This window comes from Triplophysa rosa, linkage group LG17, assembly GCF_024868665.1.
Source record: "Triplophysa rosa linkage group LG17, Trosa_1v2, whole genome shotgun sequence".
Taxonomy (NCBI): domain Eukaryota; kingdom Metazoa; phylum Chordata; class Actinopteri; order Cypriniformes; family Nemacheilidae; genus Triplophysa; species Triplophysa rosa.
In genome coordinates, this window is record NC_079906.1 from 18,390,336 (window position 1) to 18,494,805 (window position 104,470).

Genomic DNA, 104,470 nt, shown 5'->3' on the forward strand with positions numbered 1-104,470 from the left:
GGCATACTTTCACACCCTCACTACACCCCATCAAGAACCCTGCGTTCAGCAAACCAGCGGCGTCTTGTACTGCCTTCTCATAAGGGCATCGCTTTCCCGCTCATTCTGCTTCACAACTCCATCCTGGTGGAACATTCTTCCAAACTCAGTCCGGTCAACCACATCTCTCACAACATTCAAAAAACTACTTAAAACCCATCTCTTCTGTGAATACTTGACAGACAAATGAGGGGAAATAACCCTCTCTCTTTCTCTCAACAGGTAGTGGTCTAGCTTTTGTTGAAACTAGTAACTTTGTATTAGCACCTATTGTATTATTGCTCCTGTATGACATAACGCTTATTGCTCCCTGAACTCTCCGTAAGTCACTTTGGATAAAAGCGTCTGCTAAATGACTAAATGTAAATGTAAGAGATAAAGAGAAAGCTTACATGTAGTAAAGGTTATTTTCATATTTGACTTATGTGTGTGATTTTATCAAAAGGTTGGACAGTTTTAGAATGAGACAAACCATCTTATACTTCAAACCAATTTTGTACTTACAGATGTTTGTGCCATTGTTGTCTCACCAAAAATGATGTCACTTCTTGGAGGAGGTTGTCATGAAGGAACTGGCTTTTGTTAGTTAAAAGCACATTGCAAAAGGCTGACAGGATGGAGAATAATACTGAGCACAAAACTATAAATTGACTATAAACAGTATTTCTAAAGCATTTTTTGGTTAATACATTTGATAAACATGAAAAACTTGCCGGAAATATTTCTTAAGTACCCGTTTTCATTTCATTTATTTCTGTAGATCAGTTTGTAGAGCATTTGTTAGCAACTTAAAGGTTGTGAGTTTGATTCCCACTGAACACATACTGGTAAAATACCTTGAATAAACTGTTAGGTAACACTTTACTTGAAGGGGTATTCATAAGACTGACATGACACCTTCATAATCATGACATGACACATGTCATGAATATGAAGGAGATTTTATGCATGTTTATGACATTGTATATGACATGTCATTAAGTGTCATTCGCTGATTTATGTCATTTTAATGCAAAGATGACATTTTTTGAGTTGTCTTTGTTATGACAACTTGACATAAAGCAATACATCATAACCTGTCAGTGTCTTTGTTATGTCATGATTATGAAGGTGTCATGTCAGTCTTATGAACACCCCTTCAAGTAAAGTGTTACCAATACTATTCACTTTGAACCAAAGTGTCTGCCAAATGCATAAATGTAGTAATTTAGTGTTATTAATGTTTATATTGTATGTATTAGTTGGGGCATAAACCATGGTTACATAAAGTGGCAACATTCAAGGTTTACTTCATGGTGATTTTGTGATAAAGTTAAACTGTAATGAATTTATGAGTCTATTTAATTCAAGAAATGTATATACTGTAGATATATATGAAATGTATATATAATGGGAATATAAAAGTTTTCTGCACTTTAGGAAGGATTATTTTTCAAATGCATAACTGTCCTGCATCCTGACAGGCCTCCTTCATGTCTCATACTGTACATCTCCCTGGTGAACCATCACAGGCTTGCGGTCCTCACAAACAGAAGCTGGAGTACCAGGGTGATCTCCATCCATGCATGGTGCTTGTGATGGAACCACCTGGATTGTTCCGGAATTGTCCAGCCGTCTGAATTATTTAAGACGTTTGGCAAACAACAACGGTTAAAACATCAGTCGAGATGCAGAGATGGCCACGTTTGGAGCTGGTCCACCCAAACCACAACTTATGCATGTATAAATCAAATCTATAGATTTATAGGTATTACCACCCACAATACTATGTTCAATGGACTCAGAGGTGGTGAATACTTGGCAGTGTAACATCTTTCGTGTAGAACATGGCTGATTTATCATACCATACATTTATGCATTTGGCAGATGCTTTATCCAAAGCAATTTGCAATGAATTCAAGCTATGCGCTTTACTACTGCATGTACGCATTCACAGGGAATCGAATTTGTGATCTTATCCTTGCTGTTGAGCTACAGGAACACAATAAAATCATCCATTAACTGTGGTCTGACTGCTTTATACAGTAAATTAAACTGTTTGAAGTGGTAAAATGTCTATTGTTGAAACAAATAGTTAATGAAAATGTTTACATTATTCACTCACCCTTGTATCATTCAAACCTGTATGACTTTCTTTCTTCTGCAGAACACAAAAGAATATATTTTGAAGAAAGTTGGTAACCAAACAACATCGGACCCCATTGACCTCCATTGTAAGGACACAAGTCCACTGAGACATTTCTCACACTAGCTTCTCTGAAAGAGTCATATACAGTACAGGCTTTGAAGTGTTTTTTGGGGGGGTCAATTATCCCTTTAAAGCAATCGTTTTAGGGTGGCACTGTCCCAGCGGCGTCTGGATAAAGAGAATAATGAATAATCCAACTCCACATCATTCCCCTGGGAGATTTAAAGAACTACATTTCCCATGTACCATAATTCAGTTTGTCAGCCCATACGCCCAGTCACACACAGGGTCAACTGAAATCGACCGATGCTCGTCCCCTGAGGTTCACTGATTCAATAACGGCATCACAGTTCAATGGCACATTATAACACTGTACTCCTCACAGCTGCACGATAGCATTTGTCGTTCCAACAAGAAACATCTGTCTAGTCAAAACAGCATGCTGTTTGACTCCTCTTATTGTAAACAAAAAGGCCAGGGGTCTGATTACAGCTTCACACAAACCATATTAGCAAATTTGCATTAGCCAATTGAAATAAAACCATTGCATACATTTATATTGTGTAATACTGGTGTGGATTAAATAGAAAATAGACTTTAACAGATAAAGTAGCAATACAATTTTGCCAATTTTATATAGAATAAATATTATAATATTTTACAAGACTATGGGTCTTTTAATGTCCATTTGGTCCATTTAAAGGGATAGTTCACCCACAAATGAAAATTCTGTCATCATTTACTCACCCTCAAGTGGGGAAAATAAATGGGAGTCAATGGGGGATAAGATCTGTTTGGTTACTGACGTTCATCCAAATATCTTACTTTGTGTTTAGCAGAACAAAGACATTTATTCAGGTTTGGAACGATCTGAGATTGAGTAAATGATGACAGAATTTTATTTTTGGGTGAACTATCTCTTTAAAGGTAGATTTATCCTTGTCTTATTGACCGTGTGCTCCGGTGATCTGATTTATGACCTCTTGTGCATGGTTCTTTAAAGAGCTCAGTATATGCTACTATTGATAAAATCAAAACTAAAAAATGGAAAGAAAAAAGTACTCCAAATGGTTTTGTCTAAGCTACATAAGAGTCTTTAATAGTATTTAGGCCTTCACTGGAATTTGTAATCTGAAAAGAAACCTTACAATGTTAATGCACATGACATGCTATAAGGTAATCTGAAGAATTTGTGACACTTCTATTCTGTGCTTTCATTAGGCAATAACTAATCCATTTATGCTTTTTTGCATTAAAAAGCAGTTTAGCCTTATTAACGTAAAGAACATTATGTGTTTCACCGGTACACAATGTATCTTGAAACCGCTGCATTCACCCATTAAAATACTGCAACAAATGCACCATCACATGCATACAAGCACGCATTACATAGATACATTATTTGCATATTGTTTTCTTTCAAAGCCCGATAGATGAAATGACAAAGCACGCAACATCTGGACAAACAACTTTATTTTTGATTATGGGTCTATACACTGTACATCCTGACATTGCAGTATATAAGCCGAAATACTTTCAATTCTAGTCTCATAGAGCTGTCTATCTTACATTTTATAGTCCATGTGAAGAGGAGCGAAAGTCTACGAGGGAGAAATGGGCCAGATCAAACTGTATAAGCGGCATCAGTAGAAGAAAGCATACATTAATCTCTTCCATAAAAATAATTTCAAGAGTTGCAAAGTTTGTAGTATATTGTTATAGCAGCAGTGAAGGGCTAAGAAGATATATATTGGGATGGAAAAAAGAACAGATTGTTAAAAGAATGATGTGGATGTCTGATTCAACCAGAGTTTATGTATTTGATATTTAATCAACATAACACTGATGACTGAGAAAGAAAGGCATTTACCATAAGGATTCTATTGAACATTGTTATTGTTCTTTGTAAAAACAAGAGAATGTGGAATAAAGTAGTACGTTTGTATTGGGAATATAACTTTTGAAATAATTGTTTTAAAAACATTCTTTTCGTTTTTAAAAACACAACGTAAAATTTAACAACTATTAGGTGCGTTTTCTCATTCTGAAAAAGAAACACAATATACATTTATGATACAATGTTTGTAAAATAAAAAGAAACCAGCTATATACATTGGTGAATTTGTACTTTATCATCAGACTGGCTAATCCTGCTCATTTATCAATGATGCTATGTTGTTATTGCTGTATCGTAGCTTCTTTTGTTAGAAAAAATGGCTCTTTTAGAAAAAAATCCTTTTTATGTATAATATCGGGAGCAAAGGAGCCTCTTGTGAACAATATCTCCCTTTTTCATAGAAAACTGTGAACAAAGTAAACTACACGTATCAATTCGTGTGTAAAAACAACTACAAAACAACCTCATCTGAAAGATTTTTTTACTTTTTTTGGTCTGTAAAAACGCACAGCTTCTCTTTTGTTTAAGACCCTGGGCTTTCTCTAGACCCCTGTTTGCCAAAAAATGATAACCATATCATTTTAATAGCTCTTTTTTTATAACTATAGCAAAAGTAACCTTCTCTTAAATATATTTCGTTTATTCTTTAAAAACAGAGAAGAGTTTATTTATTGACATACGTTTAAAAGCTATCTTACTATAAGATTTTAATTATTTCAGTGGCAATTGGAGCATTAGATTCTGCTATGCATTTATTTATTCATTCATATCTATAGACGAAAACATCAAAGGAATACTGACAAACTGGCATTAAAACCTATCAAATAAGCTGCGGCTTGCCCTTAAGCAATGATAGTCAAGTTCATTCTGGCAAAATGGGGTGAACCCAGCGGTGCAAAAAAGCACCCCACAGGGTTCGCCCCCACGTGAGAGTGCAAATGGGCCGGCCTGCACGAAACAGGCTCATGTAATAATTGTTCCTCCTCTGGAACCCCAAGGGGCCAAAAACAGGCACTTGAGGGTTTCCAGCATTGCATATGCACATAAGGTTTGTATTTAGCCCAAGAGTAATGCCGTTAAATGTGTACGTTTTGCATTTTTAAGAGCTCTTATAGTGAAATTTATTGTCGAGAGGGTGTCGTTTTCCTTTGTGGTTAAAAAAGAGATTAAAATAGCTTTATGTTGCATAACACAATAAAAAATTACATATAGAGTTTTAATGCCCAATAATGAATATATGAATGGCAGACGTTTGTCTTTTTCTTTAAATTCCATGCATATGAAAGAAATTACATAAGCTTGCTATTGAAAGAAGGAACATAAGACGAGCAACAAAACATTCACATAATCTGAAAAAAAAACAGACGAAATGAAAGAGCCAAAACGTTACATACATTCTGATTGCATTGTACCCAATGTACTGTATATAAATCATGTATAAAATATATGTCTATCTCAGCTAATGTGTGAGCGCTTAAACATTTTTTGAAACCATCTAAACTTCGTTCATTCATCCATTCTCATCATGTTTGTACGCAGTAATATGCTCTCTCTCAAAGCACGACACCTTTTAGCCGAGAGAAGCACCTGCATTGTTATTTAAACTCCCTTTACCAATGCTGATGTGTGTGTCTGACGCCCATACATTCCGAACGGCTATAAATTTGATTCTGAACCGTTCAAAACACGCAGGAATCCAGAACAGTAACAATAACACTTTAGCAACGATTATACTCATATATCGATAACTATGATAAATGTTGAATTAAAGTCGGATCGGGCGGACGCTTCACGTCCACGTTTCAGCAAGCAAGCAGGTAGAACCTTTATTCTTTTAAATTCTTGCGGTTTTATTTACAATAGTTTGTCTTAAACACATGATTACATTGCATTTATTAGAACTGCATATAATTAACAAAAACGTTTATTTTTATACTTAGGAATACTAAACTCTCTGAGATAAATGTGTGGGAGAGTGTGGGAGCGTAATGCGTTTAGACAGTTTTTTGTAATGACAAAGTGCGATTCATTATTGTAAAGTAAAAAAAAAAAAAAGCGAAAAAGCAAAACATTTTCATATTTACATGTTATAATTTACTTAAAAAGAAAAATTTGTGGTTCTTGATCACATGACACCTCCAGCCCTAGAAGCCGAATAGTTTTTTTGCTTTTATTTTCATTTCTAAAATGGCCGCCCACGGTTGTGAGCCGGGCCAAATCTCTGCACCTCTGCCCACGGAGAAGCACTGCACTGTATGTGTGTGTGAGCCGCAATGAGAACATAACCAAACCCTCACAAGTCTTACAGAACAGGTGCCACAAACCTCCACGCAGACACCAAACTCGAGTGCACTTACGCGTCAACGCACACACTAACGACATCATACTTTTATGTTTAGTCGTACGTGTTGTATGCACGTGGTGTATCTGTGCGGTCTCGTGTACAGCTCGTGGGGGAGCATTTGTTTACCGTTTAATTGAAAGTGCTTGTGGGTTGATCGTAACACTCGAGTACAAATATCTCTCCCCATTCAACAGAGCTGAACTTCTCCACCTCAAGCTCTCCACAGCCCTTCAACGCTCTCCTGCTCGGTATCTCTCTAACATTGACAAGTGTGTGTGAGTCTGTGTGTTTAACTATTTGTGTCCTTGTCTGACAATGGCTTCTTTTAACCAGCATGACATAAGAGAGATTCACTCCTCTCTTTTTGAGCATGACAACAGAGGGATCCATTTGAGGCTCTTGCAGACGAAAGGTTTTTGTTTCGTCTCATACACGCTCACCAAGAAGTCTCCGAAATAGCTTATTACAAAGTGAATTTCATCGTACTTCCCCGCAGAAAGGAACGTTAGTTCGGGAGGGATAGCGAGTCTTTTTCTCCGACGTCGGGGCAGACAGCATGCTATAAAGGTAGTAAAAACTCTCATCATCAATTTATCATAGAAAAGTCTTCATTTGAAAATGGGTTCAGTTTCAGGCACCGTTAGCTTTTGTGCTATTGGCTTTTTCCTTTTCCGAATTGACGTTTCCTTGTTATTTCTTGTTGGAAGTTTGATGCGTTTCAGTGCTCTCAAAGTCTGAATTCCCTCAACGGAAGTTCCAGGATAGCTCCGGTTTGCGTCAATTTTGCACTGGCGAGGAGCAGGTGGGGCAGGGTCACCCGCTCGCTAGTTAACGTGATTGGGCGGTAGGTGCTGTCGATCAGGGCCGTGTTGATGCGGATTGGGTGGAGTCACGAGTCAGAGACGATTAGTTTTTGGTGTCTTTGGCGATGGGGGGTGCTGCCTCTGTGCCGTTCTTGATGGGGCTTTTGGGCCAGAGTTGTTCTTGTAGCTCTTTGACCACTCTCTCCAGATGCTCCCGGGCCTCCCGCTCCTGCATCAGATCGGCTCTGAGCTGCTCTCGGTCTGCCTCGGCGTGCTGCAGCTTTACCTGCAGGTCCTCGATCTGAAAACACAGAGAAAACACGCAGTGTGTGAGTCTATCCACATGTTTAGTGGAAGTGCATCTAACATTATCTAACATAAAAGCACGGCGGCCCCTTAATCATTTTTTTTATCCTGTATGTTTTTGTTTTATTATATATGTAGATATATGGATATATATTTGCTCTCCTAAATATCTTAAATGTCGGTTTTTCAGCTTTCTGCTTTACGTAACAAGCCGTCTGAAAGTCAGGAAGCTACAGTTTCATAGTACACTGCAAAAAATGACTTTCTTACTTAGTCTTTTTTTCTTGTTTTCCAGTAAAAATGTCTACAAATTCTTGAATCAAGATGCATTTTCTTGATGAGCAAAATGACCTAAGAAAATAAGTCTAGTTTTTAGTCAAAAAATATGAAATTTCAGTGAATCTGTGCTTAAAACAAGCAAAAAAAATCTGCCAATGGGGTAAGAAAAATAATCTTGAATTGAGTGAAGAAAAAGGTAAACCTTAATTCAAGATTATTTTTCTTACCCCATTGGCAGATTTTTTCTGAAGAAAATGCTTCGATTCAAGAATGTTTAGACATTTTTACTGAAAAACAAGAAAAAAAGACTAAGTAAGAAAGTCATTTTTTGCAGTGTAGCTTCCCCAACACACACACGCGCACACACACACGTTGGGTTTCCATGTTTTGTGGGGACATTCCATAGACGCAATGGTTTTTATACTGTACAAACTGTATATCATATTCCCTACCCCTAACCCACCCCCTAAACCTAACAATCACAAAAAACTTCCTGCTCTTTTAGATTTTCAAAAAAGTTAATTCTGTATGATTTATAAGCTTGTTTCCTCATGGGGACAAAAAAATGTCCCCACAAGGACAAGGGTTTTGGATATTGCCATCTTTGTGGGGACATTTTGTCCCCATACCGTAGGGTTTACCCTTCCCCCCCCCACACACACACACACACTTCAGACAAACATCTCAGTGCTGTCTCTCTCTTCTTGTTTAGTCTGAAGTACACGTCTCTGAAAGGAAGTAACCCAATTTCCTTCTGAGAAATGAAACGTATCTCACATCAGACTTGCAGGGGCACACCCAGTCTGAGAGTTCAGCTGAATGTGTAAGAGTGGGGTGTCTTGTTGCATGCATCTCAGCATACACACTTGTAAATGCTTATCCATACCCACTTCTACTACAGTCACTTTAGATCACCCAATAAAGTACGCTTTATAATTCATTCATTTGGTTATTCTTTTGCAGCCGGTTGCAACAAACCCGTTCAGTTAAGAAAGCACTCAGGGATAACTTAAAGGGATAGTTCACTAAAAAGAATCATTTACTCATTCTTATGTCATTCCAAACCTTTTTTGCAGAATGCAAAAGAAGATATTTTGAAGAACGTTCGAAACCAAACAACATTGGCCCCCATTTCCTTCCACTGTATGGACGCTAGACCATTTCTCAAAATATCTTCTTTTGTGTTCCACAGAAGGTTTTAAATGACATGAGGGTGAATAAATGATTTTGTGATCTTTTTGGTGAACCATGCCCAAACTAAAGCGACAACCTTTCCAGCCCATCTAGAAAGTAATCTGCACGTCTGTGAAAATGCGCTTGAACTAACCTGTGCAGAATACTTGGCTCGCAGACGGCCAGCTTCACAGCCCTTGTCACACACTCGCATCTGTCTGGCCTGCTCCAGCTCTCTCTTCAGCCGTATACGTGACTCGTTCGCCTCCCTCATCTTCCTCTCGCTTTCTGCACGCAGGCGCTCGATTTCCTTTCGCAGGTTTCTTTTGGCCTCGGTCGCCTCCCGCAGCTTCTCCTTCTTAGCGACGCGCAGAAACTCTAGCTCCTGTGGTGAAAACCGGTGATCAGTTATTTATGCCATGCTGTTAACATCTGTGCATATGTTTGTGTGTTGTGTGTGTTTGTACCTGTTGAAGGCTTCGTTTGGCCTGTAAGGCGGATCCTAGTTTCTCCTCCTGTTTCACCCTCATTTTCACAATCTCGTGCAGAAACTTTTCCTTTGACTCTTTTGAATCCAGACCGTGGTCCAACGCCTGCCTCAGCGTCTCGAGCTCAGACTCCAGGTTAGTCATTGCGTGTCCCTCAGCTGCCGATACCAGGGGGCCCTCAGGGGTCCCACCAGCTGGCGTCAGAACCGCTGGGACAGAGGCACCGGGGCCGGAGGGAGAACTCAGGTCTTTAGCGGAACTCGAGGATGTGAAGGATGGAGATGAAAGAGATGAAAGTGATGATGTGACTGAAAAAAAAACAAAGATTGAAAGTGGTTTAATTGTGTGAGGCCATATGCCCCATTGGTTCATATTTCAATAGCAGTTGCATCAATGTTTTCAGGTAAGCACCACAAGAAGTGCTTTAAAATAAGCCATAAAGAAGCGGGAACAACAGAAGTGTCATTGATTTTCTGACACATTCACATGAAAGCGTTTCGAGTTCTAATCCACCTCTCCAGAGCGCTCAAGGTTGACTGATAATGAACTGTGTGCAGAATGAAGTGTGAATGTATTTAAATCAGCGACATAATCAGATGTTTCGGTTCCTTTACATGAAAATATACAGAATTATGAGAAGGTTTGAAACCTTTCTACGGACAGAATATGTGGTATTACAAACAATTAGTCTTGTACCAATAGACTAATTGTGCTTGAACTTGAAGTAACGTTATAATGGAAATCTATGAGATGCAAGGTTTTATTGGTAAAATTGCAAATATTAATCAATCCACACAAATTTATATTAAGATCTGTCTAAATCATTCTTTTACCAGTAGGACTATATATAAGACCAATGGATTTCTGGTTATGCATTACTGATGTAATTGCTACGAGCTTTACGTGGCTATGACAGGAATTAAGTTAACGATTTTGCCGTTAGTTTCTACGATGTATGTCTTGTGTTTATTTCTGTGCATCAGTATACTCACATTCTTCACGGCTCTCCACTTCCACCTCCACGTCCGACTCTCTCTCCTCCTGAGAGGGTGGCATGGGCTTGCTGGCAGTGGCCGAGGGGCAGGGTTGAGGGCTGGGTTGGGTCTCGCCCGTCAGCCTCCTCTTCCTGCCGCGGCTGGCCCCTTCACTTTCCGCACCGTGAAGGTGTGAGGTGCTGGGGGCGGATGGAGACGCCTGCCCCCCTTTCTGGAGGGGCGTCAGAGCTACGTTGGGGGCCACAGCGCTCTCCAGACTCTTGTAGTTGTAAAAGCTGTGGGAGGCAGTGTGTGGTGAGTGAGAGGACCGCGATATGGAATGATGACGTTTCTTTTTCTGTGATAGTTCATGTATGATTCATAAACCAATAGCTTTAAAGGAACGGTTCGATTAAAAACTCATTTTCTCACCCTCATGTTATTCCAAAATGGTAAATCTGCACATTGCATGTTACTTAAGATCTCCAGTCCCCATTCACTTTCATTGTAAAATCATTGCAAAAAAAGGTGAGTAGAATATCACTTTTTTGAGACCGCTGAATATAAAAAAAGTGATTTAGTTTTGGAACAACATGAGTTGAGTAAATAATGACACAATTTTCAAGTCAAATATGCCTTCAGTTTTGGACTGTTTTATTACTGTTCTTGTGTAATGGTGTTAGCTAACATCCCTTGTCTTAAAGCATGGCGATTAAGAAATTCCAAACCAAATGGCAGGTTGACAGGAAAAAAGCATCTATTCAGCCCACAAACGAAGGGTGGGGAGAGAACAACGACGGTTTCGAGCGGTTTCACAGAAACCACCGATCGGTGCCTTGATGAGGTGACTCACTCGAACCCTCTCCAGTTATGATGGCATAGTTAAAACCACATATATCTAAGCAAACAACAGCCAGCGAGCTTGCATAATGCCTCTCTGTGCCGAAGACTCCAACCTTCTGCTGACTCGCCTAACCACAACCAAGCATGACTAACAAGCTGGTTTTATGCACACATTCGCTTTCACACAAATATATACACACCCTTTCTTATGGTTTTTCTGCACTAGGTAATTTGTACCTTACCTTTAGCAATTTGTAGCTGCTAATGAAAACATTTCTGAGACCTTTCTGTGGTTTGGGTTATATTTTTGGCTATGTTTATGGTTAGTTGGTCATTATTACAAAATAACCCCCCAGGAAGACCCCGATGGATACCCTGAAGACTGAGCAGCTGTTTACCAAAATTTGGTATTTTGGAACGGTGTGAAATAATCGTTTATATTGTTGTTTACCTATCACGTAACATGTTCGCAGGTCTGCCGACTCCTTCCTTGTCATTGACAGAGATGTTCGGGGACCATGGCCTGAAAGCAGAGGGTCTCTGTCTGGGCTGGATGCCGTTGAGCCCCTGCAGAATGAGAGACGGTGAATAGATGTTTCAAGAAATAATATACATACAAGCAGAGAATGCAATATGTGATGCTATCTGCACACAAAGCATGTGAAACATCGTATGAAATGTCTACAAAAAGTCCTTTGAATTGAACTGAGATCAAGACAAAGCCAGCTTGAACAATGACTTATTCTCCAAGCACTACGAGTACACCGAGGTCGCTGTGTCTTGTCTGAAATCGAAGCTGTGCTACCCTATTTCCAGGCGCTTTTCATTTTAGGAGCGAATTGATTTTTCAAAAGAACATCATCAGTTATTTTGGGTCGAGATCTCGTTTCACAAGAACCCGATTCTGCGGCAAGAAAAAAGTTGCTTGGCTCCAAAAATCCTCATCGAAGAGGCCAAACGCCAACTTTGCAAACAGGCTCGTGCATTATTAATAAATATATAAATATATAATCATATGAACTCGGTACGCTATAATCGCTTGTTTCATTTGAGAAAACACCTTTTTACCTTATTGGCTGACGCAGAGAGGGATCGTAGCCAATCGGGTTGCTTGTCTTTGTCTCCTGAGGGCGACTGTGCTGGTAAATCATCATGTTTGGACTTCTTGGCAGGAATGGGATCAGACGCCTAGAGAGAGATGGGATGAAAGAGAGAAAAGGATGAGTATTGCTTAGAATTGATAAAGGCATAAACTCACTGTTTCATGTTTTTGCATTGTACTGTAGCATAGGGTTCAGTACACATCGTGTCTCTTTGCTGTTTTACAGTTCTACGGCTCTTGATATATAGTACATTGCAGTAATAGCAGGATCGATGAAAGCAGTCGGACAGATTAAATGAGTGTCGAGCCAGAGGGCGTCTATCACCTCTGACAGAACCGTGAACAAGAGGAGACAGGTGCAAAGTGAATGTATCTGACTAAAAAAAGGCATAAGACTCAAACTGTGAATGTTATATTTGGCGTAGTGAGTGATGTCGGAGTGTACGAGGAAGGCCTGCAACGGTACATGCATCCAAACCAAACAAATTTAACACGCAATGACATGAAAGATTCGTATCTTGGCACGTGTGTAACTGTAACCTAAATTAAATGTTGACTTACATCAGCGTTTGAGGATCTTAAATGAATTCTAGATGTTTTGTATTCAACCAATGAAAAGGTAGTTGTGAATTTATGGGCAATAAAATAAAATGCAGTTGACCCAGTCTGGTGCCCTGACTGGCGCAGCAGGGGAGTCTGGGTAAAATGCTTCCAACTGAGTTGCATGGCGTCTGACAGTTTGACACAGTTAGCCAATCACCAGATGAGAAATCTGGAACGTTCCGTGCGATAGTCAGCAACTAAAGATTAAACTTTTCTATTGCGGCCAATTCGTACGTCTCTGCAGCTGAGAAAACAATTGAAAAGAACATTCACGCAAAAGAACAGGCTGTGCATGAAATCGGCCCGCCGATGTTTGCATACATGAACGACTGCATCACGTATGACCTCATCAGCAGGCGATACGTTGGGCGTGGTGACCTTTCAGCAACCGAGTGTGATTATCTGATCCCAAGTGCAGCCATTTGCCACGTGCCTGTGTTTGTACATGAATCAAACGTTTGACATGATGAGACCCTAATGTGCACTCGGGGCGACTGGGGGGGGTCAGCATCCCTTGTGCATCTCTTATGAAGCTCAGATGGAGAAAAAGATTCAGATGGGAAGCGTAGGATCCATTTGAAGAGTGTGGAAGGAGTCGGGTAAATTTGAAATCAATTGACAATACAGTAATTCGTTTGCATTTCTATTTCTGTCTGACATTTTCTTTGGTCAAAAGTGATGCCTTAATAAGAGATAAGAATAAAGGTTTTGTTTTTTGCCATTTTTTTATGCTGTGACCATAACTTGAAATGACTTTGTCACCTTGACCGTGAAGGCTACTGGATGAATTTTCCAATGCATGAGTAAACGCAGTTTCAAATTGACTTCAAGACCCCTCCGCCCATTTGCTTTCATTCTCAGATTAAACGTTATGCCGTAAACTTCAAAGATTCTGCACATACCCGCCTGTGCAGCATATACATGCGATGGAAAGGATGCTAGAGACAGTCATCCGAAACTCTCTAACACAAGCAGACAGGAAATCACACCTCTCAATAAGACGCAGGACCCGGCAGCATGCGAGAGACGTTCTTAGATATGAGCCCACTTAACGTTAAACTTAAAAAAATGCATGAATACAGTCTTTCTTTATTTGTCTTTCTGAGGTATATCTCACATCTTTTTCTCGTCATGCTATCTTTTGCATGGTTGGACAGTACATGTGGGGGTTGACGAAAAATGTACGACACACACAACACTAGAGAGACACACAACACACAACACTCACAAAAAAGTGCAAAGAACGGACAAGTTTCTGCAAAGCAGTTTGGAACTGCATGTGTTTAAGGAAGGGCGGGGCGGACTGTTGGCAATCACACACACACGCACACATAGGCTGCCTTGCACGTTGGTGTGAGAATGAAGGAAAGGTTTGTGTGCGGTTTCGTTAATTCGCTCTAGGGTTTTGTCGCTTGCTGGAGGGACAACAAAGGAAATGTGTTTCGAAGGGCTGAACACCCACACGAACGTTTACTTCTTGCCACATTACACACAATTAACCTACTAAACAAGAGTTGCTAAATAGCCTTCTCTGTCTCTCCGTCCTCTTAATGCCACCCCCTGTCTAGTCCTGTGTTTCCTGTGGCACAGATTGCAGGATTTCCCTCCTAAACAAGCAATCATGTTCCAAATCGCAAACACGATAACTGACAGAAACTTCCTGGTGTGACGCTAGCAATGTAAGTAAATATTGTCCTTAGGGCTCCAGGATATTGCAGACGTTTAAATAAAGCAACTAGCTGCAAAAAGGCATGCGTATATGTGTAACTATGTTTATTATAAAAATATATCATATTATGTAGAATTATATTTATTTATTATGAAATATATACTATGTATATAATAAATATATGCATAAGGGGAATTGACAAATGTGTAAATGCTATGCTATGACAGCAAAAATGCATTAAAAATGATCTTCATTATTAATTTTGTATTATAAATATGAATAATATATTATAATTCAATAATTCAATATTTTCAAAATGTTTGCGATGTCACACCATTTGGACACATCTACGGTTTATTTTTCAACTACCCATACTTTATATATATATGTTATACAAATTCTAATTTCTATATATATGTATTATATATATATTTACAAAGTATTTTTAGTCTGGTTTATCGTTGTCATGTAACACTGGAACTTTATGCATTTTAGGCGACTTGCTGACTTGCTTGCAAGCGAGAAAAGTGTATTTAAAACACTTGTGTTGATTCTTCAACATATTCAAATCTAGTGTGTTCCTGTATCTCAGTTGTTACAGCATTGTGTTAGAAATTCAATGGTCATGGGGTTTGATATCCAAGAAACACAAGCATGCACACAGGGGAAATGAATAGCTTGAATGCACTGTAAGTCACTTTGGATAAAAGCGTCTGCCAAATGCATGAATGTAAATGAAGAGTGGGAAATGTGCATCTAAAGAAAACATTCGCGTTGTTTCTTAAACGTATTCAAATCTAGTTTTTGCAAACTCTGTGTCTGCTGTGCTGCGGCTTGTTCCTGTGCCGATTCTTCTCCTCAGGCCTTTACAGACATGTTTGCTATTTAACCATGAGACAGGTTTAGTGTACCTACACTAAGTTGAAGGCGAAAAGTGCAAACCAGTTTTTTGTTTGTGCTAGTGTCAAAGTGTGTAAGCGATACCCCACCCTCTCTCTGACCTGAACATGGCCTCCCCCTTGAGCTAAGCTACAGGCCTCAGCCGGAAGGGAGGGACTTCCTGTAAAACTAGCAAAGCGCTGCTCTCTCTCTCTTGCCGTCTTCAAATGGGCTATCATTTTTCTCACCAGGCAGTGACCACAGAAACCTTCAGTCTAACAGGGCATGTGCGAGTTTCCAACCTAAAGGTGTCAGACTGCACATGACTCACAATGTCACAACTGACATGAGTTCAGAGTGATTTTCACTAAATATGCCATTGAACTTTCCACTAGCTATGTTTGGAAGCCTAGGCATGAATGCTTTGTGCGTTTTGAAGTAAGTACTAGCATAAAGATGTGCAAAATTATTTCATTTCGATAATTGGACTTAATGCAGAATGCAAGACTTTTAGGATGTATTTTCATGACGGATGGCCAAAAACTGCCATTTAAGTGTGCCATGCTTTAAAGGGGATGGAATTAAGTTGTCTTTTGAGAAATCCAGAGTGGAATTTTGGGAGGTGAAGGCGTAAAGTGAAACTGCGAAACGAACGGTTCTCTCTCTCTCTCGTGTGTCGAGGAGTGAGACGTGCACTCCGGGCGAGTACCCAGCTCATTAGGAATGTAGCGTCTGTACACCACCCCGCTAGACAAAACACCTCCCTAACTATGCCAACACAGACGCATGTACAGATGTTTAAGGCATTTTTCTCACTTTCCCAGACTATCAGATGTTCAGTCTATCACATCGCGACTTTAGATTGCAATCCCGCTTGTTTATCTCCAATCTGTTCACATGAAAAAATATAACCTTACGTAACATGCTGAAATTGATACTGTGACCTATCCTTAGTGTTTGTATCACCGAAAATAACAGTATGTCAACACATCAGGGTCAGAGCTATTTTTAGCCATCAGATTGCATAGTGGTTAACAGTCTCTTGCTGTACACACTTGGACAAAGGTCTCGGCGGAGGACCTAAGGTCTGTCATTACTGTCATTAGCGTCTGTGGTGTGTGTGTTGAGGTTGGGCTTCCAGGAAAGGTCCAGTGACTTCAGACATAACAAAGCCACACAACATTCACAAGTACACCACAATAAGGCAAAGCGACGGCGCTAAATAAAGACCATCTCCTTCCAACGCACACGCACGGTCCAGGACATGTGCACCCTCGCGACCGCGCACACAGGATAACACCAAAAGTGAGACGTTCGGTGCAGCTGCATGCTTGCATGTTCAACTACGCACACACATCAACCTGGTGTTGTCTAAACTTGGTCACACCAAAAAGAAAGGATAGGGTTCCACTTCCTCTTCCAAATTTGCTTTGGCAAGGGCTTGTGTGGGAACGGAGTAGATCCCGTTCCCCTCGGACACATAGGGGGCAAGTCCACAGTTCAGGAAAGATGGCACACGTCCTGCTTTTTCTACCATTGTCATCACACAGCTCAGTGTAGTCAAAACACCTTTCAATCTGCAAAACAAACTTTATTCAAGGTTGGAACCTGCCCGTGCAACCAATAAAAAGCTTTTTGGAAGTTAATGTCAGGGAAAGAATAAGAGAAGGAGGGAGATGTATATATAGATAAAGAATGATGGAGGGGGAGAGAGAGAGCCCTCGGGGAAAGAGGAGGAAAGAGAGAAACCCAGAGAGAGAGATAAAACTATGACTCATTTACTCTCCAAGTTAAAAGCATCTAAGAGCAAGATAATCACATTTCAGTGTTTTTCGAAAGTTGTTGAAATCTCTTAGGCTGACTCTAATGGACGCTTATTGATCCTGGAGTATGTGTGTGTTCATAACTGTTGCTTTCTTTGACCATGTCTTACCTCATGTCTACCAATAGCCAGCATCTCTAATCTCTTGATCAAAACTGTTTTTGTCAATGGAGTTTAGGGGTGCACAAGTTTAGAGATTTAATAGTTTGAAAGCAACACAAGGGAAATATTATAATTATATGCACGATAAATTATCGGCCATATCGGTATCGGCCGATAAATGGTCGTTTTTAATGTTATCGGTATCGGCCGATAATAAAATTTAGGCCGATATATTATAGCCCATACGTCATAAATCATTGCCTCTGGTTATACTTCTTCAGCTGCACGATGCTCACAGTTAAAATACAGTACAGTACTGTCTTTCTGTCGTGATCATTCATACTGCTGTTAGCAAAACATTGTTGATGCAGGATTAGTACGTTGGACTAAACAGACGTAGTTAACTAATGTGCATACTGAAAGATAATAAAAATGATGTATTATCGTTATGTTAGTTATTATTATTATAGTAAGTATTATTATAAGCTTTTCTCCAAGTGTCACTGATCTCCTCTCAGCGGTGAGACGGCGGTGGCTTTCTGGCTTTGCGAACGCCATTCGTTTCTAGCAGAGTTCAAATGCAGTGACAATATAAAGTGCCTCAGGAGAGAAGCCTCTTTCAGCCAGGACTCGTTTTTCCCTTCTGCCTTTTTTGCTCTCGTTTTAATGACTGCCTTTCAGCCCTGTCAAAAGAGCCGCCACCACGAGCGTGCTCATAAAAATATTCAGAGAGCCTCACCGAAAAATTCCAGCGTTTATGACCTCATAAAGTCAACCGTGGTGAGATAGAAAAGTGTCCGAGAGAGATTTCTCTCATTTTCACACGAAGGGAGGAATCGCAGAGAGATGAAATGACAGTCTGGGTGAGGGGCATGATCTGCCAGCCGGAGCTCATATAAATAAATGTGGATGTGTGTGTGTACCAGGAAGATGGCCTGGAAGGGTGTCACACACACATATTTCGGTGCACACTATCACTTGAGGGCAGTGGAACACTGTAAGGTATTTCAGGAGTCTCTGTCTAACGCACATGTCTCTACATGTGACTATCCGAGAGAAGCACCAAAACAAACACACAAAATAGGAAACATGCTCAAAAACACACATGCAAGCATCTGGAAGATTATGAGGTTGCAGGGACAAACTTATGAAAGAAATGGAAAGAAAAAGAGAGCGTATGTGTGGTCCCAAATGTCCCCACAAATATAGTAATCCAAGTAATTTTTTTATCTTAGGGAGACAAAAAGGATGTTTATTTGATAGTGTAAAAATGCTGAAAGATTTGTGTGATGGTTAGGTTTTGGGGTAGGGTGAGGAAATATAGAATATACAGGAAAGTCTCGAATTCTCATTTTGTCAGAGAGTCCAAGAACTAGTAATGCTGATTTGAATGTGTTGTTTGCATTCTGTTCCATTGTTACTTTATATGTATTTATTTACTTGAAGTTTACAATGTATTGCCTGCCTTAAAGAATGCTGAAATCCATTGTCTACTCTTTTTTTTTTGTTGAGAACTCTTGAGACACAAAATCTTTTTTTAACTCTCATTTGTGATAAGTCATTTCCTGTAAGCAGGAAGTCTAAAAAACATGACTAACAGTGGCTGAGTGTCTCTCCGTCTGTTTAGTAATATTCCATTTTATCCCTTTTTGGAATTACTCCAAAATATTGCAGTCAACACAAATTGAGAAATCAATGGTCCGTTTACTTCCGACTTTGGGGTCAACAAAAAACAAATAAATGGCCTCATTCTTCCGGCTTGTGGCCCGGAGAAACAATCGCATTATTAATGAAGAAATTATTGCGGAAGGTTAGGCTGGTTAAAAATAGCGGAGATAGGGAAAAAGACACAACAGGACAAACTCAAACGACCCCACCTCCTGCGTGCCGTATCCTCCCGGTATGCGTCGTCTAGTCGGAACACACGGGGACATGTCGGTCATTACCGGCTTAGAGTCATGAAAGCATTCGGAAGTGTTGTGGAAACCTAGGACCGTTATGGAAAGTGGGAGACCGCTAGGGAACGGTGGAGACAATGCCTGGACCCTAACCCGAACCTGAGCGCCACACATATGGGATGCGGCACAGGGGTGTGAGCAGGTTTTAATTAGCCCGGGCGCTCTTGTTCCACAGCGGCAGGAAGTAGAGACTGAAATAGAGAGCTACTATTAACAGCAGGCCTGATTATAGCAGCCATGAGCCGCCACACAACCAGCCCGCCCAGCAGTCTTCCGAACAGGGTCGGAAAAAGAAGAGCAGAGTTTTCTGGTGGAAAGTACAGCTGTTAGCGAGAGAGAGAAAGATGACCATTCCTCCTCAGCAGCTGCCATTTCCACTAGAATATTCTGTTCTTCTCGTTCCATTGTCTCCCATAGCAACTGCAAAGCTGCATCTGAATAACAGAACAAAGACTTCTTTCCTTACTTCTCTTGTACATTAAAGTAGAAGCATTACATAGCTCATTCCTTATGAAGACTTATTATGATTTAACTATAGTTACCATGTTTTTTGGTTTAAGTTGTGGTAAAAGCATAGAAACCACTAATATACTAAGTTCTCACAATAATAACTATAGTTTCTGGCCACAATTGACTACCATAGTAGGAAAAATTACTTTATAAATGTCTTTGTTCTGTTAGACACAAAAGAAGATATTTTGAAGAATGTAAGAAAAGCAAACAGTTCTGGGGTACTTTTAACTACCGTTGTCATTTTTCCTACGATGGTAGTCAATGGTGGCCAATGGTGTTCGGTTACAAGCATTCTTACAAATATCTTTCTCTGTGTTCATCAGAACAAAGAAACGTATACAGATTTGGAACGACTCGAGAGTGAATAAATGATGTCAGAATTGTTATTTTCAAGTGAACTGTCCCCTTAATGTTCATAATGCTTGTCATACAGCAACAGTTCATAGTAACGGTGGGCTGTCAAACTCCCAAAGCACAATAAAATGAGTATAAATTTATATTTGTGAACTATTTTCCCAAACAATATGATAGCTGTTCGATATAAACTGTGCTCTACAGAACAAATAATAGCATGGGGATGAAACATAATGGCAGCGTCTGCCCGGGTGAAGAGGGTGCCAGTGCTTGATTGAGGTCACATGGCGGTGTGAACGTGGGCCGCTGACCGGGAGGGGGGCGGATGGCAATACCAGGTCAGGCTGATTTAGCATGTTATTGTCAGGTTCATTTACAGCATGGCTCCAGTCTCTGGCAAATTAATGGGAGATGGCCCCAGTCTAACACAATCACAGCTGACCCAGACACTGCTCCACTAATGTAACTCGCTCTGTCTCTCTCTCTCTCACATGTATCGGTGCATGCACACACACATGCATTTAGTGTCCATCTTTGTTAACATTTAGAACAACAGTGATACGACTGTCTGGCAAAGCTAAATCCCAGTTATCCACCTTTCCAAAATTACAGTTTCAGTGGTTAAATGACAACTCCAAATGCCAAACTAACAGTCATGGCATGCTGTCCTCTGAAACAGACAGACAAATCCTCTGTAAAAGAGCCATGTAAAAGGGATTTCACAGCATGCCTTCGTATCATCAGGGTTAGCTGGTGACTGCTAGACAGCAGTCCACATACACAGCCTGTCCAGACAGAACGGATAAATAAAAGCTTCCCTATCTGAAAGGAAATAGATCATCATGGGAAATGGGGAAATGGATTTCCATAGATGTGAGGAAAAATAAAGGTCATTATTTCACAACGAACAGAAAAAATTCCCTTGCTTTGGTAATGTTACGCATGAAAACACTAGCATGTATTGTATAATCAGAAACACCAAATTTAGAAATTTGGACATGTACACATTTGGCATTAAGCCTACTTTTATTTTAAAGTGACTTACAGTGCATTCAAGGTATACATTTCATTTCCTACATACACTGTCAAAATAGGGCACAAAAAATTGTATTAATATGAAGGAATTTTCCGTATTGATTTTTTACAGTTGTTTCACCTCTGTGTGAAATTTTGCACTGCGTTGTTTTGGCATTCATGGAAATCGCTGTAAAATGTAAAACATCCCGGCAGAAAATTATCAGTGCATTTTTTAAAATAGCGTTTTTGTCAATATGCTCTATATGCGCTATTTTGTATAAACACCATTTTTGATGTATAGAAATAATACTAATTTGGTTTCATGTTTTATTGTTTAAGAGATTTATATTTAAAATTATTTAAATATAAATTATTTATGTAATTTGTATATAATATTATATGATAATATATATTATTTATACTTTAACGTTGAATTTATATACATAACATTTCAATTCTAGAAAGAATGCATTGCAAAAATGTATAAACCAAACATAACTTAGTAAGAATATATATAAAAAAATATTTTATTATTATATCTTAAAATCATCCTAAACATTTTTGCCAGCTGCCTTTCTGGCCCTCATGTAGAGCACTTTTGCAGAGGTGTGTCTGTAGGTGTATTGGTGTGTGTAACAAATCAATTAAGAATGTCTCTGCCCCGATCCAAATTGAGTCGTTAGCATTGATTCTATCTTTACATTGACAGCTAGTAAGAAGAGCTGATAGAAACCAGGCTGATCCAAACATACCCACCAGATGGTGGCTGCACAGACTATGTGTGTCGCACCCAAGCGCTATATACGAGATTTCCTGGTGGCTCTACAGCCAAATCTCATCAGACACACAAATGCACCAAAGGCTCTTAATCCACGAGGAACGCCTTCCAGTGGTGACAGATGGGATTATAATCCACCCAAACAGACAACCTTTTAAATGAGTATCCTAAGACCCTTACTAACACCCGTGGGACCCACGTCATAATGCAGACATTTGAAACTAATTTGTTTGATGTTTCGTTTATTGGTAATCGAAAAAGAGGGCAGTCTTCTTTATTATATAGAAATGTGATGTAATGTGATGTATATTGGCTAGTAACACAGCATTTGTGCTGGCTGTGCTATGACTGTGATGAACAAATTCAGGGCCAGTTGTAATGGAACTTTAACACGATACTTCGCCAACACCGGTCAGCTGAGCCGTAGCAGCATTTCTGCTGACATCCACAGACAAACGCATACAGAAATAAACAGAGTGCCATAATATTAGCATCTCAAAGCAGGAGGTCTTACTTCTCCAAACAGAGGATTGGAAATTGTGCCAGAAAGAGAGAAAGCGACGGTGAAAGAGTGGAAACGCTAGAAAAAAAAAGACTCTAATGTGCCCAAATGCCCTGTCCTACTTCTGTCAAACATCTTTAATTCCCGTCCTCTGCCAGTCAGCTAACTGCTGTCGCGTCATTCCGCACCCTTTTAGGGCCACATTCTCGTACCGTTTTTTAATTGCCGGTACGAGTGCGTCAGATGGACGTCTGTGGCCTATGCAACATGAGCATCGCTTTTTTAAGGGTCCGGGTTGAGTTAAAAATAGTTCAAGTATTGTTAACCAGTGCAGGCCATCTATATTCATTTTAAACCAGTGGACCAATCAGAAAAAGCATATTAGTGTGTTTTTAACATAAAACCAGACAGAAACAGTTCAGCTGGAGAAATTCTTGTTCTGATGAAATGGAGTAATGGTGTTTTATGAATTCACTTTGTGCTGACAGTGTGACATGTAGCTGTTAACAGTGGTCAACACACACACACACATGGACGCTATAAGTGGACTGTGACTTTAACACACTCTGTCCTACACTGCTGAGTTCACACTTTGGCCCTCTTCAAACCGGCAATCAATTATCAGTCTAGCCGGAGCAAGGGCAGAACACATGAGACCTGGGTGGCTGTGTGTGTGTGTGTGTGAGTCTTGGCTGGTGTCCACTGCAGCTCGGGCAACTTTGCGAGTGTGTGTATGTGTGTGTGTCTGCACAAGTCACAGGGTTAAAGTCAAAACCAGCACCTGCTGCTCTTAAAGGAGTCATATGACACGGCTAAAACGAAGACTATCGTTTGTTTTAGATGTAATGCAATGTGTATATACACGATTTAAGGTTCAAAAACGCTGTATTTTCCACATACCGTGCATGTTTGTATCTCCTCTTTGCCCCGCCTCTCGGAAACGCGTGGATTTTTTACAAAGCTCATCGCTCTGAAAAGCGAGGTGTGCTATGATTGGCCAGTTAACCAGTGCGTAGTGATTGGTCGAATACTGCAAGCTAGTGACGGAAATGTAATGCCTCTTACCATATTTGGATCATCAGGTTCCAAAGCAAATGTACTGACAGGTACGCCCACCTTACTTGCATATACATTTGGGCGGTCTTAGTCAAATCATACCACGAACTGACGTAGATTTGTGGGGGTGTGGTTACACGAGGCGTTTCAGGCAGGTCTGGGTGAGCATTCGCTTTTAGATAGAATGCATCTTTTGTTTCCGACACTTTCATTTTGCAATTTTTTCAAATACATGCATGGGCAACTTATAACACACCAAAGACACAAAAACACGTATTCGCGCCATATGACCCCTTTAAGCGTGCACATTACGGGCCTGCAACATGAGACAGGGCAGACTTCACAGGCTCATATGTGCAACACAGACACACTCACACACACCACACACACACGCACACACAAACACACACACCCTCGACCTGAACACAAGATTTGTTTTTCATTTTTCTAATAAATTATTTTTGTTTATCCATAACTGGAAACTGAGTTGCATTTAAAACTATATCTATTCAAATCTATAAAACTATCTATCTATAAACCATAAGACATTGTAGCAGACAAGTTACAGCTAATGTCCCGCCCTCAGCTTTTTCTGATTGGTCCATTGGTTTAAAACTGCCACTGATGTGCTGCATAACCAAAGTTTTTAACCAAAACATTTTTTATTTTAAGGATAACTTTAGTTTTCTTTCTATTGAAGCTGTGTGACCAAACGTCTTGTTGGTCAGGCACCAGCACACCAGTATCCAAAACCAGTATATTAAAAACACAACATATGATGGTCTTCTCAACAGGGGTGTTGGAGCATATGCACCACTCTCCATGCCACATCTCCTAAAACACCCTAAAAAAGGCCCAAAGATGTGCAAAGCCCAATTCCTCCATTTAAAGCATGTGTACAACAATTGAAAAACTGGTCAGATAATGCAACACTCCCGTGTTTTATGACTGTGCTGTTACTAGAGTATCTACGGGAAACAGGGCTTTTCACTGATGGCATCTTTTTTTAAAAACAGAGTGACCACAGAACTGATGGCATGACCAGGTGTTAAACTGATAAACAGTAAAAACAGAAATAAAGTGGTAAAAGGAGAGGGGCAAGAACAACTGAGAGCTGTGAGATTGAGTGCAAAGGGCTGTAAAAAGGTAGGGCCTGTAAAAAAACCAGGGGGTGAAGTTGGGGTCGAGCTATCTCTCTGTTTAGGTGGGTTCACTCGGAGGTGAGTGACCAGTCCTGAGTCGTAAACAGTCTGAAGTTTACAGCCATCATTCCGGTTGTTCTGCCTCCACCCCTCCCGAATCAGGCTGAAGAAAGCAAGGCCACTATAAACTCCATGCGGAGAGGGGGGCGTGCGCTTGCCAAAGCCAGGTCAGGGCAAAGCAGAGGGGGCACAGGGAGTTCAACTGCCCTGCACTCAGACTGCTAGGAGATCGTAAATGTAGCTTTGTTTCCTCTTGGTTTCTCGAGATAATTTGAATCGAAACACTCGGAATGAAAAGAACATAGTTAAATATAAAGTGTGTCATTTTTATGTTCAATTACTGTCTCATACAACTGAGAGAAAACTATAAGTCATTTGTAGACTGATTTCCCTGATAACTCTAAACACTGTGGCAAAAAGTGCTCCGTTTGTTTAAGAATCCCGAACAGCATGCCAAAGCATTAAAGGCGTCAAACCAATCAGGTGAGTTTGAGGCGGGACTATTTGTTTGTTCAACCAGTGGCAGATGGGGGAGTGTTCAGGAAACACGTTTTATTTATTTTATTTGCAATTCAGTTGGATGCTGCAGAAGCATACTTTAGATAAATAATTCATTTAATAAATTTAAATAATAAATACATTGAACAAGCAGTGGTTTAAAGAATTGTCTATCAGGGGAAAAAGAGAAAAGATAGGGGTTTAAAGAAAGAGATGTAAAGAAAAAGAGAGTTAAATGGTCCGGGGGCACAGAAGATTAAGATCTGGTCTGGTCCATATCAAAACAAGCATGAAGTGTGAGGGATATAGAGTAATGTTCCTTTGTCTTTGATGAGTGGAGGTGTCAAAGAAATAACAGCAATGAAAAAGAAGAGGGGGAGAGAGAGAGAAAAGAGCAAGAAAAGACAGGATGTTGTGGTTGGGAAAGAAAAAATAGGAAGGGAAAAAGCTTGGCACTTTCCTCACTGGAGTTGGTCTTAATTAAAAAGGATTGGTTTTATGTGACTGCCGGAGGGGAGAGACAATTTACTGCAAACATGTTCAGACAGACTGAAAGAGAGAGTTAGAGAAAGAGAGAAAAAGGGAAAATATCTCGGTCTGGGTGGTTCTGTTTAATCTCACGTTTATAGCTGGTTTCAGACCCTGAATGGACATGTTTTGATGTAAGCAAATGTAAAGGCAGCCACAAAACTGAAATCCAGAAATTCACGTTTGCAGACAGAAGAAAATCTATAATAATTTAGTTTCGAAGAGTTTCTTAAGGGATTAAAAAAGCCACTAATGTTAAACTTATTCTTAGATGAGTCTGTAAGATTAAAGGTCCAGTGTATGAAATTGACCGGCATCTAGCGGTGAGGTTGCGAATTGCAACCAGTGGCTCACTCCACCCCTCCCTTTCGAAGCACTACGGTGGCTGACACAGAACTAAGATGTCGTCACGTTTTCGCTCTTTTTTGCCGAAGGAGATGACGTATTTACGAAACGCGCTCTGTAGATCAGTTTGTCCATTTAGGGCTACTGTAGAAACAACATGGTGAATTCCATGTAAGGGGACCCGCGGTGTACGTAGATAGAAAACTCATTCTAAAGTATTAAAAACATAACGCTTCATTATGTAAGGTCTTTATACACCTCTGAAGACATAGTTATGTATACTATATTGCAATTCTGTTTGCAATATATTGCAAAATTACACACTGGTCCTTCAAATAACCAAAACCGCATTATTATCACAATATAGTTGATCAATTTAACAAATTTATATATATATATATATATACTGTATATTGTTGCAAAATCAGCTACATTATGTAACCCCTCGAGTTAAATACAAAGACTCTGTCTTTAAGTGTTGCGTGCACACACACCAACAACAAGCCCTAGAGTCACCATGACAAACAGAGACATCACTGGATTATTAATGATCACTCATGCGCATCATTTCGATTAAAGAAGCATGTCTACTGGCCTTCACACCCTTAATCTGACCCGTTAAAACGCTGTCTGGGACAAACCCGAGCTGCGCAATAACACTCTATTGCACCATAATTCTGAAAACACTTTTCTTGCTAACCGTTTCTTGCTAACTGTTCAGAGATCAGACAGGAAGATGGCTATTTCCTTTGTAAAAACAAGCTGTGTGTGTGTGTGTGTGTGTCAACAGCGATGGCAGAGAGTGCAATTTTGCTAAAGAATGTCTTAATGCAGGAAAGTCTGTCTGACACTATAACTGTACATAATAAGAAAGCAGTGACCTTTTCTTACCCCCATCAGAAAACACTTTCCAGTTATTCATTCATTTCATACATCCTGCTTTGATAAATCACCATTTAAAATTAACCACGGTTAACTATAGTAACCATAGTTAAACCATGATTTGTAGTTAAACTATGGTAATACAAATGGTAATCTGTTCAAAAAGCATGGGTACTACACTTTAAAAAAAATCTGATTTGGGTTTTTTGGGTTGTGTGAGCAGTCCCATCCACACTTTATTGTCATAGGTCCAATTGTCCACCCCATGTATGTATTGAACAACAAATATGTTCTGGTTGGTTCTAATTGTATTGCAAAGTGAGGCATTTCAATGTTCACCATGAATTGAAAATGTATGTGTTTAGATGTTATGTCATAGAGATTTCGCTGAACTCATAGCGAAATGTTTCTTTAGAAACATCGAACAAAGAAACATCTAACAAAGATATCGATCATGCCTCTTTCCAGACTAAACTATTTTAAACTTCCCACCACACACACACACACACACACACACACACACACACACACACACACACACACACACGCACTAGACTAAACTAGACTCAAGTAAAGCCAGAAATGGCAACGTTATCCGGGCTGTGATCTTAATCCACTGACCGTAAACATAAGGGTCTAAATGCGCGTAAGTGTATTTTGCAAGCAGTTCTCCCATGTGTCCGAGAAAAGAAAATCCTGCCAAACCTACAGTGCCACTGATGTTACTATAGCAATGCCCAACACACTGCAATCCAAATAGTTGAGTTTGTGTGTGTGTGTTTAAAGAGATTTGTGCCCTGTTTGCCGTAGCAGTCAGGGTTAGCAGTGCATTAAAAGGGAGTGCCAGCTTCTGTGTGTGCATGCGTAGGTGTGAGAGCTTGTCTGGTGCACGCATGAGTGTGCATGTGTGCATACAAGCATGCGTGTGAACGCGTTTTGTTTGTGTGCACCTGCCTCTGAAGGTGGGCACATCTTGGCATTTCTCAGGGGTCCCATGCAGGGCGGTGCATACCTGAGCGCACCTGAGCCGACGATCTGATAGCGGGCGTGCGAGTACAGACATGAAGCTGGAAATTCCTTTCCCTCGTTCACAAACCCCGCCAGAAAAAAAGGGGACAGGCCTCTATGAGGCGCTGAGGCGTATCCGACTGTACATCTGTGTGTCTGCGTGTTTGTTTAATGTAAATCTGCCTTTCGACCGTCTTCAGCAGGCAGAACGAAAGCTTAGGCTCTGACTGAATGAGAAACAAAAAACACAAAATCACCAACCCGCCCACACACGTTCACACGCACATTCATCCGAACCCACGGTGACACGCTCTCTCACCCTCCCCAAATCCCCCCTAAATTGAAAAACCTACACTAAAACTAATTTCCTACTCTAGGAGATGAGTGACTTGACACACACACGCACTAAAGCACACAGTAATTATGAAAGTGCCTTGGGTTCTAGAGCGTTGCTCTCTTTAAAAGTTGACCTTTGCCTCAGTTCAATCTGTCGAATAAAACGCAAAGCATCAATCATGCGTCTCTCAAAGCTCTATCGCTCCTTTTCTCTCTTTCCCTCTCTGCTAATGGGTCTCATCCCTCATTCATGACGACAGACAGGAGCGAGTTGTAACTCACCTCATAAAATAGACAGATAGCGCGTCGTGCGCAGAGCGCATGAGAGAGCGGCGGTGGAGAGGGAAGACAGGAAAAAAAAAGCTTCTCTATCTGTTTTCATTATTTCATATTAGCATATTTTGGGGCCATGAAAAGAATGCGCGCGCATTATTTATCACTCAGTACTGCAAGATACGCCGTCTGTCTCCACACCCTAAAAATTCTTGGATGTGAGGTTTTATTCCGACGTGCTTTTTCTTTCGCTCCCCTTCTCTCTCTCTGTTTCTTTCCTTCGTTCTTGTACACTTCGGTGTCTGGCAGGGAGAGTGTTTTTCTCCATGGAAACCGACATAACAGTCTGTGTAAGCCAACTCCAGCTCTGCAAACAGAACCAAATCAAATCTATCATCCATTCGTTCTGTTCCATGCTCTCTCTCTCTCTCTCTCTCTCTCCTTCAGCTCGGCCAGTTCTGAAGGATACAGTTTCGAACACAGACGTCATTCCCAAACTCCCGGGGATCGTTAATATTTGTAAGATGAGGTTGCGCAAAAACAAGAGCGAGTTCGAAATATAAGGAATATAAAAGATGAAATCATCGAAGCCACTCGAGGGTGTAAATTCAGTTCAATCGTGTGGTTAACCTTCACGGCTGCTAATACAATTGTGAGCGTGCATTCGACCAGAAAACGGGCTTTTCTGTTTCAAACTCCTTTAATGACAAAATCCCAAATCTTGGTTACATAAGCGTTTAGCCCGCAGATGGAAAAGATGACGAATGTTAAGAAGTAATGCGTTTCCGAAGGCTTTCCCAATGAAACATTATGAAACGCATTGTTCTTTAACAAATCCATTTGAAGGACACAAATAAGGGAAAAAGCCCTCGCGTGAGCAGTTTTGTCTTGAAACTTTCCCATACTTGCACCAGTCCACATGCATGAAGATGTGTGTGTGTGCGCGTCTGTGTATTCTTTCCTGCAGAGCGTATACTTCTTTTTAGCGGAGATGTGCACACGAGTGTTTGTGGATAAGCTAGAACCCCAAGTTTATAGACTGGAAGGTGAAAGGTCATTCACTTGCACAGAGCTTAAATTACCAATACAGGCAACTGACTCATTGGTTTCTTTAAATGAACAGCATCTCTGAGAGAGATTGCTCACCTCCACATTCCCATAACAACATGCTTTTTTCCCACGTAATAAACTCTGTTTTGTCTGTGGTGATGTTAACAAGATTCCAGACCATTAAGGAACTTTTTTATGTTGAGCCAAATATAAAGAAACGTATGGAAAAAAGCACCAATACAGGACAAAGAATCATATCAATTGATTTCTCTCTCTTTAGTAATCTCTTTCTTTTTCTGATTCACAAGTGCATATCACAACTTTGCACACGACAAAGAGGTTTACGTGCAACTTATTCACAAAATTCAAAAAAAGCTTTGAATAATTTTCCACATTGACTCAAGAGCGCGTTCCTTGGCTTGAGTCAGACTTCCGCTTTTATATTTCCCCAGTCACAGCCTGCGATGCAGTGTGTGCACAGTACAAAAAATAGCGGAAGACGGCAGCTGCCTCTCAGCGAAAAGAGAGAGAGACACGGAGAAAGTTACGACAGGGCTGGGGGTGTGTTGACCAAGAGTAGGATGTACCAGCGTGAGTTGGCAAGACTTTGGATTTTCCACTAACAGGCCTCCCTCAAGGTTCCTCAGGCGCTTCCACACTCGGACGCTCTCTCGTACCCTCACTTTCTCTCTTCCTCTGTGAGTGGGTCAGTGTTTGCACTCTCTGAGCGGGGGGAAGTGGGGTGGCTGGGAGAGGGGCGTGTTTCCTGCTGTTCTCATCGCCTGTGTCTTGGCTCGATGAGGGAAGAGTGTTTTCCACACCAGGAAAGCCACGGTGGAAAAGAACAGAAGAGGTGGGGGAGGTTGAAGAAAAGAAAATAATAAAATAAAGCCAAAATGGAAGGAAATCGCCATTGAGCTGGCGGATAGAGGGATGCCTTAAGGGAGAGCTTATGTTTTGATGGAATTTTCTCTGTCTGTTGCTATATGTAAACGGAAAGCATCACGAAAGCAAGACATTTTCCATCTCATCCGTCCCTATTGAAATCTTTTTCAAATGCAGCATAAAATCTCAATTCTATAATGAATGAAGGGGCGGGGAATGCGCAGAACTTTGTCAATGAGGGGCGTTTGAATTCTGTGTGGTCCTTAAGTTGACATACTGTAATTCTCATCTGTCTCTCTCTCTTGCCTTCAGCGAACATTATGTCTTTATTTAAAGAGATTCAAAGCATTTAAACATGCATTTTCACCTGCAGGGCTGCATTATAATGCAGTGTATGATAATTTGGTGTATGATGTAGGTACATAAAAGTCTGCACAGGCTCATCCAGTCTTCTTCACACTGCTATGGATCGATATGTGTGGTCACCCAAAAGCTACCAGCCACAAAAACCAAAGCAATGCCCTGCATGACCACGTGCTTTCACTAGAAATGATGTTCCCTGGCGACATGCGTCTTAATCTCTCAAGGCATTGGCTGACGCGATCTCGTGCCAAACGCTCTGAACAGCAGTTGGGCAGCTGTGAACGTTTTAGAGGCGAACATTTGCACCAGGTTTTAACTACAAACAATGAGCTCATTCTTTTGCATCTGCTCCCAACGACGCCGTTCATTCAGCTTAGATTCTTAAAAGCGAATCGACATTTTCTATTATGTATCTCCACTAGAATGACCTGCCGTAATCTTTTTTCTCATTTTTTTTGTTTGTACTCAGTTGTTCTCAGTTCTGTCTTTGTTTTTCCATCCATTCTGTTACATCGCATCAAATCTTCTCCAGGAAAACTGGCCTGAGAGTATCAGAAAGGAAAAAAAGGGAAACATCTATCAACACCCAATAAGGCAGCGAGAGAAACATCAAGCCATTTTGTCCGAGCCATTTCCTGTTTAAAGTAGAATGGGAACGGATAAGAGCCAGTAAAGCTGTCCTGATGGGTTCTTTGCTCTTTAGCAACGTCACCGCTCTCGGTAAACAGCATTTCAATTAACTTGGCCTTCGGTTCGAGGGGATGTTTTTGACTTTAATGCTGGAAACAGAGTGGTTTTGTGGCAACAGTTTCGATAAGGACAGTTTTTTTATATTGTTTTAGTTCTCCCAGCAAAATCTAAATATGTGGGGGGGGGGGGCTTCAGATCAAGTTGATTTGCCAATTTCTTTATGTAGTAGACCCTATAAATGCAATGTTTATTTTTTGCATTTTAATCGGTTTGAGTCAGAGTGAAAAGAATATCTACATCTGTGCTTTTCTCACTTTACATATGTGTGTTTGTGAAAAAATCCCCATGCCAGGGCAAGTGCAGGGGGTCACAGTGTGTTGTGGCTGCGGAGAATGGCAGCACTTACACGCATATGTGTGTGAGAGAGAGCAAATGCCAGCCATGCGGTGGGGGGGTCTTGTGCATTTTGACTGCAGCGCGAGGACAGACAGATGAGCAGGTGGCGCTCAGGTGGGGGCGAGTGTGGAGTGTGGGGGATTGTGGGTAATGCCAGACTTCTCTGCCCTTTACGCTCCACATGCCTTCATACTGCACATGCTTCAAATGAGCATACAACCCCCCTCCGCCACCAGTAACTGTGTGTCTGTGTGCTGTTTCCTGTGGGTGTACAGCACGTGTGTATTGTGTGTTTGTGGTTTAATAGTCTGAGCTGGGTCGAGGAGTAACATGCAGCGTTAAAGCCTTGTGTTAGTACAAAAACTCAACTGGGATATAAACAGCCCCTCATGCACACAAACACAAATACGTTTAGTGGTGAGAGGGTGAGTAAAAGTGAATCCTCATGTATGTGTGTACATGTTTGTTCATGCGTTCAGAAACCTGTCAACAAAGTTAATTTGCCTCTGTAAACTCCCTGAATAAACAGCAACCAAACAGGTCTACTTTTCCCATGGCCAAGGGAAACAGACAACATCTTTTGACAAGATCCTCAAAGGTACTTTAAAAATACTTTCCACTTTAAAAAGTATAGGTAAATGTTTTTATTAGGGAAGTGTTTTACATGGGCTGGGGTTTGGGTTCGCGTATAAAAACAAAGACTCCAAGTGAGCGTGTATTTTTGTGAGTGCGACAAGATATACCGAAATAAGTTTGAGGAAATGTAAATGTAAACATATATTAGATCAATACTGGCTTGACGTGAGTAAATTACAACCAAAAATCAATGTGTAGTTTTTTTTACAAACTATTTCAAACTGTAAAACTGTCTATTTCCTGTCAAGATTTATTTACGGAGGTTGCTGTGCAATTTGCAAGCAAGGTCACTGAAAAAAGAACATGGAATTAAGCCATCATTATCTCTCTCTCTCTCTCTCTCTCTCTCTCTCTCTCACACACACACACACACACACACACGCACACACACGCACACACACACACACGCACACACGCGCACACACACACACACACACACGCAGGAACTCAATAAGTTTCTGCAGTCTAGCCAAAAGGCTACAGGCCCAGACTCCAGCTGTTCCATCTTCTCTTCTTCTCTCCCACCTTCTCTCCCACAGTTTTTGGTCTCCATTTACTTCAGTTACGGCCACCGCTAACCAGGAACACAGGGCCCTATTTTTCTCGCCCTCGTTTTTTCCCCTTGTTTCCCACCATCTCTTTAAACAGAACGACTGGCTGGAGAAGATATAAGGTTGACAGGAGCTGGGCAAAAGAGTCAAAACGGATGCTATCACAGAAAGCCTTTTAAAACTTCTGCCTTTTAATTCTGAAAGGTTTAAATCGCTTTTTTTCTAAGTTTGTTTCTGTTAAAATACTTGAATGACATGCACGATCAAAGCACCGTTGCATACATCACAGCCGCGACTTTGCTGTAAGTGGCAAAACTATAGGAGGCGTCTGCTGCAAACTGTCTTCACAGCTGAATCCGTGGTCTCGCTCTGCGGAAGAAGCAGACGACGCTCTTCGCTGCCAGACGCTAATGTGCGTCTCCGTCTAGGGCTGTGGTGAGACTGTCAGCATTAGTCTTTCCTGTCCTCTGCTCTGATCTACCTGCTCAGTATGCACGCATGCATCTCTCTCTCTCTCCCTCGCTCGCTCTCTCTTTCAGGATTTTTTCCTGCTCGCTGAGTGAAAAGTGGAGCCTCGTGCCAGCCAGGAGAGGAAGCCATTAAAGTTTAATGAGAGCTGAGAGATACAGAAAACCCGCAAGGGTGTGCCTACTTCACACACACACAAACGCGTGCGGATACCCACTCCTCCACAAACTACCGTCAGCTCTTTTCTATCTCTTGACATTTCTGGCATCACAGCCACAACAGACGTCAGAACTCTGCACTAGCTGAATGGTGATGAAGGGAGAATAATATGAGAAAGTGAGGTACTGTATGGAGAGTTTGTGTGGTGTTGTTGTATAAAAGAAAGATGTGTGACTCTTGACCTACATGCGATGATGGTGATGATGCACATGATGCAGCCCAACAAATAAGGATTTCTAAGTTGGTTGGCTAAAGGAAATGTGGCTGTTCCCTGATCGCCTTTTTCAAAATATTAGTATGGTTACTATTTACAGCAACAATGTTTGTTTGTGTTTGTGGGTGTGGAACAAAATAAACACACCCAAAAATACACACCGCCTTCTTCCCTTCATGAAGCCTCCAGATCTTTGTAGCATAAAAAAGTTTTTATTTAATGTTCATTGTCAGGTGACATCGTTTTCTCCCTCTAGTGTTAAAAATCTTTTTATGGTTTGGTTCCCCCCCACAAAGAATATATTTTAAAACCAAAACCCTTAGGAGGTGTTCTTCTCTGTACCTTTCTGATAAGATTGTGTGCACGTGTGTGTGTGCGTGTGTGTGTGTGTGTGTGTCGTACTAGGGTGGTAAACCGTCCCGGCCACCATAGAAGTGAATGTGGTGTGTGTCTCGGTCTATCTTAAAGCCACGCTGGCCTACATTGCAGTTTCACTCCATGTTTGTGAGTTTGTGTGTGTGTGCGTGCATGTGCATGTGCATGCACTGTGCAAGCCGCTACCACAAAACCATTTTACCCAGATCCACCCTAGTTTAGATCTTACACACCCACATGCATCTCCATATTCGCAACTTACCAGATTTGTTTAGATATTCTATATTGGTATATAAGACAACAAAAAAATGTATGACACTTACCTACATATGGAAGCAGCAGGTCCAGAGACATGAAAAAGAAATGGGAGAAACAGTTCATTAGTTAAACACAGCAACCAAAAACATAAATTATAATCATGAGTGCGTTTTATGGAAAAAAATCTCTGAAGTTCGAGGGAAGGAAGACAGCCCCGGGCCTGATTCTGTTAAGCACGTACGTTTTAGTTCGCAATAAAAGAAAAAGAAGACAAATTCCACCCACACGAAACCACAAGGCAGCATACCGCCAAACAAACACTCAGAAAACACACAGACGCGCAGAGCTTGTGAAAAGGAAGACCTTTGAGAGTCCTTCTGCGTCTGTTTGCTGATCTCGCTCTCTCTTTCTCTCTGTCTGTTTTCTTTAACCTCTGTATAAGTGGTGGAGGGGCGATGCAGTGCTGCTCATTAGAGATAGTTATAGCGGAGAGACTTCCAGCTCGTAAAACCTCCCGTATGTTCCCCCAGAAAACCCCACAATTATTGCTTGCAGACGCGCACACGTGTCTTCAACCGTGCACGAACAAAGGTCATTTCAAGTTGCGTGAAGAATTTGACTTTTCTTGAAAAGCACCTTGATGCTAATTTAATTTTACGTCACGATCTCGTTCCCATCTCTTGGTCGGTTTACGCACCGTACAAGTGATGCTCGGATATAAAGAAAAAAGTAATGAAAGCAAAGCCGATTTACCTACACACAAAGTGAGAAAGCAAACCTCGCCTAACAAAGGTTTTCGAGCAGCCATGCACTTTTAACTTGGTATGAAAGTAAAATGCTAAGTGAATGCTACGATAACCTTGTGGCCTGAGGAACTCAAGTGGGACCTTTTTGCTTTACAAACACACACATGCACGCACACGCTAGCTTGTTCTGCTAATGAGGTGAAGCCTGGCAAATCTGTTTGCTTTTCTCACCTCACCCCCTCATTAGGTCCAACTTCAGACACCCACAAATGATCATCATTCACCGTTATTTAACAGCGAGTAAAAAAGAAATAAAAAAGGCAGGAAGAGGAAGTGTGCTCGCAGTAAAATCCTGAAAGCTAGCCTCCCTCATGTGACCTTTGGCAATAAGGCATTTTTAGGAAAAGCAAAGCTTACGGTAATAATAGCAAATTCGTCATCTCGAACAATTCTTTGAATGCAAATTCAACTGGGTCACTGGAGAATTATAGCATATCAATTTGTTTTTCACATCTTTAAATAGGATGTTTGCTCCGGTAGATAGCAGGGAATAAAACGCATTCTTTCACTTGAGGTGCAGACAGATCAGTTGAAATTTAAGGTGGATGATTCTCTTCAAAGACGCCACTTTCTCATGGAGATTAATCGCTTAAGAAGATTGTCTTCCTCTCTTTTTCAATACCGATGCTGTTAACAGGATTGCTTTGGCTAATGTTCCTTATTTAACATATCCCAGACTGACTGAAAAGTGGCACGTTTTCATCTGAAAGGGGATCATCTGGCGAGACAAAGCTTGAGAGATGATAGGTCTTGACTTCTTTTTTCTTTCTCTCCCCCTCTTTTGCCTGTGTTCTCCCTGTTTCTCAGCAGGCTTTGTCGCCCGCCAAGAGGCCTTGGTGCTGGCAGGGGGGCTGCATGTTATTTTCTGTTCCTTTGTGTGTAAACTTCCCAAGTTTGTTCCTTTTTTCCCTCTTAGGGCCTAGACCCCTACTGTATAAAATACAGAGCCCCGTTCTTCACTGCCCGCATGCATGAGACGCTTTCAGTGGTGATGGGAGGGTCCGTTGAGTTTATCTGTCTTTAACCTTTAAACCCCACTTGTTCGCTGTGAACGCCCGGTCTAACTAGCACCCGTCTGAGAAAGTGAGCACATTTCCTTTCTCACTACCTTATCAGTTGAAAGTCAGGTCTGAATCTAGTTCTGCATAAACCGAATGTTCAGAGGGGAGAAAGGAGACAAAAAATTAGGCAACGTGAACTGAGAATGGAAAGAGGAAGACCAGTTCGTACAGACACTGTTACAGGCATCTGTTAAAAGTGTCCAACAGAGTAACTCTCACTTGATCTGAGAATATTCAGCCCTGCTCTTTTTGACTTTGTGAAACATGTGACGCCTCAGAGTGTGTGTGTGAGAGTGTAGCTGTCAGGTTGTTGTGCTGCACGCAACGGACTTTTGACCTTGAGATGATGATCGTACATTTAGTAGAAGAGAATAAAGGGTCACCTTACCTTCCCGCATCCTATTAAGCCCAAAGGTTATGTGGCCATGCCACTTTATAGTTGCCAGATGTTGTGCATGCTTAAGAGTGACCGCTTGACCCTGGTCACAAAAACCTGGTGTTAAGGACCTCAAAGCGAGAAAAAACTCATACGGTCACGAATACTCTCCGAAGACGGCTACCTGAAGACCATGGGAGAAACTGCAGGCACAACAGCACATTTTAGTTTCAAAATGTATGCTTATTTGTTTACTAATCAAAATTCTGACTTTCAGTTTCTACATTTTCAGCCTTTCTTCAGAGACGATACCATCCGAGCAGTGCAGCTGAGACACAGACCTGTGCTTGTCTTGGTGAGGTCGCGAACCCATGGGTTTATAACACTTCACACTGTAAAGTTTAGGAGGGGCAGTCTGGAGTCCTTTTAAGAATAACAGCCAGGCACTTTAAGTGCTATCTTGAAAAGTGATCAGCAAAGACAAATCAGCTTAATGATGGCAAATGCAGCCTAATGAGCGCGGGTTTGCTAACAGCCCCTGGCCCGGGTCAGTCTCAGGTCAGGTTGAAACACAGGGCGTCAACTTTAGACCTTCCCACCTTACAGGAACAGCGGCGTGAGTTAATGAAGCCATTTGACTATTTTTATTAAACATACAGAGAAATTACGCATAAATACTGTATATACTGTATTTAATTTGTTTTATTATACTATTAGTTATTAAAATTACATAATTGCATACTTTTGTATCATTATTATAACCTGTCAAATATAACCTGTATACTTGTCATTCCTTTGTACATTGTGCACATTGCTTTGCACTGTTTGGCAATACAAGCATACAGGTATTTTTCATGCTCATAAAGCACAAAAAAAATCATGACTGAAACTAAATGGAAGATTAAGTGGAGATAATGCATGTATATTCTAATAGCTTGAGAAGAATGAAGGAGAACCAGAAATTCAGAGAATGTCTTTAGAGATCAACTAGACCGACGAAGGGCATAGTTTGTTTGAGGAAAGTGACAGATGATTGACTGTTCAGAAAGACTAATACTTTATAGCTCAGATGTTGCGCTTTCAAAGCTTGGTGACCTTTTGTTTCATTGTTTAATTATGGTGTTCACTTCTCAGATACTAATCTTCTAATTTGGTTCCCAGAGAACACACATATTGATCAAATGTATACCTTGAATGCATTGTAGGTTGCTTTGGATAAAGGCGTCTGCCAAATGCATACATGTAAAGTTTAGAAATATAAAAGTTAAATATGATCTCTTCTAAACTCTATGGGAGACATATGTGAGATAACTAAAGCCTACTGTATATTTTTAGAGGCAAGCAATTTGAAAGTCTCCGTTTAATCCCATTTCTATCTAGGAGGAACAATTGACATGAGCCTCACTTGTATTTGAAATGATAAAATGATGTAAAAATACAGTGTGATAAAAGAATCTGCAATCTGATAATTTGCTATGGCTTTTTACAAAAGCAGGGCATTAAATAAAAATGTGACTGTAAGCATTTTTACACTCCTGATATGGAGGCCTGATAGAGCGAAAGAGGGAATTTGAGATTGTTAAGAGCAGGAAAGAGGTGGCCTCCATTTTGTTTTACAAGATCCTTTTTACAGCATGGTTTTAGTCCCTACTCTAGTTCTATTACACATCTGGAGAACAGGGCTGAAACCAGCCCCTACATCTCTGTTCCTCTCATATTGACGTCACCCTCCTTCTCTGGGCTGATGAATAGCACATGAGGGTTTAGTTGATGGTGATTTGGGGGGTTGAATATGTAACCGTTTTCCAAGAGGAAAGCCTACTATTAGGTCCATTTTACTGTTTTCCATCATCCGGATTTCAGTTAACGAACACTTTTGCATTGAAAACAAATGTTTCGATAACAAAAGCTGGTTTTAAGGTTAAGAAAAATGAAGTGGAAACCAGCACTAGACTAACCACCAACTAGAAAAGAGAACATGCCGCAAGATTGCAAGATTTTGCTGAAGTTGACAGACACTTTAATCCAAACCAATTTACAGTGCATTCAAGGTAAGGAACATTTGATCAGTATGTACGATCCCTATCAAAGCCACATTCTTTGCATTGCTAAAGCAATGATATACCATCTGAGATACAGGAATGCACTCAATTCTTCATCATCATTTGATATTTAAAATATGTACACGACTCTATTCCGTGGAACACAAAAACATTTTGAGGAATGTCTCAGTGGTTTTGTGTCTATACAATGGAAGTCAAAGAGGGCCAATGTTGTTTGGTTACCAAAGTTCTTTGAAAATATCTTTTTTTATGTTCTGCAGAAAAAAACATGTCGTACAGGTTTGAAATGACATGAGGGTGAGTTAATGATGAAAAAAAAACATTTTTTAGGAGAACTGTCCCTTTAAACAGTATTTTCTCTCCTGAACTAAATCAGTTCCAATAGACAACACTTAATATATAACCTATCATGATTCGTAATCTGTCTGTAAAACTTTGATATTTCAACATTGTACAAAGACTTAAATTTTAGCTGAATTTCCAGAAATGTCTGCAGTTCTCATTTTTGCAGTGTGAGAGACAGGGTCACATACACGCAGGCAATAAAGGCCGCTTTGTCCCCAAGCGAGAATCTCTCTACCTCAGCCATTATCACCAATTAGAGAGTCTGTCCTCATTTTTGTGGGGCGGCTCTTCTCCTCCCCTCCTCTCCGCTCGCACGTAGACCCATGCACAGACACCTGCCTGAGGAAAGAAGCTTCTCCATCGCCACGTCCTTACACCCTTCACCACAAAACTCTGTCAGGGATTCGTGTTTGAAGGAAAGTGAGAAAGAAAGGAAGAGAGATGAGGGGCGACTGATTGGCATTCATTCTTTGAGAGCTTTGGGGGGGTGAGCTGGGGGTTTTGTGACAAGGAGAAACTATTTCAGCCCTCAGATACTTCAGTAAGTATAAGTACATCCATTGTGATGCTCTACACCCTTCGCTTGCTTATAAGTTTCCAAAATCTATGTAGCACAGGTGAAGGTTTGGTCCTAACATTGGCACATTTTTTTTATTATATTATAAACTATAACAGTGCTCAATAGAGGAAGAATATCATATTTTTAATAGGGCTGTCAAACGATTAATCGTGATTAATCGCATCCAGAATAAAGGTTTGTGTTTACATAACATATGTCTATGTACTGTGCATATTCATTTTGTATTCATAAATACAACCACATACACAAGTATACATATTTAGGAAATATTTACATGTATTTATTTATATTTACCAATAATTGAAATGATATATAAATGTTTATTAATGCATGGATGTGTATGTGTTAATAAATACAAAATTATTATGCACAGTACACATATATATTATGTAAACACAAACTTTTATTCTGGATGCGATTAATCGAGATTAATCTTTTGACAGCACAAATTTTTAACAGAATATTTTCTTTTTTTCAATATCTTTTTTTGTTCTTTCTTCTGTCAACTGCTGTGCTCTTATTGGTTCCTCCGGTAATATTACTATTGAGCCCAGATGCTGGAATCTCTCTTAAGTCAATCATTCGGTTTCTCTGGAATGGACAGGCAGTCTATAATTTCGTAGCAAGTATTCCTGCTCTGTGAATTGTCTGAGGATGCCTCTCCATCTCACTGCCGGATCTTTGGATGCGTGTAACAGCTGGCTAATGCTATTAGTTTAGGATATTAAGGTGGGGGGATGAAATCATTACATGCTAGTCAGATAAGCCTGTGTAATGAAACAGACAAACATCCTTCTGCAACACGGGCCAACGTGGTTAACCCGTAGAACACAATTAGAGCTGTTCCACAACAAAATGTATTGATATTTTAGTGCTGCACAATAAATCGTATTTTAATGGTGATTACGTTTTTTTTCTATTGGATGATGGCGCACAATCGTCTGCGATATTGGGATAATTGAGTTAGGGCCCGGCCCGTTCAATAAAGTAAAAAAAAACATTCTAAATTTAAGAGAATAATGGAGTTAAAAGCTATAACAACACAGAGGAGTTTTTCTTTTCATGAATGAAAAAACATTGACAGCCAAATCCACTGGAATTTAAAGTGCGTGCACATTTCAAATGTGACATGATTATAATTTTGCCTGCAACATCAGCATTACAAACAAGAGTATATACAGTAAGGCATTTAAAGTGAATAGTGTGCACTTTGCGGTTGATAAGCCTTTCGTGCCAATACGAGGTGCTGATTACCTGTTGTCGATGATAATCTGAAAAGCGGCTTTAGAGGCTTTAGAGACGCAGAGAACCGGCTGCTGTCCTGACCTGAAGAAAGGTCTCTCGGACGGGAGGTGATATCATTGTTCGGCCACAACTGAGATGGATTAGATAGGAGGATTGATTAAACCCATTGATTATGTAATCTTCTTCTTATTGTAATTTTAACTCTATTGGTTCGGTCTCTAGGTCATGATGATCTGGTGTTTGTTATGTTAGCTCATGGTTGTGGAAAGGACATGTTCATATGTGGATCAGGGCAGGATCCCAATTCCCATACTTTTTAAATATTCTGTAAGTTTTAGAATATTTTGCAGTTATGATTTAAACTTAATCTTGTTTTCATTACATTTTCATTTAAGCATTTGGTATACACTTTTATTTAAATTTAAGGTATACATTTATGTGTATATTAAACCCACGCTCTTCCAAACGCACATGGATCTGCTGTATTAGTCTAATCCCACAACTGTATTTTCTAATCGTGCTGTACTGTTCTACTATATATATACTTTCATTTCCACCGTCTGAAGTGACTTCTATAAAAATAGGCTCAGACTTCCTTAACTACCACTCCCACCACGCAAGCAGCCACACAGGCACAAACATCACCACGGGGGCCAAAGGTGCTTTGCTAGGGGAGCGATAAGCTAACTCTAGCACCGAGGGCCCCTCTCTGTAGCTGAAGAACCCGTTTCAGCCCTATCTCATTGACAACAGAGGCCTCTCCTCTTCCCACCCCACCATCTCTCATCCCCTTCTCAGAAGAGATCTCTTAATGGTTGATATGGAGAGCCACATAGTGAGTCTTGTATGATGCAGGCTGATGTCGTTACTAGGCATGTGCAAAGCTACTTATTTTCAGAATAGGCTAGTTGAAGGGTTGTCTGGATGTCTAGCCAAGTAGTTGACAAAAAAGTGGCATGAGACACCACACAATGGCCAGAGATGTCCGTCTGAGTGTCATTTGGAGATAATGGCAGTTTTTTAAAGGTGCGCGTCACAACAACACGTCAGTGGAAAAGTGGCTATAGAACTGACCAAGAGACTTGGACAAAATAGCATGGAATATCTGAGAAATATTTAAAAGGGTGAAAGAGCGAGTGAGAGAGAGAGAAAAACAGGAGAGAGAAAGAGAATGGAGGGATTAGAAGACAGTGGCGTTGAGTAATTAGGAGTGACAAGCCTGTGGTGGTGTGTCAGGCTTTGGAACAACAGGGCTGAGCTGAAAGTAATAAGAAAAAAGATAAAAGTTCAGGGACCTAGGCTTTACTTATCCACCCTTCAATGTTCTGTAAAAAAAGTAATTCTGAGGTTGCCAAGAGAGAGCAGCTTTTTAGAGGTGACCCATGATCAAAGGCAGCAGTGCATCTTCAAACCCTCCCGCTGTGGAGTAGCTGCCCTTCTCTTCATCTCTCTTTTCACCTCACTCTCAGATCCGTGTAATCTCACCCGATCTGCCCGTGAATATCACAGTCTTAAAAAAGTCCTGGATCTACTCTCTACGGGGCCACCCTGCTCTGGACAGTTCTTCGAGAGAGGGAAGAGTAAACGCAGCCGTGCGTAAAAGCATTACGTTAAACTAGGCACGGTTACTCCGCAAGGCACTGCAGAGTCTGTCATGCACACTGTAATACAGTGTGATCCGTAATAGAGGGAGAGAGAGGGTTCGCCACACTTACCTGAATCAGGTCACAGACAAGCAAGCACACAGATGCAGCTCAAACACTCCACCTACACACATGACTTGACACTTTCACTCCTTTTATGAAAGTTGCTGCAGTTAAAAAGCTCGTAGTTGGACCTCGGGTGCGGGCCGGCGGACCGCCGCGAGGCGAGCTGCCGCCCGTCCCGAGCCCTGCCTCTTGGCGCACCCCAGATGCCCTTGGTTGGGTATCCGTCGCGGGGTCCGAAGCGTTTACTTTGAAAAAATTAGAGTGTTCAAAGCAGGCAGAGCGCCCGCCCGAATACCCCAGCTAGGAATAATGGAATAGGACTCCGGTTCTATTTTGTGGGTTTCACGAACCAGGGCCATGATTGAGAGAGACGGCCGGGGGCATTCGTATTGCGCTGCTAGAGGTGAAATTCTTGGACCGGCGCAAGACGGACGAGAGCGAAAGCATTTGCCAAAAACGTTTTCATTAATCAAGAATGAAAGTCGGAGGTTCAAAGACGATCAGATACCATCGTAGTTCCGACTGTAAACGATGCCGACCCGCGATCCGGCGGCATTATTCCCATGACCCGCCGGGCAGCGTGGGGGAAACCGGTTCCGGGGGGAGTATGGTTGCAAAGCTGAAACTTAAAGGAATTGACGGAAGGGCACCACCAGGAGTGGAGCCTGCGGCTTAAACGCTACCTGAAAATTCCAGCACCTCACATTCTTTCAGAGAATCATTTGACAATTGTGATATTTATATTGTCTCTTCTCTAAAATAAAAAATGATGTCATTAATGTGATAAGATTTTCAAAGAATGAATGTTGGAAGTATGGGTGTCTTTCACAAAGAAATGCCGGGGTTGACATTTATACATTTTATTTTGTATAAAGACATTAGTATATTGTGACTATTTTGAAAACAATTAAGCATGTCTTGCTTATTTCTTATTCTTTTAAAGAAACTTTAACATTTTTGTTTTTATTACAATTTAATTATTTTATTTCACATAATTGTGTTTAGTTCTAAATTTTATATATATATATTTTAATATAATTTTCTATTTTATTTAATATAACCCTACATTTTTTACTTTTTACATTTTTAAAATACTTATTATAATATTATAATATAATATTATATATTTTTTCTATTTTTATATATTTTACTTTTTTACACTTTTTTATATATAATCTTGCCTTAAACAAAATCTTTTTTAAATACTTATACAGTATATCATTAGATTCAGATATGTGAGGGGATTTTCCCAAACTTTATTTTTAATCAAACATCAAAAAGATAATCAGATCTCCACCACGCTTCCACTCAAAAGAGAAAAAAATAAGACTGCCGTTTGGTGACTTTTATTACCCAGCCATCTAGCTCAGATCTCAGCCCTGATAAAATGCTAATACCCCGCTGATCTTTGGTCGGGATCCACTGCTTCACTTCTGTAATTAAAGAACCTGGATGCTATGAAATCTCACTCCCGCATGATGGACAGTTGACCCACGGCATTGGGATCGGCTTTCACGGAATGACCGGCTAGCCATCTTGAGCGTGAGAGACCATTACACATGCGGTTTACATGTCTGCACGGCTACACGGCAGAACTGTAATGTTACCTTACAGGGTTACACATGCCTACGTGACCGCACGCTGTAATGGCCGCTGTCTTTTTTAGCATTGGTGAGTAGACGAAAGGTCAAAGGTGTACGGTCAATAGGTTCCATTTTAATTTCATATAAATACGTGACCCAGTGTCATATGATTTTGCGATCATCTCATTGGGAAAATCCTCATTTCCTGTTTTTGAAAGGATGGTTGCAGCAAGGAAAACAACCATTTGGGCAACCCCCCTCAGTAATGCAATTATTCTGCACATGAGCACAGCAGCCCCATTTACCACTGCACGTCTGGAGCCGGGGAAGAGCTGCGTGCGCGGGCTTTTCTAGCCCACCAGCCACGAAACCATCCAGTCAAGCTCTCATTTAGCACAGGAAGTGCAGATTTGCTTAGCAACCGCATTCATTCTCCGCTCACTGAGGTATTTGGAATTATACCTCCTTGGTGACAGCCAGACGTGCATAGGCAGGCGTATTATACGCACACACGAACGCCTGCTTTCCTGATATTTGAACTCACGGAGGAAATACCAGTCCGGAGACGATCTGTAGGAAATGGTTTCGGTGGGCCGCCACAAGCCGCTGTGCACACACTGGCACCCACCTGAGGGACTTTCCCTTCAGCAAATTCCTCTATGTCTCATTCATAAACCATATTTTTATTTACATTTACAAAGCCAATCAAACTTTCAGATTCAAGCCAACTACGTAGCATACAGGCCGAGTCAATCTATGGGCTCTTTGACTAATAGTTTGACTCCGATAGATTGTCTCTATCTCGGAAGCCAGAAGAGATTAATAGTTAGACGTAAAGTCGAGCCAGCTCCACTCAACAGAAGCTGAAGAGGCCGGTTTGTTATCGAAAACTAAAGAAACATTTATCAGCGTGCATGCTCCTCTCGGCCCAATCGCTTCCCTGTCTCCGCGCCTGCGCCCCAACTCAGGTTTCAAAGTTCAGCCGCACAATTTACTCGCTAAACAAATCCTGCACTCGACACAATCGACTGTGATCATCCTCAGTCAATGTACTCGCCCTTGAAGCTGTCAATCATGCACAATGAGCTGGGGTTTGGCCGCTATCGTTTGACGGTTTTCACACAATGATTTCTCAAGGCCGGTCACCTTTGGTTGAGACGAGAGGTTGTTTATTCAAGCATCAATATGAAACAAAACACTTCTCCTATTTTTTGCAGTCGGGGATTTTGAAACAAGAGAAATGCAACCGCATACCTTTTACTGAATCTATTCTTTTCAAGTCGCCTGAAACGTTTCAACCACTGGCTCCCTAACAACATTCAACAGTTCTTGCTTGCTTAGGGCTCTGTGGATGGAGAATTGTTGTGCTTGTTGGTGCCGCTGATGTTGTTTGGCAGCCCTTGTCTTTGCGAGAGCACAAAGGAGCTTTGATTTGAGTGTGTGTTTGTTAGAGTTGTGTTGACATCTGTGTGTCTGTGTGTGTGCGCGTGCCCATGTGTGTGTCTCAGAGTGGCGCTGGCCTCGACTGAACGCTCAGCAGGTCGACTAGAACATGCTGGCTCTTTCCCTCAAAGCCGCCAACATTCTGTTCCAAATGAGTTCAGCTCGGGAGAGCCTTCGCTCTGGGGCACAATCACAAAGCTTACTGTTACAGGCATAAAAGAGGGGAACGGGGGATGGGACCTGTGAACGGGGACGAGAGATCCATCCGGAATGAGAATAAGTGAGAGAGACAAAAAGGCAGTGACTGATCCATTTTTAAAAACGTAACATTGCTTTAAAAACCAGCCGTTCCAAATTTGACTGCGATGAAAACAACATTTAAGATGCCCGTTTCAGATCACTGTGAAGTTCATCTAGAGCAGGTCCGACAAACTGAATAGACCTTGGGTAAGTGGAGAGCCCCAGGAAGTGGAAGAACTGGCCGAGGCCCAGCTGGGGTGACTACACCCGGGCGGAGGAGAGATCTGGGCCTCCTCAGGAGACAGCTTGAGCGCAGAAGAGAGACGGGTCCAATTTCATCTGATAAGCAAGCCGAGCTGGAACAGGGTCCCTGCACAAGGGACGCAGAGAGTGTGTGTTCTTTTGTCATCGCTGCCAAAAACTACACACTCAAGAATAGAACCTGCTAGATTGAGATACTCTCCCTTTCCTCTCTGTCTCTTTCTCTGACTCGTCAAATGTCTTTTTTTACAATAATGTTAGTTATTCGTGAACTTTAATGGAGCGAGTGTTATCACATTAGGTAGCAAACTCTTGCTCTTTGAAATTGAAGGAATGTGAAGCTCAGTTGACAATTGTGACAATGTCGGTAACCAAAGAAAGCAGTTTTAACCTGAAAATGAGGGTTACATTGTTTAGGAACAAAAATGTGGTTACAGTAAGACATTTACAATGGGAGTAAACTGCAGGGTTTAAAAACAGAAATGTCAATGTGAAGTCAAAGCGTTTAAAGCTGCAATTCATTTTGGGGTTAGAAATAAACAGAAATGTGTTATTGAGCAAGTGTATAAAATGTTTAAAACTGTCTCCTTAGCTTCCCTATAATTTGCAACTGTAAACTAATAATAAGGATTTTTGGCCTTTTTAAACTTTCATTTTGCAGAAAATGTCAGCTTGATGACTTCAACCCACTTAAAAACATAAGAATGTGCAATTGTGTGTTCAAAACGGAGCTGGAGGTAGAAGTTATAGATTGCATCTTTAAACTATTCTAATGATTATAGATGTCTCTGCACAGTATATTATTATACAACAATAAAGGAACAGTTCGCCCCAAAATTCTGTCTTCATTTACCCTCGAGTTGTTCCAAATCTGTATACAGTTCTTTGTTCTGATGAACACAGAGAAAGATATTTGGAAGAATGCTTGTAACCAAACAGTTCTTGGCCACCATTGAACCATAGTAGGAAAAATGTCTTTGTTCAGTTGAACACAAAATAAGATATTTTGAAGAATGTAGGAAAGCAAACCGTTCTGGGGCACTTTTGACATCCATTGTCACCACTATGATAGTCAATGGTGGCCAAGAACTGTCTTCCACACTCTTTCTCTGTGTTCATCGGAGCAAAGAAATGTATACAGATTTGGAACAACTCGGGGGTGAGTAAATGATAAAAGAATTTATATTTTTGGGTGAACTGTCCCTTTAAATAAAAAAACACTTCAGTTTCAAAGTCAAGCACAAAACATGTCAGTTTAGATTATGAAATGATTCCGAAATACAACCCGATGACCTGCAGGAACCAGAAACCGTTCCCAAAGGCATCTAAACTTAAAACTTGCCACAACCTCTTGTTTAATTGTCTATTCAGTATAATCAATTTAAATATATCTATCCAAGAATATTGGATACGGTAAATGGTGTCTTCATCCAGCCAGCTCGCCCCATCTTCCACCTTCCATATCGCCATCCATTCCTCCATCCATCTCCTTACAGACGCTAATGGAAACATTAGCCTGCGTTAGCTACAAGCGAGCTTATTATGCAGCCCAGGCCTTATCAATTCACTTCTATCTCAATTAGCATCAGCTTCACGCCGTCTCTCCTCCGCCGCGAGGAACTGCATCGATCCACGACTCAATAGATCTCCTGAACGATTTAACACGGACCGGGCCGGCACGCACATGTGTATTCAAAGTACGAGCGTACTGAAACACTTTACGTTTCATAACGACCATCAATGCGATCAAGTTATCGAAGATATATTAAGGTGGAATCTGTTTAAGTGTAAGCGGTGTGGTGGACTGCAGTGCAGAGCGTCTTTAAAAGCAAAACTAGAGCAAATTTCATACATTTTGCAAAAGGCTTGTTGTTTTTCTCCGTGTCTGATTAAAGTGCAAGGGCAATTTGTTTATCCGCTCACGCCCTTGTTAAAGTCTGTGTGTGTGTGGGTGTATGGCCATGAGATCTATTGATTATTGCAGGAAGCACATTCTGATGTTACACCGGTCTTCCTGAATTTGATGCCATCTCCTAAGACATTTTATGTGAAGGCATTCTGACAGTGTGTGTGTGTGCGTCTTTCTGCCGCCCCACAGACACAAAGACAAAACAGCTAAACCTCTGTCCTCCCTTAAAGACACAACAGTTCTCGCTTACCCACAATAATGGGCTTCAGCAGTGTTTCTGAATAACACCACAGCCACAGAGCGGCCACATTCTCCATCTTATGAAACAGCTTTTCCACAGTTTAAACTATTGCTCCGTAACCAAATAAAGAATACATTATCTCTCCAAACCTATCTATTATTAAAAGAGAAAAAAGTAAAATTTACACAACATTGACGTATTATTGGAACTGAAGCAGAGGGGCTGTGTTAATATTTGGAAAAGCATGTGTGCCAGATTCCTTCCATGCAAAAAGTCTATTTAACTTAGTATTCGGTGTATTGTCTGGGCGTCAGTACAGAGGACCTCTAGCCAAATGTTGTTCATGTAGCCTCATGGCTTATTAACAACCCAGCCGCAAAATACAGTGAGAACCTTGTGAGAACCCACTAAAGGGTCGGATTGTTAGACGCTACGGTAAAGAGATAATGAAACAGAACGATATTCTTAATGGTGAAATGAAGGTCAAAATAAATAGAGAAAGCGAGCGAAAAGCCTACGTGAGGCAAATGTAAATACTAGTAACCCGTAATTAGATACCTCTACCCGTGTAATACGTGTCAGACGTTCGACTCGATCGAGACAGCCTTATAGAGAAGAAACAAAGAAGTATTGTCACATATAGGAAGGCCCTTTAAAACCGGGCGGGCTAGTCGGAGGCTAACAGCGTACAATTATCTTCAATTTCCTCTTGAAAAAAAGACCTGATAGAGATTGTGTTCGGCTTTCTCTCCGTTTCTATGTCTGTGCGAGCTCGCATTTGCGTGTGAGCGTGTGACGGTCCTTTTCAGTGTGAGATTACATACGTAGGTGGGCGAGGAGTGGCTTCAGACAGTAAATCAATGGATTCCACTGTAGTGGTGGTGTAGGACGTCTACAAGTTAGCGCAGAGCTCGGGGGGAGCCATGTGGCTTTAACCTGAGCCTTTACCTTCCTTCACAGGCACACACACACAGATCTGGTTTCACACACACTTTGTTTTATTTAGCATGTCCGCTGTCAGCTCATTTGGAGGAGTGGTACTGGGTTGGAATAGTATTAATTGCGAGGGATCTATGACCCACAAGTGCTAACCTAAGGCACAGCACCGGCCCGGATGCTAATGGTATTAAATGCCATTGTTTCCAACACTTTTAATTGAACTGGAGTAAGGTGAGAACATACACACAGTATACACATCCATGCTCCTAACACCCACAACCTACTGGCCTTCCTTATGATGTACCAATTGGATTTTTCCAAACTCTTCCCTACCAACGTTACGAATTTGGCTATTTGTACAATCAGGGCTCTAGACTAACTTTTTGCACTGGTTGCACTGGTGAGCCTAACTTTTTTCTTAGGTGCACCAGCACAAAAGTTAGGTGCACCCAAATTTTCGACCGCATCGCATTTTACACCACAGTTTTACAAGTTCACTTTTTTTTTAAATCGCTGTCCATATAGGCAATATTGACCAAATTGGTCGCACTCAAGAGCCCTGACAATTACTATCCAAAACGACTTGTAGTGTATTTAAAGTATACATTTGATCAGTTTGTGGATTGTAGAAAGCTAACATAACACGATGTCTAAACAGCTATTTGGTAACATTATGATGTCAATAGAAAAGAAAACTTTTTTGGTAGAACGTGCACAGAATTAGATACAGTAAATCATTCACAATGGTACTGGTGACCAGAAATACCAGTAATGCAATAAAGAAGTTATTGGGGTCAATTTTGTTTTTACCTTTAATTAAAAGATCTATAAACAAGGGCTGTTAAACGATTAATCACGATTAATCGCATCCAGGATAAAAGTCTATGTTTACATAATGCATGTCTGTTTACTGTGCATATTAATTTTGTGGTCATAAAAACACACATACAGTACATGCATATATTTTAGAAAATATAAAAATGAATAAACATTTATATATAATTTAAATTATTGGTAAATATAAATAAATACATTCAAATATTTTGTATATACAGTATGTATACATGTATGTGTGTTTATAAATACAAAATTAATATGCACAGTACACAGACATATTATAAACACAGACTTTTATTCTGGATGTGATGAATCGCGATTAATCGGTTAACAGCCCTACAACTGTCACGTGTGAAATCCTGTCAAAGACCTGACAGACTTGATGAGGTGGAGTAAACAACTCCCAACAGAACAACATTCATTCTTTACCTATTCACTTTAATTAATTGTTTTAGAAAAACTAAATCTATTATTTAAGATTCAATCATCCATTCAAGCAAAATCACCACCAACTTTTTAATTTAACACATTATGAATTTGTAAAAGAAACGTCGCTGGCTAACCACAAAGTGACATCATTTGAAAACCACAACATGATTTACTCTGAGGGCCAACAGCTAGCGCACCATTGTTAGCGTATGACAGCCGAGGCATTGCTGAGAGAATGAATGGGGGAAGGGTTCAGTTTAACAGAGACAGACATTCTTTTGTTACCTGTTCAACAAAACCAAAATAGCCTCCAGGCTTAAGGCTGGAACCGATACACCAAGTCCCTTAATCAAAGAACAAAATGACAACTCTCTGTGTCACGCCTAGCGTGGCTTCTCCACTATAGCTGCAGGCCTAACAGGCAGCCATCTTTAACTACACCAAGACTGAAAGTGAGAAGATGTGTTGTGTCTGGTGTGGCCGGGGTGGTCTATCTAAAACATCATCTTTCTTCATCTTTGACTCTTTAGTCTTGCTTTTTAGTCAGAACATAGCTAGCTACAGCTAAAGTAGGCCTATACTTGCAATTACCTCACCCCTGATAGCACGCGTATGCTGTGAAGTCCTGAAAAGGTTTTAAGAACATATTGTCACTGTCCTTCTAAAACCTTGGATCTCCAAATTCGCTGTTTTTCAGGAAATGGTAAAAAACACTACTTTTCACAGATTAAATACTGTGTTGTTGTCAAAGCTGACAAGCACATTTGAAACGTTTTATTGGTTAGATATTTGCAAAACCCAATGACAAACAATAATAATGATTTTTGGCCAAAAAATATAAATCACAAAATATGGAGATACGAGGTATCAGATGCACAACAGCGATACGCTCGTCTGTAATATGTAGGTAGAACAGCATTGAAATAATGTTTTTGCAACGTTTGCAATTTATAACGTTTATAATGCTTTCTGCTTTATTGCAGACAGATGCACGTGTGCGCGCTGATCTACATGCTTCACGTTAAAGCATTAAACCGATGTGCTCGGCCAGATCTGGAGGACAAAAGAAAAGTAGAAATATACTAAAATCCCACGGCTCCCAACGAAACATGAGAAAAGTCAGTGGACTGCAGTGCAGGGCTTGCGAGGACCACAGCTATGACAATAGACTCGGGCCTGGGCTTTGTTTCCTAGTCTTGGTTCCACGAGCCCCAGCTGATTCCTTTTAAACATCTGAAGGACAAAAGAAGGCCAGTCTAACCTCAGGATGAGAGGTGGGACCCCGGAGCGCTCTCCATCACCCCGAACACAAAACCCCTCCTGTGACCAGGAGAGTCTCTCGACATTGGGTCTGCACCCCCTTTTCTTCAATACTCGACGCACACACTCACGCGTGCACAAAAAGAGCCTCTCATTTGCCTCCCAACGCGGACGGGCAGAAGACATCAATGGCAAAGCCGTGTTGCGTTTCAGACCGCAGCTTTGTGGTTGTTAATTTTGAAAGGCTTCGAGGGCATGCCTTTGTGTGCTGACACTGACTAACGTCCACACAAACAAGCACGCTCTCGCCCTCTGCCCCAGTTTTGTGGCATGTTATCTTAAAGGTTAACGTTGAAACAAGATTACTGTGTCTTCCTCGGTTTCCGCAAGCGGAATCTATACGTCTGTAACCTCAGATAATACTGGAGAAATGCTGCGTAGGTAAAATGGCCCATTCGTGGCGCTTGTGCGTGGATGTTTAGATTCAATGACCAACCATTTTTGTAGGTGAGAGACAGACGGAGTTAAGTGCGAGTAAATGCATTCACCTCTTTATGCCCATTCACACAGAATTGTACGATGCAAACCATCTACACCTCGCTGCCGGGCTGGTGCTGACAGTCACGATAGCAAACCCATCATCTGTTTTTCTCTCTTTTCCTCTTCCGTAGATGCAGCCAAGAGCCCAGACAGCAGCATGTTTCATGCTATTTAGCTATTTCACTCACGCAGACATAACTAGAGGACATTTTTTCAGCCGTGTACTGTAATAGTATGTCTGTCTACTCATTTCTACTTCAAATTACACATTATAAAGTAGGGCCCCTTTGTGCACGGCATGCTTCAAAGAGCAGCAGTTATATAAATCAGACAAACCAAACCAAATTATGGTGCCACTGGCCCCAGACGAGGGCTTCATTTAGAACGGGGTGAGGAACGATGTTCAGTTATTTGCGTGTCTATTTCTTCCTCTGAGACTATACAAGTCTGTAAACGATCGCAATACATACATATTGCAGATGCTCTGTTAGATAATCTCTGTTGTCTGCTACAAACGCTCCAAGCTACGGCATGCAGATAAAAATATTTAATAATAATAATTTGTTACATTTATATAGCGCTTTTCTGGGTCCTCAAAGCGCTTTTCATGGAAGGGGGGAATCTCCTCAAGCACCACCAATGTGCAGCATCCACCTGGATGATGCGAAGGCAGCCATATTGTGTCAGAACGACCACCACACACCAGCTTATTGGTGGAGAGGAGAAAGAGATATATAGATAGTTGCTATAGGGGTAGTGTGAGTCCAAATATAACACTTTATTTGAATTGTCATTCTATTTAAGGAACAGACACTGTGTGTTTGTGTGGTTGTCACGCCGCTTCTGTCAGACAGACATCTGTCCAGTGAGAGCTGTATGGAGGCTCCTGATTGGTGAGTCTGTATGCATAAAGGGGTTTGATGAGAAGGGTCATGTGTCAGATTGCTTTTAGACACACGCACGGTAAGCTAAAGGCTGAATAGGGTTAAGCTGACACAGCAGCAAATCCTCACGCACGCGCACAGACAAACACACACTTAAACACACATATTTGCTTAGCAATTTTCAATCACACTGCCACTCAAAAGAACTGTGCCCGTGAATTTTCATTCAATAGAGGTGATCCTGTCCCGTGTATATTTTGTGCGTGAGTAATACATATCGACAGCGGTCAATTATACAGTTTAGCCATTGTACAATGTGACAATATTTGACCACAGAATGATGTGATTGCCCAACCAGAAGTATTCCAGAGAGATTTCAGATTTTATACATTGTATTTCATTAGATCGTGAACGATGAGCTAATATTAATTAATATACTTTTTTCCAAAAGTCGTGTTGCCTACATCCATACGTCAGCAGAAAATATTTTTTTATAACTTTCTTTATTTTTTCTTTATGTTTATTTATTATATTTGAGTTTAATTTGATGATGACTTAAGAAAACTAAACAATTATAGCCTATATAAATCTATATGATAAATCTATATGTACTGTATCTATACGTCCTATATAAATAACAGAATAAAAGATTATGCTCAAAAAGCAGACGACATGTCTAATGAATTTTTTTAATCAAAACTCATCTAGCAGTTAATTTATAGATTATAGTATAATAGACATTATAATAGGCATCTACAGTAGCAGAATGAATGAAATAAATGAAAGAGTACAAATAGATTGGCAGTTGTTTGCTTTTGTTTCTTGGTTCATTACTTTATTCATTCATGCATTCATTTGCCTTAAAACACAATTTTCTGCTTTAAAACTATGTATTTTAAAAGAATTATGTAAATTCAAATGACCCGTCTTGACAAAACCATGTCCTAAGGCATAAAAACTCTACTCCATCTTTCACTAAATCCAAAATATACTTCACACCTTGTTACATATTAGCACATATGTCTCACATAGCCCATCACAGTATCCGAGGAAACGTGCACCCCCACACGCATCTATTTTCCCACCCCTCCTCCTTTTTGTATGCCAGACATAGAAAAAGGTCCTTTTCTGTCTGACAACCCCCCCATCACATCTTCCTCCACCTCCCCCGGCCGCCCCTATCACGCAGGTATATGAATGCTTTCCCAATGGCCAGCCAATACAAACACACACACAGACGGGGTTGACTGATGTGCGGGGGGCTGGGTGCAAGGACTGTGAAAGGAGAGGATGCCCCGTGATGAACCTCTCTCTCTTTTATCTGTGTTTATCTCCATCTGACATTAATGAGATTTTAGCTACTGCAATCTGGGGGAGGGGGAAGGCAGACTGGGAGGATTTGCTTTGTGTGTTTGTGACGGTGCAGATGTGATGTCACATCTTAGCCATGACTCAGGAAAACAGAGAAACAGAATAATAAAAAAACTCTTTAGCCATATAAGAGATTCATACGGCCATATAATATAAAAAAAGCGTTTTCTACATCAAAACATTTCTTTGTTAGTTTCTTGTTTTTTATTTCAGTTAGTGTGAAGATCAGTTTACCTAAATGAAAACCCCACAATGCTTTATAAAGCGAATGCATTTTTTTATGTTAAAAATTGCCTCACAAAAATGTCACAGCCTCGTTTTTGTTTGTGTCAAATTAAAAATGATGTGAGTGAAGTCTCTTTTTTAAAGGGATAGCTCATCCAAAAGTATATTATTTACCCTCATGCTGTTCAAAACCTTTGTGTAGCACAAAATAAAATATTTTGAGAAATGTCCCATGATGGAAGTCAATGTGGGTCAATGTTTGGTTACCAACGTTCTGTAAAATATCTTCTTTTGTGTTCTGCAGAGGAAAGAAAGTCATACAGGTTTGGAACGACATGAGGGTGAGTACATGATGTACTGTAAAACATTTATATATATATATATATATATATATATACTGTATATTAAATCAATTAAGCACAGTTTGAAGTCATTGTGGACAGTACAGGGAATGTGGCTCGCCCCGCTAAGGTTACTAAATGACGTCGAAACAGCGAGGCTGAATAAGTGCCATTTTGATTTGAAATTCACCTGGTGAGGTGAAAAACTGATCAAATTAGCAAGAATGTGGCAAATAAGCCGAGCGTGAATCTTCACACCTGAACTGAAGCGTAAAAAAAACTAATGAATTGACTTGCATTTGCATTCTATTAGAGCCACGGAAGCAATTAGGCGTTCGAATTGTTCCTGGGAGATGTTCCTCTCTTATCTCTAAAACAAAGCTTCACGTTTTCTCTTTGCCTAGTTAATCACGGTTATGATCCATCAGCTCGGGCTTGTCAGTGACGGACCATTTGAAAAATCTTAATTAGCACCTAAAGGAGACTCGGCGCAAAACTTGTTTAAAAAAAACGTTGAATTTTATAACCATCTACATGTGAGGGACATTTACTCAGCACCAGTGAGAAAATGAGCTCTGTTATGAAAGAAACAGATTATCTTGTCTGTCCGAGTTTCACGTTGAGTAAAACCGCTTGGGTTTCTCGTCTGGCGCTTTTTGCGCAACAGTAAAAATGACCCTCGCGGATATCCAAACAAACGTCTGTTCATATCAGTAACCCACTGAACAACATAGAGTCCATTTCTCCGCCTCGCAGGTCTTCGACCTCACGAGTATAAGCTCTGGAACGTATGAAGCGTTTGACCCGTGAGGTCCTAGATAGAACAGCCGTTCAGTTCGGTTCTCAGACGGATCCTCTGGCTCACATCGCCAGCAGCTGCAGGACTATCCGTGCCTGCGGAGCCCCCCGCATTCTGACGGGGAGGCCGAGCAATGCGCAAATGCAGCTCTGCGTGCCATTGATATGCATACCACGGGCCAGCTGCTGCTGAGCTGAGTTGATCAGTCCGGTGTGTGCGTGTGTGTGCGTGTGTGTTTGTGGCTTAAGAGTGATATGCCTGGCGAAAGAGATGGGACGTACCTAATATCCCCTAAGGGAACTGGCTTCCTCTCCCAAAGCTCTTGCACCCTCCACTAAATACCCCAGAGTTCCCCAGGCGCTCGAGGGGGGGTTACCAGGCTCTCTCCAAAAGAAAAAATCCCAAGTCGGCCGAAACCATACGGAAGAACGAAACTAAACACGCAAGGTGTTTTTATAAAAGCTTTTTTCAAGGGCGTGATTTAGACTAAATGATGTAGCTTTGTTGCCAAAAAGTGAACAATTAAGCGAGAAAATGGCTTCAAAGGCTGAGAGCGGTTAAATCCCGCTTTAATGACTGGATGATTAGAGACGTTTACAACCCACTTCCAGCACCTGGAGGGAATTAAAGAATGAGAAATTAGAAACGAAAAAACACTTGATTGTGGAGGAGAGAAAGTCAACAGAGGGTAGAGATACCGAGCAGGTGTGTGCATGCACGTGTGTGTCTGTGCATGTGCGACTGTGTCGGGGGCAGACGCGCAGAGAATGCGAGAGGGCACGCTTCATTCATGCTCATTCATACTCGCGTTTGCATAATCAGCCGGTTCTCTCTGCTTAGGGAGTGGTGGTCCTGGAATGCGGCTGTCGCAACTCTCCCTTCCTGTCACTGAGCTGCGGTTTTCCTGCACTGGCGGCGAGAGCGCGCCGTCTGCCAAAACTCTCTAAATAACCCCTGATAAAACGCCTACACGTTTAACAGGAAGCTTAGAGGGGGAAATCAAATGGATGACTAAGTAGGAAGTGATCATGATATGGGCTTTCTTTTGCTTAGTGGTCTGAAAAATGGAAACGCCGAATTTCATCTGTTCAATTTCTCAATGGTGTTAATGTGTTGTGTGTGTGCCTATGGGATGTGCTCATCTTTTTACTGGACTATTTTGGAAACTGTATATTGTAATATACTGTGGCTATAAATCTTTTTAAAAACTATATCATTTCAAAAACACTTCATTTAAAGCTTACATTTCCTTTTTTATTTGAAGTGGTACAGTACGTAGCCTAACGCAAAATAACTAAATCTACAAAAAATAAACATTTTCCTAAATATTTCCTTTTGAGTACCACATGAGAATTCTATGTTTACAACGACATGAGTATGCTGAGTAAATAATGACAAAATGTACATTTTTTAGATAAACTGTCTACAGTATATAATCCACCTAAAAATTGAACATTCTTGACAATCACTTCCAGACATTTTTATCAGCGTCAAAACGAATCACGATCGCTCATAAAGCCAACTCCACACCCAGGCTTACACTTTGAACCTGTAAACTACAGTTCAGTAAACATCGAACCTTGTTTGCCAAGCGGTCAAACACGCAAACTCTTCTGAGCCCTCAGAGCGAGATTTGTAGCGCATTCGCCTCAAAATACAAGCAGAAACGATTTGTTATCATACAATATTAAAAGTACGTACGTGTCAGACAGCTTGACAGAACATAATAGCTAGGTACGATTTTACAACTATTAATTCTGAGTGTGTGTCTGTGTGTGACACACAGAAGTACAGAACATCCTGTCTTATTGCATCTTCCAGCTGCAAGAACCAGACAGACACGCACACTCACAAACACTTATACACACACATATATGTCGAGGGGGTTGAGTAACTACACAGTCTGTGACCTCCCCTCAGCAAGCAGCAAAGAAAGAGGAAGTTCCTTCACCCCACCCAGAGAAAGCGAGAACGAGAGAGACTGCCAGACTACTTCTCACAGATGAGGAAAGTCTCAGTTAAGCCCTGTCAGTAACTCAGCAAAAATACAAAAGTAAAAAAAACTCAATCGCACACACAACATGTATGCAAGAAACATACTTTGTGAAAGCATGCAAACGTTTTGTCAACCCATTGCAGTGGTGCAATCCCAATTCACCACTTTAAAGTTCCCTTCGATTGTTTGTGCCATTAATCCAGATGTGTTGTTATTCCAACAGCTTGTTTAAAATAAGTCTACAGTTTATTAAACGTTCATTTTAAAGTGTTGTACCATAATGACAATAACTGAAAAACATAAATGACTGTAAAAGCAAACAGCTTTGCAACTGCAATGCAACAAAATTAAAGCACTGACATGAAGTTGCACGGATTATTTTAGGCCTAAACTTTATTCTCATGTCTGACTAGCAAATGTAATCGTGTAGCTACGTTTGTGTGCGAAGAAGCCATTACGAAGCCATCAATATCAAATCACCGATTTTTCCTGGCAGTATGGCGTATGTAAAAATACACCCCTCGCTAGCTAAATCTCCACGCATATTCCACATCCTCCTTATGTATCGAGACGGTTTTCGAGTGCTCCCTCTTGTGAGGCAGGAAAGCTCTTCAGATGTATAAAAGCCTTCTGCGGGGGGTCTGATAATGTGATAATGCAGAGAGCTTCGGGACATTTTGGTCTCACTTGAGTTTGAGGAAACAGCTCGATGTTAACAAGGCAGCATCGTTCACAATAAGGACATGTTCAAGCGCATGCAACACGCATCAGCGGTTAACAGAGCAAAACGCACCCCAAAATAACGATTATGTGTAAACGTTCCTCCTCTTTCTGAGACGGAGAACAAACCTTGTTTTACATTCTCACCCTCATACGATTCACCCGGAGAAAGTCACTAGGTAAAGGAGTGTGTGTTTGGGGGGGTGGATAAGGGGTGATCAGAGAGAGAAAAAGAGAGAGATTGGAGGGAGGAGATGTTGGTGAATGCACCTCTTTGTTGGTTCATATTCCGTTTCGACCACAATACTCCAATCCCTGCATCATCAACTCCATTCAAGGGGAACAGTGCATGCAAATGACCAGGCCGGCCATTCATTGAATGTTTGTGTGTGTGTGTGTGTGTGTGTGTATTGGGGGTGATGGCACACCACAAAAAAAAGCTTTTCCTCTAATCCTCTACCTCACAAACAGGACCCTGTCTGCTGCAGAAGTCAAGCACTGGAGTCCCCAGAGCTCACCATGGCAAAACAACCGAAAGAAGAGCCGCCCGCCACATATGCGAGTAACCTGAGACTGGAGACAACCCGGAGCAGATAAACATAAAACGATCGGCCTGAGACTTCATCACTGGCTGGTTTGCGTTTGCATTATGCATCTGGCAGACGATTTTATCCAAAGCTACTTATACAGTGCATGTGTTTATCAGTTTGTTGGTTACCTGGGAATCAAACCCATATCATGGGTGTCTAGTGCCATGCTATAGTTGAGCTACAGAAACAAAAGTTTAGCACGTTTTACTAACTTTTACTAACTTTTGTTTAATTCACATAATGCATACATAAATCTTTAAGCATAGCAGAGCATACATTGTTAGAAAACATGTTTCCCCCCCTGAGCTCTACTCTTTCCAAAGCCCTGTGATTAAACCCTCAATGGCCCAGTCATTAAAAACGCATCTATTGTCAAGTACCTGCGATAACAAAATGACCCAGAAATAACATAACATGACGCTTTTGCCGTGGGACACGTTGGGCTCCAGACAGGCAGATGAGTGAATGAGATGATACATACCAAACACTGAACCTTAAGCCTCAGGATAAAGCCTGCAAGCGCCACTTTAATAGCTCTAAATGATTGTTTGTTTATGAGGTCAGGACTGTATCTACAGTGAAGCACAGAGGTCACGACACCTAACGTCAATTAGTTGGGTTGTTTGGGCAATTCAATTCAGTACGTGAACCCCAGACTCAGCCAGAAAACCTCTCTCTGAGATTTTTGTCCTCAAGTTAAATATTTCATACCATTAAATTCAGGCCACCGAGGCGGCTACTTTATCTCTGTGTCCGCCCGCAGAGTCCACATCTCATCCCCCAGATATCAGGTTGTAACATTTGGATTGGGAAACCAATATCATGAAAGTCTCACTCTCTTGAGTCTGGGACTGGGTCACCAAAGAAATATCACTCTTGGCTGTGTTCCAAGCAGGAGAGCTAACAGTACTTGGAACCGATGCCAACTTTAAGACAAGACCAATTTCATTCCAGTAGGGCTGGAGATGCAGTCTTTGGGGTGGTGTGGCACAGCGGTTAGAAATCTTGTAACTGAAGACTAAGATTGTTGGTTGATCAACATTGTGCCCTAAAGCACTTAACCTTACTACATAGGGATATACCTACAATAAGTCTACTGTCGAATAAATACTTAGACGGTTTGCATCACCATCACCAAAGCACGTTCATCTGACACTTCAAAAATGAAGAAAAAAAAGCAGTAAGAAATGTCCCGTTTGTTAGTACAGCTGATACAAAGTAGTGGCTCACCCGTGATGCTTTCCGCTTGTATTTATTGGCGAAGTCAAATTTCTCCTTAATGTCATCCAGGAACTGCTCCAGACGCGCCTTCTCCTCTTTCCCTGTGTAATCCGGGCTCAGGAGCACATACGCCCTCCAGTTGGCCGAGTCAAAGCCCCAATGGCAAGTCCTGTTCTCCAGCGATTTGTGACTGTGCACCACGAATTTATGGGTCGGGTACATGAGCCTGCAGTCCATGCACTGGACGCACGGCGCGTTAGGGCTCGTGTAGAGCTCCGGAACGAACAGACCCTTGCACTTTCCGAAACACTCGTGATAGACCTTGAAGCTCTTCTCGGTGAGCTCCAGCTCTATGGAGCCGTAGAGCTCTTTTTTGCAATGCGGCGGATACGTTCCCCCGTATATAAGCGCGTTGCACAGGCGCTCCGCGTCCGTTTTGGTGATGAGCCCGCAGGACGGAGCGGAGAACGGCAGGATGCCCATCACTTTCAGGATCTCCAGCTGGTCGGCGGTGCACCGGGAGCAGTAGATGTGCAGATCGTCGCACACCGAGTTGATCTGCTGGAGCGAGAAATCCCGCAGCACCGTGTTGAGGATCTGCGGCAGGCACAGGCGTTTCTCACCGCCGACCGCGAAGCAAGATATGGTCTCGCCCTCCAGCACCGTCTCGCACCTCTCGGTGGAGCGGTCGGACGGGATGAAGAGCGGCCCCGGCATCACCGGAGGAGGCTGCATGGGGGGGAGGTGCAGCATGGGCTCCGGGACGTCTTTCCCGTCCTTTTTGAACAGCAGGTCGTGTTGCCATCTGGCCGAGAAAGCGGCCGGTCCTCCGAGAGAGCTCATGGAGCTCAGGTGAAACTGTTTGAGAGTTTGTTGCAGTCCCGGGTGAGGCTGGAAACTCTGCCGCGTTAACGTTTCCATGTTTTACGCACCGTCTGACGATTAAAACTCAGAGTCCGCTCAGAAATACAACTTACAGATCCCCGTTCCTCGTCTCTATTTCCAAGTCTCTGGAAAAAAGCACAATAAATCGAGTAGGGCTTCATCAAATATCCAACAATCCAGTAGTTTTTTCCCCCCCAGTTAGACGAATGTTTCCAGCGGCGCGTCTTCTTCCCCTGCAGTGGGCACTCTTCTGTCCATATCCACAGACAGACGCGAACGGAAAACTCAACTGTAACAGAAACAAAGCGCCCAAGTTGCCACAAAAGTATCCCGTGGGGGAGCCGGACTTCCCCACTCCAAATTCACGAGTGAAATACACAATCCACAAACTTTAAATCCTTATTTTTTCTGCGCGTAGAAATCGTGGCAGCCGGACACGGCGCGTCGCCTCCACTCTGCCCCTGCAGTTCAATACGACTGAGTCAGTGAGCACATCTCTCTCTCTCTCTCTCTCTCTCTCTCTCTCTCTCTCACTCTCTCTCTCTCTCTCTCTCTCTCTCACACTCACTCAGTGTTTGTGTGTGTCTGGCTCAGTCATTGAATCCCAGCCAAGAATGTGACTGACTCCGCAGGCTGTGGCTCTTCCAAGAACTCCCCACTGTAGAGATTTGCTATAGCCTGGGAAGTCAAGATTTTACAATCACATTTACTTGCTTTACGTTTTTTATTCCCTCACTTACTTTATTCTTAGTAAATAGTTTAACGATAGCCTGAATGTTAAAATTCTACTTAATTTACTCCGCAAATAAATTATTCTATTAGTAAATTATTCCGTTTTGTCTACTTTATATGAATTATTTTTGCACTATTTACATTTATAGCAGATAAACTGCAAATGCTTTGTTGCTAATGTTGCTAATGAAAATGTACAATGCCATAATAATTAGGCACATACAATTGAATTTATTGATTATCAACAATATTTTAAATAATTTGAATATTGGGAAGACAAAAAAACTTTACATTGCCAATACAATAAAAAAACATGCTATACACATACATGTACATTTTGGGTTTTGCTTTATAGACAGCTGGTTTGTTTATTTGAACATCATTGTAACATCATTTGTAAAATGATCATGTCAGAGATGCGAAGACACAGAGAAATTGTTGCAGACAGGCAGGGCAGTTTGTTGAATTAAGTTGGTTGATGGGTGGAGTCTAAAACAGACGCTCTAATTTAGATTGACTGCGGTTTGAGTTTATGAGCTTTGGTTTTCCTGGGGCCTCTAGACTGAGTTGAGCAGACTAAACTGACAAAGTAGTAAAATTACATGATTAATAAACTCTTTAAACATGTTTCATAACATTTGAATGGAATGACAAAGCATTTATAATGTTATGATAATTATATTATAAGCACATCAAACAATTATAATATTATATCTTTCAACGTGCTATAATTATTACTCATCATGAATTCATTTTAATTTCGTTTTAATTTTCTGTAATAATGTTTAGTGCCACTGTGAAAACATCACAGTGTATTTTCCCATACAGACAATACTGTAAATCCACTTTCTGTGAGTAATCTTGTGACCTATCTAATCAACTTTCACATTATTTATAATAGTATGTTATGTCTGTCTGTGGATAGCTACAGGGCTCTTTATTCGTAAGGGCCCACCCTGTTCTTCTGACACGGCAGTGCATCGATTTAATAATAATATTTATATTCCATTGAGTTCAAAATGATGCATGTGGCAAAGGTAATCTGTTGCAGTAGCCCCCTCTAGCTCCAAGGGGATGTTACTGCAGTCGGGTTACTATAGGACAAATGGCCTTGATACATAGGTATCAATTTGCCAGTTGCCAACATGTAGCAGCAGGGGTGCTATGTTACGAAAATGACTCAACATAGGAGTTAACATATTTTAAAGATTAAATAAAAGATAAAGATGAACTTTTGGATATTAATGCAAAAAGAGGCCAATAAAATTTAGCTTGTCTTGACATTTTAAATGGTGAAAAAAGATCAGATGGCCTCAGATGTGTAAATAACACTTATTCCTTAATCCAGTTAATGTAGCTGCCGAGATTCTGACCTACTGTTTATTATTTGCACAACTACCACAAAACTCAATATTTGATCTAGTTTTACAGATTTGATGGTAATGTGCTATGTTGGTGCCTTAGATATTTTAGTTTGAAACCGTATATTGAATCAAAGGTTTTGGACGAGTTCAGTGAGTTTGACCAAAATATCATTAAGTCTGTGCTGTCTCTTTTGCACATATATGGAAATGTATTCAAATGGGTGGTGTGAATGAGTACAGCTGAAAAAAAGTCTGATTTTATCTTGTATTTGTTTATTTTCTGGTCTGATTTAAACGGCAAAGATTACTCATCCCTGGTAATGAAATTCACTCAAAATGAAACAATAAACAAACGATAAACAAACAATTGTTCGATCAGTCTTTTGTTTTATCCAGTTAAAATGTCTTGCATTAGACATGTCTTAATTTCTGTTCTTGGAAAAATCTTTATTTAGATAAAATAATTGTGGAAGAATATGAAATGTTTTATTATCAGATATAAATCTAATTTGTGACAATCTGCTATCCCCACAAAAGCAAGTTTGTATAACCCAGTCCTCTAAAATGCAAAGGCATTCAAATTGGTTGTCATTTGTGTAGGCGTTAAAACATACCTGCAATAGTTACACTGCAGAAGAGTCAATAACCAGTTAAAATTTAAGCTGTGATATTTTAAATGGCAGAAGCATTATGAATGTTTGCTTTCATGCGCTATTAACATCGTGGGAATGAGCGAATATGACCTGCTAATTCGTTTTGTTTAATCCACTTACTTTTGGAAAAAAGCCAACGTGCTTGTTTTCTCTGAAAGTGGTAGAATGAATGTTTCAAAAATGAAACAAAGAGCCATGAATAATAAGAATTGACCTGGTAGGTTGTAATTAAAATGTTGTGTATTGCATTGATGTGTTGCCATGCAGTTTTAGACACCAGTCTATGTTGCACCACACAGAATCAACGTATATCTGGCAGAAGCAGCTAAGAAAAAAAAACTAAGATAAGCGATGCAATACAGACATTTAAAAAGCACTTAATAATAAGCAGTGATAGACGCAGTCTCTCTTTCCCAGCATAGGCTGTTCTTTCACTATGCCAGCTGTCTGTGACCTTTTAGAGGAAGGTCAGACCTGCGGCTTAATCATTCTGGTGTTAGGCCGTGCCCACCGCTCTCTCTGGAGAAGAGGCAACTCAAACTCCTTTAGTTACACGCTGGAAGCCTGGAAGGAGCAGAGGTTTGGTTACAGATACATGCCGAGTAAAGCTGTACACGCAGTGCAGCCTAACTCATCTTGAAGATGATACTTTTCTTAACTTAGGAGTTGCTTAGCTCAAGCTGTTGAAAAGCATGTGGCTCTATCAAAACTTTGCTTTATTTAAAACTTTCTTATATAAAGGTATGTGCCTATTCAAAATCGTCAGGCAAACCGTTCATACAGAATACAATACTTGTCAAACCTGTATAGACAAAATGAAATGTCTTCACCTGCACACTGTTTTCCCCTCTCTCCATCTCACACGTCTTCCTACAGGGCCTTGAGAAAGCTTTTGGAAGCCCAGGGCAGCGCCCTCTATTTTTACATTTTTCATCCCGCAACCATGGCGACGGCTCACAACATTGCCTCACACAAGTCCTAATGACATAAGCGCTCTTTCCTGGACACAGTCTCCCCGGCTCCATTCTTGAACAGACAGCCCAGTCTTACTCAATACTCATCTGCTATTGTACTTTCTCACTGTGTGGCTATGGAACCATCAGTGTCAGCACTGGAACTTTCTGGAATTCTCATCCAGAGGCGAGATGGTTCCAATCCTTGCCTCAGCCTCTACACAGCTCAGGGTTCACTGAGGTACCTTGTATGGATCGTTTATTTAAGTGGTGGCCACCAGAAAATAGCTTCTAGTTTTTTCTTTACCGTGTTCCTTCATAATGTAATCTAATGTTGGTGTACAATGTTTTTCTTACATCACTGAATTTCCAGCAACCTGCCAAAAAAAGTGAAATAAACCTAAATGCAGCCTATTTTTGTGTAAACATGTGTAAACACAATGAAGTGCGTTAAAGTTCAGTCTAAAAAAATTAAATATACGAACATCTTGTTGCTTTAAAATCGAAATGTTTAAAAACGTAATGTGTACTGCGTATTTTAAGCGCAGCTTTGACTCAAAAACTTTTCGACCCAACGCGGAAGCAGTTCGAAGAAACTCCCGCGGATTGTTGTACTTGTGCGGATAAGCCACGTGAATTTGTTAGGGATGTTTGTGTTTACAACTGAATGACAATGATGTCAAAACTAAAACGAAAGAAACCAGCAGTTGAGAACTGTAGACCCGAACAGCAGTCCGTTGTCAAAAACACAAGTGAGAGTTTCCGCAGGGTGCAGGAAAGTCACTGCAGCAAAACACTTACAGACAGGTAAGACGTTTTATGAAATTTTTTGGAATAACAGAGAAACATTATACATTTACCACTCAGCATCATTTATTTTATGTAGCTTTGTAGTCAGTGTGTCCATAACTGAGCTGATGTAATTGCGGCATAAAAAATACTACAGTATTTGCTATAGTAAACTAGGAAAAAAGTAGTAAACTATAGTAATGAATAATAATAATATGGATACAGTGGTGGATTAACTGTAGTAAATACTGTAATATACTTTAGCAAGCTTCAAAAACACTGTAGTAAGTAGGCATTTACAGTTTACTATAGTAAATAGTAGAGTATTTTTACTGTTGGTCAGTTTTAGTATTAAAAAATATATCTTTGAAAGAATCCCTAGCTATATTACAGACAAAGGTCTGCTTCCAACAAGCTGTAAGATTTTAAATACTTGTTTACAAGTCGATTTATGATTTATCGGCTGTAATATATCGGCCAAAATTTTATTATCGCCGATAACGTTAAAAATGACCATTTATCGGCCGATACCGATAATTTATTGTGCATCTCTAATATAATGTTTAAAATACTAGTAATCATATAGAACGAGTACAGCTTTACCATCCGATACAAATTTGTTTACACAAATGCAACATTATATGTAATAATATGTTATTCCTGTGCTGTATTGTCAAGCTCTCCTGGTGGTGCTGTGCCATGGTGGGAGAGATCTGAATTAAATGATGTCGAGAGAATTTGGGCTCTTACTTTAACAGCCCTTTGCCCAACCCTGCAAACACATCAGGAGGAATGTATTCCCCAGCTCCCCCCACCCTCATCCACAGTAAGTCACACGTAAATAATAACAAGAAACTAGATTGAAAAATGCAGATTGAATAATAGATGGGTTAACATGACAGTTGTAACATGGCTTAATTCATGTAGTGTGAGAGATCTGTGAGGGTTTTATTCCTTCTAAAATGGATTTTGGTTGGTGATGATCTAATGTCATGCCAGCCACCACAGCTATTTTCATGGCAAATTCCAAAATGTGCATGGAAATTGCATGGAAATAGACACTGTAAGGTCCAGTGATGATGACCTCATACAGGAAGCAGCGGCGATGCAGCCAATGCACTAAACACTCAATTTCCATCACGAATATAAAACCGGTAATAAATCATTGTCTTTGGAGAGTGGAGACAGAAGTTAACCCTCTAATTGTGAGACCCTGACGCTCACATTTTCCTTGTTTTCCTCTGTACATGCCATGGGAACAGTTGGTGTTATTTTCCATGGACATGAGGATGGATGCACAGATTCTTCCTTTCTGTTATTCAGCACTGGCATAATGGATGTAGTCTGTACTAGTTCTAGTTCATGGGAAACATGTTTATGTAATGATTGCACTTTCCATGAATAGTGTCCAGTTACTTGGGAAAAAATACATGAGGTACAAGTCACATGATTTTATTTGTGACTATTAAATATGTTAGATAAGGTTATGATCTGACATAAAATTAACATTAATGTATTAAGTGTTTGTGTCTCGCAAACCTATTGATTTTGGTTTTGTCCCACCTTAACCTTCTTCACTATCCCACAATTAAAACCAATTTATTTTTTATTTTTTTAGTTTCAAGCCCATTGTACCCATTCACGAAAAGCGGCAATATACAAAACTATACAAGCAACAAAAAAGGGTAACACTTTAGATTACGGCCCGCAATGTACAGCATAATTAAACAAAATTTGCAGTGTAACTAATTGTAACAATAATGTACCTCTACAGTACATATCTGTAGGTAATGGGGAACAATATGCAAAGTTTGGGCAATAGAGAAGTCTGAAAATTAAAAAATATTTATACTGTAAGTAGTATTTTAAAACTAAGAGGTAACTATTTTATGCATGACCTGCAGTATGCTATACAACAATCTCAGGGTGAACACACTATATTTTTGTAATCACAATGTACCCATAAATAAGCTACTATGTATATTAATAAAAAACGGGGTTCTTATTTTATTATTATAGCAAACATGAAATAAGGGGAAATTATGTGTTCAGTTTTTGCGCAAGCAAAACAGCACGAATGAAGCACGCAGACTGTCTGTCAACTGTAAATGTAACAGAGTTATGACTTTAGGATTAATTTTTATTTGATTGATTTTAGGATTGTTGGTCACAAATAATTAATTTTAAAGGGGTCATATGACACGGCTAAAACGAATATTTTCGTTTGTTTTAGATTTAATGCAATGTGTATATACACAATTTAAGGTTCAAAAACGCTGTATTTTCCACATACCGTGCAATGATTGTATCTCCTCTTTGCCCCGCCTCTCTGAAACGAGCAGATTTTTAACAAAGCTCATTGCTCTGAAAAGCGAGGTGTGCTATGATTGGCCAGTTAACCAGTGCGTAGTGATTAGTCGAAGACTGCAAGCGTGTGACGGATATGTGACGCCTCTTACCATATTTGGACCATAAGGATCCAAAGCAATTGTACTGACAGGTACGCCCAACTTACTTGCGTATACATTTGGGCGGTCTTAGTCAAATCATAGCACGAACTGACGTAGATTTGTGGGGGTGTGATTACACGAGGCGTTTCAGGCAGGTCTGGGTGAGCAATGAGCATTCTCTTTTAGATACGTAGAATGCATCTTTTGTTTCCGACACTTTAATTTTTGCAATTTTACGTGTCTAATACATAACACACCAAAGACACAGAAAAACACGTATTCGCGCCATATGACCCCTTTAATTATGAGTTATTATGAGTTATTTTGATGAGTTTTAATGTGTAAAATGTGCAAAATCAATGCTGATCTTTTGAGACTATAATCAAGTAGTTCAAGAGCGGTTTGATTGTGATGTTTATGCAGTTCCCTCATAAACATTGTTTTAATTTTCCTTACTCTTACCCCTTTATTTCCCAAACTGTAGAGGTACATGATTGTTACAAGTAGTTATGCTGTAAATCCTGTTGCTGTATGCTGTAAATTATGTTTCATCTTAACTGTTAAAAAATATGGAAAATGTGGCTCAAGCAGCAGTTTGGCACCAGTTTTTTTCACTGGCTCCTTGTCGCATGTAAATTTGGGATTGATGTAAGGATGTTTGCCATCATTACATCATACCTCCGTTTGGCCTTTCTTCAAACCGCTGAGTGAACAAAGCTCCAACATTTAACAGCAGCTTCAAAAATATGATGTGTAAATGATTTTGCCAACAGAAGGATCTAATTTAGAAGTTTTGATTGTAAACAGTGTTATTTTCTCTAAGCTTCTGCAGGGAGCTCCTGTGGAAAAAGTAAGTGACTGGAAGTGGGGCAGTCCAAATAAAGATTTTGACCTTCCAGATCTGCCCGCTCCATCTTATGCTCTTCACCCTCCTCCTGTGAATGACCCCACTTCACGCCCTCCAACAGTAGAGGACACTGGGGAATCAACAGCCCGTACCGATCAAGGGGAGGGCGCATCAGTGTGTGACCTGCAACCTACGCAGCATCAGCACCTAGAAGGTCATGCATCATTAGATAAACAGAGTGACAGACTTGGCCCAGCAAGGAAAGTCTCTCAGCGTGGAGAAATCACAGATGATCATGGGAATGCAGCAGTCAAGATGTGCAGCTCATTAAAGAGACCCCTGAGCTACGAAGAGGGCGAGAGAATTAAACTGAATACTAATTCACCTTCTGTGCACAGATACGGACAGAACAGTTCAGTCCCAACAGGAAGGCAGGGACGAGAAGGAGAGAAGAGGGGTGGTTTAGGTAACCAGGTGGTTGCATCTGGATCTGGAGCAGGAGGATCTAAATTAAGAGTGGGAACAAAACAAGGAGCAGGAGGATCTGGAACACAGCTGAAAACAAAACCAGGAGCCGGAGGAGCAACATCAGGACTTGGAATAAAATCAAGAGCAGGAGGATCTGAATCAGAGCTCGGAACGGAATCAGGAGCGGGAGGGTCTGGATCAGGGCTCAGAACAAAAACAGGAGCAGGAGGATCTGGATCGGGACTTGGAACAAAATCTGGAGAATCTATGTTAAGCTTGGAAATAAAACCGGAATCTAAATCAGAACTGGAGTGCTGCCCCATGTGTCTGATGGCATTTCCTGCAGGGTGAGATTGATTCTTTTTTTTATTTATCATGTCTTGTTTTCAAATTTAACAGGGTCAAAATTTTCTCTGGGTCAAAAAAGCAAACAATCTACTTGTGCAAAGTTGATCGATTACACAGTTGCAATAGTTGTTTTAATGATGTATTTCCAACATGTTTGCATATATTAAACTCTAGCTAGTTATTTAATTTATTATTACATAAATATAGAGTACAAAATGGAAAAAAAATCCTTTTGTGTAGAATTTGTTCTGTTGGTAGAATTAAAACAGTCTTGTTTGCTTTCACATCCTTCAGTGGGTGACTTCAATCAAGATGAAAAGAAAAACAAAATCTGTTAAAGAAACTTGCATGTTAGAAACTAGAAGCTTTTCATTCAAATTTTCTCTTGAGATGCATAAAAACACTCTTCTCACAGGCAAAACCAATTGTTTTGACAATTGGTCAAAACAATTTAATGGGGTATATGCATACGGGTCGATGACGTACTTCCACTAAAATCTCAGCCAGGCTGTTACATCCGGCGCCATAGGGAACAATTGCGTTTCGCTTCATGATGCACATAGGATTGCGATCAACAACGTGAGTCTAATTATAGAGGGCATGCATTGACGTCACTTTCCCACGTGAGCATGTCGGGACACGCCATGGGACACGCTCCCCTGGGTGGCAAAACACCCAGCAAATCGGCTGAGGAGAATAGGAGAAACAAAGAAACCGGGACTAAAACGCACAATTATTTGCTGAAATTACAAGCAGCTGGACTCGACGGTGATCCTTACGACTTCTCTACGACTTACATAGGAATCAGGCATTCCTGTACACTGAAATGTTGAGCGGAATTGCGTTTCCTGATATTGTAAGCAGTAGGGATGTAACGATTCACTCAGCTCATGATGCAATGCGATTCACGATTCTGATCTCACGATGCGATTTATTCACAATTTACTCATGATTTATTTTTACAAAATGAGTTGAAACAAATTAGAAATGAACAACTTCCCTTGCATTATTTCTTAAATGCTTCACGTTTCTTTGTATAATAAAATTATCTTTTATTTCAAATAACAAAACTAAACTGCAATTTTATAGCACATTAATAATAGAAAAAGTCTCTTTAATATAAACAAACTAATACTGTCTGTGCTTTTCTTGGATTTTTTTGCATTTAAGAAACATCAGCATGTCCACGTTTAGGTTTGCAGTGAACATGGCGGCCCCTGCTGTTCAAAAAATGTATTGCGATTCAGTTCACACCTCAACCAATTTGAATCGTCACACATTATAAATCGATTTTCAACCGGCTCACAGTGAAGCGTTACATCCCTAGTAAGCAGTCATTTTGCTGAGTGTTTTGCCACCCAGGAGGGCGCGCTCGGGGTGCTCACGTGGTGTTCACGTGGTAAAGTGACGACACGTCCATACCCTCTATTCAAACACTTCGCCATAAGTCAACAACCAAAATGAGAAGCACTTCAGGCTTTCCGTTTCAAGGAACATCAACAAATATGAAAAAAAGCAAAGTGAACTTTTGCACTTACTAGAGGCATGATCACAGAGGCACTTAACAATACTCACCCGTAGTGCTGTTGGTTCGCCGAAATTTGAGCGTTTTCTTACTTAACACTAAAACTAAATTTTGACACTTTTGTACCTTTTACATGGGAGTGCAGAATAGGAAATGACAACAAAATCATATTGGGGGAAAAACAATTAGTGGAATATGATTACATTTGCTTCAGACGGGCCAAACATTTGCTTGGGTTGCCGCCGAAAATATTCCAGTGAAGGACAACACTAGCACAATATCCCTCAATAAAATGTACATTTTTATGTTGCTTTTGGATACAGCACACATAATAAAGATTTAAGAAATCAGATGATTTCCCATTACAAACCAACACATTTAGACCCTTTGCGAACTCTGTGTGAATGGTAGAAGAGAATCTGCTCTCATTGAAAGGCAGATGCATGTTCCAGAACATCAGATGCCAGAAGACTGACATCATATTTGGCACAGGCAACGTTTAGCTGTCTCTTTAGGTAAAACCAGAACATACACTCTCATACAACCTCCAATGTCATTTTCAGGAAACTTTTGGACTGGGAGGTTCGATGAAGTGATGGTGGACAGGATTGTGCTTTCTATCCCCTCATTCGAACGTCCAAACTAAAATTAGTCATGTTTTGGGAAAAGACATTTTATTTTGCCTAAATGAGATGGATTTGAGTGCTAGCGCCTCGGGTGCTTACGGAGCACTTGGAGATGTAGATTGCAGCCGCCATGGTTATGTAACTCGTTCATGAATATGAGCTCATATCTGCAGATGTAGCGCAGAGGACACAATTCAGATGGCATCAATATTCGTCCGATTGTTTGTTTCATGAAGGTTCTTTCGACAAACATAGCAACGCTTAGCAGCTGTTATTATGTACTGCTGCTTGTGCGATTCGTAAAGCATTTTCTAATTCTTGTGTTATGCGTGCAATTTGGATTTTAGAGATTTTATTAACTAGGAGACTAATGTATTTGTACTTTTAGAAAATGTCCGTTTCAAACGAATTGGTGCAAGCAAATCAGGTTGAAAATCTAAAAAGCTGCAAGGCTTAAATATGCATTTCCCTTTATGTGCATTTTAGCAATCCATAGACATAATGTATCAACCCGATTATCAGCGATTTAAAGGTGTCGTGTTTTATTTTCAACAGTCCCAAATGATTGTTTGTGAACTTTTCTGCCCGTGAACTTTAGTCTACTGCTCAGAAAGAGGAAACACTGTGTCGAAACGCAGCCGACTCCGAGGGTTCTTATGCAGAGGAGGAAGAAAAACTCAAAGAAGGACATTTATTCATCGTAATCGGTCAAAAAGTCACCAGATTCTTGCGAGGCCCAGAACGCAGCGCCCTAGGTGCGGTGGGCAGCGCTGAACGTACTAGAACAAGGCAGGACTTTGTTGAGCGAGCAGGACTGGCGTGCTCCGCTGCCCGTTCTCTGCCCGCCGTGTGTACTTTGGCCAGACTGCAGAGCACAGCTGAACACAGGCAGTCCCATGAGAGAGACACAATGAACACTCTTGTCTAGGGAGAAATAGATAAAGACTGAGATATGGAACGCGGTGGAGAGTGTGTTTCCGAGGGCGGAGATGTGAGCGAAGGGCCAAAGACTGGTGATGAGTTGGAAATCCTGATGGAGAGAATAAGAGAACTGGTGGGTTGGCATGTGTAGATACACAGAACGGTTTTGAGGTTTGATGCTGGGGTTGGAAAAGGGATTAGAAAGGAAAGGAAGGAGGCTTTAAGGGAAAGGTAATACAAACAAATGAATGCGAGTGGAAACCAGCAGAGTTTTAGGGGTAGGAAGATCTGTATTTATGATTCGTACTGTAAACATTCCCCAGAATGCACATAGACCAGATGACCTCAGTTTTGAAATGGGCTTATTAGCGTGTATTTGTGTGTGAGATATGTACTGCAATGTGCGTACAGTACACATTGACACTTACAGTAGATTTTTTTTGTTAACACCACAATAAGGCTGTATTTGTTAACATTAGTTAACGCATTAGCTAGCATGTCTAACAATGCACAATATATTTCAGCATCATTTATTAGCATTAATATTAGTTCATGTTCATTTTAGCATTTACGAACACATTTTGAAAAGCAAAAGTTGTAACTGTTAACATTAGTTAATGCACAGTGAACTAATGGAAACATTAACTAGTACTAGCAAACATTATTAAATGCTAAAAAACACTATAATGCTTATTGTTAGTTCATGTTAGCTAAGGCATTTGCTAATGTTAACAAATACAACCTTATTGTAGTGTTACCAAGTATTTTAGTAGTTTAATGTGTTGTTTTCAGTGGCTGCTGTTGTAATGGCAAAGAAAATAGCCACCAAATAGCAATAAGTAGACAAATAAGGATCTAATATGAAACCAGCAGGTTAAAATGATGTATTTATTGTTTATTGAGGATGAGGTTTTAGCTAGTGCACCTTGAAGTTGACTTGAAATCAAAATGGACTACTTTTTAATACATGTTGGTCTTACTATGCATGCAATTCGTTGGAGCACATTATTGCAAAGGAAAAATGTTTGTTCTTGAAGTCTGAGCATACGGGGCGATGATGCACTTCAGCTAAAATCTCAGCCAGCTAAGCCACTTCCGCTCTCATAGCGCTGAGGTAATTATTCTCCAAGCGATAACGCTGTGTTTCATAAGAAAACGTTCAAATTTCAGCAAACTGACATCACCACGGCTGAGCATTGCTATGTGTCTTTGTGATCATGCCTCGAGTAAGTACAGAAGTACTTCGTTTTTTTTCATATTTGTGAATGTATCTTAAAACGGAGAGCCGGAGGCGCTTTTCCTTTTTGGTTGTCGATGTATGATGTAGTGTTTGGACAATTTGACTGACGTCGTTGACCGTAATCCTATGTGGATCTTGAAGCGACCGAGTGAAAAACAGCATTGCTCCCTATGGACGCTACGTGCGCCGGATGTTACAGAGCCTGCTGAGATTTTAGCGGAAATACATCGCCATCGCTCCGTGTGCATATAGCCCATTCGCTCTTGAATTGCCTTATTGGTTGACTTTTTAACCCATTTCGGCTCCCTGGTTTCATTCTGGTGCAGTACGTAACAGACTAAGGAAATAAAATGTGTTATGAGCGTCAGTTCACTTGACTTTAAGGAGGTAGAATTTTTGGACACCAATAAAGTCTTGTGAAGCAATACCAGGAAGTTGGCTTTCTTGTAAACTATTTAGAAACAACTTTTCTCTACATTCGAAAAGCTGTCAACACACATCCAAAATGTATTTGGAAAGAAAGTGAGGGATCAATACAAGTCCAAAAATGTTTCCTTTAAAACTACTCATTGTGCAAGAGAGAAATTGTATTGCTTTAGCAAACTGTGAAAGTTTTTAAACCATGTTACTGAAAAAAAACATGTTTTTTACGTTACACGCTAACACTTTATGGACTAGTTACCTGCTGACTGATAAATGGCCAAATTTTCACCAACCCCTGAAAGTATTGTGACAGAACAATAGCAGGTTTTTTCTCTGCTTGTTTTTCATAGTTGCTGTGTGTGTGCTTGATATCATGTTTAATACTTAAAAAGCTTCTCTGGTCTTTTTCAGGTTCTCCCAAATGGAATGTGATGGACATCTTGCACAGTGTTTATCAGAGATGCATGAAGATATCGTCTGGTGAAGACATAAACCAGTTTTCTGTTTCTTCTATATGAGCTTTCCAGCGTGTGCTTGCAAAGCATTTGGACCTTTCAGATGTTCTGCATATGATCATCTCGACCCTTTGATTTCATTTCTGAAACTGGATTGCAAAAGAAAAACGCAATAAAGACAAACTGACGTGTTCTCCAGATCACGACATTGTTTTTCTTACTCTTTTGTCCCACACCCAGAAATCATGAGACAGAAATCTAAACTCAACGTTAACTGGTTTACAGTTGTGGAATGTTAAACTCAGCCTAAGGAAAGTCCACTATAGCTTTCATTTACAATAATTTATAAAACAAACACCAAGTAGAAAAGTGTTCACTTGTAGCGCATCGGCAAGTGCGCCATTTGATTTGGACTCAACGTACGAACTAAAGAATAGCTTGAAACAGCTTTTGTGTTTGGCAGTTTAATAAATAATGAATCTTTCTTGTTTAAAAAAATGTAGCGACGAATGCTTTTAGGGACAAGAGCTTGTATTTTATTGACCAGCACTTGAGACACTGAATTCAGATCATCTATCATAATGGTGCAGAAAAAGATTTCTTTCTTTTTATTTTTGTTTTAAGGGTTAAATTACAAATATTTACAGAGAATTATGCTAGGCGCATTTGCGTAAAAAAATAAAATAAACACAAACAGATCTGAATCAGTGGACAATCGTGAATCTGTTTTACATGGAATCTGTACATTAGCTCAGGCTGGTGGAGAATTCAGTCGTTAGTTGGTTTATTACTCTTGGTCCTTAGTACCTATTCTCATACAGATGCAAATATAATCACTGTTTTTTTAAATTAACGTTAAATAATATCATGTGACAGTTTCCTTTAGTGATGTAGGACCACGATTACATTACAAACCTGAAAATTGACACCAAACTAGCCTTCCATGCCACTCATCGACAGTTCATAAAGTAGCAGAACTTAAACTTCTCGGCACGTGCCGTCATAAAATGTTCATAGAAATCTTGTGCCTTTTTTGTACCATCATTTCATTAGAGAGCTGAAAACATGGTAGGGTAAATCGAGCGTCACTCTCTGCCTGGTTATCTCTAATGTTCGTCGGGCTGTTATCTCCCGGCCCGTTCTTAGCCTGTCTGCTAATCTGGCTACTGTCTGTCTGACACACAGAAACGAATTAATCTTAAAACACAGCAGTTCCTTATACAGGTCTGATTTCATCAAAGCGTTCACGTTGAAGAGTGCCGTCTTTTCTCCTAAAAAAAGAGGAAAACATCTAGTGGTTTGATAAAACAATACCTTATCACTGTGAGGGATTAATCAGTCGAGCTATCCTGCCATTGGTTGTTTTTATTTCTTAAAGGGAAATGACATGTTATGAAGATAAATATAAAGATGTTTTCCGTGTGGCCTGGTATTTAAATATAGATGCTTTTGTTCCCTGCTGGAGAAGATGTGTGTGGAGGACATGGCTGTGTTTAGAATAACACGCTTACTACCTTTACTATCAGTGCAGTTTGTAAACTGTACACAAATATTTTATGCAAATATATTTGGGCTGTATTGCATGGCATACATTACCTTACTTTCTGCGATCATCCAGAAAGTCAATCACAGCCACTCTTTTTGACTTCTCTGATCAATTCACCGCTAATTCGTTAAAATGCAAAATAGTTTCCAATATTGTTTATTTAATAGTTAGTCAAATCGTAACACAGAGTACGTGTTTGGTAGGTAGTGGGCTATTATTCTACTCCAAACAAAAGCCTGTGTAACCAAATGGTGTAAATGTTTGACCATTCTGTGCTAACTGTGTTCCTATATAGTGTTGTAATGGGTTGAATTTAAAGGGATAGTTTACCCAAAATTAAAATTATGTTATTATTTACTCACTCTCAATTTGAAGAAAAAAGGTAACCAAAAAACATTGGCCCCCATTGACTTCCATTGTATGGACACAAAACCACAGACATTTGTGTTCCACTGATTTTGACCGACGTGAGGATGATTAAACGATGACAGAATTTTTATTTTCGGGTGAACTTTCCCTTTAACTGAACATCTGATTGTGTCTATGAAGTCAGTTCCACCGCTTCCTTGATTCTGGTCATGTGAGATTCTGTTGCATCACTGCTGCACTCTTTTACCACCACAATGCCGACCACGTTTTATAAAACTAATAATATTTTTGTCTTTCAACATCTCAACAGCATTGACAAATCACATGATTATTATTGACATGGTTACAACAGAAAAGCATGGGTGTGATTTTGTGTGTGGATGTTACAATTTAGTTTACAGAACAGTAAGTTTCTGCTCCTCTAATTCTCATTTGGCTTATCTGTATTGGCGGCATTCCAGACCAAAATGTAAGAGATGTGAAAACGTGTCGCTCCACTTCACGTACAAATTCTGTTAGTCTGTATGACACACTTTGGATTTGTTTGAGACTATTTCATTGCTGGAGAAACATTTCTTTACTTATAAACTGGCCAAAGTTACTCAAAGTCTGGGCTCTTTCATATGATTTAACCATTGAACCACATATCTTTTACATAAGTTGGACGGTTTTTATCAAAGAAAAAACTCTTGTGTGTTTTTGTCAATGAAAAAGCACACCTGCAGCCAACATTCTCATTGGATGATGCACTAGAAAACAAACTCCGATTAAAAGTGGACTTGGGTGAATTTGAGATCTTTGAGGCACTTCTTCGTAAAACACACTTTGTCTCCCATTTACTCTGTAAAATCAACACGGGTGATTAAAAGCATTGTTGTTCGAAGCACTGTGGATGGAACCGTCGCGGTTGTGAATTAAAATGTGCCACTTTGCATCGTAAAAGGCATCATAAATTCTTAGTTTGGCTACCTACACTACAATACAAGTCTGAACGTTACCTTTTAACATTATACATTCTTGTTTTCGCTTGAGGTGCACCTCATACAAGATTAAAGAGAATCAAAAAGTCGAACAGAAAATAAAATAAAAGTGCACAATAAGTTAGAACCGTCACGTTCGGCTAGGGTTGGTGGGAAATGTAGTCTCTGATGGACGCAGGCACACGATGATGGAGCACGCACACAAACGTGGGCATCGAAATCAAAGAGGATGCCGAGAAGCAGGAAGACAAACAGCTGAAGTTTGGGGAACTGTTCCGTGTAGTTTCTCCACTTGTTCGTACTTGCAGTGCGACCCTGAAACAATTCAGGGACTTGAAGTCTTAGTCAACAGATTGAAAGAAAAAATGGCCGTCCTATTGTCTTGAACACATAGTCTGAGGTAAACTCAGCTGTAGTCTTGAAGCCGCACATCTTCCAGAATGATCAGTTCTTCCCTCATACGGTTTCCTCAGTGGAGAGCAGCAGTGGATTAATGTACTCGAATCCCTCAAACTCTGACTGGTCTATTCTCTTTATCACATCCCTGCGGAAAGAGAACAAATATTATTAACGTGCAGAGAGAGTTACAATTCAACCGTGTCCGATCTCCTGCACTGTGCCTTGGCCTCAGGTGGAATATTCATCTGAACATATTGTGCACAAACACCGCAAGATCTGGCTGAAATCACCGGTTCTGAATAACTGCTGCAATTTCCAAGAGTAACAATACACAGGTTCCGTACATTTCACTGCCGGGGAACAATGATAGAACGTTACAAGGCTGATAAAACAACCATTTATGAGAAATCTCACAAATGTTTCTATTAAAGTCTGCATTCAATTATTGAAGATTTCGAAATTGACATTTCTCATCAAATTGACCCTAATTCATATTATTTTACCTATACAATCTACAGCTCCACACTCTTAATGTATTTTTCAAATTTCACTTTATTATAAGGTGAATAGGAAATATAAGGTTCCTTCTGGCATTTTTGTCAAAATTGAGTTATTTACATGTTCTCATTCTGTGACAACTTACGTTATGTGATGTTTTTTTTGTTGCATTGTGTACATTTTGGGACATTTTTAGAAAACTTTAGAGTTTAAACCAAAACCAAAAGCTTCTGCCTATAAAGTCAAATGGACTGCAAAAACGTTAATACTTAATATCTCAAAATGGCTCAGAATGCAGATAGAACTTTATAATTCCAAAATGTCTTATTTGTTTCTGTTTTTATTTCTTGGACAAATGACCTTTTTGCGTATGCATTCTTCAGTTGCAAACTTTATAGGAGGAGAGTATTTAAACGAATCGCACAATGTGATTCTCTGAGGTTTTTTCATCATTGTACTGGTATTTGCAGCTTTATTTAACACCCAAAAAAGCATGTCTTAAACCCTATTAGATTGCATTGATCAACATGGGAATGACATATTGCGCCTGTGTTTTTAAACGTGCGCCTTGTTTGTAAATCACCTGCAGAAATTTCCACTCCCATCGCCGTTTTTTGCAATTGCGCTCTTGCGTTATTTTGCCCTGTTTAGTAAATCTCTAAGTCTCATATCTCTCACTGATCATTGTGTTTTTACACTCCAACACAGATTCACCGATAGATGACCTGAGGTGGCCAGTGTAGTTTAAGTTGACGCGCGTGCACATAACTGCAACACTGCGCAGGCGGCCCAATAACAACAACATAAACAAAAGCCCTTTCCCTTCTGCATCAAAAGGCCAGTTAACCACAAATGGTCCGGTTCAGAAATTCAACATGTCTTACTCCACGTGACTATTGTTTTAACCGCAATAATCCTTTAAATGTCTACAGAAATGTCAACAGTCTCCTTGCAATCGCAGACCTCTCACTTTCCGGCCTATTCCTTACAGAACCCAGGAATGCAATGATGCATATTATGATATCTCAACACTCCACCTCTTCTATGCTGTAATACCAAAACCATTTAAAACTCGTTCATCACATTCTGTCAAACACGGTCCACAGAGGACAATTCTCCCCTCCAACAAGCTCTATTAGAACTGATAGTTCACCAGAACCTGGTTTAACGCTGGATTCTGTTTGTCTTGCGTCTGTTTGAGTAAAGTCTCCAGAGTGCCACTCGACTGTGTGCGCGTGTGCACACAGGGCCGAAATGCCTCCAGCGAGAGAGAACCTAAAATAACACGAATGACACCTCGATAACATCAGACTCGTGTTTCAAAAGAGAGCGCGGGGAGGAGAGAGACGTGCGGTGCCACAGAGGAAGCAAGGGAGAGGGGGACATTTTGGGCGCTGACCAAAATAAACAAGCCTCTTTAGTGCAGAAATGTTTTGTTGAAGAATTACTAGATGCAGGTAAAAAAAACCCAAAACACATCATCTAGAGAACAGCACTTTTGATCAATTCTCTGACCAGTATAAAATTCGAATCTGTAAAAAATGAACACAATATTTAGGCATATGTAATGGTATTTACATAATTTTTAAGAAGTTATAATAATTGACGTCCGTTAGGAATTCAACTTTCCTTTACAACCTGTTCGTGTGAGTCACGTGTCCATCCACATCAGACTCCAGTTCTTCCTCTCCGCCGCGCTCTGAGACACATCCCACTTCGGATGCACTTTCCTTTAATCCAAAAGACTAAATCTCTTAGAAAGCAGGATTTCGCTCCCCCCATCACCCTCTTTATTTTTCTCTGCCAGATTCGTCAAACAAAAAAGGCTTCCATCACTTCCTCCCCCCCGTCCCCCTTCCTCTATCGCGTGGGACGTCAGGCTGTTCCAGAGCTCGCTCTGCTTTTGAAGTGTCTGGCTGCTTGGTTCCTTTGAAGCCTGGTTGGGAAACCTCTTATTGAACTAAGAACCCATCGTGGCTCTATAGATTACTGTCTGTCAGTGCGTCAGACTGCGGCCCACTCGCGTTCTGCTAATTATGAGCGACGGGTTTACCCACAAATTGACTTCAGTCGGCATGTAGACAGAAATGTTTGTGTACGCGACTGCTAGGTCTGACTTTGAAACGAGGAAAAAATGTGACGCTAGGCGCATGCTGGGCTATCGAAATGTGGCGGGAGAAGATAATTACATTCGTGCATTTGGCAGACGCTTTTATCCAAAGCAACTTGCAGCGCATTCAAAGTATGTTTTATGAGTGTGCGTTCACTGGGAATTGAACAAACTTTGAGCTGCTAACATAACGCTCTACAAGCTAACCAATCAGACCAGGGCGTAAATTTGGTCATGATACCAAATCATGTCCAAAATCAAAGATTTTTTTAAGGGACAACAGATGAAAAGCGTGTGATGTGCACACCAGACATGAGCTCAGGTTCAAAGTCTGCTCCTGATACAAGAATTGATTTATTTGTATTGTTTCTAAACGTTAATCAATTCATATGTTTTCTTATGTTTGTTGTCTAGACAACTTTATAGTAGTTGACGTTTTATAGGGTGCGTATCAATCAGCTCCCTTGATTGGTAGTAAGGGCACTAACCAGAGAGTCGGCCATTTTAAGGGCTGTTTTAAATCACAGAATCGTTCTAGTTCACTTAAATGATTGTTACCTAAAAAATTCCCACAATGCATTGCAAAAACTAGGGAGAATCAATAGCTGTGTCCCGCTTGGGGCAGTCGTGGCCTAATGGTTAGAGAGTCAGACTCGTGTGACCAGAAGGTTGCCGGTTCGATTCACAGGGCTGGTGGGTAACGACTGAGGTGCCCTTGAGCAAGGCACCTCACCCCTACTTGCTCCCCGGGCGCTGCAGTGATAGCTGCCCACTGCTCCAGAAGTACGTGTGTTCACAACTCACTGGATGGGTTAAATGCAGAGGTCACATTTCGGGTGTGGGTCACCATTCTTGACAAATAGGTCACTTTCACTTCACTTATACCAAGCCCTAAAAGTATGTACTGTTATGAAAAAGTACTTTTAAGTGTGCAGCAAAACAGTATGCATATCCTTGCATTTAAGCATTCATGCATTTATAGTTTGTTATGTAATGCTCACGGTATAATTAAATGAGTTTTAGTGAAGCATCACTTTTCATTAATGCAGTTTAGCATCACTAAACTCTTGCGGTGAGTTGTGGGTAATATTAATTAAATAAAATAAGCAATACTCCTTTTTATTAATTTTAATGTTGAATACTGTTTAGGGTGGATAGTATGCAAATGTGGACACTTAACAAAAAGTTTGTAATTTAAAATGTAATTTTTTTTACAAATATATTAGTAAATGTTGAAATTAACATGAACTAACATTAATACTTGCTCTAAAAATATTGCATAGTGTTAACAAATACCACCTTATTGTAAAGTGTTACCAAAAACACAAAAGAATTGTGAATTTTCTTTTCAAAAATCATATTTATTTTCCAATTAATATCAATTAATTATGATCAATTAATTGCATTCCAATTAATATCAATCAAACAGCAGTTGGGTTGTTTTGACATAATAAAAAATGTATTGTTCTGTAAAGTATCTGTTTTTGCAAGTAAACTCTTCATACACACTAACTGAGACATAGGAATAACAACAAAAGTAACAATTTATTTAGCCACTGTAACATTAGCAATCTTGACTGGAAACGTAAACAAAGTTATTCGATATGTTTGTGTCTATCTAAAGTGTATTTTATACATAACTATAATAATCTATTTATTTGCTTCCTATTTCAAACAGCTTCACTGTGCATCGATTTCACTTGTCTAGTATGTGACCCATTTAGTCTCTTTCCCACACTTCCATTTCTGGAATTGCATTTAATGTAAATTGAAAACAGGAATACTCTTAAGTATCCCGAGGAGCGGCTTTCTCCATAAATCAAGATCAGAACGACAAATTCAACCAGATACAAAAGTCATTGTGAGCTCTAGTGTCCTTCTCCAGAGAAATACACCTCTACAGAACAATGCATCTCAAAGGCTGCCGTGATTGGAAAATGACCGGAATGTTTGAAGACTCTCTTCACAGCGACCGAACTGCATTCAGGCATGCCGTGTGTCCCCCTCCAACCCCTAATCCACGTCCTCATACTTCCATTAGCTATCAAATGAATGAGCATTTTTTAGCGCCGCGTTGACTTGCTTTCTCTCATTTTTAGCGCCGGTTTTAATCACCTTCTCACTATTCACAAGGACGGAGTTTACGAACGAGGGACTGAAGAAAAGACTTCAAACGCCTAAAAGAATTCACTTCACACTGATTAAAGCCAGTTTCCATCTGAATCTGCGGTTTTCAATCGGGTTTAAGGGCCGGCCTTTGTGCTTCCTTTTCAATGCGGCTCCTTTCAGCGCACCTCATACTGTAAAGCAATCAGAAACTCCAGAGGGGACGTTTCCATATGACATCATCACCTCCTGACCATAGCCTCCAGATGGAGAAACCATTTCACTTCATCTTCCTCTCGCTTCTGAAGGGGAATCTTGGACATAAACCTCACCATCCTGACCAGCGGACTCGAGTTGACTGGAAAGCCCCTTTATTAAACGCTCACGCAGGCGTGTAACTTTGAAGTCGTTAAATTATTACATAATCGCTCATAAGATGGATTCCGCAGAAGTGACGACTGACTGTAATTTCCATTGAAACATTTGGAAGACGTTACGGTGTGTAAGGAGATACTAGTAGTTTGTCTTTTCGTAATTCAAATCTGGGAACCGCTTATGGGTTTACCGATTGAACAGGCTTTTGGAAAATAGGAAGTGATTGCTCGGTCACAAATTATGGATCTTTCGGAAAACGTCATGTCGAAAAACAGGAACACTGTAGGAGCCAAAATCTGAGACCACTGAGACTACGGGTTTAAAAATCAATCACGTAATAATATGGCAGTGCAAAGGTTGTGGGTTTGATTCTCAGGGAAGATAAATAGTGATGAAAAAGACCTGTAAGTCGCATTGGATGAAAGCGTTTGCCAAGTGCATAAACGTAAATGCTACTTAAAGGGATAGTTTAAAATTGACTCCCCCTCTTTTCATTTCAAACCTGTTTAACTCCTGCAGAACACAAAAGAAGAGATTTTGAAGAATGTTGGTAACCAAACAAGGCGGTGCCCGTTGACTTGCATGGTTTTGTGTCCATACAATAGAAGTGAATGGGTACCACCGTTGTTCGGTTTCCTCAAAATATCTTCTTTTTTGTTTTGCAGAAGAAAGAAAGTCATACAGGTTTAAAAGTAAATCACAACAGAATTTTCATTTTTAGGTGAACTATCCCTTTAAACTTTTGGAGTCCATGCAAGCTCGAGCACATGCTGTCTAAGAAATTCTCAAATTCATTCCAATTGAACTTGTCACTCAAACTGTTCCGCTACGAAAATGTTGTCATTAAAAATGGCATCAATTCAAAAAGACTTTTGGACCCGTTGGACCAGGCACAACATTTGTAACATATTCAAGTACTCACTCATCGTCTGGCGTTAGTTGTACGGGCTCATTGGTGAACTGCGTGTCGAAGTTTTCTAAACCGTAGTCGTCTGTGATCTGAGGTTTGAACGGCGGCGTCACCTGCTTTTGTTCCAGCTGTAAGAGAAATACGAGAAAATGAATAACTGGCCGCACAATCCAGTCCAACATCACAAGTTCAACACTGGCGATTACCTGCTATTTATGAAGCTGTATAAGAAAAGTGATTTGAACTCTTTTAGACAAAAAAATGATGTTCTCTCAAGGTCAATCATGAATACTAATCCATAACTTCCTGAATAAAAACACTTTAAAACTAAAAGACCTTTTTAAACCGAAAGAGGGAGCGTAGCACTTGTGTGAGAGACAAGTCTTTGTGAATTCTAAAGTGTTTTTAATAAAAGAAAATAAGACAAAGAATGGAAGGGGAAAAGACTGAAAGAACGATGCATTGTGGATTGACGTTCGTAAACGTACAGGTTCGGTCAGGTGAGGATTGTTTTCATGTTTTGGACTCTTGACTGATTCTCTGTTTTGACATGAACCCGCTGTGTTCCACTTCACGCTGATCTGCACAAACTTGAACAGATGGCTGCTCTTCTCTTCTTTCACTATATTCTCACTCTCTCTCTTTAGATTGTTAATTCATGACTTCAGCGTCCGTCTGCCAGATAGAAAAAGCTAGATGTTTCGATTATTTTATGAATATGCTAGTGAGGTTTGCCTGGGAAGAACTCACCGGCATGACACGTGGGCATTGCCAGGTTGTTGTTTTCTCCATCCTTTAAAGGGATAGTTCACCCAAAACTGAAAATTCTGTCATCGTTTACTCACCCTCTTGTCATTTCAAACCTGTCTTTCTTTCACAGACACAAAAGAAGATATTATGAAGAAGGCCGGTAACCGAACAGCAGTGGCACCCATTCACTTGTATTGTATGAACGCAAAAACCATTGCAAGTCAATGGGTGCCAGTTAACAACATTCTTCAAAATATCTTCTTTTGTCTTCTGTGAAAGAAAGAAAGGTTTGAAATGACATGAGGGTCAGTAAATGATGACAGATTTTTTATTTTGGGGTGAACTATCACTTCAATGCAAGTTTAGGATTGCTTGCCAGGTTTGAGATGCACAAATTTACAACTTCATTGCATCCTATCAGCCTTTTCTCGACCCCTTTCCTTTAGTTTCAAATTCTGCCATTCTCATATTCAAGTCATTTTACTCATTCCCAAGAGCAACATGCTCTTCGGTTGTAGACATATAGACTGCGGTACAATGGTATAAGACAAAAGCTAAGAGAGACATAACAGAATTTAAAGACGGCACAAAAGGGAAAGGGAGATTAATTGGTGCCCAGCCACCCGGCGTGATTTTTTTCTTTCTCCGAGGCCACTGACTCGAGAGAGTCGAGGTGAAAACCAATTACACACGCGTGCACACCCGTCCAGATGCACACAGACGCTGTTGCTTGGCAGGGGAATATTTCCACACATCTTCCTTTCTAGTTCTCACTTTCTGCAGCTCGCTCTGTTGGGAACCTGAAGCATTTTCTACATCTCTCCGAGCAGAATGTCTGATAAAATGATGGTGATTCTGCTAAAACAGTAATCCAGGACAGAACAGAGGAGACTGCAGTGGGATGCTACGGCTCTCTTTACACAGACAGATGTGAATGCACCCAGCATGCACTGCAGATCAGTCGAGCCACATTTGAAGGCAGACAGAAACAAATGTGTCCACATAATATTTGCCGTGTAAATGTGTCAATCTTATTGTAGATTGCGGATCAACTGTGATCCCTTGTGATTTACAGCAGGTCTATAAAGACAACAGAGGGATTCAAAATAATTCATCTGTGGTCACATAAAAAATCCTCAAAAAGGCAAGTCTTTAAGGAAACGTGTTTGGTGTGCATTTAGTACATTTTGCATTTACAGGGAAGGATGAACCTAGTAGAAAAGACGAAAAAACTGTTGAAACTCTCTCTCTCTCTCTCTCTTATACAAAGTTTTGTTACCAGTATTTAGTTATTATTAATACATTCAAACAACAGCAGTGGCACACACACACACACACACACACACACACACACACACACACACACTTCTCTCTGTGACAGCGTGTCACGGCTGTGTTCTGGAGTAAAAGAAAAAAACATTTTTCCTTTTTATTTTCCATCACATTTCAAAAGGATAAACTGAGTTTTAATAGAGGAAAACTTATTCTTGCCTAAACAGTGATTCTGATTTACAGAACTGTTGATAAAAAACAGGAAACCTGGAAACAAATGACAAGACTTTCTTTGATGGAGTATTTAACACAGGCTAAAATGTGTCTGGTGTATATACAATATATATATAAATCAATCAATATAACAGTGCTTGAGGGAAATGTTTCTCATTATCCTAAACTTTTGATCTAAAGGTGCACGCTTAAATGTCTGAAATTCAAAAATATAGTTACAAAACGAACATTTTGTTTAATAAAACCGTTTTCGAAATGGCTGACTTTCACTAAATAATGAGGAAAGAGCAGCCAAGAAGCGCTCAGAATAGATGGGAACCTTTAAAATACTGTTTTAAAAGCATCTCAGGGTGAAACCTCAAACCGCTTTATAAAATGACAAACAACTCTGCAAATTCTACACAAAAGATGAATAAACCAAAGATGAACAAATATAACAAGTTTTAAAGGGACAGTGCACCCAAAAAGAAAGTTCAGTCATGAATTACTCACTCTCTAGTTGTTCCAAACTTGTATAAATGTATTTGTTTGGCTGAGAAAAATATTTGAAAGAATGCTTATAACCAAACAGTTCTTGGTCCCCGTTGACTACCATAGTAGGCAAAATGACAATGGTGGTCAAAAGTGCACCAGAACTGTTTGCTGTTCTACATTCTTCAAAATATCTTCTTTTGGGTTCAAAAGTAATTTTTCCTACTCTGGTAGTCAATGGGGTCCAAGAACTGTTTGGCTACAAGCATTCTTTCAAATATCTTTCTCTGTGTTCATCAGAACAAAAAAATGTATACAGATTTGAAACAACTTGAAGGTGAGTAAGTGAAGACAGAATATTTACTTTAGGGTGAACTGTCCCTTTAATTAAATAAATAATTAAATTTAAGTGAGACTTCTAGATGCTAGAGAACCTTATTTAACCTATTAAATACCTATATATATATACAGTATATGAACCTGTTATCTATCTACATACATATTTTTCAGGGTAATACACAATTAAGACATTATGCACCTATCTATCATGCAATGTCAATGAAACCATGTATTCTTTGGTTTCAGAGAGACCGCGTCTATTTCTAACAGAATATGCCAAACTGTAAAACATTCTGCTCTGGCTTCAGATATAAACTTCCTGTCCAGCCTCCTCTGCTAAATCTGTGTTGAATGCTGTCGTCACTGAGACTGACGAGAGCCCAACCCGCAGACGGTGTGAGGAGGATTCTGAATATTTACACCATCTTTACCAACGTTCGGTCCCTCTCCCACTGTCATTCATCCCTTTCCACCATGTTACCACCTCCCTTTTCTCTTCTTTCTCACTCTCTCCCACTTAGTCTCTCACTGTCTAAACTCATCTTCCTCTCTTCATTCAAGTCTTTTTCACTCTTTTTCCTCTCTTCTGCAATCTGCCTCACACTGTCATCATCAGCCTTACTCAACTCTCTCTCCCACTCTCTTCTGGCCCCCATCAGTCTCTGGCTGTTTAAATCACGAGGCCCTAGAGAACAGTAAAGCATCTCTCATTCCATTCTCTGACTCTTTATTCTCTTCTTTCTTCAATCTTCTGTAACCTTGGTAAAATAGTCGCAACGCTCTCTGTAAACATTTCCCTTGTACTGTACATGGGCGAGTTATCAATGATGTATCCCTAAGAGAACACTTGCATTGGACTTAACAGATACCATCTTTTTTTGGTATATAAAGGTCACGTTAAGAATGTGAAAACTGCACGTCATTCAAGCACATTTGGTCAAATCATGCATGCAAAAACTGTAAAAACATCATTTAATTCTTTGTGTTCGTTGTGTAAAATGTCTGCTTTAAGAATTCATAAGTTCGTAGGGCCAAAAGCAATGAGCAAACCCTCAAATATTTGTGTTACGTATTTGTGGCATGTTAATATTTAATAACGGTGAAAGATGAATGTTCGCAGACAGGCGCCAGACGCACACATACATACAATCAATCATGAAAATAAATATTAATGGCAACTGAAAAGCTTAAAGAAATCACAGAGCAAATGCGACTTTTAAAAGAAGCAAATAAGCAAAAAACTTGAAATGTCAGCAGTGATACCGACACGGCAACAGTCCGGACAGGCGATGTGCTTCAGCTGAACATCACGTTAATGCGTTCATTCATTCATGAGCAAATGTGTAGCGTAAACTCATTCATTAGAGAAGCCTGTGGTTTGATTCTGTTAGTGTGTATGTGTGTGCGCGTCCGCGTGTCCAAACTCATCCGTTAAGCTAGCAAAGTGGCGGAAAATCCTAGCAATTAAAGCATTACACATTAGTGACAGGACTCCAGAGCGCATCGTTTCATTTCCGTGTCGGCGACGTCCTGAGTGCTCCTTGAGAAAACACGCAGCACACCACCAGCAAACATTAAATCGCAATTACAGCTCATGAAACGGCTCTATGGCGACTACGACGTCTGTGAAGCAAGTCTGAGATGGCGTTGTGAGATAGAAACCTTTCTTTCTAACCATTTATGCAAGTTGAAAAAGAAAAAAACTTGATTTAATTAAAGGGTATGAATGGGATTGTTTATAAAATTGTCCATTTTACGTACATTGAAAGGCTTTTTCTGTCAAAAATAGCAGGACGATTCTAAAGCAAACTATACATTGAAGTAAACATTAAATGCACAAGTGATGTGAATTAACATTAACTCGATCATATATTCTTACTGTCTACCTATTCCTATTTTCTAACCTCTCTTCATCTCAAGTCGTCATCCTATACTGCACATACTAATTCATCCGTTGCACGCACACAGCGTTTTCTCCAGCTCGTGAATATTGTATGTATCTCTGACTTTAACGTTTCAGCATTGTGCGCATCAGCGATACCAGACCAATTACCATCCTCCCTTCAACCTTGTGGCGTTTCAGCAAAACCTGAATCTCATTTGATATTCTCTTTAATTTTGTCTACTGCGTTTTTATATTGATGCTAGCACCCACCTGTCTGACCACTCACTACACACTAAAATAAATGATCTAAAAATCTCAAGTCAAAAAATATTCATTTTTTACAGTTTACACCTTTACACCCTTATCTTACATTTTGCACTGCATTAAATGACATTTTAGCATTAACGGAAATGTCCGTAAAATAAAGGGAAAATGTACTGGTCATTTTCTGCCAGTACTTTATCCGTTTTTTATCAGCAATTTTCTTAAGAAAAAAACGAACTTGCCAATCCAAAATCAAAAATTGATCTTAAACGATTTAGAAGAACATACAAACAAATTCTGGTGGGAGACGTTTCCTTCCTCCCCCTAATAATTTCTTATTTCCTCTATAAAAAAGGAACAAATCAACACATGCTTACCTGGTCCCAGTCTATACTCCTGAAGAACGTATGAGACTTGATATCTGTGAATCCGGTCTGAACCTGGCAACCCAGCCTCTCTTTCGGGTCCTGAACAGAAAATATGTGTTAATAGCAAATCTGCCAAAACTCAGATCTAAAACAGAGAATAGGTTTTGTGAATAAAAATACAATAAAAACTACTTTTATTATTTGGCAACTGTCATTATCGTCTTTTATTCTTGTACTGGTTAAATGAGAGTCCAGGGGTTTGTCAGTGACTGCTGTTCCACACTCCTTTAATCCAAATGAATCAGGCAACAACTAAGCTGACTGATAACAGTCTCTTATTGAGTTTGAGAAACCCCAGCGCCAATTTGTCTTGTATATTAAAGGAAGACACTTTATTATTCATAGATTAAATTAGACCAGCACACACACAGACACGCAAATGGGGTTTTTCTGTAGCTTACATGGTGGAGCATTGCATTGTGGGTTTGATTCTCAGGGAATACACATACTGATAAAATGTAAGTCAGATAAATGCGTTTGACAAATGCATGAATGTAAACATGAACATGTGTACTTCACCCAAGAATGAAAATGTAAAAAACATTCTTATAGACTTCTTTACTAAAATTAGGATGGTAACTAGCTCACATTTGTTAAATGTCTTTGTTCTGATGAACACAGAGAAAGATATTTGGAAGAATGCTTGTAACCAAACAGTTCTGGGGCACCAGAAAAATGACAATGGAAGTCAAAAGTGCACCAGAACGGTTTGCTTTCCTACATTCTTCAAAATATCATCTTTTGGGTTCAACAGAACAAAGACATTTATGGTTGTCAATGGTGGCCAAGAACTGTTTGGTTACAAACATTCTTCCAAATATCTTTCTCTGTGTTCATCAGAACAAAGAAATATATACAGATTTGGAACAACTCGAGGGAGAGTAAATAAGACAGATTTTTCATTTTTGGGTGAACTGTTCCTTTAACATAACCTAGCCTAGCCATAACCTAGCCTCCACTTAAAGCAAAACTCACAGTCTTGTTTCCATGGTAACTTTAGCTTCTCTGATTGGCCTTATTTTACTTTGCGATTTAACGAGGAATTTGGTAATAAAGAAGTTAAAATCATATAAAGCCACAGGTCGGTGTACCATAATAAAAATCCTCGACCCTCTATTAAAAAGCCTTTGCCTTTATTTTACATTCATGCATTTGGCAGATGCCTTTATCCAACTTACACTGAATTCAAGGCGTACGTTTTATCATTTCATTTCGTGGGAATCAAACCTTCATCTTGCCATTGCCATGTTATACGGGCCAATCTAAAAGAATACAATTTTACACATTTTAACCAAAAATGTGCAGAAACATGTCAGCTGTGTCACTCCACAGTGACGGTAAACGGTTATAAATGCATATGTATGAGAAACGCGAGTTCCCCTTCTCACCTTGTTCAAAAAACCTTTCAGCACACTCGCCGCCTTAACAGACAATGACCTCGGAATCCTTATCGGCTTCTCCAAAATGACTGAAACAGAAAAACACAAAGAAGAGAAAAGAGTATGAGTCACTTACACTAAGTACGGCAGTCGTGACGTGCAGCGGCGTGAGACAGACATGCTTGAACCCACACACACACATAATCTCTCACACATACCCCCACACACACCATACAGCCGCCTGCATGAATAAACCCTTCAATATTCCATCAAAGACTAAAGAGATTTTCCCTCCACCATGTTTATTTCTATAAATTCACAAAATGTTGACTCGGTGTTAAGTGGATTTTAAAACACCCCACAAAACATAAAACGGAGCAAATGTTTCTTTTCAATATGTCCCATATTTGCTTTTCAATCCCTGCGTGTTTTGGATTTGCGTGTCTTGGGCTGGCATCCAGAAGAAAAACCTGTTCATTTTCATCTATGAGCTACGAGCGTTTATCTTTCCTCTCTTAATGCCACGTCCCCTGTATGTTTTCTTTTCCAAATGAAAAACGAAAGGGATTTAGGATTCGCTGGGGCACTGCCCTGCTGCTGTGACGCGGTTTGGACGCCGGCCCAAAAGCGGCTAAGTGTTGGCTCGCCGGTGGCAGCATCTGCCCTGTTTCTGGGTGGGCGGCGAAGCGATGGCGGGGGCGGCCGGGGGGAAGTTGGACCAGGACGGCGCTGCAGCATATGGCCGGACTGAGGTTGTGATGGAGGGAACAGAGTTCCGGTTTTACAGAGATCCAGATTCATGTTGCGCGCGTGTGTGTGAACGAGAGCGATCCAGAAGCACGCTGACCTCACGGCTGGAGGGCTCAAAAACAGACAGAGAAGCAGATGACCATGCAGTCTCTGTCCTGGAGATGGAAGGGAAGTAGGGAACAGGGGGATTAAAGAATGTCTAATAAGGGAATGACAAAATTGGATTGAAATGCCAGGAACGTCTCACTAGTGTATAATTAGATATCGATTCCTTTCAAGTTTATTTACCGATTCAGGAATCAGAAGCATCAACAGATTAATGTATGACCACAAATACTTTTTTAGCTTTTTTGCTAGTGAATCTACAGAAAGTGTTTACAGCCTGAATGAAACGATACATTAAAAAGATAAGGTTGTATTTGTCGTAATGCATAGTTAATGAACAATGAACTAACATGAACAATTTTATTTACAATATACTAACATGACCAAAGATGAACAAATGGCTGCATAAAATGTGAATGTTAGATTATAGCTGTCTAGAGAGTGTAAAATATGAGTGCGTTGTTTTGGCTGTGACGGTCCAATGATTTTACCCTGGAAGAGATATTCCTCTGTGTTCATGTCGGGATTGTCAGTGATGATATCGAAGGGGGATCGGCCGGCCATCATTTCAAACATGAGCACGCCCAGTGCCCACCAGTCTACACTGAACCCTGACAGAGAGGAATAAAGAGGTAGAGTAAGAAAAACAGATTTACTTTTGTGCATGAAACCATTCCTCTGAAACAAGATTATACTACACACGACCTTTAACTTTTATCAATCAACCTACACCTACCGTAATCCTCCCCTCTTAGGATTTCTGGGGCGATGTAGTTGGGCGTCCCACAGAAAGTGCTGGTAGTGTCACCTGGTCTGATTCCCTCCTACAGTACAATGATGGAAATATGACTTAATGTAACTTACAATGTGACTATAAGGAGATATTGTAAATATAGAATGTCATGTTGTACCTTGCACATGCCATAGTCTGTAAGTTTGATATGGCCATCTTGGTCCAACAGTACATTGTCCAGTTTTAAATCCCGGTAAATGATGCCCTTCTCATGCAGAAAATTAAGAGCGATGCAAATTTCAGCAGCATAAAATCTGCAGGAAAAAGTAAAAAGAAAACATAGGACTAGTGATCGATTAACACACAGGTATGAGATAAAAAAGGATGAAATGATAAATGCCATGGTTACCACACGTACGGTACATTATTAGGGTCAGAATCCAACTTTTTTTATTTGAATGATTTAAAGGGACAGTACCCAAATATGAAAATTCTGTCATCATTTACTCACCCTCGAGTTGTTCCAAATCGGTATACATTTCTTTGTTCTGATGAACACAGAGAATTCTTCCAAATTTCTATTTGGCCAACAATGACTACCATAGCAGGAAAATGTGCTTTATAAATTTCTTTGTTCTGTTGAACACAAAAGAAGAGATTTTGAAGAATGCAGGAAAGCAAACTAGGGCACTTTTGCCTTGTCATTTTTCCTACTACGATAGTCAATGGTGGCCAATAACTGTTTGGTTACAAGCATTCTTCCAAATATCTTTCTTCAAAGAAACTTATACAGGTTTGGAACAAAAGAGTAATTCATGGCAGGATTTTCATTTTTAGGTGAATTATCCCTTTAAGCAAGCTTCAATTAACAAGTTTGGAAACCTAAAAATGAAAAGCTATACATCTGAACGACAAGGGAACAGTGAAGTTTGAGTTTCAAACATAGAGAGAAAAGAGTGAAAGGTGTTCAAAGTAGCAAAAATCAGTCATGACATTTCCATTCGGATTTCGCAACGTGGCGCTCTGGCGATCGTTTCACGTCGACTCGCAGCAAGGGCTCGTGGGACCTTTAGGAGCGGCTCATGAATATTTAGGATCATTAGCTGTAATTAGCATGTTGATTTGCATATGAGTGGTGTGCAGGGCGCATATTGATAGGGCCAGTTGGGGGTGCGCTTGACTCACCTAATCAGCCCAAGTTTGATCTCAGTTATCAGACGTGTGAAAGTGGCATTACACAGCTTCTCTGATCAGCTGCTGTAACAGGATTCACTGAGGAATCATTACGCTTACATAGACTTATACACTCTAACAGCAGCGTAGCGTTGGACAACTGCATTCAAACCAGGTGTAGTGTTCACACAAGGGCGAGGTTTTAACACCAGCAAATCAATCATGCTATAGAGCTGCACTGTGTTTAAGTCAATATTTGAAGAGTTCATTTGCAAAAACAGATCTCCCTTTTTAATTATTTTCCAAAATCGTGTTTTTTAATTGTGCATTCCAATTAATATCAATCAAACTGCAGTTGGGTTGTTTTGATTAAGTAATAATAATTCAAAAATACAGCTAACTAACACAATAAAAACATGATAACATAAAAAAAATGATTTTGGAAAATAAAAAAGGAAGTATCTGTTTTTGCAAATTAACTGTTCATTTATAGAGGCAAGCAAGTATGCAAGTAGACTTTATTACACTAAATAACATTTGTTTATTTTCATCAGTGTAAATAAAGATGTTCATGTAACTCAACTGGTAGAGCATTGCCTAAGCTATTCGCCCAGAATAATACTGATAAAACACACATACGAATAAACTGAAAGTCGCTTTGGTGGATAAAAGTGTGAAATCCATAAACGTAAAAAGTAAATGCAAAATAAATGCATAATAAAATGCACTTTGATTATAAACTATTTTAAAAGACTGTAGAAAAAAACTCTAAATTGAAAACTGTAACTAACTCTACATTGTTGGTTCAGCCGATACTTTCGGTGCATTGCGTCACATTTCTAATTTTTGTATTTTCGTAATTATTAACTAAAAAGAAAAACAAAACAAAAAACGTATACGTACAATGTGTATAGCAATATAAATAAATACATAAAAAATAAAAAGTAAAAGCTAATTTAAATGTTATAATATATATATATAATTTCTTATATATTACAAGAAAAACTAAACAAAAAACAAATAAAAACAATGTACCTATATATAACAAAATAAATAAATAAAAGCTCATTTAAAATATTAGAAAAGACTAAAAAATGCACCAAACTTTTAATAACATTTAACAGATGTGTCATCCGTAAATGAATAAGGTAACAGAATATGTTAATTTAGCGAAATAAAATATAATTCCAATATATATGACACATATTACATTTAATGATCACTAGAAATATTAGAGATAATTGAGATGAGTCTCCTCACACTCTTTCATGCATGTACTGTACAGTACTCGTGGCCACGTCTCAACCAAACCGGTAACACTTTACAATAAGGTGCTATTTGTTAACAATTAGTTAATGCATTAGCTAACATGAACTAACAATGAACAATACTTCTACAGCATTTATTATTATTAATTCATGTTAATTTTAGCATTTATTAATACATTATTAAAATCAAACATTGTCACTGTTAACATTAGTTAATGCACCATCAACTAACATTAACAAGGATTAATAAATGCTGAAAAACTAAATTGTTCATTGTTAACTAATGTTAGCTAATGCATTTCCTAAAGTTAACTAATAGCACCTTCTTGTAAAGTGTTAGCACCAAACCTAAACACTCAGTAACGGTGATGAAAAAACAGCGTGGCTAAAAGTAGATGACATACCGAGCATGTTCCTCAGGAAGCTTCCGCTGCCTCTGCATATGAAACATGAGATCTCCTCCATTCACATACTCGATCACTAAAAACAACCTGAACAGAGGAGAAGACGTTTGTCAAGCAGTTTTAATGTGTCTGATAACCAAATACTGGTTTGTGATTGGTCAAATTCTTTTTTTTTTCACTGATACGAGACATTCTGACTATAAAATACCTGCGCTTTATATTGTGTACAGGTTCACATTTCAAGACAAAACATTTTCACATCTCACCGACTCTCTGTTTGAAAACAGGAGTGAAGTCCCACTAAGAACGGATTGGTTGATGCTTGTTCAAACACATGCTTCTCTGTCTGGACCCAGTCAATGTCCTACACCAGAAAAACACAGAGAAAGAGAGAGAGAGAGGTTTGAATTATGATGAAAAATGAAGTGAAAAAGGACATCACACCAAAACGTTTGACTGTTTTCTAAGAACTAAAGGAGAGGACATGACGCCTCTATTGGGGGACTATTGCTGCAAATAAAAACACGTGCTTGTGAAAACAAGCCCGACACATGTGTTTTCTGAGAAGAAACTGACCTACTGACTGTTTAACAGAGGAAAACATTTGGCACTATGCATGCTGTCACTTTGGGGCGTCAAATCTCTGAACAAAAAAATAATGTTTTAAATAAGAAAAGCACCTTTCTCTTCTTCTTTTAAAGATATGTACAGTGCAGAAAGGAAAGACAAAAGAGAAACAGACATGTAAATAAATATATAACAAGACCACAATGTATAGAAGAAATAGTTTTAGACAAGCCACCTCCTGATTACTGATGATTACTTTTTTCACTTTACAAACTGAAGAATAACAAATTGAAGAATAGGAACTATCTAGTGAGCAAAACATATTTAACAAACTCAAAAGATCATAAGAAATAAATTCAGTGACACATGATAAATATTTGACTGGCAGTTTATATTAAGCATTTCACACTTTTGCTTTATAATCATGTCTAGACGGAACGTTAAGGCAGTGGTTCTCAAACTGGGGGCCGTGGCCCCCTGGGGGGCCCCAAGATGGATCCAGGGGGCCACAGATTTTGTGGCATTTTATGAAATATAGAAATTTATCATAGATTTTATGCAATCAAACATCAGAAAAATGACACCACCAACCAAAAGAATTGAGGTTCCAGCATTGTATAACTGAATGTTTTTGGTTTAATTAAAATTCTAAGTTTAAGATTATACGTCTTTATATGGGGGGCCGTAAAGCGATGCACTTAACACAAAGGGGCCTTACAACGAAAAAGTTTGAGAACCACTGCGTTAAGGCATTATTATTCAGAATGTTCCTGTCTGTGAGGACGGCAGCGTGTTGTTTATAAAGTCAAGCATGTCTTTAATGTCACCTGTCAACACTTTAACATTAGGCAACATGCACACAACGCTCAAGGAACTCAATGGAAGTTCTGTTACCCAACAACTTCTGCTAGGAGGCTAAAGGGCAACTGTTGAGGTCTGAACTAAACTGTGTTGCCAGATCTCACAAAAACAAGCAATCCGTTGTGGCTGTGTTTAAATTAGACGGTGTATATAAAATGATTTACGTGTTAACGCTTGCTACACAAATTAATGGAAAGAATAAACTGCCTGTTTTTAGTAAGTAAAACAGCTTATAAAATCGTAAAATCACTTATAATAAGTGGATTTGGCAACACTGGCCCCGGCCCAAACACGCACAGTCTGCTTTCTAAAATCAGCGCAATTTAATTTCCTGCTGTTGGATGCGTGGAAAGCAGTCAAGACATGAAGAGAGACAGATGCTGAAATGCTTTTTATTATTTCTCTCTTTCCGCGACTCTTCATCTGTCTTGTTATCCTTTTCATACTAACCTAATACCACTATAGTAAATAAATCTTTGTTGTATTTCAAAATAAAACAATTAATTACTCATGTTTACAAATTCATAATATTATTGAACTCGGAGTCAATGTATACATTTTATCAGTACATATGTTCCACCATTGGTCAATACAGTATTCCAGCCATGTTATAAAAACAACTATAATGCAAAATACCATTTCTTTGCTTATATCGCTGTGCAAAATCATCATACTGTATATACAGATCATACAGCAGATAGATGAACTGGTGAATTGGCTTAACAAAATACTCACAATCAATAATAATATTGACTTAACTTGCATATCAAACTGCAATTTAATGCATGAATTGTACGCATCCAAATGAGCCTTGAAACTCAAATGCTCAAATAGTTTCATGTTGTCTCATGTGACCGTAATGAGTGTGAATAGTGACGGCAGAACATACACGCACACATTACACAATGAGTAAATGAGAACGCTCTCCAAAGCAACGCTGCTTTCCTGGAAACCATTACACTCTCTGTTAGTGCCTATTCAGAGGTCAACTGCATCTCTTTGTCATTCTGAAAGGACCTTTGCTCTGCGTACAGGGGTTTGTGAACTTCATTCATGTGCATTAGCCTGGCAGTCGTGCGTGGCTTTGTATTCCTGCGCGAGCCAAGTTTACACAAACACAAAAGCTTTGACTGTACAGAGTTTACACTGCGCTGAATAGGCGTACAGTTTGGTTTGTCTTTTTCACACCGATCAGGTTTCATTTTAGAGTGACAGAATAATCGAGAGAGCTCAAGAAAGATTAGGATTAGTTCGCGTATTTACTACATACTAAGTACCACTTTATTTCAATCCAAATCCTGCTCACATTCACTAAAACTTACACAACCCAATTTAACAGATCATTAAAGGGACAGTTCACCCAAAAATGAAAACTGTGTAATCTTTTACGCACTCTCTTGTCATTTCGAACCTGTATACATTTTATTGTTCCACTGAACACGAAAGAGGATATTTGGAAGAATGTTTGCGACTGAACAGTTCTGGGCAGTGGCGTTACTAGGCCCTTTTTAGGTGGGCTTTAGCCACCCTAAAGTACTAGCTTAGCCCCCCCTAAAAAATTGTGAGTAATTATGTCATTTGTAGTACAGGAATTCGAGATCGCTTCAAAGTCCTCTTTAAAACTCTTATTATGAAAACGGCGGCAGGCTGCGTTATTTAGCGCATTCTACTAAAGTACAGTTCTACTACTGTACATCACTAAACCCTGGGTAAACATTCTTATTTGCATATTTGTGGTGTCAACAGTCATGATTGGATAAATACTGCAGCGTCAAACTGAATGGATAAAAATAGTGCGTGGTCCCTTTAAATAACCGAATATCTCGTTGTTCAGCATCCGGGAAAAATGACGCCTCGCAAATCCTTTTTGGCTGTTTTAAGTCTCCTAAGACGTTACTTACTCAAATAAATAAAAAACTCAAAGGATTGTTTACACAGCGCACAGAGTTTCTGTGACTGTGCACAGCTTGTGAAATGAGGTAAGCGCTTCATTTTCGATTGGGTGTCCGTTAAAAAAGTCGTATCATTCTACCCCCGCTTCGTTTCACACTGCACACGTTTGGCACCGCAATGTGGGGTTAATCCTGCTTCGGAGCAGGGTTTCATAACCCCGGGTAAAATAAGGGGATAACCCCGCTTCAAAATTACAAGTGTGAAACGTTCGTTAACCCGGGGTTAAGAGCGGGGTTTGTCTTTATTCTGCATATTCTTTCTTAATGATTTATTTTAGTAATGTATACAGTATGTGGTGCTTAGAGAGTGGCTATAAATATATATATATATATTATATCTCCTCATTGGAGGCTGAGCTGGTTGAGCTGGGGCACCATTGTCTTTCATAGTAGGAAATTAAACTACTATGGTTATCAATGGTGTCCAAGAACGGTTTGGTTTCATACATTATTCTAAATATCTTCTTTGGTGTTCAATAGAACAAGTATATTTATACAAATATGAAACAACATGAAGGTGAGTATTAGATGACAGAATTTTCATTTTGGGGTGTACTTTCTCTTTAAATAAGCTAAAACAGAGCTATGTAAGTGTTTAAATGAAATCACTGAAATAAAAGCTAAATGTCGAATGCACCTTATTCACAAAACTAAGCTTTAGACGCCTGACACACTTAAAGGCGGGGTGTCCGATTTCCGAATTACGCCGAGTACCAAAACAACCTTGTAGCCAATCAGCAGTAAGGTGCACAGTGCACAGGACGGACATTAGCCGAGCGCTGACGAAAGCGAAAGATGGGGGTGTGTCTGTTTTGGTGATTTGACCATCAACAACGGCTATGAGAAATCGGACACCCCGCCTTTAATGTTCGCTATTACTAGATCGCAGCAGAGAAGCGATGCCGTACAGTCCCAGAAGTCTGCGGCACTCTGCAGTATCTTCTACGCTCAGAACCCTGTTTATGACATCAAAGCTTATTATAGCAGAACTTTACGTCTCAAATTCGCATATGATTCTTGCAGTTCCCACCACGGAGGTCCTGGCAGCACTGTTAGAGAATGAAGTTCATCTCGCGTTCTTTAGCAAGCAGAGAGGAGAGCTGCACACCAGCCTGAGTCAGGAGATTATATCTGAGACAGGGAACGCAGTGCCTTTCCACAGTCATTTATAACGTTATGTTATGTGAAATATACAACATAAGTGCATTTATAATAACTTTGAAACGCACAAAAAGGCTAAAGTTACAGAATACACAGACAGAAGATACAAAACATATTGAACTACAATGCAAGTGAGTGGTTTCAAATGAGAGCTGATAACAACAAGGTTGTAGGTTTCAAACCCCAATAAACTTCACCACTGCGCTAGAGCGAAATAGTGTTGCTTTTGCTAAAAGTATCAGCTATTGGGTACTTAGTACAAGTTGGTCTGCTGGTTTTTGTTGGTTTAAGATATAACAGCCGTTTTATTTTTAGGTAGGCTTATAATTTGCTGATTTTGTCACTGTTCCATTGGCTGTTGTCTTTCTTAAAGGGATAGTTCACCCATCATTTACTCATCCTCATGTCATTTTAAACCTGTATGACTTTCGTTCTTCTGCAAAACACAGAAAATATTTTCAACAATGTTGGTAAACAAACAACATCAGTCCCCATTGACTTCCATTATATGGACACAAAGCCACATTTTGAGACATTTCTCAATATATCTTTTTTGTGTTCCACAGAAAGAGTTATACAAGTTTGAAATGATATGGGGATGAATAAGCAATGGCAGATTTTTGTTTTTGGGTGAACTATCCCTTTAAGTTTAGGAAGCATGCATAAATAAGCATTCACGTGATATTAGTTTAATTTCACTCCTGTAAATGTTCTAAAGAATCAGGAAACTAGCTAAACAATCAGACCAAAACTGATCTTATCTGACAGCCAGCGATGGGAGGATTTTCTGTGGCTAACAATTTAAAACAAGCACAATACAACAGCACCATCTGCTGGAGATATTCAAAATCAACAGAATCTTCTATTATAAAGCATGTTTGGGCTGCAACATCAGCAGGAATGTAATGTACTTGAGAAATTAAGCACAAATGTGTATATTAAACGTATAATTGAATGGACATCGGAGCAGCCCTGCCTTTAATCATCATCACCATGGCAACAGTCTGTTACCTCATCGTCATGGACCAGCTCTTTCTTCACCACCTTCATGGCATAAATCTGTTCATTCTTCTTCAGTCTGACCAGTAGCACTTTAGCGTAACTGCCCCTCCCAATAACACGGATCATGTCAAAGTCTCCCAAGCCGAGACCCTGAGAGATCTGAATCCCCTCGAGACCATCTACCACCGCCTTTAGATCCTATAGACACACACACAAACAGAGAAGAACCCTCAGGGAGAAAATATCTCAAACAAGACTATAACATTATCTAATCTGCATTCATACAGTGAGGTTTTTATAGTTATCACATCCTGAAAAGCAATAATATCATAAACTATATTCCTCCTATATACTGTATAAGCCTGGTTTTAGCTTGTTTAAGCCTAGCTGACAAAGCCACTATAAAAGCAGCAAAGATAAAACCAGGGACGAGCAAACCAGCAGGGATGGTTATGGATTTTTGAGTATTTAAAATGTACTAAAAATGTATTGAGGGTCTTACTGTACAAATCTATTTCAAGTCATGTAAACAAACACAATCCAGTACAGACACAGTGTGAGTGGGACACATCTGATTGTAATGATGAGTCATGATCTGTTTCTTACCTCTGCATCATCTTCAGCTTTCTCTACTTTTCGGTTGTGCGCTAAGAAAGGGACTGGAACTGACAAAGAGAGAGAGAGAGAGAGAGAGAGAGAACAGGTTAATAAACTATTTTTATCTTCCAAATGCTTCATTTCAAAGTATCTTTGTATCATTAGCAATTAGCATCAGCGAACAGAATTTAAAGACCTGTTGAACACCACCCCATCTACCATTGTTTGGCAAAACAGGTCTCATCCCAATCCACGGCATTGATTCAGCCAATGTTGCTATGCCGTCAGATCCCAGCAGGGGGAGACACAGACCGGATTAGACTGGCCTCTTCCCTATAACTGGGTCGACTTGACATTACCCACACCTGATGTACTACAGAGTCTGTCTACAGTCACCAGTGCCCTCTGACAGACAGAGGAGAGAATGACCCCAATTCCCATACAAAAACAGAAGCGGGACGGAGACCTACTTGAGTCTGTTTCTTCAGGGTCCTCAGGGGGGAGCTCCACTTCCTCGCCACTTTTATCATCGTCTACCAACGGCTCCTGTGATGGCATGACTGGATCCTGCAGAAAAAGAGAGACACAAACAGAAAGATGCCGTGATAGTCATCCAAATCTGTGCTCTTACTGTATATGTACTACATTCACATCAAAAGTCATTTTGTAGTAGAAGTGTGTACTCTAAACTCAAGTGACACAGTATGCGTTTAATTCATCCAGTGTAAAAATGTACTTTCCACATCTGAAACATTGTTTATTATTTTGTCAAATAATCAAGAGCACAGGCAGAAAAGAAAACAGTATTAACCAACATCACAGCCCCATTTTCATCCAAATTTGGGTGGTTCCATCCAACATTATTGCCAACTCGATATTATGTTCCAATACAATACAATTTTGCTTTACAAAAGCAGTTTTAATAATGCTGCTCAATGTTTGAAACCATTGTTACGTTGTTTTATTCTAGTTAGTTTTATTACTTTTAAAATCACAACAAAAACAATAAAACAAGTTACCTTAGGAAATTTGATAACCTATAAAAAACAGGGATAGTTCACCCAAAAATGAAAATTCTGTCATCATTTACTCACTCTCGAGTTCTGCATAAAATTCTTTGCTTGGTTGAACACAGAGAAAGATATCTGGACAAATGCTTCTAACCAAACAGTTCTTGGCCACCATTGACAACCACAGTAGGAAAAAATACAATGGTAGTAAAAAGTGCCCCAGAACTGCTTGCTGTCCTGCATTCTTTAAACAAAAAAATGATAAAGTATGGAAGTTTTCATGGAAGTCAATGGTGGCCAAGAACTGTTTGGTTACAAGCATTCTTCTAAATATTTTTCTCATTGTTCATCAAAACAAAGACATTAATACAGATTTGAACTCGATTGATGACAGAATTTTCATTATGGGGTGAACTATCCCTTTAATAAGTAAATAATTACATGTCATGTTAAATATAAAAACCCTTACAATTAACCTTTCTAAACACAAGATCACAAGATCTATTTCCTGGTTGTGATTTCATCATTGTGTGAATTCTCTTTGTTACAGAATCAATACTGACACAGACAGCATTATCATCTGACAAACTCCAGAAGGTCGATCTTCAAAACACTGTAACAGACTTTAACAACATGACTATGAGGGGCGAGCTTTACAGAAGTCTCACATGGATTCAGACGGTTTTATTTCAATCAACTGTCACAGGCTTCAACAGTCAAGATTTCATAAAATGTCAAGAAGAATTGATCAAAGAAAGGATTATTTTATGGGTCTGGTAGTGAGTTTATAAGAAAAAATGTGTCAAACAGTTGACTCACCATATGCCTATGACAGGTCAGAGGGACGAGCTTGTGACAGCGTTTATGGACCAGTAGCTTGCAGTTGATACACTTGTACCCCTGACGCCCCAGTCCCCATATCCTCTCACTGCAGTGGCCACAGTACGCTTTCTGAGAGAGAGAGAGAGAGAGAGAGAGAGAGAGAGAGAGAGAGAGAGAGAGAGAGAGAGAGG

General features: G+C 40.0%; 3 protein-coding genes across 8 annotated transcripts in view; 1 reads left to right on the forward strand and 2 right to left on the reverse strand.

Annotated features, from left to right (window-relative positions):
* Positions 1–3,683: 3,683 nt before the first annotated feature.
* Positions 3,684–62,250, reverse strand: skia (v-ski avian sarcoma viral oncogene homolog a). The gene is made up of 7 exons (XM_057356055.1): positions 60,890–62,250; positions 12,403–12,522; positions 11,786–11,901; positions 10,510–10,787; positions 9,497–9,825; positions 9,184–9,414; positions 3,684–7,572 (listed from the first exon to the last, which is right to left on the reverse strand). The coding sequence occupies exons 1-7, from the start codon at positions 61,799–61,801 to the stop codon at positions 7,375–7,377; spliced, it is 2,184 nt and encodes a 727-aa protein (XP_057212038.1). The 5' UTR covers positions 61,802–62,250; the 3' UTR covers positions 3,684–7,374.
* A 3,085-nt stretch (positions 62,251–65,335) lies between these two features.
* si:ch73-70k4.1 (hornerin) lies at positions 65,336–75,948 on the forward strand. 2 transcript variants are annotated; one of them, XM_057357632.1, is made up of 4 exons: positions 65,336–65,708; positions 66,935–67,082; positions 69,530–70,368; positions 75,516–75,948. In XM_057357632.1, the coding sequence occupies exons 1-4, from the start codon at positions 65,605–65,607 to the stop codon at positions 75,586–75,588; spliced, it is 1,164 nt and encodes a 387-aa protein (XP_057213615.1). In that variant the 5' UTR covers positions 65,336–65,604; the 3' UTR covers positions 75,589–75,948. The 2 variants fall into 2 exon arrangements, with proteins under 2 accessions (XP_057213615.1, XP_057213613.1); XM_057357630.1 differs by lacking the exon at positions 65,336–65,708 and adding an exon at positions 66,044–66,274.
* A 124-nt stretch (positions 75,949–76,072) lies between these two features.
* The window catches only part of prkcz (protein kinase C, zeta), an 80,694-nt gene continuing 52,296 nt past the window's right edge, over positions 76,073–104,470 (reverse strand). For all 5 annotated transcript variants that reach the window (XM_057357625.1, XM_057357628.1, XM_057357627.1 and 2 more), the window contains 13 exons: positions 104,277–104,408; positions 102,918–103,014; positions 102,457–102,515; positions 101,860–102,048; positions 96,574–96,671; positions 96,308–96,394; positions 93,641–93,776; positions 93,466–93,553; positions 93,221–93,340; positions 91,884–91,963; positions 90,445–90,534; positions 84,865–84,980; positions 76,073–78,998 (listed from right to left, as the gene is read on the reverse strand). In XM_057357625.1, coding sequence (XP_057213608.1) covers positions 78,911–78,998; positions 84,865–84,980; positions 90,445–90,534; positions 91,884–91,963; positions 93,221–93,340; positions 93,466–93,553; positions 93,641–93,776; positions 96,308–96,394; positions 96,574–96,671; positions 101,860–102,048; positions 102,457–102,515; positions 102,918–103,014; positions 104,277–104,408 — 1,380 coding nt within the window. In that variant the 3' untranslated portion in view covers positions 76,073–78,910. The remainder of the gene's footprint in view (positions 78,999–84,864; positions 84,981–90,444; positions 90,535–91,883; positions 91,964–93,220; positions 93,341–93,465; positions 93,554–93,640; positions 93,777–96,307; positions 96,395–96,573; positions 96,672–101,859; positions 102,049–102,456; positions 102,516–102,917; positions 103,015–104,276; positions 104,409–104,470) is intronic.

Excerpts from the sequence above, each read along its gene's own strand:
- si:ch73-70k4.1 (XM_057357630.1), top strand. The coding sequence starts at position 66,135 with ATGACAATGATGTCAAAACTAAAACGAAAGAAACCAGCAGTTGAGAAC. Across the intron at positions 66,275-66,934 it reads AGCAAAACACTTACAGACAG|CTCTCCTGGTGGTGCTGTGC; the intron begins GTAAGACGTTTT and ends TGTATTGTCAAG. Across the intron at positions 67,083-69,529 it reads TCCCCCCACCCTCATCCACA|CTTCTGCAGGGAGCTCCTGT; the intron begins GTAAGTCACACG and ends ATTTTCTCTAAG.
- skia (XM_057356055.1), bottom strand. The coding sequence starts at position 61,801 with ATGGAAACGTTAACGCGGCAGAGTTTCCAGCCTCACCCGGGACTGCAA. Across the intron at positions 9,826-10,509 it reads AGTGGAGAGCCGTGAAGAAT|TCACATCATCACTTTCATCT; the intron begins GTGAGTATACTG and ends TTTTTTTTTCAG. Across the intron at positions 7,573-9,183 it reads GAGCCAAGTATTCTGCACAG|ATCGAGGACCTGCAGGTAAA; the intron begins GTTAGTTCAAGC and ends CTGTGTTTTCAG.